A 144,179-nucleotide genomic window follows, 5' to 3' on the forward strand; every position below is an offset into this window, starting at 1 on the left:
CTGGTAATACACAGACACTCGTTCACATTCAAATTGGTAATTACCTGGAGCCGTATGAAAAATCAAATCAGCAATGTATGTATAAATGTATAACTTTATTTTGCTGTTATGGAACTGCAGTGCCGTACAAAGCATAAAAGTACAGTATATAAACATACACACAGGGAGGACAAGTCAGACAATAATTACAATAAATATACACAGTGCTCATATATGGACACAGAGTTTAAGTGCTATGTGGTAAGAAACACAGTAGGAAGGACCCATGTACCATTAGAAGACCAGTTATAGCTAGGGATGAGTAAATCTGTCTCGCTTCGCCAAAAAATCCAGGAAACTCAGAAAAAATTTGCAAATGCATTAAAGTCAATGGGTGTCAAAATAATTTAGACACACGACAATTTTGACACGAGCAACCATTTTTATACTAGCGACTCTTTTGTCCAAATGCATTAAAGTCAATAGGTGTCAAAATGATTTTGTCGTGCGACAATTTTGACGCAGAACAATTTTTTTGGTGCAACGAATTTTTCCACTGCGAATTTTCACAGTCGGCAGAAATTCACGCAAATCCATGACTGGCTGGAAATACCTGAAGACCAATGTACAGTATGTGGTCAATAAGCAAAGTTCTGCAAAAACTGGAGGCCCATGCACATTAATAATGGTGGCAACAAATATCTTATGCACAGTAGAGACTGGCAATAACTGGAGGCCGATGCATAGTCAGACTGATATTACACAGAGGGTCATGCACAGTCAGTTTTGTAATAGAGGCCTTGTGCAGCATAACTGTCAAGTAAATAAGCAATAACTGAAGGCTGGTGATGACTGGAGGCTCATTCACATTCAATTTGACATTAGACTGAGAAATGAAGAATAAAAACCAAGAGTAACGATTAGTCAGTCTTGAAATGAAGTTGATCAAACATGTTTAAAAATGTAATCTGCCAGTGCTCTATGTCAGCTAGTGATTGGTGCATTAGCAGAGATGGAAGAGCAAGTAACAAACAAAACAATATGAAGGTGATGTGGGCTGATTGATCACATAACGTAAGGTATCGACTCCCATTAGTGATACAAGAGTTGAACTTTGCAGAGACAACTGAAGTCTAAAAACCTCCAAACTCAAAGCACCAGTGCAGCAGCTAGAATTCTCATCCTCACTAACAGATTTCAAGCATTGACAGGTCATGAAGACAGGTTCTTATAAGTGGGGACAAAAAAAAAAACATCATCATGGCCTACAATTAGAAATTGTATATGCAGAAGGAGTCATAAGAGAAAGGGAATGTAAGGTTACATTAAGGGATACTGCTATCAATTAATCAATTAGTTTTATTAATGTAATTTGCACATTACAAACAATATTTTTTTGCCAAATATAATATTATTGTACAAATGTATAAACTATTTCTGTCTTTGTTTCTATAACTGCCATTTCTTTTCATTAGACCTTCCTGTTGTGCTGCACTAAAGAATGCACAGGATCAAGCTCCTCCTCTGAGATGTGTCTCACTAACTGCTTCCATGCACATATGTTTAATGTCAGTAAGTAGGTTACTGTCACCCTGGGCTGCCATCTAAATAGCAGATATGGTCGCCACCTTTATAACTGGTGGAGACCGGACAGGGTGGGGCCGTGATGTAGATTGGCGGGCCGTGACATCAGTGGCGGGCCTATGACTTCGCCATCGGTGATTGGCCGATCGACATGTCAGTCATGGGGAATCCTGCCTGGTTTTCTTATTTGGATAACCGGGCAGGAAGTTTTGACCAGGGCAGCCCTTCAAAATACCCGGCTGTCCGGGTCAAAACCGGACAGGTGGCAACCCTAATAGCAGATTGGAAGTTTTTGGAAGTGGGGAGCTTCAAAAGACACAAGGGGATAGTCAGGGCCGGATTAACATAGCGGGCACCCCTACGCCCGCTGCTGTTCCCCTCCCCTTCATTCGTGAACATGCACACATTTTCATCATCAGATCAGGAGCACTGGTGATTGGCGCATGGGAAATTTAAAAAACTATTGTATCTCATGATCAGTCCCAGATCTTCTGAATCAATGTGGGCATGGTTGGGCTTCATGCCGCCCCCTAAAATCCTGCCGCCCTAGGCCCGAGCTTTAATGGCCTTTCCACAAATCTGGGCCTGGGGATTGTGCAGGAGTAATCAGGGTTTGGGTGGATCCAGGGTAGCAAGACAGGTCATAGATTAATAACTGATTTGAAGTAACAGCGCCTGAGGCCGTATGTCCCACGCTGGGCGATTCGCTCATGCGTGCACCCCCACTCCCGTGCCCACATTGTCCTAGTGATTAAGATGTGGAGGGGCGGGTCCATGATGAAGATTAGCAGGACGTAACATCAGTTGCAGGGCTATGACGTGGCAATTGGCCTGATCGACATGTCAATCATGGGGAATCCTGGCCTGTTTATCTAATTTGGAAAACCGGGCAGGAAGTTTTGACAAGGCCGCATGTCCTGTGCCAGGTAATTTGCTCATGCGATCATGCGTGCACCCCCGCTCCCGTGCCCACATCCTAGCACCAGCCTTTAGGCGGCGAAACCTCCCTCTTGTTCGAGGGAGGAGAGCTGGGGACCTTTGAATCCCCAGTGCGCCTTAGGGATCTGGGTGGGTGGCATGCCGCTCCTAAAATGTTGCTGCCTTTGTGGCCTTGCCACAAATCCAGGCCTGGGGTTCCCTAGGGGATGGGCCCTCTAAATATAATTATTGAAAATTGTATTTTGAAAAGTTGAAAGACCCTGTATTTATCTCAGAAAAAGTGAGAAGAAGCAGCATGGAATAATATATATAATGGCTGATTAAGGTAAAGTCCAACCTTCCTTGGCATCTTCATTGCACATACTGCTTGTTAATGGAGCCCATAAACTGTAATCAGTAACTACTTCAGCCTTTCCCTTCAGTAGCACTTCCACACAGGTCCACTTTCTGCGTCAGAGCTGCAGGGAGGTAACAGGCAATTACTATTTGTTCAAACAAACACAACAATAAAGATATAATGTGCTTTTCCACAACTGGTTTTGTGAATTTACTCCTGATTTAACACCAGTGGCACAGTGGCCAGGAGTGTATGTGCCAAGCCAACCTGAATAACTGAATAATAAATAAACAATAACTCATGCTACAGCTATAGGATCTGTTATAAGGAATTTTTGGGAACTGGGTTTTCCAGACAAAGGATCTTTGCATAATTTGTACTGGCAAACCTTTATTTAATATACTGGTATATTTACTAATATTCAGCAAATTCCCTGCAGCGCAGTAAACCCATTTAGCCAACAAGACAGTTGCCTTCATTATTCTAATTGTAGGAGTCTTTTGTATACCCAGGTCTCGCACACTTATCATAGTAATAAACCACACATATATGCAACTGAGTTTTGCCAAGAGGGAATGTTTTGGTTGTGTTTTCTGAAACATGAATGAAAGCTAAATATACCTTTGTATGGAGTATATTTTCCCTCAGCATTACATAGTATAATTTTATTTAGGATCAATTCAATTAGTTAAAGGAACAGTAACGTAAAAAACAAGTGTTTAAAAGGAGAATTCAACCCAAACCTTAAAACCCCCCCTACCCCCCCAACCCTATTTAGACCCTCCTATACACCAGCCTACCTGGTAAATGCCCCTAACTTATTACTTACTCCTCTGTGCAGATTCTGTCCTTGTGAGTTCACAGCAGCCATCTTCTTTTCTTCGGTAAACTTCGGAAGGAGATCGGAATTTCGGCACATTTTTTGTAAGCAATGGAGGGGACTAACATTTAATTTTCAACAGGGCTGTAGTGCCTATATTTGCATAGCACATAGCAGATACTGAACTGAACATTTAGGGTGATGCCACACAGGGAACAATGAAGATCACTGTGGATTAAACACACCAGGCTTTCGTCAGGATACAAAGGTATTTCGGGTGATTTGTCACCAGCGGGTAGTGGGCTGCAATTTGACCTGCACTGCTGCTCTAAGCTGGTTTCAATTATTTATTTTGTGTAGCTTTATGACTGTTAGCCTTCATTTTCTCCCTATATCCAACCTACAGTCAAAAATACCATTGTGTTGCTGGGGTCGCTGACGCCAGCAACCCAAACCCAATCTGCTTCCTGATTGCTGGAGTAATTGTGCAACCAGATACAATTCAAGCAAAGCATATTAAAGTTCCAGAGAAGTGCTAAACAAAACAATGTCAATATTTAATAATTCACGGCTCTCTACACATCGATAAAATATTAACTTTGTTAACTGTTGCTGCAGAAGCAACAAACAAATGCAACCTTTAAATACTGTATCAATAACCCTCTTGTTAGGTCTGTTTTTCATGGAAATGGACTAAGAGAACAGGATAGTGCTTGAAATGAAGAGTGTGCATGGCATATAATGATGAACAAACAATGTTGGGAAAGCAGTAGAGGGAATGTTACCAATCTTTTGGTACAAACATGTAACAGGCAAAAAGTACAGATTCCTAATGTTATATTAAATATTTTATTTTAAATATATTTAATTTATATCACAGAAATAATGCTTAAATAGAGTGCTTGATAAAGTCAACATTGGAAGGCGGCATATAGAATTCCAGTCACAGTTTAACAACTTAAATTGAATACCTGATCCAGAATTTAAAAAAAGTACCAAATCCTTCATTTACATTTTATAAGTCCTTGGTCAACTTTTTAATAAGTTCAGGTGAAAATCAGTTTGTTCCACTGATAAATCACATGGATTCTCTTTATTTTCTGGCGTTATTTCGTCAGGCTTCAGCTGGTTTTGCTCCTGGGGGGCAGGACTTGGCAGAATGTCAACATTGTTATTACATGGAAGTGGGGACACAACTTCAGATGGAGGATCAGGTGGCATTGGTGCAGCGGATGGAATAGGTCCAGTCATTTGCAGGCTTGGCATATGAAAAATGTTACCCAAACGGCAGGAAAACTATAAACAATATGTGTGTTAGTAACTTGTCATCTTATTTTCTCTTTAATTAAACTGCTAAACCTTATTCTAAGACAATATTATCGTATTGGCAATAGTGGGCTTCTACATAGGGTAAAGATCCATATCCACATCTCTTTGGCAGACCTTGAGGCATCTCTTGGCCCTCAATTTTCTAGGGCTATGAGACACACTTCTACTAAGGGAGTGCATCTTTAATTTTTTTCTTTCTGGTCCGAGATTAAAAGGGTGGTTCACCTTAAAGTTTTGTATATGACTAATTCTAAGCAACTTTTCAATTAGTTTTAATTTTTTCTCTTTTATAGCTTTTGAAATAATTGCCTTCTTCTTCTTCTTCTTCTAATTCTTTCCAGCTTTCTTGACCCCATTGAAAAAACAAATGCTTTATAAGGCTACATATTTATTGTTATTGCTACTTTTCATTTTTCTATTCAGGCCCTCTCCTATTAATATTCCAGTCTCTTAATCAATCAATACATGGCTGCTAGGGTAATTTGGATCCTAGGCACCAGATTGCTGAAACTGCAATCTGAATATCTGCTGAACCAAAAGCTAAATAACTCAAAAAAACACAAACAATAAAAAAGAAAACCAATTGCAAATTGCCTCAGAATATCACTCGCTATATCATATTAATAGTTAATTTTAAAGGTAAACAATCCCTTTAAGGCAGGTTTGCAGCCCACAAACTGCTTTAGCACCTTATATGAACTACGTTTAACTACTGTAGTAAGACATTTTACAGTTTTAAATGGGATCATTGATTAAAAAGGTCATTGTAAATACATACATAAGGGAAACAACATCAGTAATAAATCAAGGGGACTAATTTGCATCCTCAAAACAGATGCTGAGCATTTTGTTATTACAATACATGTAATATTGACAACATTGTTTAACACTGACTATCCATAGAGGACCATATGTGAAATAGGGTATAACGGGTTACAATAGCAAACTTCCATATAAAATTAACATTATTTTCTATTATTCACTTTTATTAACTTTATTGTTAATATTCTATATTTTAGTTGTAAAACTGATTCTTTCATTTATCCTTTGCAACAATGCATCTTAATTGGTCAAGAAAAACTAACAAGTGACAGATCCAAGGTTGGCCATACCAGCCCTTTATACTTTCTTGTAGCTACCGTTATGTGCATAGATGTGGCTACTAAATGTAAATAGGTGAGAAACAGGTTCCATATGAAAGAACACATACAAACAGAACAACTTTAAATGGGAGCTTACATTTCTATGAACATGCACTTGTTTACTATTTCACAAATAGGTTTTATCGTGTCTCCATTACATTACAAAATAAAGGCAGCTGTCAGGCTCATACACCTGGCCAACACTTTACTAGAGCTGCACCCCTTCTTTGGTATTCCCTCCCATGTTCTATAAAACCTTTTCTGCCTTTAAACAAGTTCTAAAAACACATATATATTTTTTGAGTAGTTTACCTTCGAATCCGACTAAACTCAAATCGAGTTTTTGCTTGAATGTCAGAATGGCTATTAACATCTTCAAATGGGTGACTGGACCTCTCCCATTGACTTCTACATTATTTGGCAGGTTTTATGTGACAAATAGACAAATTTGAATTATTCCCAGGGTAAAGGTTCGTTAAATCTCGAAATTCTAATTGAGTTTGCATTATTCCCAATTTGAATTTGTGAGTTTTGACCAAAAAAAAAACTATTTGAAAACTCGAATTCGAATTTCCTAATCGACCCTTAATAAATCTGTCCCTTGGTCTTGCCCATTACCACACCCTATGTCTCATATCCCCTTCAGCTTTCAGACTGTATTTTGTCCTGTTTTGAATAAATTAAATGTTGGGAGGTATGGTACCTGTGACCGAATTTTAAGTGCTGGTCCAAGTTTAAGTCCCATTGTGTCTAGGAGATGTTCTTCTGTGAGCAGTGGTAATGTTAATCCATCAATATCATGATCTTTAAAGACCTAAAAAATAGTAGGAGCTTATGAGAAAATATTTTTTAAGTTAAGCATACAATATCTACTTGGTCCCAGTATTGGCTTTATTAAATAAACTATAAATAATATACCAACAACATATTTGTAGGTCTAGTTCAAGTCAAGTTCAAGTTGTACTGTATATAATAATAAATATTGTGTAGGCATTCATTGCTGCCTGCCACTCACAAACAACATTCTGTGAAGAGCTCCAGTGTGTTACTCACATCTCTTGCTAGCAACAGTGAAATAGAGTATGAAGAAGGTAGAATTTACCTGTGCATAACTACAACAACCTGGAAGATTAAGAATGAAATTATACACATCCTGAGAGTTCCATTTGTGAATGTCCTCCATTGAGGGTAAGTCTTCTCCAGTTAAAAAGAGACTTTGGGGACCTTTAAAAACAATACAAAAAGGATTCAATTAGCAAACAAGAGTATGTCAGTCTCAAGTGAGTAATGAAGAAAAACAAGCATGTGAAGATATAATTAAATGTAAACATCTACAAAGTTTCTATCAAATTACCTGCTAGCAGTGGGGAGTTCATGGTTAGTGGATAACTATATGGAGTTCCTGAGAGATTTACAGGAGGCTGGTAGATGTATCTGTCCTCAAAAGCTGTTCCAGGATTGTTAGGTCCCTTGTCCCTCTCACTCCTGCTAGTAGTGATCTCTCTTGGAATATTCTGGTTGCTCTTTTTGTGAGGATCTTGCAATTCGGAAGAACTCTTATATAAGGCAGACTGTACTTCTGTCTTCACCTGATCGCATTTGGGAATTGTCTCAGTTTCTTCCTCTTTCTTCTCATCCTTCTCTTCATCAGTAGGGACAGGAGGGGAAGGTGGCTTATTATCTGTTTGTATTTTTGGAACACCCATATGGTTATCTGTAGCCTTTTGATTGCCAGCTCTTCTGCCTGGCCTGCGGACTCGTTCTCTGTGTATATTGCTCATCGAAGGGTATGGGCTGGCCGTTTTTAGCATTGCATGGCCATGTAGACTCTCAAAGGCATTTCGATGTACAAACACATCAGAAGGAAGGTGGCCTTCAGGAACCATCTGTCTTCCTCTGACTGCCATTGGATTTGATGACATTCCGTGGAAGAGAAATGGTGCATCCAAATCAGCAAAGCCTTTCCTTTGTGATTTATCAATCTCTCTAGGCGGGTACATGGTATTCATTTCCAGTTCCATTCTGATGAAACAAATAATAACATTTCTCATGGCAAATTAATGATTTAGAGCAAATTATTTGAAAGATCACAATCATCAAAACAAGGTTTTGGGGTTCAACATATTAGACCATGTTTGGGCCCAAAAGCAACATAACATACATGGAAAATCTGAGCAAATGCATCAATCATAAATGAAACATAATTTATAATTAATTAATTGCTCTGACATTACCCAACCATTCACATATAATATTTTAATCAGTCTCTGTCACCAGTGAGTCCAGAACCAAGATGCAGAGCATAGTAGCGCCAGCCAGGGGCAGGTATGCGAGTGCTAAGAGTATGAGCTTTAGAGGGTCAAACATTCACCCTGTAGCACTCCAGCACTTGCACCCTTGCCCTTAGTAAAAAATCTCTATTGTCTCACACACTCAAACTTCATTTTTTTTATGTCTCCTTTAAGTGGAGGAAAAGTGGAGAAAAATACAATTGCATATTTACTTGGGAATATACTGTTTCATGGTTAAAATCAACTAAAAACAGTGTGATCTTGTACAAATATTTGCAATGCAAAGACAAACGACATGTGAGAACTCTGAATAAACGTCATATTAAAAGACAAAATAGCACATTTCAGTTCAGTTAACAGTATTTGTAAAAAGAAGCATTTGTCACTAAGGCTACTCTGCAATTCCAGGAAATGCTGCCATTTTGTTGAGCTTTTAAAGCAATTTATTAAAACTGACATCTATATTTTATTTGATATAGAACAATGCACACATTTACTGGATTAATACTTAAAATGATCACTGCTGCCTTATACCATTAATTAGTTTGGGGGGCAAATTTACTTACAGTATGGTCGAATATCGAGGGTTAATTGAATCGTTCGATTCAAAGTCGTAGTCGAATGTCGAAGCAGCCCATTCAATGGTCGAAGTAGCCAAAAAAAACATTCGAAATTCAAAGTTTTTTTTTATTCTACTCCTTCACTCGAGCTAAGTAAATGGGCCCCTAAGTATTTAATCGCATGCACGGTTACAAATTTTAAGAAGAAAAATATCAGCATTCTTGTGATAAGCAGTTTGGAAATTCCCTGCAGTATAGTTGTAGATATCACTGCGGGGGTGGGATTTGCCTGGTGACATTAGTGAAGGGATTTGGAATATATGTGGTGGTGTCACCTGGAAAGAACATGTAAAAACTCCAGCCCACCACGTGTACCACCCATGGCCTACACATAGCAACAGTCTTGCCATTCCTGTCATCTTTCTTCCCTGTTAATAACATTGGTATCAAGTATCATTATCACCAATTGATCTCATTTCACTTCTTCTAGGTTCAACTACACTCAGAGCAGTGGGCTTAGTGGGCACTTGTTCCCTTTAATTCAAACTCAAAACTACTATTTCTTACACAGGGGAATAAGTTCCTGTACAAAGCGATCAAAATTGGCTAAACAGAGTAAAACGGGGTTAGAATGGCGTGCCAAAAGAAAGAGAATTCAACAGAAAGCAGATAGATGCATTCTTACTTAGAAAGGAAGCCAATTTACCTGTTCATATTGTGTTTCTGCAGTAGTCCCTGTCTCCTAGCCATAAAATCCATAGGGTCTGTTTGCAGAACACTGTACCCTTGAACACAAGTTTTAGAAATGTTATATTGGGTATGTGAAGAAAAGGAATATTGCATTAAGTCATAATCTCTACCATCAGTAGAAGATACAAGCCTGTGACCTCTGAAATGTCATGTCACATTCTAAATAGATGCATTGGAAAATGACGGAAAAATAGGGAGATTTGTTCTATTTTAGATTGACAGAGCAGAGAAACGTATAAGGAAGAAGAAGATAGGGTGGCATGTTTTGGTACAAGAGAGTGGTTTTTTTAACCTGCTTTTTTTAACATCTAATATTTTGTCCTATATTAAATTTGTAGATAGTGGGTTAAGAATATAATCCAACCTACAGCCTTGTGTTTCTGTTTTATGGTCACGGTATTCCTCAATGACTTCTGATAGCCCTAATAGTCAAATCAAATATATATATATATATATATACTCAAGAAAAATGCTGCTGCACACCAGGATTTATTGTGAAAAAGTTAATCCTTTATTTGATCGACGTTTCGGTCCTCACAGGACCGAAACGTCGATCAAATAAAGGATTAACTTTTTCACAATAAATCCTGGTGTGCAGCAGCATTTTTCTTGAGTAAATATTGCATCCCTGTATTGCACCCAGGTATGTAACTCCTTATGTGTGTGCCCTAGCCTTCCGTTGCATATATATATATATATATATATATATATATATATATATATATATATATAGAATTGTTCTAATAATACCCACACTCTTCCTCCAAAAATCAATAATGGGTGCTTTTTGGATAAGTCCTGTGTTTGTGCAGTTTTTATAAGGACTTATATATATATAAATGATCAGCAACACTGAGGTATTTCGTGTATAATCAAAGTATATTAGAAAAATCACATGTAAAGGCTATACATGTGATTTTTCTAATACACTTTGATTATTCACGAAATACCTCAGTGTTGCTGGTCATTCTTCTCTATATCTGATTTCCTTACCTTGCACCCGAGTTGAAACAAAAAGAGCGGAGTGCTGCCCACATGAACTCATATATATATATATATATATATATATATATATATATATATATATATATATATATATATATATATATATATATATATAATCAAACAGAATGGAATGCACAACCAATAGTATGCAGAAACCTGGGTGCTAGTCTGAGAAGTATGTAGACAAAATGCAGGGATTGAAAGCACTCCAAGGAAATACCTCAAGTCAATAGTTCAAATGAAAGTGGAGATTTATTGGTGATCCAACTTTTCTTTCCCTGACGAAGGCTCCTGTGCGGAGCCGAAACGTTGGATCACCAAAAAATCTCCACTTTCATTTGAACTATTGACTTGATGTATTTCCTTGGAGTGCTGTCAATCCCTGAATTATATATATATATATATATATATATATATATATATATGTGTGTGTGTGTGTGTTTTATTACAAACAATGGGTCCCTTTGCATTACCTAGACTTGAGAAGACTCTGTCGGAGAGTATGCCTGTATGTGCCGTAAGGGAGGGACCAAACTGAGATGCCACATGTAGTTGCCTTGTGTCATTGGGAAGGATTAGGTCTCCAGATGGCAGCAATTCTCTAACCAATAGGAACAATAAACAGAATTGTTTTACAGTTATTATTTATGTAATAAAATGCACTCATGTACCAAAGCTTAAAAGAAATGTGTGGAAACCATGAATTATAATAACACGGCTATAAATATAATAAACGCAATACTCTAAATCAAGGAATATCCTGTAGTTCTTCATCTCTTACTCTTTACCATACTCTGACCACATAAAAGACAGGATGATACATATCTACATATTTACGTTAAGATAATGCTTGTTTCCTCTTCTACTGGTTAACAAAATACCAGTTTTACCACACAGCTTCCTGAAAACGGCAGTTATTACAAATCTACAACTCCGATCATCCCTTTAGCTGGGAGCTGTAGATGCACCAATTGGAGTGAAGGTTCCCTATCCTTCTGCTTATTACATATCCCCAGTGTATTACTGTAATTGCTGGCTGACACTGATAACTATTGCCTAATCATTGTCACAGACTGTCTCTCTAGAGGCCTTACTAACATGAATATTAGAGTGCTTGCTTGAGCTGCCAAACAGTAAGATGAGTCCTTTATCATAGGCATTTTCTTTCCACCAAATTATTTTACCGGTATATTTATAAAATCCATTGGTTTAGAGTTTTCAATGTACATCAAAACCTGGCTGTAAGACAAAATAACAAATACCCATCATGAAGTAATATTGCCTTGGTAAGGGGCATAGTTTATCCTAACACACCCTTCACTTTTCTGGAGCCCTCCTTATTGGCTTATACAATTTCAGTGCCAATAATGGGCATAAAGTAGCGGTGCTTACTACCTCTCTAGCATGCGGGGCTCAAACTGGGACTGTATCAAGGGCATTCTCTGTTGGGTAGGTGCCACAACTTGGGGGTTGCCTGCCATCATCTGGTTCCTCATCATTATCTCTTGCCTGTGACGCAATTCTGTATAGAAAGAAACAAGACTGGTTATTGAAATTAACTTTTAACACAAAGGCGATCCAGGGACTGATCCGATTGCCATTTTGGAATAAATTTTTTCTGTGTTTTTGTTATGTGTTTTTTTGTCTTTTCAACCAAAATTACTGTGTTACGAAGTGAAACAAATATATTGGCAGAAACTATTGCTCCATTATGTGGTTATATGGTCAGGCATCAGATTTCACCAACCTATACAGATAAATACATCTAAATGCTGAGTATTCAGAGAGGGGTAATACCTGTACCAATCACAGAGGCTTTTGAAAAAGTGAACTTATGATTTTTAGTAAATATGGAGATGTGTTGTGAAAATAATACACTATGGTGAAGTTAGGGGAAGAGAAAATTCACACTTTAGTAAATGTGCCCCATCAATTGCACTGGCTGGCAAGTTGGCAATGAAGTAATCAGGCAATATGGATGGGCCAAAGAAGGAAAATGTATTTAATTTATGATATTTTGTAATGTTTTTCTTTTCGTCTTGCCAGTGGAAGCCAAGAGTTTATAAGGAAAATGAGTAATCACACTTTCTCAAATGTCTCCACCAGACCCTGGATCTCTGAGTCACTGGGAATTATGTTTTTTTGCTTCTGGGAGGCCAAACACTGAGTGACTAAATGAAGGACTACACACACCCAGTCCAAACAGATGGTACTCAAAGAACATTCCACTATACACATAAACTTACTAATAAATTTGGGTAGAATCAAAAGAAAACAACTAGGCTTGTTTACCTGCTGCTGACATGCATCCAGTGAGCTGGTACAGGTGTTTTCCTTCTACATTCACTTGCTCTCCAATTATTGACATCTTCTGTGGGTGATCACGAGGGGTCATACCACAGCAATATTGAAATGCCGGGATCACTCCGATACTACATCAGTGGAAATGCTGAACTTGTTCAGATCAAACTGCCTCCTTTTAATATAAACAAAAAAATATACTTTTAGATTAAGACATTTTTCTGTGCATTTACATTATATTCAGAAAATGAAACAAGAATCTAGGATTTAGTGGGGTCCACTCAGTCACAGAGAGGTAGAATATTGGTGCATTCGTATTAGGGATGCACTGAATCCACTATTTGGATTTGACCGAATCCTAATTTGCATATGCCGAATCCTGCTGAAAAAGGCCCAATCCCGAACCGAATCCTGGATTTGTATTACCAATAATAAAGGAAGTATGTCACATAATATTTCTCTACCAGCTATATGTGTATATGTGTGTGTGTGTGCCTTTTACTCACATATATGTGCCATATATACATAGACACCAGAAGTGATGCTGTATTGTGAATTATGCAGGGTTTATTCTGTATTTCAGTCTGGGAGCCAACAAGCGTCTTTGGCATTCTTGCAGGCCAGTCCCACTCTGTATAGATCCCTGATAAGGCCTCACCTAGAGTATGCAGTGCAATTTTGGGCCCCTGTCTATACACAGTATATTATAAGGGCTGGAAAGAGGGCAGAGATGTGCTTTTGAAATGGTTATGGAACAATAAACTATGAGAAATGGAGAAGATACCCCCTGATATACCTGAAGCAATGCAAATGGTTCTTTCCCATGAGGCTGAAGAAAGTCCTTTATGGATATTTAATGATAGTAAGGTTGAGCTTTTCTTTTTTCAACCCAAACTATATAACACCATTTTCTGTGTGTGTGTAAGCAACTTTTCAATTGGTCTTCATTCGTGCATTTCTTTTAATATCGTTTTTTGAATTATATTTTTTTTATATTTATTTTTATTTATTATTCTTCTGATTCTTTCCAGCTTGGGGTTCACTGACTACATCTAAAAAAGAAATATTCTGTAAGGTTGCAAATTTATTGTTAATGCTACTTTTAATTATTCATTATTCTATTCAGGCCCTCTCCTATCCATAATCCAGTCTCTTATTCAAATCAATGTATGGTTACTAGGGACATTTGGACCCTAGCAACCAGATTGCTGAACTGGACAGATGCTGAATAAAAAGCTAAATAACACAAAAACCACTAATAATAAAAAATTAAAACCAATTACAAATTGTCTCAGAATACTCATACTAAGGGGCACATATACTAAGGGTCAAATATCGAGGGTTAATAAACCCTCGAGGTAAAATCCTACGAATTCGAATAGGATTTACCGCAAATCCTACGATCGAAGGAAAAATCGTTCGATCAAATGATAAAATCCTTTGGATCGAACAATTTGAAGGATTTTAATCGATTGATCAAAGGCTTTTCCTTCGATCAAAAAAACCTTAGAAAACTGATGGGGAAGGTCCCCATAGGCTAACATTGTAGCTCGGTAGGTTTAAAGTGGCGAAGTATGTAGTCGAAGTTTTTTTTAAAGAGACAGTACTTAGACTATCGAATGGTCGAATATTTGAATGATTTATAGTTCGAATCGAAGTCGAAGGTCGTAGTAGCCTATTTGATGGCCGAAGTACCCAAAAAAAACCTTAGAAATTCTAAGTTTTTTTACTTCGAATCCTTCACTCGAGCTTAGTAAATGTGCCCCTTAAAGTTGATTTAAAGGTCAACAACACCTTTAAGGGATTCATTGTGTTTATTTTTCTGTAATACCTTGTGATGCTACCAGTGCAGCAGTATTACTATAAAGGATGCAGGTCCTGTGACTGGTCGGGATCAGAAAGTATGGTGGGACAGCCGGACACCGACTAATAAGAAGTTTTAATGTATGGTAAAAAGCATGTCTTCCGATTTTGTATAGATATATCTCTACAGATGACTTTTCTGGAGCCAACCACAAACCCTGGCAGTTAGTTGATAAAGCTAAATTTCAGGGGTTACCCAACACAAGGCACAAAGGTTAAACTCAATGACTATGCTACCTGTGATTCTATATGCTGAAATGCCCATGTGGGTTAGTATATGTAGGCCAAACAATAAGGAACATCAAAACTAGAATTAAGGAACATAAAAATTATATATGCAAGTTTAAACAGAATACACAGACTGATACAGTGGTGGCCCGTCATTTTAATCTAGTTAAACAACTGAAGTGGGTTGTTTTGGAAATACTACAACCACTGAATAGACGTGGTAATTTCAAACAAATGCTTCACAGAGAGGCTAATTGGATTTTGAAATTAAATGCACTAGCCCCCAAAGGCTTGAATAAAGCATGGAGTGTGAAATGCTTCCTATGTGTAGTATTAATTTATGAATTTTTCCTTTGATTTCGACTCCCATATAATTAAATGTAGGTACGGTAAGAGATATTTATTTACTGATCCTAGAAATGTTATGAGAAATGAATTATGCAATCAATACTGCCTAATGGACAAATTAAATTAAATTGCTTCTATAAGACTGACATAGTTTTGGACATAAATGGTAGGTAGACTCCAAGGAGAGTAATACCTATTTTTCAAGTAAATTGCAGTGACACATTAGGAAGTTATTGTAACTGTTTTATTTATTGTAACAATTGTTACAAGTATTTATTAAGGTTACATTTTAATGGCTACAATGTTTTAATGTTGCAGTGTGTAAAGTGTTGGAAATTATATCGTTATCTAAAGTGCACATTTCTTCTGGTGGACAAATACAGCCTTAGGTTTGGTGGTTGATACTGCACATTTACCATGGACTAAAAGGAATTACTTTGGACCAATTGAAGAACGTGTGATGTCACAGAGGGAGTTTTTTTGCCATTTGTATTTTACACTTGAAAAAGGATCCATGCTGATCCGAAACATGTTGTGATCAATAAAGGAATTTTGTAGCAGAGCCTGCGAATTGTGAGCTCCATCCTATATTGTCTAAGTTTTCAGGGGTTATAAAGTTATAAGCTGAAAATAAGAAGGAGCACTCTTTTTGGCTGGAGGACAATAGGGCTTGGGCTCAGGAGAGATCCTGTAGTGCTCTGGTAGGGCCAAAATTGACTCCTATACAGGGCCATAATCAGGGCTGAAACTAGGGGTAGTCAGAAGAGGCACATGCCTATGGCACAACAGAAAGGGGTTGCATGGCAGCTACCCTTTCTTCCTGCCTACCCCTAGTACAGCTTTCTTTACCTCTTTCTCATCTATCCAATGAAGATACGATTAATTCATTTAGTCCAAGGACCTGTTGCTCTGTTGCTGCTCATGAGTTACTTTCAAGTTTCCTGAAATGCAGCACTGTGCTGGCATCTAGTGGCAATTTCTTGATGTATCTGCTGCAAAATAGCGCAAGTGTCTGCAGAGTAAACTCGTAGAAGCAGGGGCCACTTTTTGTCAAAGAACTCAAAAGCACTAATTTCTACAATGATATTAATGACTCATGAACATCTGCATCTTTTTATCCAATGGCACTACAACATCAAGTCTGTAGGTCCAGCTAGTTGAATTGGAGCAATTGAATTAATGTCAAAAGTCAAAGTAAACTTTATTGTCATCTCAGCAGTATACGAATACACAGTGAGACGAGACGACGTGGCTCCAGCTAGTACATATCACAAAAAGGCACTTAAAAATACACAATAAATATGTAAACATGAAATGTGCAATATATTGGCAGAGATTGGATATATACATGTGTAAACCTTTAGAATTGTGCAAATAAATTAACAGTTCACAAAGTTGAGTTCACAGTTCAGGTGTGTCTGGAATGTAGTGGGAGGACAGGCAGTGAGTTGAGGAGTCTGATCGCTTGTGGAAAAAAGCTTTTGCGCAGCCTGGTTGTTCGGGCTTTAATGCTGCAAAAGCGTCTGCCAGATGTGAGTAGTGTGAGCCTGTGAGGAGTCCAGTGCAATGCAGGAGGCCTTTCTTACACAGCGCTTGTGGAAGATGTCCTGCAGTGATGGAAGAGCTGCTCCAATGATGTTGCCAGCTGCTCTGACAGTCCACTGTAGACTTTTCCTGTCAGCAGAGCTGGCACAACTGTACCAGATGGAGATGCAGCTCGTCAGGACGCTCTCTATGGTGCCCCTGTAGAACACTGTGAGGGGGAGAGGTGGAAGGCTGGCCTGTTTCAGTCGTCTTAGGAAGTGAAGACGCTGCTGAGCCTTTTTGGTGATGGAGGCGTTGTTGGTGGTCCAGGTGAGGTCATCTGAGATGTGGACTCCCAGGAATTTGGTGTTCTTTACTGTCTCTACTGTGGAGCAATTGATGTTGAGTGGTGTATGAGCAGGGCAAGTTCTCCTGAAATCGACGATCATCTCTTTCATTTTATCCACATTCAGTGACAGACTGCCAGCTGCTGAACCTCATCTCAGTACACTGACTCGTCATTGTGGCTGAGCCCCACCACAGTTGTGTCATCGGCGAAATTGATGAATTGGTTTGAGCTGTGTCTAGCTGTACAGTCATGTGTCAGCAATGTGTACAACAACGGGCTGAGAACACATCCTTGAGGAGCTCCTGTGCTCAATCTGAAGGTGCTGGTAACATTGTCGCCGATACGAACAGACTGAGGCCTCTCTGACAGAAAGTTCAAGATCCAATTGCACAAAGAGGTGCTCAATCCCAGCTCGCTTAGTTTCCCACTCAGCTTTTGAGGGATGACAGTATTGAATGCTGAGCTAAAGTCTATAAACAGCATTCTCACATAACTGTCTTTCTTGTCCAGATGAGTTAGTGAGAGGTAGAGTGCAGAAGATATGGCATCCTCAGTTGACCTGTTTGGCCAACATGCAAATTGTAGTGGGTCCAGTGAGCGGGGGAGGGTGCTCTCGATATGTGCCATCACAAATCTCTCAAAGCATTTCATGATGACCGGGGTTAGTGCAACAGGGCGGTAGTCATTCAGACAGGTTACTGAAGATTTCTTTGGCACTGGAAGGATGGTGGTGGACTTGAAGCATGTGGGGATGATCATCTGGTTTAGCAATGTGTTGAAAATGTCAGTGAAGACGTCAGCCAGCTGATCAGCACAGTCTCTGAGCACACGACCAGGAATGTTGTCCGGCAGCCTTTCGTGGATTGACCTTGGTTAAGGTTCGCCTCACGTCGGCCGTGGGTAGAGCATGGCACATTTGTCAAACCCCTCTCTGAATATGAATTTTAAAGTCATGATCCCTGAAAGTGCCAATTTTTTGATAAACAGTGATGCAAATATTTGCTTTTTATGAAGTTTGAATATGCATATTATGCAATTAGATTTTTGGACAAAACTTTTGTGGAGTGTTCAGTATGCCGCCAAATACAAAAATGATGCATCTGGTGCATTCTTGTTATATTTGTGAGTTGAAGCTGCAATTACAGCCTGCTCCAGATCAGCAGAATATTTCATACAAACTGGCTGTTGCCATACTGTTTTTATTGTGATTTACAAGCTGCAAATTGCATGGCCTCTAATGTTCATGGTCATTGATGGGTCAATAGTATTAGAGTAACAGATGAGTTGTAAACAATAAGTAATTTATTCAGTTTGTTGGCATTATTTAAAAACATTCTAATCTGTTAGTAATAATGATACAGTTTTAAAAGAGTGGAAGCCCCAACCAATATAGGGCAAGGGAATTTTGAGGGGAACTGAGATAATTGCTATTTATAGGTCCTGTAATCCTGGTTTCTGTATTGCCAAAGAAACATGCAGCATTAGTCTTTGTGCTACATATTTAATTGTACACAGTGTATACAGGAAGATAAAATGGCAACAACAGTGGGAACCTACACTTTAAAAACATATGTGCCGCAGAGATAATTCACACGACATCTGCTGAGTGCTAGAGCAGGAGCAGCACCTTTTTTTGATAAGCTGCCACTGTTAAGTACTTTGTACAGATAAGAAGAGTATAATCCCTGCTTAGAGGGTCTTAGCCTCAGTGAACCCCTTTTGCCAGGAGCAACAGATCTCACACCTACTTTATTTTGTCTTGTCTGAGAGTCCATCTAGCCCTGATATTTTCCCTGATATTTTATTTATGTGGCATTAGGAAAAAATAAAGTGAAGAGGTAGCAGGAGATCCTGGCAAATATCTGACATACATGGTTTTATTAACATACTATGGGAAGGTCTTAATATTTTTAAAGATTATTTCAGATCAATCTGGAGGTTAGAATGAGTGGACATAGTATTTTAACAACCTCTCCTGTAATGGCCCAGGGCACCAGAAGCTATAAACACAACTTTGCATTTTTCCTGGTTCCGTCCTTTTGTTCCCTCCTAGGCAGGGTTTGGCTGAAAATAATTATTGTTTATAGCTTCTAAAGGCAATTTTAACAATGAAGTCCTGTTGCAATGGATTGGAGGGTGTCACTACAGGTATGAGATCTGTTATCCAGAATGCTTGGTTTTCCAGATAAGGGATTCCTTTCTGTGGATCTCCATACTTTAGGTCTACTAAAAGATCATCTAAACCTTGAATTAGGAATGCACTGAATCCAGCAGGATTCGGCCGAATCCTTCTGCCTGGCCAAACGGAATCCGAATTCTAATTGCATATGCCAATTAGGGGCGGGGAGGGAAATTACGTGACTTTTTGTCATAAAACAAGGAAGTAAAAAATGTTTACCCTTTCCCACCCCAATTTGCATATGCAAATTAGGACTTGGATTTGGACGACTCTTTCTCAAAGGATTCGGGGGTTTGGCCGAATCCAAAATAGTGGATTCAGCGCATCCCTTCCTTAAATAAACCCAATAGGATTGTTTTCCCTTCAATATGGATTTAGGCAGTTTAGGATTAAGTACAAGGTTCTGTTTTACTATTACAGAAAGTGAATCATTTTTAAAAATATGAATTATTCGATTGAAATTGAGTCTATGGGAGACAGTCTTCCTGTAATTCGGCGCTATCTGGATAAAGAGATTCTGAATAACAATATAGTAAGATTTCAATTGTTGGCATTCCAAGGAACCTTCTACCCTGTGCAAATGCATGGGGTGAATAAGCAGAGCCACCCAAGTATAGAGCCACAGCACCCGTTCATTATATATCTCAATGAATATTGGGAAATGTCTTTACTTCTGTAGACTTGGATGAATATAATGGAATAAAACACTTACACGTGTGCATGTGAAGATTTTAATTCATCCAGGTCATGGTATATCTCTAGAAATAGGTCAAATCAACTGGACTTGCTGTATTTTCTTTTCATTGAAGAAGACTAGCTGATGACTAGTGAAACATCTTCAAGGAAAAAGAAAATACAGCAGGTCCATTTGATTTGACTTATTACTATAGATATAATTATACTTGTGTTTATTTTATCTTTCATTATTTTAAACACCGAAGAAGACATCACATCAGTCAAACAGGCTTTTCAAAAACCATCAGATATTTCTAGTCTAAACAACAAGAGAAAAATAAAAAAAGAGACTGAGATTTAATAAGTGATTGTATATTACAAGTTCACCTGTTATCCAGAATGCTCGGGACCTGGGGTTTTCCAGATAACAGATCTTTTAGTAATTTGGATCTCCATACCTTAAGTCTACTAGAAAATCATGTTAACATTAAATAAGCCAAATAGACTGGTTTTGCTTCCAATAAGGATTAATTATATATTCGTTTGGAGCAAGTACAAGGTACTGTTTTATTATTACAGAGAAAAAGGAAATAATTTTTTTAAAATTTGGATAATTTGGATAAAATGGAGTCGATGTCTATCTATCAGTAATAATGATTTTTCTGGATAAAGGGTTTCCAAATAACGTATCCCATACCAGTACCTTCAAACAATTACGTTTCCTGCACACATTGGGGCTGATTTACTGACAACACACTGAATTGCAGTTTTTATGTCAGAGTTAATGCCAGAAATCTAATAGTAGTGGAGATGTAATGTTACATTTTTAACATGAGCAGCAAATGCAAGTGATTTCTTTGGGGAAGAACGATACTTTATGATTTTTAAGTATTATGATTTTTAAAAATGATACTTTAAGTATTATGATTTAATTGATAATAATGTAATATAATCTATATTAATGTGAAAATAATTGATTATAGATATCAATGCACTGACCATAATTACATTTTGTAATACATTAATAAATTGCTAATAATTATTATTTTGTAAAAAATGGCTACAATTATTTTTCTTTACGCTTGAGTGCATAACACCAGGTCTGGCAAGATAAATTTGTAGAATTGCACTTTTTTTAAACATGGGATTACTGTGTTAGTCCATTGTTTTTTTTCTGCAAAGAAACCTGCAGCGTTAAAGCGGTTGTTCAGCTTTGAATTAAATTTTATCACGATGTAGAGAGTGATATTGAGAGACAATTTGCAATAGGTTTTCATGTTTTATTAGTTGTGGTTTTTGAGTAACTTTTTATTCAACAGCTCTTTAGTTTGCAGTTTCAGAAATCTGGTTGTTACGGTTCAAATTACCCTAGCACCATGCACTATGAGTAAGGAATATGAATAGGAGAGTCATGAATAGAAGGATGAGTAATAAAAAGCAGCAATAACAATAAATGTGTAGCTTTGCAAAGTATTTGTTTTTTAGATGGTGGCAATGACTCCCATTTGAAAGCTGGAAAGAGTCAGAAGAAATACAGTAAACCATGCAAAAACTATAAAAAAATAAATAATGATGACCAATTGAAAATCACTTAGAATTGGCCATTTTATAAAACTACAAGTTAACTGAAATGTGAACAACCCCTTTGTTGTAGACAATTTTTCCAAAATGTAAACCTATGCCTGAACTTCCTGTAAATAAAATTGCACTAAGGAACATTATACATTTACCTCTTTCCTGTAAAAATGGTTAATTGCTCACATATAAGCAGTAAATCATTTCCCCAGACAGAACATAGAACAATGACAGTACAATTGTGTTGACAGAACAGGAGAAAAGAAACAAATACAAACAGAAATTCAGAAAAATCGGTGTTAATTCACTATTAAAAAATAAAGGAAGACTCTAATCCCGCTGCTTTGATAATGATGCAGGGAAGCAGCACATTTATTCTGTATGAATTAGAACAACTTTCCCACAGCATAATGATTTCATTATATTAAAGGAAAACTATAGCCAAGTAAAGCTGCTGACATATGGAAGGCTGTTGTGTAATGTATTCAGACTATGAATTATGAATTAGTATTATAAGAGCTAACATAATCACAGCCATAAAAATGTACAACAAAAAAGTATGTATTTTACAAGAGGTAACAAATTTACACTAGAATGATAATACTTTAAAATTATTTTCCCTTAAATAACAGTCTGGTTAAACCATTATGCTTAGAAATCGTTGAAACCACATTATCACATCTGTACTGTTAGTTGCAGAGCATTTACTGAATTATATATATTCATTAAAATACCAGGTATTTCCCTTAATTATAGAAATCATTCAAATGAATAAATGTATGGTTATGTATTTAAATTGCTTATTTACAGTGTAAAAATATGTGTATGAACACACAAGGCAGTTATGCGCTACTGGAAATCACATACATATATAGGTTGTGTATCACCAGTAGTGTTATTCTGTATATTCTCCATATACCTGTATAATATCTGTTTAATCTCCATATTTACTGTCCCTACAAGTTAACAGAAATGTTTTATTACATGAGAAAATCATCGATACTCACAGTAATATCTTTTCCGTTTAAGAGCACAGAGAACACCCATCCAGCAATGCTTTCACGTTAGGCAGAAATGTCCATAAAAAGCCTTTTGAAATTATAAAAAGATTAAACCTACTATGCACAGATTAACAGGGAGACACCAGTTTTAAAGGCTTAGTCTATGAAGAGCATGTGTAGGATTTCCCGCAGAGTGAACTCATTTGTGCATGGAACCCTTCCTCAGAGAACATATGCATAACAATATAGCTAATGCTAATAGGTTAGCAAAAAGCCTCCATGTTTGATCACTCACACCTGTAGGAAATGAAAATATACCGGCACAGTGGCTGGTGGATATTTTAAAATTAGAAGTCCCAGCAATTACATATTCTAGCCCTGCTAAAAGATATAACCCCTCTTTTTTTTTTTTTTACTTTAATATGGGACTTAAATTGCTGGTTAAGGGCAAACCAAGAGGGACAAGGGGAGACTGGGTACATGGCACAACTTTGCAAATTGTCTCCAACTAGTATCATCCAGAAGAAGATCTACAGGAGGATCCATTAGGAAAATGACAATTAACTCACAGACTATGATAAACCAATAACACAATATACATCGTAGAGTGATCGTAATACAAGGATAAGTGAGTCTAACTTGCAGACATGCACTGGCTATTGATTTCACTAACCAGACTGTACATGGTAATCTTTGCAAAAAGTGGAATGGACATTCACTAAGATTCATTGTTGCTCCAGCGTCCGCTTCGCCGTGCTTCGCCACACTTCGCCAGGCGTATTTTTGCCAACGCTACGCAAATTCACTAAAATCCGAAGTTGCGCTCAGGGGAAGTGTAAGGTTGCGAAGTTGCGCTAGCGTTAATTCACCAAGCAAAGCGAAGTTACGCTAGCGATGCTTAATTTGCATACGGAGCCAAATTGAAGTTACAATGGAGGTATATGTAGCATCACTACACAAGCCTGGGAAACCTTCAAAACAGCAAATAACATTTTTATTTTGCCCCACACATTTGCCCACTGTATAGTTAAGTTGCCATGAGTTAGGAAATTTAGGGGGGAAGGAGGGTAGCCCCAAAAAAAATTTCAATCTTTTTCAGCCTATCACCCATAAAAAATGAAAAAAACGCCAGCGTTTTTTGGGACTTAGAAAAATGTTTAACTTTTTTTGAAGCAATCCCTATCTACTCTATTGGGCTTCGCCTGGTCTGAGGTGGCGAAGAAAGTCTGGCGTAAAAGGTAGCGTAGCGAATTACGAAAATGCGCTACGCTGACGCATTCCCACTAGCGTTAGGCGCTTCGTCATTTAGTGAATTTGCCCCTGGGCTCTTTGTCCTTGATATATTCTCCACCAGCTGTTGTCATTGCTGCTTGGTTCTTCAGGACTCGAGCCCTACTGCAGCAATAATCCAGGAACTATGTACGGCCACCTTTGAAACACTTCTTCCTATCTCATTCTATGAACCCCCAGTATTAACTTGGGCTTACATCAACCCCCTACGTTCTCTCCATACCCAAACAGGCAACATATTTACTTACCATACTATCAAATGATCCCTACCTGTTCTCTTCCAGGATAGAAATCAGTGAAATAACTAGATGTTTCTGGGCCCAGTAGCAAAATAATTTTAGGGCCCCCAACATAAAGAGAAGTTGTCCTGTTTTACTAATATATGTTGAAATTTTTAGGGGCCTATACCTCCGGTGCTCCCTGCAGCCGCAGGGGCTGCTTCCTCTGTAATTACGCCCCTGGTCAGGAGTCCACATTGATAACACATGACTTGCCCTTGAGGCCCATAAATGAGTGGTAGATATTGGGGTAGCCATCTTTTTTTTAAACTTTTAAATGCCTCGGTCTCTTAACAGAGGGCAGTGGTACTGCAGACAATACAGGAAAATAAAATGAAAGTAAAGCATACTTATAACATAGTACATTTACCCTTTCTTAAAGGTTTTGTGTTGCAGCGTAACATTTTACAAAGTTGTAGCTTTCTTTCTATTGATGCCTGAATGCAAATTTTAAAATTCACAATCAAAGCAGAAAACAATAGCTTGACAGACTGAGCGCCTATGTGTGCTTTTTGTTTTATTTATTTCTTTGTACAAAGCCTATTTATTACACCTTTGACAATCTCCACATTTGGTTTGTGACAGTTATGTAAGCTATGCAGCCCATCCCATTCCCTGGAAGAACGCCTGTTTATTTATGTTCAGTTACAGAGCTATTTCGTTTTTTTGTAATCATTTATATCTGTGCAGAAAATTAACCCATCATAAGTCTGTTGTTCCAGGGCACGCCGGTGTACAGTAACATAAGGCTGATAAAAAGAGATAGTAAAGAAGAAGCAAATACCTAGAGTATGCAGCAAACGGGGTGATCCCAAGTTTATTCCACGGTGCTATTGACAATTCAAAAGATCAAATGTTTCGGGACCGCATGGCCCTTCCTCAGTGATGCTGTGTTTGATCAAAAGAAGGACTTTTATTAGGGTCACAGATACATTCAATAAAATATATATTTTGCTCACTGGTGATGCCGTGAGAACCATTCCATTTATTATGTGAAACTTTGCATTAAAGGTATCATGTGGCTTATCTTCCATTCTTCAGGATAAAACATCAATTACAGGTATGAGACCTGTTATTCAAAATGCTGGGGACCTGGGGTTTTCCGGATAACGGATTTTACGTAATTTGGATCTTCATATCTTAAGCCCACTAAAAAGTCATTTAATTAAACCCAACAGGCTTGTTTTGCCTCCAATAAGGATAAATTATATCTTAGTTGGGATAATGTACATACCGCTCAGGACCTGGGGTTTTAAGGATAATGGATCTTTCTGTAATTTGGATCTTCATACCTTAACATTAAATAAACATTAAATAAACCCAATGGACTAGTTTTGCTTCCAATAGGGATTATATATATATATATATATATATATATATATATATATATATATATATATATATATATATATATATAATACACAAAAGCCATGAATATCTTGTAAACCAGTAGCTCGTGAGCAACATGTTGCTCTCCAACTCCTTGGATGTTGCTCCCAGTGGCCTCAAAAGAGGTGCTTATTTTTGAATTCCAGGATTGGAGGCAAGTTTTCACTGCATAAAAACCAGGTGCACTGCCAAACACAGCCTAAATGTAGGTTGACAATCCACATAGGGGCTACTAAATGGCCAATCACAGCCCTTATTTGGCACCCCAGGAACATTTTGCATGCTAGTGTTGCTCCCCAACTCCTTTTATTTCTGAATGTTGCTCACGGGTTCAAAAGGTTGGGGATCCCTGTTGTAAATTATATCCTTATAAACGGTGAGTTCTGATGTCATCAGTTATAAACGGTGAGTTCTGATGTCATTTCTGTCACATGACTCACTGAAATGTGTGTATTATAATAAATAAAGTACCCCCAGTTGTAAAATATGAGGATATTATAAGTTACCTCGGAGTTCCATGACCTGTATAAAAGCACTCGGCCTTCGGCCTCGTGTTTTTATATGGTCATGAAACTCCTCGGTAACTTATAATATCCTTATATTTTACAAGAGGGGGTACTTTATTCACTATATATTATATCTTAGTTTGGATCAAGTACAATGTACTGTTTTATTATTACAGAGAAAAAGGAAATAAAAAAAAAATAGATTATTTGGATAAAATGGAGTCTGGAGATGTCCTTTCCATAATTTGGAGCTTTCTGGATAACGGGTTTCCAGATAATAGATACCTATACCATTAAATTTTATGTCATGATTTGAGTAACTTATAATATATTAAACATAACATAACTGGCATAAGGATCATGTATATACATGTACATGATTTTTGAAGTTTATTAAACAAAAACAGCATGAAAAACTCTATTATAAAACTTTGGCATCTAAAAGGTCATGAAGAAGTCAATGGGATTGATTTGATATGAATAGGAGAGGCCTGAATTGAATGATGAGTAATAAAAAGTAGAAACAACTATAAATGTGTAGCTTTACAGTGCATTTGTTTTTTAGATGGGTCAGTGACCCCCATTTGAAAGCTGGAAAAGGCAAATAATAAAAAAAAAAAATGAAGACCAATTGAAAAGTTGCTTAGAACTGGCCATTCTATAACATACTAAAAGTTAACTTACAGGTGGACCATCTCTTTAAAAATACACTCCTTGCACATCTTGCTTTAAAAGAATTGTTCAGTGTAAAAATAAAAACTGGGTAAATAGATATACAAAAAAAATGTTTCTAATATAGTTAGTTATCCAAAAATTTAATGTATAAAGGCTGGAGTGGGCGGAGTCTAACATAACAGAACAGAACACTACTTCCTGTTTTTCAGCTCTCTTGGTTTACACTGACTGGTTACCAGGCAGTAACCAATCTGAGCCTTGAGGGAGGGGCACATGGGTCATATCTGTTGCTTTTGAATCTGAGCTGAATGCTGAGGATCAATTACAAACTCACTGAACAGTTATGTCCCCCCCTTCAAGTCACAGACTAACTCAGAGTTAGAGAGCTGAAAAGCAGGAAGTAGTGTTCTGGCTCTTATGTTAAACATCCAGTCACTCCAGCCTTTATACATTACATTTTTGGCTAACTAACTATATGAGAAACATTTTTTATTTTGCACAGCCTATTTATTTACCTAGTTTTTATTTTCACACTGAACTGTTCCTTTAAGGGTGTAACTACAGAGGAAGCCGACTCTGCACCTGCAGGGGGCCCAGGAGGTATAGGGGGCCCATGAGGCCCTAAATAACGAGCAATTTCAACATTGATTGGCTGAATATGGATATGTTGGGGGCCCTTAAATTAATTTGCTGTAGGGCCCATTAACATCTAGTTACACCAATGCCTGCCTCTTCTATTGAATACATTTTTGGGGGTAATAATCACACTGATGCTCGAAGTATACATGCGTATTCTCAATAGGCTTCTCATCGCTTGGTTTCATTAAGTGGCACCAATGCTGTGTGTTACTTGTTACATGAAATAGGAAGGATAACAGGGCATAAAATCTGGGAATGTGAATGCTATATAAATAGATAGAGGACACTGGGGACATAAACTTGGAGCAACTGATAAGAAAAGGTGCTTCATGCAAAACATTAAATAATTAATCAAAAGCATAATCTGTGACTCAGTGGAGAAGGACACCATACAGGGGACATTAGAGAAGTCTGCATTATATTCATACATTTGTATGCTATTCACTTCCAGCCCTTCCAGTCAGATAGGTGTTTCCATTGGTTGAGAGAGAAGATTTCAGGGGATATTTTTTTTGTTGTTCAGATAAGTTTATTTGCAATAAAAAAGAAAAAACAGGGCACAACAACACAATGTTGGTATATGTAGTACATCACAGAATTCACTTAACAATGCGCAGTACATCTTTTACCATAAGCCCGCAAATGCGGTAGTGATACACAATTGTGACATTTTATTACAGAGTTAGGATGGATTAAGGTAATTGAATATGCGTTAGGGGAAACTTCGTCAACCATGGGGACCGGATTTTGTGATATCTTACCAAATGCCCATTCTTTTTACTTAGCAGAAATTCTTGTGTACCCACGTTAGACATGTTACTAACCCACATATCTAAGGTTGGTGACTTATTTTCCCTCCAGCTCATGCAGATCAGTCGTCTAGCTTGAAATAAGGCCTTATTTAGAAGACTCTTTGTGGCTGATCTGAGAGTATCCCAATTAGACAAACCATCGGTTCAAGGTCCAGCCTTAGGCCCACCACTTCAGATAGCACTTCCAATATTGCAGCCCAATATGTTTGTATTTCTTGACAGGACCAGAGTGTATGCATCAGGTACCAGTGGAGTCACCACATCTTAAAAAGTTAGGGGGAAAGGTCGGGATTCATTCTGTGCAGCCGCAGAGGAGTATAATAAGCCCTATGTATCAGATACAATTGTAGAATTTTGTGCCTGGGGTTAGCGGAAATTTTGTTTGGTGATTTGAGAAACACCTCCCATTGTTCGTTTGTGAGGACCCCCAAGTCCTCTTCCCAGGCTGTTCTAGATTTAATGGGAGTTGCTTTCTTAGGATTAAGGAGTGTTATCAACGGGTACAGTCCTAGGACAATTGGGGTGTTTCTGTACCCCTGCTTCAGTGAGTAGTGCAGTTTTATATAAGTCAGCCATTGAGAGGCAGTGAGCCCAAACCTCGCTCGGAGTGTTGAAAAGGTAGCGAGCTGGTCACCCTCCCACAAATCACTACTATGCCACTTATTAACCATTCTTCTGGGGGGTCAATGTTTGTCATTTGACCACCCATCTTACTCCTCCAGAGTGGTGTCATAGGGTCTGTGGAGGTTACTGCCATCTGGCTTGTGGCCCACTAAGCCCTTGGGAGGCTAGCAATATTGGATTGGAGTTACTTTTTTACCCTTTATGCGGGTTCAGCACTGCCTGTAGTGTACTATGATCTTTCGGGAACAGTGATGCCCACGTCTGGGAGAGTGCTGCCGTGCCCCGTCCACTAATCAAGTTTGCCAACTGTGATAATTGCAGTGCTAGATAGAGAACATATAGGTTTGGAAGAGCCATGCCACCCATACCCTGCTGTGTCTCTAAAGTGTGGAAACTGAGAAAATGAATTTCTTTAGTAGAGCATCTATCTTATTAAAGAAGGTTTTCGGTATAATGAGCGGGGCATGCCACAGGGCATACATGACTTTCGGTTGAATGAACATTTTTATAAGGGCAATCTTACCTGTTGGACTAAGTGGCAGGGAGGCCCATGAAGTAAGTTTTGCTTTTGTCCATTCTAACAACAGGGCCACATTCAGTTTGTAGTAACTTGCTATGGGGAGTTTAATAGTTACTTCAGGTAAAAATACACTGGCACACGAGGTACAATGCAATGCAGGGTGACCCCTTGCTTATTTATTTGTGCGGACCAGTCGAGTTTAATAGTTACCCCTAGATATACAAATTGGGGGGAGATTTGAAGGGGGCAGCGGTCCAGTTCTTCACCCTCTTAGGGAGGATCATCCAAAAACCGAGTAGATTTAGAAGGGTTGACCTTCAGGCCAGAAAGTTGACCGAATTTAGTCATCAGGGATACTAATTCTAGCAGTGCGTGATCTCTGTCCCCCAGGTAAACCAGGGTATCGTCTGCATAGAGCTGTATCTTATCTGTAACAGAGTTTGACGTCCACCCAGTTATCTTAGTGTTTTGTCTAAGGCTTACTGCAAAGGGTTCTATCGCTAAAGCAAAAAGCAGAGGCGATAGGGGACAGCCCTGACGGGTGCCCCTAGTCAATACAAAGAAGGGAGTGGTGGTGGTTCCAAGTCTCAGAGTAGCAGTGGGTTTGACATACAGTAATTGTATCATAGATATAAAGCCATGCCCGAATCCCATTTTTTGCAAGGTTTTCCATAAATAAGGCCACTCCACCGTGTCAAATGCCTTAGCTATATTCAGAGCTGCCACTGCCCTTGTACCTTTGTTAGTGGAGTCTAGAGTTAAGTTTAGCAATAGGCGTCTGATGTTGAGCGCTGTAGTTCTCCCAGGCATGAACCCCAATTGGTCTTCATTAATGAGGGTGTGAACTAACTTTTTCAGGCGGCTTGCTATTAATTTAGCAAAGATTTTTACGTCTGCTGTCAACAGTGAGATCAGGCGGTATGACTCTGCGAATGTTGGGTCTTTGCCAGGTTTAGCCAAAAGGGCAATAGACTCCTCATACATTGAGTCTTGGAGGGTTGCTGTCTTTAGGATGTGGTTATATATACTTTAAGGAGCATGGGGGCTCCTACTATGTCTTTTATAAATTTCAATTGGCAGACCATCTGCCCCTGCTGCTTGGAAAGGAGTCTATGGAAGGAGTCTATGGCTTCATGTATTTCGGCCAAAGTTAGCTCCGAGTCTAGGTACTCTTGATAGCTTGGAGGTAGACACTGTAAGTTGACACCTTCCAGAAAGTCATCAATCATTTGGGGATGTGTATTGTTAAGAGTTGTTTTATACACTTATAGAAGTTAATAAGGGTGTCTTGTATTGTTTGCGGGTCTGTAGAAGATGAGCCATGCATATCCCATTTCAGGGGATATTTACAACAGCTGAGGGATTGCGCTGTCAATACCTTTCCATTAGACCATCTTGCTGAACTAATCTCTGTAATGGTTCTAATACCTTTACAGCACGTCGTATTAAAGAGTCACAGTGAGGCAAAGTACCGAAATCCAAGCTAATCTCTCAACAATAAATATAAGGATAGGTAATTATTTAACAGCGTTATTTTAAGAGGATTGTTTCTATAAACTTCAACAATGCATTATTAAGTGTTTGAGTGATGCACGCTGGGACAAATTATATTTAGCTTTAGTTTGTGCAGCATACAATTGTCTCAAACAAGGTGAGACAATTATTTTTAGAGAAAGCGCAGAATTGATAAAGGGCAGCTACAAAGACAATGCAGTAAATGCATGCAGAAAAATGGGTCCCTGGCATCCCAGTCCAACACTGGGGAGAGGACAGTCAGAGTGGGTAAGGGGGCCTGGGTGGACAGGCCCACTGTTTTTTTTCCGGTACTCCACCAGCCCACTCCGACCCTGTGTAGCAAACATTCAGTCATAGCCTTGAAAATCTTGCACTAAGTAGTGGGCTTTCGGGTACACAGGGCAAAATCTTACCCAATTATATCCATAAGAGGCTTTTAACTGGGCTGTCTTAACCAAGGCCAGGAGTGTAAATACAGGGGAAGCAAATCTTGGGGTGCAAGGGGACCCAAGAGGTATAGGGGGCTCATGAGGCTCTAATTAATGAGAAGACTTTCACTGGCACACAGGATTTTTAGATGCAGGGCAAGCCCTTGCAATTTTTTAATGCAGTGTAGGTGCAACGTTTCTTGACAAAGGGGCGTGACCCCGAAACGTTGCACCTGCACTGCATTAAAAAATTGCAAGGGCTTGCCCTGCATCTAAAAATCCTGTGTGCCAGTGAAAGTCTTTTCTATGGAATTTTGAGGTGGCCGAAGCCTCTATTGTTGTGCACCAGGTGACAAGTACAGGAAGGGTGGTGTTGGTGTGCGGTTAACCGAAATTTTTTGGCTCTAATTAATGAGCAATTTCAACATCTATTGGAAAAAATAGCACAACCTCTCTATATGTTGGGAGCCCTAAAATTAGTTTGCTATGGAGCACAGTCTGGTAATGCCACTGGCCAAGGCTCTGAGCACCCAACACTAATAATTGCAGCCTTCTGCAGCTACAATGATACAGAATACATGGCAAATCAGAACAAATAATACAGATGGCACATTTGAAGAGAAATTTCTCCAATGCCATTGGTAAGTTTGCCACTTGGCATGTATAATTGGAGCTTGATGCCAATGTTATTAATAGGGAACAAATATAAAAGTATAGGGAGGCTCAAGTCATGGGTCCACTGTACTTTTGGACTGTTGGATAATGTTTACTTCAGCACTCGAGTTGAATTTTAAATCATCTTTTTTAATTGGTGAAATGCTTGTTCCACCACTGGATTATTTATTAATGGAGTCATTTTCCATTCTAGAATAACTAGAGTAATGTGATTTTTCATTAGTGGTTTTCTGTTTGCTGAACCAACATTTTCACAAGTCTTATTCAGTCACAAAACTCGAAAAACGGTGTTCAGGAACCCCCTAATTGATTCTAGCATAAACATTAGCTGTGAAAATGCTGAATAAAAACAGCTTCCCTATTGCCTTTTTTATTTTATTTTATAAATACTGGATTCAGCTATTATTGGATAATTTCAATGACTGCAATGGATGCCAAATCATGCCATTTATGTTACACAGCTCTGTACATCATTTTTTATTTATCTATCTATCTATCTATCTATCTATCTATCTATCTATATATATATATATATGTGCGTATATACAATATACAGTATATATATTTGTTTGTGTACAGGTATGGGATCCATTATCTGGAAACCCATTATCCAGAAAGCTCCAAATTAAGGAACGGCCATCTTGCATAGATGCCATTTCTTTTTTCTCTGTAAAAATAAAGCAGCACCTTGTACTTGATCCAAACTAAGATATAATTCATCCTTATTGGAAGCAAAACCAGCCTGTTATGTTTATTTAATGTTTACATGATTTTCTAGTAGACAAAGTATGAAGATCTAAATTATGGTAAGACCCGTTATCCAGAAAACATCAGGTCCCGAGCATTCATACCTGTATATATATATATTATAATATATATATATATTATATATATATATATATATATAGTCCACGAGGTAGCAGCACTCTCGATAAAAGGTTTGAGTCGCCTGGGTGCAGTATCAAAATATAGATATATACCAAGCAAGAGAGGGATCCGCACTCTCAGGTCTTAAATACTGTCAAAAAAGTTTTATTAAAACATGCGAGTCTGACGTTTCGGCCTCCTCCTTTGAGAAAGGCCTCGGAGGAGGCCGAAACGTCAGACTCGCATGTTTTAATAAAACTTTTTTGACAGTATTTAAGACCTGAGAGTGCGGATCCTTCTCTTGCTTGGTATATATATATATATATATATATATATATATATATATATATATATATATATATATATATATATATATATATATATATATATACAGTATATATACTGTATATATACAAACATAGCTGGAGGTTAACTAGTATTTTTTTCCTGCATTGTGTAACCTGAGCCAGTGCTTAACTCTTCAACAATTAAATAAATTATTTTTTGGCAAGGCAAGCCTGCTTGGGAGTTCCTAGGCAAAGTCCACCTGCCCTGCGGCTGCTGCACACTTCCTGGGTTGTCACTTCTGCATTTCTCACTCTGGTCTTGCAGGTTTTAAGAAATGGTTTCTTATAGCAGCAGAGCTGGACTGGCTGCAAGATCACTCCTCCTCAGGGGCTCATTTATCTCTCGCCCTCTCTGATACCAATGCTAAGCCAGTATGGTGTGTGTGAACAAATATACAGTTATACATTGTTTAACCAGATGGAGGAATGTGAACAATCCCCAGTGGTAGAACTGTAGCCCCAGCATATTTTGAGGATATTTTGAGGAGTGGCGAGTCCTACAAGGTGTGCGGGTGGAGACGGCACTGTTAATAGAAGCTGCAGTCTGATGTGGAAACAGTATGGACAGTAAAGGTATGTTATTGTTGCTTCATTGACTTTCTCCTGTGTTGAGCATTACTGTATAGCTAGACACATGCAATAAGAACTAGGCATAGTGTATTCTGGGTTATATATGTGGCTGTTCTACTGCATAGCACCTGGCATTTTATTATCTTTTAAAATATTAGATGTATTTAGCAGAAACATTATATTGAGCCTGTGCAGATATCATTATTTGCAAAATGTAATTTCATGTATGCTGCACTGTATGATAGGTCCCCTAGCAAACGCATACTACAACTCCCAGCAGCCACTGTCAGTCAATAGCTACCTGAGAATGCTGAATGTTCACTGCATTAAAGCTGAGCTAAAGACAAAGTTGTTTGGAAGAATAATAAATCCGCGGCTGCATATTTACCTTTTGCCTTGTACATTTGTGACCCATATGCTGCTTTCATTGTGCAAATTGTGATGTTAATGTTAATTACAAGCTGATGGGCTTGAGGATAAAATAAATGAAAATTTAATGAATTTCTCACAAATATGAATTCCAAGCACACAAGTGATTGAACAAACCAAAAACAAGGGTTTTCTACATTACACATGAAATTTCTTAGAATGAATTTTCACAATAACAGATAGAAATGTTCAGTGGTATTTTCTTTACTTCACCAATATTATTCTTAATTTATTAATTGGATGGTGCGACGTTCAGAACTCTTTCTGGCAGTTCCTTTTCTTTAGAAATTCTTTTTTTTAAATTTATTTATAGAGAGTTGTCAGCACATCCATATTAGCTTGGGCATAGTTATGACAATGGTGCTGTGTTAGAAGGTGCGCATATCCGAAATAAATTTCAATTGAGGATAAAATAGCCAACGGGTTTTGCTGGAAAGGCTGTGCATCTATATGAAGAGACACCTATATGGCATGAGAGCAGACAAACCTGAAATATATCATAGTTCAAATGATCATCCATTAGTTATAAAACATTACAGCTTACCCTAGCTGCAGGAAATGATCTTACTTATTTTTTTTCTGACTTCAAATGTATATATTTATATTTATTGAGACACCATCAAAAAAATAGAAACAGTGTGACTTTTATTGAGGTGTCAATACTTTACATGGTTCTATACTGAATGTAAGGGAAAGGGTAAATCTTCTTGCTGGGCACCATGCCACTTTACTGCCCCTTTAATTAATTACCACTTTACTGCTCCTTTACTCCATAATACATGCTATATTTTTTTCACAATGTGTGCAATAATTTTACCTAATTAAGGACCATGGAAATGATATGGAGCCATATGATAAGTTATGAGCCTCGGGGCACAGCAATTGGACTGAGTAATAGTCCATGCCCATACCATAGAACCCAATGCAGAACAGTTCGTTTTGCATGAAAAGCAGATGTGCAAGGGAATATCTGTGTTTTGTGACAGGGACACCCGCTGTATTTACTGCGTCTTCTCTAATGTAGTGCTCACTTGTCAGCTGTGACAGCACCTATTGTAATGCTCTCAGTCCAGCGTGTTTTATTCTATGTTCTACAAATAAAAAGTGAATCCCAGGAACTTCCATTGTTCCTGTGCCAGGCCAGTGAGGTGAATATATGTGTTTAAAGTCTTTATGGCTGGTGGGCTGGCACAGGAGATACTTTATGTTGTAGATCATTGCTGTCCATCTTAAGCTGGCCATAGACGCAAAGATCCGATCGTACAAATCCTCGATTCGTACGATTTTCGGACCATGTGTGGAGTGTCCGGACATTTTGCCATGCCGATTGGTCGTTTGGTCGATTAGACAGGTTAGAAGATTTCTGTCGGCTGCCGATAATATCTCTGTATATATTGCCGATCGTACGATTTTCAGTGGGAGATTGTGACCAGGTTTGTTGGACATAAACTTTCGTATGATTGGTGTTAGGGGCAGAACATCGGCTGATCTGTTCTTTGTGTCAGGTCAGGAGATGGGGACGTCCGATTGTTTGTCCGATATTGCAGGTAAATCATGCACGTCTATGGCCACCTTAACTACATGTAGTGAGTCAATTATATGTCATACAGCATGTTGGAGGGCCTGATTGAATTAAAATAATCATGTCATATATATGAAGTGTATGGAGCCTCTGAGTAGACATGAGGGCCATAAAAATCATTTGGAGGGCCACATCTGACCCACGGGCCTTCAGTTGGACAGCCCTGTCATAGATGAATGTATTCCAATCAGCTTTGCAAAATAATATTTCATTTTAGTGTTTTTAAAAAAAATTAAAAAAAAAATATAACACTTTCTGTTACTCTTCTACTTGTACATTGGCAACAGCGATCATAGCAGCCATGCAGTTAATCATAAGGCTAGATTTTAAGGCAATTATTATTTTTTATGCCCTAAATTTCTGTTTAGGCCATCTTGCATTTATCTAGCAGTATGTTTTTCAAGCCAAGTCAGGGTGCTAAGATCAGTGACCAATGTAACCAGAGAGCAGTTAAAATACCAACCTGGAAGTCTGTGGAACAGGTGAAAATTGGCATAACTATCTGCAGCATAACATTAGACAGACTTCAGTTGCCATGTCTCTTTTATCAGTTTAAATTATCCGGATGCACACGCACACACTGGCCCTCCAGACAAAGCGACTCCCTGGTGCTCAGTAATATAGGTATTGGCAATCTATATACAATGTACTGCAAGAAAGTTCACTGGCACACAAGGTATTGCTGGCAGGGTGAACCACTTGCTTTAAATTTTTTGTTGCATCATGCAACGTTTTGGGGATAACTCCTTTATCATGCTCATAATAAAGGGTTATCCCCGAAATGTTGCATGCTGCAATAAAAAATTTAAAGCAAGGGTTTCACCCTGCCAGCAATACCTTGTGTGCCAGTGAACTTTCTCACAGTCTTTTATCAGTTTGCCATTAACTGGCTCAGTGGCAGGTATATTAAATGGAATGTATACATAAGACTTAGGCTGTATTTATTTTTCTATGTACTGAAAGTAATATATTAGGGTGTATAAGTGATCACAGAATATTCCTCTCATTTGGACATATAAGACATATAAGAAGGCACTGCCATCTGCTTTTCATACACAGTTATTTTAGAAAATGTTATATTGCTGCCTGTAAAGAATATAAAGAATGAACTAGCCAAGGTTATTATTACAGCTCACTGTCTGTGATTATACTTTGGGTGCAAGCCAATATCTGAAGAACAAGAAGCCTTTGGATATTAGTGGAATATAGTTTATAGATATAGTTTTATCTTAGTCGCACAGGATGGGCGTCCTTGACTAGTGATGAGTGATTCTGTCCCGCATTGAAGTCAATAGGCGTTGTGGTGGCTTTTTGTCCAAATGCGTTAAAGAAGATTTTTAAATATGAGTATTGTGTAAAGATGGTCATTTTTTTATTGGGTTGACTTTTTGTCTCAGAGAATTATCAAGAATTTTTTTTTATTATTTATGTTCCCCAAGGGGTCCCCTTGATGTTGAAGGGAAAACTACTCTATCTGTCCTAAGACCTCACTGTTTGTTTTGTTCCAGACGAGTCTAAGAAAAAACAAGAGGCAAATAAGCCCAAAAGGTCCCCGTTTGATTTGATTTTTAATCAGATCCAAAAGAAAAAAGTTACCAAAGAAAGCAATGAAAGTAATTTCCAAGTGAAGGAATTCTTTAGAGGATTTGAGAGAAATTCTAGCAAAGGACAGAAGAAGAAAGAAGAAGAGGAACTGAAAAATCAAAGTAAAACTGATGATCACAACAAAGAGAATGGGCAAAATGAAGTGTTAAACAAAGGTATGAAGGATGATATCAGTAGACAACTATTTTCTGTTACTGTCTTCTGAGGTGGGATTGCATGCTAAATTATTAATTAATTATTATTACCTGCTGCTGGTAGATAAACTATTGCTCACAGTCCCCACATAATGGAGTTATAGAGACCCTTCTAGAAATAAAACACACTAAGATCATACACTTTCTATACATTTTAATAAAAAGGTTAAACTTGATGGACATTAAGTCACGGTTTACTATCTAACTGTAACCTGTCTGCAATCATTAAAGAAAAGAGAGAAAAAAACCCATTGTCCCCGGGAATGTCAGATTACCCAACATACAATCATTTTACAATTGAAGGGACTGAGATATTTGATTTCTAGTACTGGAGTCACAGATCTCAAAATAAGGAGACCATACAAGTCTAAACGACTCTTTGGAATTATTTCATTTTGTTTTTACTAATAAAGCTTCCTGCCAACTAAACTGTTTCATGTAAGAAATTATTTCTGGCAATGAGGGGGGCTCTTTTTGTAGCCAATAATTAAAAAAAGCCTTCCTGGAGGCAGCCAAAAATAGGGTTGTCAATATTTTACTCTCATGGGACATAGATTTTATATTAAAAATTGAAGAAAGCCTATTGTCATCTAGATGCAATAAAGCAAAACCTGGAGATAATTTAATTTTTATTTTCAGACTAATGTTCAAAAAACTAGTGACTTCCCTCCAAAATATACTAATCTTTGGGCAAGTCCATAGATGGCCACCTTTAAAGAGACAGTATCTCTTCTCTGATGAACATCAGTTGCACCCATTTAGCAGGCACAGCACAATGTTTGTCCATTTTATTATTTTATTCTTAATTGAGCTTATAAACCTATATCTCTGCCAGTACCATTCTGAGAGTATTTCACTGGAGTCATAGTTCTTCTAGATTGCTGCTCTTAACCGTAGATTTGATCATTTTTTGGGCTTACTTTAGCTAAGTAGGTAGCTCATTAATCCTTCTAGACTGGCTGGAGATTTTACTACTGGCCGTGCTCTTCGGGGGCTCTTTCCTCTATGTTCCAATGAAAGGGTTTTTGTACAAGTTAATGCTGCTCAACAATGCTTGTCTCGTTGGCGACACCTGCAACAGCAACTGTTGTTCATTGAAACGTATGTCATAAAATTATTGTCATGGTTTTGGTTGTCATGTAGACAAAGGGAACTGTATTCAGAAAGCTTATCCAGACCTTCATGATACAGGTATGAGATCTGTTATCCAGAAACCTGTAATCCAGAAAACTCAGAATTAAAGGAATTTCATCTTCCATAGACTCCATTTTAATAAAGTCATTAAATTTTTAAAAGTTGATTTCCCTAATCTCTGTAAAAATAAGACAATACCTTGTACTTGGGCCCAATTGAGAAGTAAAACAATCATATTGGGCTTCTTTAAAATATAAATACTTATATTAAAGCTGCAGGTCTTTTTCAGAGACATTTCAGTAGTAATACAGCAATTGGTAACAACATTGGTAGTACAGACATTTCATGGAAGAGACGTTTTTAATTCAAAGCTAATTCTGTCTACTCCTAGTTTAAGCTTTAAATAATGTGAATCCTAAAGCAAAGAAGATTATGCTAACAAATATCCAAAAATTCAAATCTAGGGCTAGACTGCCACGCACTCATCACCTCACTCATAGGTCTTAGAAAGTGAAATAGTGTTTATTGAAGGAGACTAAAGGTGGCCGAGAAATTACTTTGTTGGCAGCTTATTGCCCAGTGTATAGGGCCCGCTGACAGGCTTCAGTAATTGATATCTGGTTAAAAATTGCCCAGATTTTGGGCAGGCTTAAAATTCCCATCAGATCTTTTGGCTTTAATAGAATCAGCCATCAAAACATCACCTGACAGAGCATTCCACAACCTCAGTGCCCTGATGCAACAAACCATTTTGTTTGTCCCTCTTCAGCTGGGTTAGACTGATGCATTTGGGGCCCACCAGGTTCCAAACCTCGGCGGCCTCGTGCGAATGCACAAAAACCGGCATGTGTGCGACTGCGCAAGAAATGGCACACCGTGCACATGTGCGAACATCCGGGCACAGCGTGCACACGCTTCACTCGATCAGGGAGTGGGTCTGGGCCGGCGGGGGTCCATGAGGGTCAGGGCCCACCAGGTTTCTTCCCAGCCCGACCCTGCTCTTAAGGACTGGAGCCCAAAACTGCACCACATACTCCAGATGAGGCCTTGCCAGGGACCTATAAAGAGACATAATTATGTTTTAATTTCTCAGTTACATAAAGGCCGGTATTTCACAATTCCATAAGCTTTAGCAAATCTGTAATACAAACATTTTTATCATTTTTTTTCTACTATCATAAGTTTATAATATGGTTACCTGCTGTTGCACAAAATAAATTAGTGAAGAACTGAAGCTGGTCATACTTGCCAGAATTAGTTGGGCCAGTTTTATGATGCTCATCTGTCTGGACCTGTATGACACCACAGGGAGAAAGGGCAACTATTGATCATTCTTTAGTCGTACTTGATCTCAATTGGTCTGTACAAACGTTTAGGAGCAAGATCATAGCTCACCACAGACAAGTTCATCATCTTTTTATTCATTCCTGGGGGATATTTAGAAGAGTCATCAAGGGATGAAAGTTAAAGTTCACCCACCATTTGATAAATATGCTTCTAAAATTCCCATAGGAATGAATAGAAAGAGGGTGAATTTATCTGTGGTGAGCTTTAATCTCATATTTTAATAAATGCACCCCTTAATCTGCCAGTGTGCCTTTTGGCAGGTGAATTGTGCATTGATGGATAAGTGAGTGAAGTTGCAGCTTTTCTTTAATCTCTGCCAGATACATTTTTCTCTCCATGGATGACCACATTGCATAGTATCCCGCAGTTGGACCCTCTGGCTGGTCAAAGTCAGCCAGTGTATGACCACCTTTACAAAGAATTAGAAGATGTAAAATCTGTATGGCAATGGTTAGTGTTTAACATTTGAAGCAGAGAGGTAGTATTATTACAGGTCATTACAGGGCAATATTTTGTACATACTTCATACAAAGCTTATCTCTCCACTCAACAGAGGAAAAGTCAGCCTCAGATGAAGCTAGATGGATCCAGGTCACTGAGTTTATGCAGAAATTTGGAAAGAAAGCAGAATGTTATAGCATTAATCTAAACAACTGCTCCCTGACACAGACTGACTTGAATGATCTTGGTAAGTATAAAATACTTATATATAATGTATTCTTGACATAAAGGGACTCATTTATTAAGTGGGGAATTCAGAAGGAATTTTTCAGTTTTCCATTTTCTTTTCCCATTAGGTGTGCACTTGTCTTTTCTACCTGATGTTGAAGAAATTGATTTATCTTGGAATAATCTGATTGGTGGATCAATAAAACAGCTAACCCCACATTTCCGTCATGTTGCCAAATTAAAATTATTGTGCTTAAGCAACTGCAGCCTGATTGCGGAAGATGCCAGCGCTTTAGGTATTGCCTCTTATTTTTGCCTTCTAACAATATCATCCTTTTAGTGACAAAATGTAAATATATCTAGATGAGGGATTTATTAAGATGGAGTTGGGAACAGATGTTTGCTGCTGGCATATGGCTAGTATTTCTGGAATGCAGTTATGGTACATTGGGCAATTGGCATTCCTACATTCGTCATAGCTGGCCTGAACCCACATATGCATCATTAGTAGATTTTATATATCTGCTCCCCAGGTATAAGGTACAAGTCATAACTATGGGGGGGTTGTGGATGCACACCCGAGGCCAATTTCAAAAAGTTTAAAGCCCTGTCTAAATAATTCAAGTAAATATGCAAGTGCATGTAATTTTGAAACAGGGTTTTTTTTGTTACAAAGTTATGATCATAATATTGATAAGCCACCATACCACGTCAAGGTAAAACCCCACATGGTGGTCCCTAACTTATTTATCTCTAATCATAGTAAAAAAGGAATATTACCTCTCTGTATAGTACCAATTCTTAATATAAACATCATTACCTTGACGTGGTATGGTGGCTTATCAATATTATGATCATAACTTTGTAACAAAAAAACCCTGTTTTAAAATTACATGCACTTGCATATTTACTTGAATTATTTAGACAGGGCTTTAAACTTTTTGAAATTGGCCTCAGGTGTGCATCCACACCCCTCCATAAATAAGGTACAAGTCACCCAATAAAGTCATTCATCATAACCTGTGGGGTTCTGGTGCCCAGGAGACTTGAGGTCAGGTCAAGTATTTTTTCTTTTTAAACTTTTCAGTCACCATTTCTGTTTTTGCTATTGCATTATTTTTCCCTTTTGCCTTAGTTGTATCTTCTTCATACTTTTTGGTCCTTTGCTCCTTCTGATATTTACCATCTTACCCATTTGCCCTTTCTTTCTCCTGCATCCTGAAATTTATCCTTAATGCTTATACATTCCCCTCCCCCTTTTTTTATCTATAGCCTTTCATTTTTTCCCCCTTTTCTCCATCCCTTTACTTTATCTGAAACACTATGGACCTTCATCGATGCATGCTTTTCCTTTGGAATAGTGTTCCTGTTAGTGTGCCACGTTACTAATGGCAGAGTCGGTAAAGAGCATTAACCAACCCACCAAGGAAACCCAGAAAATGTTGACACATCTAAGCTGTTGGTAGTTTTAGAGTTCCCTAGCAGTGGCACTGGATCTCCTAGGGCCCATCTGAGAGCCTGAGACCCTGGGTCCACTGATAAATCAATAAGATATAATTAGTGCCAAACAGTATGAGTTTTTAGGAGGCCCATGGTGGAAATAAGGATAGGCTGGAACCCACCGGAAGATACTCTAATTCTCCAGTTCATCCCTGTTCCCTAGTGTACATACTGTAAGTGTCCCTGCATCACATCAGGCTGGACAAGAGCATTGGCGTTGCTAGAGTATGTGCTGCATGCAAGTACCTTTTGTGAATAGGGTCAATGTTTGCTCCATTTTTAGTGTGATCCTGCATCTTACAGATCACATTTATTATGAATTTTACAAAGCAGAAAATGACCAAAAGATAGGGTAGGTATATAAATGCCAGAGAGCCTGTAATATTAGGGTACACTTGTTTATGCAAACTTAGGACAAGGCCCATTGGTGCAGAAAGTGGGCAATTTGTATTTTATGATATGAAAATGTATACATTAGCACAAGAGGCACAGTTTAATCCCATCAGGACAGCTTATATCACAAATAGCAACTATGAATTGTTCTTGGTTGCTAGTAAACTGGTGCTGAGAACGTTTTGAAAGGCATTGCACAACACTGACTGATCACTGCTTTATTTCCTTGCAACAATATAGTTCATTTAAAAACTCCAGCATTATCAATGAATAGCAATGGCATTTCTGACACCTTAATTCAGTAGCGCCCATACTTTACTAATGCAGGGTCTACTTTTAGTGATGTTGTCCCATCATGATCTACATCCATAAAAGCATTGTTCTCATTCTGTTCCATGGAAAACATTATTTAAATATTGATTTATGAGAAAGTGTATATTATATTTAAACATCTATTTCTTATGTAACCATAACATAATAAATATCTGAATGAAAAGCACGAGGGAGGGTGATTTAGACAAGCTGTTTGTTGATAGTGTTTCTTGAGATCTACTGATCACCAGCTAAAGGTCTACTGGTAGATCCTGATCTACCTTTTTGGGCACCCCTGGTCTTAATTGCTATACCTGGTTTCTGTGACTACAGGTTAAGTCATTGATTTGCACTTAATTGCCATTTGTTTACATGTAAGGTGTGGCAGGAGCATGATTCAGGCTGGTGTAGAGCTTTCACTGTACTCTAGTTACCTCCCTAAATATAAATACGTATGAGGATTATGCAGGATAGATAAAAGCCTTCAGTTTACTATGGGTGGATCCATTACAGTGGGAAAGTACAAGCAGACTTCACTTTGGCACTATTAACATGGGATTGGGATGTGTGGAGTCAGGGACTTACTGTTTTGACAGTTCTGTGTTCATTAGCCAAGGCTAAAAATGAAAGGAGACTAAGTTCGAGTGAAGGAATAGAGGAAAAATAGTTCGAATTTCAAATGTTTTTTTTTGGCTACTTCGACCATCGAATTGGCTACTTCGACTTCGAATCGAACGATTCAAACTAAAAATCGTTCGAATATTCGACCATTCAATAATTGAAGTATTGTCTCTTTAAAAATTTCTTCTACCCCCTAGTTCGCCACCTAAAACCTACCGAGGCCAATGTTAGCCTATGGGGAAGGTCCCCATAGGCTTGCTAACAATTTTCTGATCGAAGGATAATCCTTCGATCGATGGATTAAAATCCTTCGAATAGTTCGATTCGAAGGATTTAATCCTTCGATCGAACGATTATTCCTTCGATCGTTCGATCGAACGAATTGCGCAAAATCCTTCGACTTCGATATTCGAAGTCGAAGGATTTTAATTCGGCAGTCGAATATCGAGGGTTAATTAACCCTCGATATTCGACCCTTGATACATCTGCCCCTAGGTATCACTAGGCACCTGATCCTAAGCAGTGTAAAACCCCTCTAGGATTTCATGTTCCTTTCAATACCTTCGAATTATATAACTGTCACACACATTCTCTAAACAACCATATGAACCTTCAGGACCATATTAGATGGTTTTAGCCATGAGAAATATAAGTTTTAAAGTAAAATAGTACGTTAATAAATTAGGGCACAGCAGTGGCTTTTCAAATGGATGATAGCCAACAGCTTGCAGACAAAATAGACAACAAAGGGCTCATGTATTCTTACATGGAGGCAATAATTGTGCATATTGGCACCAAATATGCTCCTGCCCAATCTGTTCTGGTGAATCACATGCAAGTTTACTTATTGAGCTACCAAGACCCTGAACATAATTCGTGTCATTACCGAATACCGAATAAATAAAAAGCAAACATCATATAAATGCAAAGTGCTGGAAAGGATACAATTGACTTGTGTCCAATTCATCAAAACATTCATGCGCACATTATTAAATGAAATGGATGCAATTGTGGCAGGTGCATAATGTATCTACTTGCAGATGCAAGTAGATATGCACTCCAGTGCTCCAGTGGTGCAAAAATAAAAAAAAACATGGAGAATTGTGTCCAAAATGCACTTGCCCTGCACATGCAGTTGCAATAGGGCTGGCAGTCAACTGCTGTTCAGGCACATTTATATACACTGTATATGTATTTTAAAGTTGCAAATTACATTTTGATATAGGATCAACTTTCAGATTTAGTGGCATCTAAAACTATATCAGTCCTTAAACTATCACATTACTTTCACCAATTACTATATAGCATGTACTGCATGCCTTGATATAAATATAATGATGGGATTCTAAATGACTTATGGTTATTTCTATTCAGCGCATTGTTTTCTCATGTACAAACAGTTCATAGACAGCCTTACATCATGTCTTTGTTGATTTAGTTTGCCCCACCTTAACCACAAGCTCTTATCGGTTCCACTCTCATAACTAAAGGAATACACAGACCTCTCTAGGTGCGAGAGCGTGACTACAATCCCTGCCATAAAGCTTGAAAGAGCTGCTGCTTTTGTGCCAGAGTTGGAAAGGCCATGCCAGTGCCAGAAAGCATTCAAAAATAATAATACTTTTTTCAGAAGTAAAGCATTTTTACCCAAAATTACACCATATTACATATATTCAGGTATACACATTTTATTCTGACTATGTTTTGGGTGGGAAGAATAAATAAGAGAATTCCTTTAAATCTATACGGAGTAATATAAACGGAGTCTCACTTTTACATGTGGTTTTGGCCTCATTTTCTTTCACCATAATGAAAGTGAAGCCTGAAGCATTACTGTATTCTGTATTTTGGAGGCAGTTGAGGTAGAAGTTTTGGAGAGACAGCTGTTTTTGTAATAGTCTGGATTCATTATATTCAGTGCTTTACAAAACAAGGGCATTCTGAGAACCCCATTAGATTTTAGGCTTGAACTTGTACGCCCACATGCTGCCCTTGCTTCCAAGGCAAAGTTGCATCAGCCACAGTATCATTTTTTGTCAGGTGTGAATATGGGAGATGCACCTACAAAAATAATAGAGCAAAAGTATTGTACTTGAGTTTCTTAAAGCATGTTTATTTTGATATTTTTCATTATTTTTCATTATCCATTTCTCTCTATTACAGGAGAAGCACTTGAGTACATTCCTCATTTAGAAGCACTGGATTTATCGTGGAACAGTGACATAGGAGGCAATCTTTCTAAAGTCACCCAACACATCCCAGCAAAATGTGAGCTGAAGATGCTGAATTTGACAGAATGTGGCCTTGGTGAAACAGATGGGGAAGCACTAGGTAAGAGAGATCAGTTTCATTAGGGCCATTCTAAGTAGTTGCTTATCTCAAATGACCAACACAGCTTTAATTTAACATCCCATTATTACTGTGATAAAACTATACACAAGTACCTTTCTATATTATTAGTAGACTTATGGTACGAAAGGTTCAAATGCTCATTGCTTTGAACTGTCTCATTGTATTCTATATCAGATATTCTAGCTATTTTATCCAACATATTTTGACTAATCTCTCGAATATTTTCCAATCACTGTATGTAACCATTCTGCCAGATAATCAAACATTGTTGAGCTATTTGGTCAAAAGAACTCAAACTGGAGCCTCCCATAAATAAGAATTGCTTATTCCTTTAGTTCTGCTTTATTTTCCTTTCTTTAGCCAACCTCTCTCTCTGCCACTTTGTCTGTCCGCTGCTTTCTTTCTATCTGTATACAGAGAAGTAACCGGACCCTTCTATCTGCTGCTCCATCACCATCTGACTCCATCTACCTTTTGTTTGCCATAGAATTATGCCACCAGTGATTTACTGGGGTGTCTGACAGCAATGTATGGACACTAGTTTTTTGTCTCAAATATATATATTTATACAGAATATATATCCTTATATCTTAGCCACAGCTATTCGGAAAATGCCACACCTGGAAGCACTGGACCTGTCTTTAAACAAACACATTGGCTCCATAATGAACAGTCTTGTTGTGGAACTGAAAAGCTGCTCTTCTATAAGGGTGTTAAACTTACACGCCACGGGACTACACCAGGACAATATCCAATATCTGAGTCAGTAAATATTATTTCATTTTTGTATAAAAACAGAAGGAATGTACATGCTCCCAGCATTGCTGCACGGCCAAGTGTGACCTAGCCCTGAACTCATTGGAAATAATCTGCAGCCACAGTTTTCACTGTTTTATTGGTTTTGGAATAAGGACAGCAGGTATCAGATTGATTGCTATGGGTTGCCAGGGTTGCCATGCAAGGGCTCCTTTCCATGTTTTTGCATAACCTTGATAGTGTCATGTATTGATATGTTATTACATAATACAAGGGAGGAGTAGGATTCACCCTATTCACACTGTAGGATTGTGTATAAGAATGTCTGATATATCCACAACTCATTTCATGTTACAGGGCTATTGGCAAGTTCATGGGCTCCACTGTCACCTTGTTTAGATCTCTGACCGGATCTCTGACTCAACCAGTCACCTGTGTGATTGTGTTTTATTCACTTACCTGTGTGCTTGAGTTTCATTCACTCACCTGTGTGCTTGTGTTTTATTCACTCACCTGTGTGCCTTGTGTTTCATTCACTCACCTGTGTGCCTTGTGTTTTATTCACTGACCTGTGTGCTTGTGTTTCATTCACTCACCTGTGTGCCATGTGTTTCATTCAGTCACCTGTGTGCTTGTGTTTCATTCACTCACCTGTGTGCTTGTGTTTCATTTACCTGTGTGCTCACATTTCATTCACTCACCTGTGTGATTCAAATGACACGCTGGACACCATCTTAACTGGAATGCACTTGCCTTGCAGTCACCTGACTCATAACAGTGTGTTCAAACCCTTCACCTTTGTTTCATGTTCATGTGCTGTGGCACAAATAAGTGTGACTTTAACAGGTGCAGTGCACAAGCATACAGAGGCTCAATTTAAGAGCAATTTTGATATCCCTAGACTAGTTAAAGAGCAAGTCTGTCATTTACAAATACAGTTACCGTTTCTTAAATAACCTCATAGTGCTGATTGCATGAAAACGTCGGGCAGTAGAGTGGCATAAATCTTTATTCCAGGGCTACCCTGCAATATGTTGCACTGTGATACCAGAACACCAGGGACAGAAGGAATTTGCATGGAACCTTTTCTACTGTTCTCATATTTACTCATAACCCAACCAAACCTGATTCACCAATCTGCACTGGAAAAACATGATCAGCTTGTCAGATGAAATAACAGGACTAGTAGAAATGATGGCGTAGGAAGATTGTCCCTTCAGGTGATGTTCACACGCACACACCCAGACCTATTTGCCTTTTTAATCTACGTGTAGTAGAAGCTTTTTGAATTTTTAAATTCTTTATTGCTTTTTAGAATTTTTTTTACAGTCTGTTATTAAGAACAATCAGCAAACAATAGTTTGACCTTACTGCTTGCCATAGGGAAGGTATAAGTACATTTTTTTTTTACCGGTACTTCCTAAATTCTCTTACTTTGCTTCATGGACTCCCCCCACCCCCATGAGTACAGAGATACTGAATTCACACAGGAAGTTCAGAATACAAAGGAAATCTGCTGAAATTGCATGAATAAGTACAAGAATATGTAGCACATAAGCCTGTGTATCCTGTTATTCATTAAAATGGAATTCTACTGTAATTAGCAGTGGCAGGAGAACTTCATCTAAAGATGGCCATACACTATAAGATCCGCTCGTTTGGCAAGGTTGCCAAACGAGCGGATCTTAACCTGATATGCCCACTAATGGCTGGGCATTATCGGATGAATCCAAACGTTCGGCTCTGGGGCCGAATGATCGGATTAAAATACTACGAATGGGCTCTGACGGGTCGCAGGACTGCATCAACAAGCCAATGCAGTCCTGGATCGTAGAAAAAAAGCAAATTTGACCGATCCATATCTGCCCGATTTTTGGCCTGATATCGATCGGCAGGACCTGTCGGGAGCCCACACACATGGGCAGATAAGACAATCTGCCCGTCTATGGCCACCTCACTCATTTGTTACCCTGTGTGGAAACACAGCCCATTGTTTCCAATAAAGACTGTAATCACTGTGCCACATGGAACTGTCAAAGGTAGGTGGTTGGTGTTTCCAATTGTGGGTGTTCTGTGTCACATATGCTCCCTGTACCATGGCTATCATTTATATCATGTTTTGCCCTTTACAGGTGCTATATTTCAGTACTGGCCAAATTTAAGAGTGCTGGATCTGTCCAGCAATAAGGAAGCAGGGGGTGGATTCCGAGAAGCTGCAGCACGACTCACAGCTTTCAAACACCTAGAGAGGCTGGATATTCACCAGTGTTCCCTGTCTCAGGATGATGTCAATGCATTAAGTAAGAATAGGTAGAATTTCTTTAGGCTGCAATGAATGCTGAAAATGTTCTTATTTGTACCATAGTATCACTGTAATGCTTGTCAAAATGGGCCAGTAATGAATCACTGGAGAATGTATTTCTTTATTTACAGTATATTCCTTATAGCACCGAGTCACGTAACTGACTCATGTATGTGCAGTAGCTAATTTCTGTACATAGTAGAAAAACTTCAGAAATATATAATATGGTTATCTAAAGCCCACCAGTAGCTAGTAGCAAGAACAGGTGTTTTCCCATCCAATGACAGGTCAAAAAATTAATTTAAACTTTTTACACCCACTTCTACTCAATTGTGCAATGAGCAATTCTCATCCTGTGATTGGTCACCTATTCATTGGTGCAATATATCTTATTAATCAATGTGGCTTCTGTTGATATTCTAGTCAAAATATCCATTTGGGAAAAATCTATTCTTTCTTTTAAAAGTGGAACTATACTCTGATCAAATGTAACCAGCTATTTATTGTATATAAAATAAGCGGTTATGCCCTTATAATTGCTGTCCGTTTAAAAAAAACCTTCAGTACAACACACAACTATATGGGAAATGACAGACATAGTGGTTTGTCTACATGAAAATTCCTTGCCACTGTGGAGAATGAGAATTGCTGCAGATCAAATCTTGTAACCATGTGAACATGCCTTTGTGTGTATTTTCACACAGTTATGTGATTTAAATAATTTACCTGCATTGATTCCCAGCAAGGAATTTTGCTGAATTTTGGGGGAAAAAACATGTATTGTTGTCCTGAAGAGTGGTTAGGATATAGTGGCCCTTTACAAGGAGTTTTTTTATTCTTCAATCTGTACGGATAATTTCTTTCTACCTATGCCAGGCTCCTGGGACTAACATGACCCAATGTTGTCAATATCCCTTTATGTTTGCTAACACTGATTATAAGTAAGCCTGCCACTTGAATAGTGATATGTAAGTACCTTTGTCCTTGTGAAGCCCAGGTCATACCTTTGCTGTCCAACCTTGAGGTGCTGGATATTTCATCTAACAAAGCAGTGGGTCTGAGTCCAGAATATCTGTTCAGCAGACTGAGATTTTTGCCAAAGTTGAAATCTGTTCTTATCAACAACTGCGGCTTGAAGGAGGAATCCTTTGCAGCACTAGGTATGAATATGATTTTATTTATTTACACCTGAACATGGTACTTCTTACCTCTGAAACAAGCGTACCAATTGCAGTACCACAACACATTTACTTTCTGAAATGTCTTCTAGTACCACATTCTGCTATATTTTATTATATTATTATATTATTTTTAGGATAGTTTTGCACACTCATGCACAGGTCTTTTTAGATGTACGGACAGTTTGTATGGAAATGGAAATGAATTTGCACTTGTCGCTGGAGTTACAGTACATAGTGAAGTGTTAATATGTAATGCACATGTCACTGGGATATATATATATATATATTTGATATTATAGATTGAAGGTTGAATTAGTGATAAATAAATCACTAGGATAAGGAACACGTCACTTTTGGTTACATGAGTACAGGGGAGTAACTACAGAGGCTGCAGGGGGGCCCAGTAGTTTCAATAAATATTGGTAAAACAGGTCAACCTCTAAACATTTTGGGGGCCTAAAAAATAATCTGCTATGGGGCCCAGTAATATCTAGTTACGCCACTGCATGAGTATATATTAGAGTTGAAAGAAGTAAGAGTGGTATTGAGAAATGGTTTTGTAGTTTCTGGAAGGAAATGTTATGGTTGAATATTTATAACATTTGTAAGATGTAAACTATTAAACTTTTTACTTTACTCTATTTATGTGCAGTATTCTTTCCCCTTTTTAATATACATTGTTTTTTTTATTGTTGTTTTTTTAATTTTGCACCATAGAGGGGGTCTTGGGTGGAACGGAAATGTCAATGTACTGAAATAAGTAAACTGACAATAAAGATTTTGAATTGAATTAAAAATGTAATCGATTGACTGCTATGGGTAAAGGCAGCTATTATGCTAACCTAAGTCTAAATACAATTTACATTTCTTCAGGACAGTACAGGTGTGGGATCCGTTATCAGGAAACCCATTATCTACAAAGCTCCAAATTACAGACTGTCTCCCTTAGACTCCATTTTAATAAATATATTTTTTAAAAAATGTTTTCCTTTTTCTCTGTAATAATATAACAGTACCTTGTACTTGATTCAAACTAAAATATAATTAATGCTTACAGACGCAAAACAAGTCTATTGGGTTTAATTAATATTTAAATAATTTTTAGTCGACTTAAGGAATAGTGATAGTTATGGAAAGAATATCTGGAAAACCCAGGTCCCCAGCATTCTGGATAACAGGTCCCATACCTGTACAAGTGATGTTTTTATGGCTATTTATATTGCCTGTTTGTGGCACAAATAAATCACTTTTTAATGGATTTTGGAGTTCTGCTGGATTTATTTCATTTTGCAAATTATATAACCTCAGCAGAAGGCTTTCAAAGGCTTGCACCCAACACCACAACCAGTGGTTGGAGACTCTTGTTATTTATGACCACTGGGCTTGCAGTTTCTAATGCTGTTTATGAAACATTATTAAGCTATTATCAGATAACAAAATCAATTAAGCAGCTCCCACACAGAGGTATTTAGCATTAATTAATGAAATCACTTTGCAGAATATCAAGGTTACATAGTTTGCACCACAACATTGTGGTTTTATGAGAATGACATGTGCATTCATGATTCTTTATATCTTCTTCTTCCTAGCTGAAGCTTCCCATTACCTATTGGACCTGAATGTTCTAGACCTTTCTTGGAATAAGTGTGTGGGAGGAAAGCTGAAGTTGCTTTTAGGTACCCTTAAAACTGCAACAGCTCTGCAAAGGATGGTGCTGAGTAGCTGCAACCTGGTGACTCAGGATTTGGCAGTACTAGGTATGTATGTATGTACAAAGCTTGCGCTTACTGATACTGACACCAGAAAATAACCTACACAATGATTTTAACCAACTCTCACTGCACGGGATAGCAGAGGCGGGCCTGGCTGATCGGGCGCCCAAGGCAGTGCAGCCAGCCAGCTCGCCCTGATCGCTGCCCCACGCGCACACGCACGCACGTCATCATCATCATGTGCGTCATCAGCGAGTGCACATACAAGTTATCAGTGCTTGTGCGCGCATGCGAGGCATCAGCGCTCGTCTGCACATGCGCTGCAACAGCATTAGCGTAAGCATGCTCAGAAGGGCCATACTCAAGCGCAATTCTAGTGCAAGGTTTGGGAGTAGGCAGAGGAGGTAGCTGCCCAGCGCCCCCCAATAGTTGCGCCCTAGGCAGCTGCCTCTTCTGCCTACCCCTAGTTCCGGCCCTGCTGGATGGGGAACAGGCAATCTGTAGATTCTGGCAAATGCCAAAGGGGCTGCTGTAAGATGCCTTAAACAGTCATTGTTTATTGGGCCTATTGTGGTTTGTTGCTTGAAATGGCAGGGCCTTTGTTTTTCAGTCATTATGGGAAAGGTATGCAGAGCTGTCAACCCCCCCCCCAACTTTTAGCCCCTACCCGTGGTCTTCCGTTACCCTACTGCATTCTCCTGATTTTTAAAGGTCCACCTTAGATTCTGGGGGGTGCATGAGCAGTAGCATTCAGTGACATCATAGCGGAACATATGCACAGAAAGCATTAAGTGGCTTCAGATGGGCATTTGTGCATGTAGAGTGTGAGCACACGTGATGCCGCTTCTTGACGGCCGCATAAATTATTGCTGGCAAGAGCAGTTTCCCCCCAATTTTTTGATGTGCTGGGGTTGACAGCTCTGGGTAGGGGCCACTTTCCTGGTTAAATAGTGACTTGGCAAGTCATTAAGGAATAGGACTACTCCCATATTCTGAATATATACGTGCAGATTCCCCCCAATTTTTTGATGTGCTGGGGTTGACAGCTCTGGGTATGTGACACTATCCTGTTTAAACAGAGACTTGGGAAGTCATCAAGGAATAGGACTACTCTCATATACTAAATATGAAACATCCATGATGCTCTTCTTCTCCGTGATGTCCCATGTAAATTCATTTAAGACAAACTTTGTATTTTTCTGAAGCTACCTTCTCTTTTCAGCATCAGCAGCACAAGCAGGACACCTGGACAGCTTGAAGCAGCTGGACATTGCTTACAATGATACAGTCCCTGATGAAGGATGGATGCTTTTCTTTGAAAGTGCACATGTTCTTAAGAACATTACTGAATTAGACGTTAGCCTGCCGCCTTCTTCACACCGAAGCTGTGGGCCCTGGTTCATTCATTTATTGTCTATCTTGGTGAAACTACCCAAACTCAGAGAGCTAGGAATGCAGCGCTGGTTGCTGACAGCAGCAGAGAAACAGCAGCTCAGCCACATTATGACAGAGAAGAACATCAGCATTCTTTTTGACTAAAAGGACAATTCTCTCTGCAGTTCACTGCACTATAATAATAACAAATAGAAATAGCACAAGGAGATGGCTCAGTGGATCAAGTACAATGCTGCTGGTGCATGGTCAGTGTAAGCAGAGTAGCTGGGTGCGCTCGGGTTTTGGTGCCAAGAATATATTGGACTGTACAGAACAATTTGCAGTTCTTCTGTATAACTAATCCATCTCTCATTCTGCACATTTTTTTTAACTAGACTTTTCACTGCAGCTGCTCCTGTTACAGGAACAAGACTGACAGCTTATTTCATGTCACAACAGAAGTTTAATATTTGAAGCACAAACTACTACAATAGTAGCCACTATTGCAAATGTGGGACTGTTATTTCTTCTTTCCTTTTGCTCCACCTTTCTGACCCTTGCCTTTAGTTTTTGAAGCTTTTTTCGATTTCTTGCCTTTTTTCCCAGACCGTAGGAGACACTGAAATGGCCCAAGCCCTTTACGTACCATTAGGCCTCGCCACCATGCCTGGATCTGGAACAAAATGGAGATTATATGAGCCATGTATCACCTTCTTCTTGCCTACAGCAGGCAGACAATAGTGATACCATATTGTAGGAATATTTCTTGCTATATGTCATGTATACATATAGATTAGCTCACAGTTGCATTTAGTTCTTGCCATCTCTTTGTACCCAAGGGAAATACAAGTCACTGGTAACAGAAATTCCCTTGTACTATGAAGTTAAATGAGAAAAAGTCCAAAGTTAATACAGGTAGGGAACCTGTTATCCATAATGCTCGGGGCCTGGAGTTTTTTCAGATAAGGAAGCTTTCTGTAATTTGGATTTTCATACCTTAAGTCTATTAAAAAATCATTTAAATGTGAAATAAACCTAACTGTATTGTTTATCTTAGATGGGATCAAGTACAAGGTACTGTTTTATTACTACAGAGAAAAAGGAAATACTTTTTAAAAACGTAAAATATATATAATTCAGAGGTTTCTGTATAATGGTTTTCCGGATAACGGATCCCATACCTGTATTAGGTCTAGCAAATAGCAACAAATTACCAGGTGGAAGTTACTGGTCACCTGTTTAACATCTGATTGGTTGCTTTTGGTTACTAGACCTACCCATACACAGTTTTGTACACAGTAACAAGTATGTAAACAAACCTTTCAGGGACAAAGAGTTAGTAATTCATTAATTAAGAAACTGGTTAGGGAGGCCAAGTTTAATTTCAAATTACTTTATATCCATGTGCCACATACATAAAACTTTCACTCTAAACTTTATGGAAATGGGATTGATGTGGGCTAAAACATGTATATATATATATATATATATATATATACAGTATATATATATATATATATATATATATATATATATATATATATATATATATATATATATATATATATATTATGTCGGTACAGTGAACGCACTCCTCCCGGATATATTTCTGTCGATGGTGGTGCGTTGGTCAAAGTTTGATAATACAATCCAGTAAATGGACCCGCACTCGTTCATATTAGTGAAATAAATGTGTCTTTATTCACAGGTTCATTTCCAACGTTTCGCTCTCCTTTTTCAAGGATCCTTGAAAAAGGTCCCAGAGAGGACCGAAACGTTGGAAATGAACCTGTGAATAAAGACACATTTATTTCACTAATATGAACGAGTGCGGGTCCATTTACTGGATTATATATATATATATATATATGCAAAGCAATGGGGAGGAGTGTCAACTCATGAGTAGGTACTACTCCTATTGAAATGTACTGTAATTTGGTAAGGGGTAGTTTCATTTTTCAAACCGTAGTGCTCCCAGGTAATTAATCTTGTGATTTGCTGGCCAGAAGATCCGTTTCACACAAATACAGGTGGAACAAGTTTTTCACCTTTCTGACCTATTATTGTTCTTGGCATAGTAGTGGGAAAGGCAGAGAAAAAGCAAAATTGGGAATACACAAGGAAAGAAAAATTACAGATTCCAACAAAGACAAAATGTCAGAACTAAAGGTCACTGTATGAGATGACATGAAGTCATACTTTACATAGTAGGGTGTGGGAAGAATATTTTCCTGATTCCTGCTGTGGAGAAATAAACTAAAACAACTGTGATTTAAAAACAGAGTATGAAATAACAAACCCTAATTGTTTGTATTACTGGCACGTTGTCAGCAAAATTAATTATTAACCCCTCTGGCATTTCATTGTACCAAAACAATTATACTTCTGTAGTTAGCTGTCAGTAAAATACACTTTCAGCTATTTATCAGTTCTAGTCCAGGCGAGAGTAAAGTGTGGAGCACACTTCTCACTCTAGAATTGTGGTTATCCTAGCTCCTCTTGGCGTTCCAACCCTTGTATTTTAGTGTCCATAAGTTTTTATTTGTGTGTTGGGTTTGGAGTGGGGGAGAAGGAAGATGGCCCAGTAACAATTTGTGCTGTACAATGCCTCTGTGCTGGAAATATACCTGTGTAACTGAGCTATAGGAGAGCAGAGATGGGAAAACTTGGAGTATCCTGCTGTCTGACCTGCCAGTACAAATTCATGGCTACCAGTTCTAAGGCACTGGCATAAGCATCTGTTACACTGAAACATTAATGCATAATGATTTTAGTACAATGTATAAATATATTATTGTAACTAACCGGGGGGGGGAGATTTTCTCCTCACACTTGAGCTCAGTAAAGGATTCATGTACCACCCTACTTTGTTGGACTTTATCACTACATGTATCTCAGAAGCTTATGTTGCGTGCCCTATGGTCAGATGCAAATGCATATGAATATGTGTTACATAGGTTTGTGGTAGAAAGATGAAGAATATGGTGAGATTGTAGCCAATGAGAGGCTCATCTGGTACTCTGACAGACCAGCAAAAGACTACATTTAGCTTTAGAATTGCCTTTTGGCAGGGAGACCACATATATATATACGTGTCTAGGACTTTCTCAGTGTTGATGCAGTGGACAAAACCTAGATTTGGAAATACCTTAATTGCCAGTGCATTCCTACGTCTCTTTTCCTGAAGAAATTGCCAGATGGCAGATCTTCCAAGACTGCACAACTCAATGGGAGGGTCTGTCATCGGATTTCCTTCTAGCTCAAGCAGTTCAAGTTTTGGGAGCAAGTCGAGTTTGTCTGGGAGAACAGACAATAGATTGTTCTGCAGCAGCAACTTCTGTAATGCTAAACACACAAACAAAATCACTTTTGATGGTCTTACCTACAGTACAGTAAACAACTTTTTTATCTATTGTCTTGATTAAAGGTACACTTACCAAAACAGGGGTTTCTTTGTTGGACTTTTGTAAACGGATTTGCCACATTTGTTTTTTCTTTGAATTATCTAATGTACATTTTGAGATGAATATATGATGAAATTACCTTTATAGGGCCTTTCAATGCTAATATAAAGGTGTGCGCACATGTAACCTAGTTCAAAGCCTTCCTGCGGGGCTGGTGGGGTAATCTGGGAATTTACTGCTATGTCCCAAGCTTACTGAGAATACCATATGCAATTTCATTTGCCTCAGCTACTGCTTACTGTCTCCTAGGAGAATTGTCCCCCTGAAAAAAATGCCCTTTTATTGTGAGCCAATAGCGTAATAGCCAATAGTATAATAATGTGTATGATGTTTTTATTATTATTAGTGTACAGGCAACCCTTGTGTAATGGTTGGCACCCTGATTCTAGAACCGATGCCAAGCACCCTGGTCTCGGCTTGTGCTTCTGCCTGTAGCAGCAGCCTTTGGCCTCGGGAGGAGCCCTCAACTACTCAGATGCCGCCAGGTCTTAAAACGAGAGGTACAAGGCAAAAGGTTCTAAACCAGCGAAGGGGCAACTGTAGGTAAAGTCTTTGGGCAGAAGGTCGTGGTACAAGACGTTAGGCAATAGAGTAGCCAGATCAGGCCGCGTCGGGGCAGGCAGAGAATAAACGTAGTCAGGCAGGCAAGGGTCAAACCAGGAAGTCAATCAGAGGGGTTAAGCAGAAGAGGTAGTCGGTATTCAGGAAGGGTCAGGATCCAGAGGTCAGAATAGTCAAAAGCCAGGCAGGGGACACAACAGGAATCAAACAGGTTCAAAAACAGATTAGCACAAGCTCAGATAGCACCAGGAACAAACTCCTATAACCGGCAATGATAGAATAAATGAGCTCCCTTAAATACCCATTTGAATTTCGTGCCAATACGCGCGTTTGTGCTCTGGCGTCATCACGGCAGCGCGCCCGAGTCAATAAAGCAAACGAGGCGCGGGGCGCGCGTCTCCGCCGCACCACTGGACCACCAGGTACATTTTTTATTACACCTTGTTTAGGTTTAGAGCTTGGAGGCATCACAGACAAGGCATAGCATACCTAGCACTGTAAAAAGAGATATTTATTCATGCACTGTGCTAAACAATACAAATATTGCTTATGTATATAGAGAGAGAGAGAGAGAGAGAGAGAGAGAGAGAGAGAGAGAGAGAGAGAGAGAGAGAGAGAGAGAGAGAGAGAGAGAGAGATATATATGTGTCTGGTCAGGAGCTCCAGTTTCTATTTACCTGTTGATCTTGCAAATGTGCAATGTATCTTGAGTGCACTCTTGTGGCCATACCAAGAAATTGAAGGGGGGAAGAATAGCTCATTTAAGTATTTGGTGCCCCAGCTCTACAGCCAGCACCAGGAAAGTGAAGCCTGTAAAATTACACCTAGGGCTTCATTCACTAACAACCTTGATGTATATTATCAACATATTTTGTAGTATTTTACACAGATTATACATCATTCACATCAATCCCTACCCCCATTGGAGCTTACAATAAGGTCTTGACAACGTTACATTCCCAGAGGCAGAACAAAATGTATTTTATGTGATGGTGCCACATATTAGTGTTCAGTGCAGAAATTTGAATTGCTCTGTGGACTGTTATGGTCACATAGTGGGGATAGCTTGCACTATAGATTTTCTCTTTAAAATGAAATTTTAAGTATACCATAAATCTCTATATCAGTGTTTTTATCCTTTGGGTTGTATAGTACCTTGCAGACTGCAGATTGCTTCAGGAAATTGCTTGAGACGGTTGTTGCGGCAATCTAGTATTATCAGATTCTGGAGACAACTGATGTTTGAGGGAAGACATTCCAGATCATTGTTTTCAATATACAGCTCCTTCAGATTCTAGAACAGAACATCAACACATTCTGTAAATATATATTTACTGACCAGTAACTGGTAAAGGACTAGCACTTTCCCATTTTGACCAGATGACCAAAGAAGAAGATCATTGGCCAGTTTGGCTAAACACATAGTAAGCGAAATTGCACAGTCATTTGGAAATTTGCTTCCTTACCTTTAACATGCAGATATTTTCTGGTAAGCATGTAAGTTTCGTTCCCTGATCTTGTCCAATGTATAACCTCTCTAAAGACTCCAACAGACATATTTCTTCTGGGAAACCAGTAAATCTGTTCCCTGTCAGTCCCAAGTAAATTAGTTGTGGGAGTCCCTTTATTTCTGGGATAATCTTAAACAAAAAGACATTTATAACCAAAAACATATATGCCTTTTGATCTTTTCACAGCACTAAACAAGTGTGGGGTTGAAAAAATATGTTATGGATTGGTGTGGAAAAATGCACTTCGCATAGGAACAATAGAAAATAAATGATCTCGGAATTCGTTTTGCTAATATTCAAGACATGAAAATACATCAAGAAGCTAACAACATGCCCCCTGACCATTTCTTGGGCCGTGCTGAGTGTTCTCTTATTTGTATTTTGCCCAACGGCTCACTATTGTAAAGGAGCCCAAAATATTGTGAAATTATTTAGCCTTGTCTTATTAAAATCTTACCGATGAGATGAGATTGTCATCCAAGGATAGAATCTCGAGTCGCTTTAATGTGCAGATTGCTGAGGGAACATCTGTGAGAAGGTTCTGACTAAGATCTAGAATTTTGATGAAGGACAGATTGCTCAAAGCCGGCGGTAAAATTTTTATACCTGTGTTCTTTAAATAGAGCACACTGAGAGATGAAAGTTTGCAAAGTTTGGATGGAAATTCCCCCAGTTCATTACCTGACAATACCAGTTCATTTAGTTCTGTCAGTTTCCTGAGATGGGGACAAATCTTTTGCAGGCAATTACTAGAGGAGTCAAGCACTGTTAACTTTGTACAGTGGGAGAGGGATTTTGGAATAACTGAAATATTATTAAAACCCACGAAGAGCTTAAGAAGTTTGGTTAAAGAACCGATTTCAGCAGGTATGGATTTCAGAGCATTGTGTTCAAGATCAATAATCTCTAGATTAGGAAGTAGACAGAGCTCAATGGGAAAACGCTCAAGTCTATTGTTCCGGAGGTAAATTTCCTTTAATTGTACTAACTTTACTGTTTCTTCGGGTAGAGACGTTAAGTGGTTGTTGGAGAGTCCAAGAAGCTCCAGACACTGAAGACTGTTGCAGATAATTACTGGAAATTCTTCCAGGTTTACACTATAGAGCCTCAGCTCATGAAGATGCTGCACTTTGCTAACTATATTCAAAGAGTCGTACTCTAGAGGGTTGAAGCTAAGATCTAAACTCTGCAGATTCTGTAGCTCTCCAAGTTCCTCACAGACATGTGTTATATTATTATTATTCAGGTAAAGCACCTTAATGTTGCAGAGGTGGCATATCTCCTTTGGGATTACTTCGATATGGTTATTTTCCAAATGTAATTCCTCCAGAGCTTCCAGGTCGAGAATCGGTGCTGGGATTTCAGTGTACTCTTTCTGTGCTGAATCCATGAAAAGAACACGCAGCTGAAGCTGCTTTGGTAACTCCTCATTTGGCTCAGAGTCTGGTTTGTTATGAATCGTCTCCAAACCCTGCTTTTTTGTATCCAGCGCAACTGACATCACTGAATTAGAAAAGCGAACACCCAGCATCTTGAAGCTTGTGTCTTCCCTTACCTGCAAATCCGATGCCAAGTGTACTGTCATCTACAAAAAGAATATTGCCATGTGTGAATGAAATGTGAAAATGCACATATATTATATCAATGATTGCAAAATATGGCCAACACGGACCTTAAGTTGGATTATGCTTAACTGACATCCACATCAGCTTTGAATCTTTCCAAATATCAGTCCCACCTTGCTGATCTGCCTGTATCCTGAGATTATTCTTATGTTCCCTCTAAACTCGGTACTTGTATGTGCACACAAATACAAAAATGTGGCGCACACTGATTTTTTTTAATGAAATACACAATTTAGTACTTATTCCAATGTGCATGAAATCAATTTTTTGCACACAAGAATTTAAGTCAGTTGTGGCCCATATTTAATAAAGGTCAAGTTGGTTCCCCTCCTGGACAAATGGTGATTTCCCCTAAGTCATATATTTCTTCCAGCATTATAACTGGAAGAAATAATGCAAAATTTAAGAAAACATTCCATCAGTGGAAGAAGACAAAAGTTGTCTGTGCTCTCCACAAATCCTCTTATGCACTGGTCTCATAATATGTGTGCACATACTCATGAGCAAACAGGGAATACTGACCCATGGATTTGGCCAAGATACAGTGCATTTTATCTGCAAATGAGAAGGAAAGGTATAATTATTGATTACATTAGCTAACAAGAGACTCAGGGCAAGTGCTGCACTGGCCCTGGGTAATTCTGTAGGAGGACCATGCTGTCATATTCTTCGACTTCTGGACCTTCTTTATGTTCTGATCAGGGTACACATGAGCAGTAATGTGAAAAGCTGAACTTAGAAGAAGAAGAAGGCCGAATTCCATGCTACTGTGCATTCACATCTGTCCCAGGGACACACAGAAGATCAAAGAAGCTTAAAAAGATCACAATGTGGTGCTCCTACAAAAGCACCTGGACAGTGCACTTTTCAGCAAATATGAACACTGTTCTGGGGTCTTAGGTAAGCAATTATAATTACTGGGAGGTGCCTGACTCTTGGCTATACCCTTACAGACAAACCTTAGGCCCTCGAGATTTTGTTGAAACACCACTCACTTTAATCTAGTTGGGCATCTCATTGGGCATCTCTGGCCTAAATAATCAGTAGAAATGTCCTGCTACACACTTCCACAAGCAGGGAGTGATGATAAGGGTCATTTATAAAGTGCCGAAAAGGGAGCAAAGGGTAAAAGAATGGATGCAATCTCAAATGTTTTCTGCAAATCAAGCTTTGCACTGTATTTTTTGCTGATGAATACAGTGCTGCTTATGTTTTGCAGGACTGTATTCACAAGGGCCAGGACAAAGAAGCACGTAGACATGCCCAGGCCCGGACTAACAATCTGCCAAATGGGACGCTCTATTCAATGCTGAGTAGGACTCTCAGGAAGCCACCAATTGGAGTCGAAGAAGCCACCAAAGTTTCACTGAACACAAAGGGTATTCTCTTTAAAACTCCTGACATCAATTTTGTTTAACTTTTATTTGGGGGGGGGTCCTGACTACCAATTTTTTTTTAACTTTTATAGAGGCCAACAAAGGTTTTTTTTAACTTGGGGGGTGGCTGGCCACCAATGTTTTTTTTAACTTGTAGGGTGGGGGGGGGGCATCTGACAGCAGGCCCAGACTGGCAATCTGTGGGTTCAGGCAAATGCCAGAGGGGCTGCTGTAAGATGCCATAGAAAGTCACTATTTAGTGGGCTGGTTAAGGGCTGTTTGGGCCTCTATGTACTTGAAATGGCAGGGCCTATTTTGACTCCCATTCCAGACCTGTCTGACAGTCAGTGTCACACACTTATACGCCAGGGCTACTTTTTACTCCAAGTCCAGCCCTGGACATGCCCTCCTCCCATTCTCAGCTGACACAGACCACAATGAAGTCCTATACTAACTGTCAGCCCTTGTGCCTGCTGGTGCTGCACTCTGTACAGGGCCAGATTTACATAGCGGGCACCCCTAGGCCCACTGCCGTTCGTCGCCCCTGTCCCCTCTCCTTTATTCGTGCAAATTTTCATTATCTGCACTGGAGCAATGGGGACATTTAAAAAATGATTGTATCTCCAGCGCATCCCCAGTGTTTTTGAATCAATGTGGGTGTGTTTGGACAGCATGCCGCCCCCCTAAAATCTTGCCGGCCTAGGTGGCCTTTCCACAAATCCGGGCCTGACTCTGTACAGGATTGTTTAGGGGTCCCAATTTAAAGAGACCTCAGAAACTAGTGCAAGGGGACATTTGTGTCATTAGTCCTCATTCAAAGATCACTTGCATATGAGGTGTGGTTACACTCTGCCCCTGGATGACACTGATGATAAAAGGATGTGCAAATTAGTGTCTGAGAGAAAGGTGTTTCTTTCATGTGCTCTGCTTATTGCATGAGTTGGCAGGATAGGGAGCTTTTAGTCTCCCAGCAGGTTCCAGTACAACTTGCATCAGCCCTGAAGCTCTTCAGCAAACAGGCAAGAGAATGTGAACGTCCATCATCCTACAATTGGGTTAAATTGGCCCATATCCATGTGGTTATGTGGGGTATACTGGAATGCTATGTTAGGACCCACTCTCTATACCAGGGGTCCCCATCCTTTTTAACTAGTGAGCCACATTCAAATGTACAAAGAGTTGAGGAGCAACACAAGCATGAAAATGTCCCTTAGGTGCCAAATAAGGGCTGTGATTGGCTATTTGGTAGCCCCTAAGTGGACTGGCAGCTACAGGAGTCTCTGTTGGCACTACACTTAGTTGTTATACAATTAAAATTAGCTTTCAAGCTTGAAATTGAAAAACAAGCACCTGCCTTCAGGAACCTGAGAGCAACATCCAAGGGGTTGGAGAGAAACATGAGTTACTAGTTGGGGATCACTGCCCTATACCATATTCATTCATTATTAACTAGTGAGCAAGTCGCTGGCAGCAGCTGGACAGTGTACGAACTGATTGTCACACAGAGCTGTGTCCTATAGTGACAGACGTGCGACACTATCGCAGTACTGCGTATCCTAGTTACGCCCTTTCAATATTATAACACGTAAAGTTGCAGAGTCAGGTGTGTACCTCAAGGCTCAGGCAGTCAAACTTGTGATATGGAGATGTTCCCCGTGTGATGCTGTCAGTCCCGAGCAGCCAGACCGGGTCAGTGCGCAAACTGCGAGTCCAACTGAGCCAAAGCGAGAACCAGGGGCGGGGCCTGAACTAAACTGTCACCGGGGCAACCGGGAGACAACAACGCGCAGAGATTGCGGGGCGGGCGGCGCTGGTTGTTGGGTACAGTCCTGTCTTCTCTGCAGCCACAGGTAACGAATTGCCCTTTTCTCTGTCAATTTCAGGAGTTATTATTCCAAGTTTCCGTGTTGTACAGTAATGACTGTATCTGTATGTGCTAATGTGTGTATTTCCCCTCTCAGTACCAGTGGGCTCAGAGTACTCTACAGATACATTTGCCGCCTGCTTTTTGCACTTGGCTCTCTGTGCCTCTCAGGGTCCCTTGTATTTCTCCTAAAAGTGCTGGTTCACCTTTCAGTATGATATATAACAGCCAATCCTAAACAACTTTTCAATTGGTCTTAATTGTTTATTTGTTTATAGTTTTTGAATGATTTGCCTTCTTCTTCTGACTCTTTCCAGCTTTCAGATGGGGGTCAATGACCCCATCTAAAAATAAAAGTTCTGTAAGGCTACACATGTATTGTTATTGCTACACTTTATTACTTGTCTGTCTATTCAGGCCTCTCCTATTCATATTCCAGTCTTTTGTTTAAATCAGTGCATGGTTGCTAGGGTAATTTGGACCCTAGCAACCAGACTGCTGAAATTGCAAACTGGAGAGCTGCTGAATAAAAAGCTAAATAAATCAAAAATCACAAATAATAAAAAATGAAAACTAATTGCAATTTGCCTCAGAATATTACCCTCTACATCAGTGATCCCCAACCAGTAGCTCGTGAGTAACATGTTGCTCTCCAACCCCTTGGATGTTGCTCCCAATGGCCTCAAAGAAGGTGCCTATTTTTGAATTCCTGGCTTTGAGATAAGTTTTGGTTATATAAAAAACAGATGTACTCCCAAGCAGAGCCTCAATGTAGGTTGATAATCCACATAGGGGCTACAAAATGGCCAATCACAGCACTTATTTGGCACCCCGAAAACATTTTTCAAGATAGTGTTGCTCCCCAACTCCTTTTACTTCTGAATGTTGCTCCCGGGTTCAAAAGGTTGGGGATCCCTGCTCTACATCATACTAAAAGTTAACTCAAAGATGAACAACCCCTTTAACTGTGTGTATAAACATTAGGGCACATGTACCACCCCAGCTGCATTCCCCGCGCTTTCCAGCAGTCAGTTGCGCATGTAACACCACTTTCATTAATAAAGGAACTTGCGTCAAAATGCACAGCATATCGTTGCATTGATTGTGACAGATGCAGCACAACTGAGCATCCCTTTGCCACTGAAGTACTATAGGGAAAAAACTGCATTGTGGGAAAAGCATGGCAATTGCACTGGAAATTGCACTATGCTCGGACTCAGATTTACGATTTTGGGCATGCCTCTCAACATTTTGGAAATAAAAAGGGACAAAAAAGTTGCCGCGCTATCTCAGTGAATTTTTTTGAGCACGCCCATTTTTGTGGCCACACCCCCTAATTACCATGTTCATTTTACAAAATTTGGCAGGTTATGAAAGTTTGTTCCTAAGAGGCACCCAATCAAAATTTTGAGCCAACCATTATCCAAGTCTTCTGCCGATATTGGTCGGCTCTTTTCCCAACATACACGCACCGAATATCGCACGAAAATTAGTTTCGTACGATATTATCTGGGCATCTATGGCCACTAACTTTTCCCAAGGGACCTGTTATTTGATCTCTTTACAATTACTCTTTTGCTTATCTTGAAATTGTTACAAAAGTATCTTATCTGCAGTTGTGGTTGTTCTGCAAAAGCCAATTAAGTTAGAAACTTTGTTTCTTTTTCTGGCTGTTCAGTGCAGAGAAAAAGGGGACTTTCCAGTACAAATGAGGGGCTGCAGGTTGAGCTGTCAAAAGAGGGACTGTCCCTCTAAAAACGGGACAGCTGGGAGGTATGATTTGGGAGCCCCTAGGCCAAAAGTTCCTGTGACTGCTGCTCACGTTCGCACCCCCACTCAAGAGCACACACATGTGCAGGTTTCCTCATTCAACAGCACAGAGGAGGCGCATAGGAGATTTGAAGAACTGTCAAATCTCCGGCGCATCCCCAGTGAAAAAATGAGGTTGCGGCTGGGTGGCATACCAGCACCTAAAATATTGCCACTAAGGCTCAGGCCTTTTTGACCTCCCCACAAATCTGGGCCTTACTATGCTCTCTGGGCTTGCAGACGTACATGTGCCCCATTATCTTTTGTATGCGCGTCTAAAAAAATGTCTACTCATAGGGGTAGGTGGGTCTGAATACAGTAGAACCCCAATTTTATGTTTTTCACGGGACCAGAAAAAAATGGTGTAAAAAATCCAGAAAAATGTAAAACCAGGGAAATGTATTATGCATAATATAGAGGTGGGACCACAAAACAACAATGTAAAATGAGGGAACACTTAAAATCAGGGGATGTAAACTTGAGGTTTCCCTGTAAGTAAAAAATTAGTTTATAGAAATGTATCTTATACCACAAACTACTTATTTCTTGTTTAGCCATGTCCACAGGAATGCAACAACTTTACACAGAGATGTGCTCTGAACAAAAGCAGCCTGTTAACCCCTTCATTGCTGAAATACTTTCTCAAACAGAAGAGCAAGAGTGAGTATATTGCTTTAACATTTACACTAGTATAGTCCAGGGCCAGGCCAAGTCAGATGGCTACCCCAGGCAATCCATCCTCAGCCGTGCGTGTCCCTGCCCCTCCCATGCACAAGCGTGAGCATGTGCACACACAGTATGACAAGTGCATGTGTGGGGCCCGGAAAGTGCCTGGAAACATTCATTGTGCCAGCAATTGAGATCCTCCAGTGCCTGAACTAGGGGAGCACAGGCAGAAGAGGTACGCGCCCAGGACCTGCCCCACCAATGTGCTTAGGTACGTGCCACTTCTGTCTGCCCCTGGTTCTGGCCCTGGTATATCCTATACAAAGTACTGTGACAGATGGTAAGGACAGTGCAAGGACAGTATTTGTACTGTCGCTGGATTGTCCCAATTAAATGGCTGGCCTCTTGTAATCTCTAATGAAGAATAAAAAAACTCATGAACATTTGTTTTTTGTGTACTACCTTCTATGTGTTCTCTAAAATTAATTCAACATGATATATATCTTTTTGCAGACTATATGCTTCCACCTTAAAGCTCTGTGGAAATAATCGTCTGGTGCAAGTGCAGAAAGTCAGTGATGAGGATTTCCTTGCTCTCACTCGGGTCTTAAGTAAAAACTGTTTCATAACAAGTAGGTTTTGATTGTAGAAATTTCAATTTGCTATACTAACCATATGTATGACTGCTGCAAAACATCCACTTTACAAATACTAATACAAAAGTCATTTAAATAAGATTTATCGTTATGGATTTGACAATAAAATGGTAATTGACAAATAGAACTAGGAATGCTTAGGGCACAGGTACTTCTTTGTCCATTTTTGGATATAATGAGCATTATATGTAGGAACAGAAATATACTGTAATAGCGCATGTGTGTCATATACTGTATGACACGAGTGCCGATGCTCGGGGTCTACACTTAGCAGTCAAACCAATATGGAGCAGGCACTCAAATAAGACAAACTTCCACCAGGCAACAAGTCATAGTGAACAAAGTTTATTGTGTCCTCAGCCTGACGAGTTTCTTGTCATCAACACTTAATCATAGGCAGTGTTGTGCCATTATGATCTACATCTATAAAAACATTGTATTATATTGATCTCTGAGATCATTTTTATAGCTATTTTAACAAACAACTATTCCTTATGTAATGTTAACATGATAAATATCTGAATGAAAAGCATGAAATAGGAAGGTAATTTAGTCAAGCTGTTTGCTGACAGTGTCTTAAGATCTACTGATCTCTAGCTAAAGGTCTATTGGTAGATCCCGATTTACCTTTTGGGCACCCCTGCTGTATGATAACATGGACCCATCAGTGGAGCCTGTTCTGCCCCATCCCCTTTCCCTCCTTGTCATTCTTTTGGTTGTCTGCCTGTGGATTTATTCATCTCTCTACAGTAAATGCATGTGGATATGGCTCTGTGGCATCTCTGCTCCTGGAAAAAAAACAGACAGTAAAGGAAAAGGCAAAACATTGCCTTTTCTATTTGTATTTGGCCAAATCATCAGCTCACTGTATTCCCAACCACCATTTTTCAAGTGACATCAACTCGTTGTAGACTGTGTAATTCAATTTTGGGGGACAATGTGTACTGCATACATATTTGGAGCATTATGAGCTACCTAATACATTTGGGGTGCCTTGTTGCTTTCCAGGTCAGTTGTTTTAGAATTACTTATACTAGATATACCATGACCTGGATGAATGAAAATCTTCATAGTCATCTTACTGGATCAAGTCTTCTGGCATATGTGTTAACTGAGGCACTTTGGAGACACTATAAGATAACTGATGCACTTTTGAGACACATTTAGTATTTATGCACTTTGGGGGTATAATAGACTATCTGATGTTCTGAAGTATATGATATATTCTGGGGGCATTGTCAGATACTTAATTCCTTTAGTAGCATTTTGGCTACCCAATACATTTTTATTGAAGTAAAGGCTGCACAATACACTATGGGATCGGTATAGGCTATCTGATTTCTTTTGGGTGGTAAAGTTGACTAAATGATGATACAATTTTTTTATGATCTAATCCAAAGTGTACATCATTGTATTTCTTACATTTTTGACTCTTTATTAGTTGGTCTTTCAGAAGCTAAATACATGTACAGGTACAATTTTTATAAACCATTAGTATTTGTACAGTGTTGTATATAGAACAATATTGGAAGTAGTTCTTTCACTGTATGAAAGGGACATTTTCCATTTTATTGAATTGTTGCACTGCAGCTTAATTGTGTTATGACTAAAAAATCTTGTCTTTCCCAGATCTTGACCTGCGGTACAACAATCTCACTGACAATGGAGCAGCTCACATCGCTACATTTCTGCAGGTATCCATTTTATAGGAAATTTTTTTAACAATAAATATATAATAAAACCAATGGTCATGGATTATTCTGCACTGAAAGTCTAATAATTTGATTTATTAAGATTAGCAAGATCTGCCATTTTGCTCATCGTAAGAATTAGATATAATTGAGCAAGTCAAATGAGATTCAGTCCACAGTGGGCAAATGTTGCAAAAATATGCTTTAAACTAAGCAACACTGTTTGATCTAAGCACTTGTCAGACATGGACCACTGATTTACTTTGCAAGAAAAGGCACACATCTCTACTTTAAATCCACATTTAGTCAGTATAACATCCAATGAAGTGTGTGGCAGCCTCCAACTTGGCTACTTCCTTTTTGTTGTGTCAGCAAATATGTATAAATGGTTTTGCACAATTAATAACTAATAATAATGATAATAATAATAAGCACCATACTAGTCTAAGTAAAAAAGTTACAATACTAATAATTATACAATGAAAATCATCAACATAATCATAATTAATAATGACTAGCTATCATTTAAACATAAACAACACAATCAATAATAATTCAATCATAATAATATTATCATAATATCATAATCATATATGTTATTCTTTCTCTACAGTGCCTTGCAACATGTATGTCTCAGATATGTTTTAATTGATATGTATTTTGTAACTCTACCTTATACCCCATTCCACATTGTGACGTGTTATGATACTCTGTGTTATCTTGCTTTACTCCATTTCATTCTAATTATGTTTATTGTTTCTTTCCCGTTTTTCTTTTTTTTTTGGTCATGACTTTTATTTTAGTCAAAAATCAATAAAATAAAGAGTTAAAAATACCATAATCATAATAAAATCATAATAATAATATCATAACCCTGATATAGTAATCACCATAAACATAATCATATGTATTACTCATATAATAGTAATAATCATAATACTCTCTATATATCTATATCATCTATTTTTTTGTTTCAGAATAATTCATCGCTACTTTGTTTGAATATTATGGGAAATGATATAGGAACAGATGGTGCAGAGCACATTACTAAGGCATTGCATGTGAGTAAAAAGAGCATTACATTGGAAGGTATTGGAACTGAGCTTTTCTACTCTATATAGAGCTAACCTTGTACTGTGTGTGCTCATGCCTTATTAACACTATATATAACATAATTAAAGGGGACTTTTGCTTTTAAATTTTTTTTTTTTTGCATGTGTGAAGCAGTATTGCAATATTATCATTGTGTTTATTTTGGAACTATTCTTCTGTATTTTGCTTTTTAACCTTTTCATTTGCTTTCTGTTAGATAGGACCATGGATCTAATGGCCAGATAGTAATGTACATGCCAGGCTAGATATGAAATGAAGGCTATATCATTTAAAAGCCAGCATCAAATAGCTTATAGCTTCAGGTGGTAAAAATGCATTTCTGATAAATCATTTTCCAAGTTACTACCCAAGTATATTAATATAGAAAATTATTTTTAACTATTCTGTAAGTTCTCTATGGATGAGCTTTGCATTTAAATGGGTGCATTGCTTCTAGTTTTTCAGGGTCTTGCCAACTCAGTAGGATGTTACATACCATTTAAATGTAGCACCTTATAAAAATAACTGAATAGCAGTCGAATAATTTGTTATGAATTGACACATTTAAAAAGACAAAAGGTTTTGGTGCAGGTATGGGATCTGTTATCCGGAAACCCGTAATCCAGAAAGCTCCAAATTACTGAAAGGCCATCTCTCATAGACTCCATTATATGCTAATAATTCAAAATTTTTTCTGTAATAAAACAGTACCCTGTACTTGATCCTAAATAAGATATAATGAATCCTTATTGGAAGCAAAACCAGACTATTGGGTTTATTTAATGTTTAAACGATTCTTTAGTAGACTGAAGGTATGGATACAGAAAGAACCCCTATCCAGAAAACCCCAGGTCCTGAGCATTCTGGATAACAGGTCCGATACCTGTATATCAAGTTGTGATAAAATTTCAACTGTTGAGCCATCAGGATACTAGGAACGAAGACTACAAGGTAGACAAAGGGAAGGGAGGGGGATTGCAGCATCAGTGAAGAACTAAGGCAGGGGGCTTTGGGGGGCCCTGAGGTGGCAGCCCTGGTGAGCTCCTGACCCCCCAGTCTGTCCCTGATAACAATCCATAAGGATTTCTGTGTTTAAATTTTGATAAATCTGCCCCAAGATTTTGGGAACAATGTCCTCTTTAATGATGTTGCTGAATACCAGATTTGCACAGTATATAGTGTATAAATGATTCCCACTGATTTTACAATTAATAAACTACGATGGAGCAGACATTATTACAGGGCTTCAGTGCAAGAGCACACTACTTATTTTAATGAGGAAAAGGGCATATTTTGTTCCACAAGGTCTGCTTCAATAAGAACGAGAAGTGTTACTAGTAAATGTAATTGAGGTATAAAGGTGAGATCAACTGTATCCTCCTAAAGAAGCCACAACTGAACATTATTACCATTCTCTTGTTTTCAGAGGAATTCAAGCCTTCTGAGCCTCAGGATGACTGGTAACAAAATTGGAAACAAAGGAGGAATGCTATTTGCTTCAATGTTGCAAGTAAACTCATCCCTTGAAGAACTGGACCTTGGAGACTGTGACTTGGTGAGGAAAAGAGTTGGTTTGGGATTTTCCTTTGTTCTCGTAGAGATACTGCTTCAAAATCATACCATGGGGGGGTTGGGTCTTACCTGCTGCCGCCAAACTTGTCATCTCTGCGGTGATTCTGGGAGAGGGCTGGGGACTGGTTTTTATTAGCACAGCAAAGTTCACTTCAGTTAGGCTAAATGGGACATCTACAGGGATCCTCCTACACGCACATAACAATTCATGATACAGAAGTAAAAAAAACAACATTCTTTAGGCACACATTCATGATAATGATATTGAATTAGAAAATAGTGTGGTTCTATTAAAACTGTTATTTCAAGGATCAGCACTGTCGAAAACCCAGTACTTGACAGCCAAATACAGTATATCTCAGCTTTCTATTCCTTACTTCCCTCACAGCAATAGAAATGTTCTGTGCTTAAGCAGTCAGTTTTTTTCATTAAGCACAGGACCTTTAGCCAAGGCTGTCACTAAACGGTACAGGATCATTTGTCTCCTTTTTCAGGACATTAACCATAAGGTGGCCATTTATCACCTTACTCACTGGTTCTATGGTTTGATGCTTTCTATAACAATATTTAAATACATGACACTTACAGGACATGTAGCACCAACTGCAATAAAGCAGCAACACACCACATTTAAGAATAAAGTGCCAAAATTGGTTTATTGGCTCACAGGGGCATATGGACAGGCTATATAACCTGTCCTTTGTGACCAGCTGTCTTCGGCAGTCCACTTATATTTCCTTGGTTTGTTATACTCATTGTATAAATGAAGATTTAGGTTGCAATGATTTATTCCTTATTGATCAGGTTACATGCACCCATTAGAATATTTCTAATGTCTTGCTTTGTCACTAATCCATGGCCTGTAATGTAGGCAACAGTAATGACACTGATCTGGTTACAAAAGTCACTTTTCACATTTGTTATTTATGATGTTTCACACTAATAATTTGTTGTCTTTTACAGGGTATACAGAGCTTGATAGCACTGGCCACAGTACTATTGCAAAATAAAACACTAAAGTCTGTCAATCTAAACCGCCCTCTATTCTATGTCATACAGGTATGTGTGATCTATGTGTGAACATTCCTTGAATGTTTCAATGCTAGTCAGATGGGTATTAAGTACCTTACTATCAGCACCACTTTGGTTAAGAGGTTTATAAACGATATCTATAGAGATAGAAAAATAGCCTCTGGCATTTTTTGGATGCAAATGCCCCAAACTGGCTACACGGGTACAATTTAAATCAAGAGTCTATAGAAGCTTACAGCAGCCCTTCTGACATTTGTCAGAATTTCTAGGTTGTCAGTACAGGCCTGATCTTGATCTAAAAGTAAAAAAACATAAATTGTGATTTCATAGCTGTTTATATCAATTCTGTAAAATTACGGTTACAAACAGTGGCATAACTTTGGGGCCATCCCAAGAAATTTTCCCCGGGGCAAAATCATGGGCCATCTGCAACACAGAAACATTTTTGGGTCTAGGTTTACCCAAAGGTCCCCCACAGAGGAAGCAGACCCAGCCTCTGCTTCCTCTGTAGCTACCACAGATAAATTACACAGCAATAGCTACTTCTGTAACCTGTATTACTATGCTTTAAGGAAGACACTACAGTTCACCTCTCTGAGATGTTACGAGTCAACAGTACTCTGCAGGAATTGCACCTCTCCAAGCATGAAATGACTGATTTTGGTGTGCAACGATTGTGTGATGCTTTGCATGAAAACTATGCACTAAAACATCTTGATCTTAGCTGGTAAGTAATGTCAAGTTTTCTTAGAGCGAAAGATACAAATTTCAACCTGGCAGACACCTAGAGGCACATTTATTACAAATAGAATTTCGAATTCGTGTCAGTTTTTTTAAACTCTATTTAAATAGATTTTACTTGAAATTCAAATGGGGGGTTATTTATTAAGAAATCTAATTTCTAAAACTCTAAAGAATATTTATGACCTGAAAACTTGAATCGAAATCGACTCGATTCGAGTTTTTTCTCTGAAAATTCAAATTAAAACTCAGATCAAGTTTGGATAATTCACAATTCGAATTTGAAAGTTTTGACCATAAAAAAAAATCTAATTTGAATTTTCAATTCGACCGTTAATAAATTTGCCCCCTAATGTAACATGCTATCAGAAGTCTTTGGTATACAGTCATTTATAAAGCAGCCACTCGCAAGATACTTTACTGGTATCTAGTTGGCATAGCTTTGAAAATGAGCAGAAGCTGGAGTGAGAGGCAGGGCAAGGAGGCAAGCATTACCTACATACAGTACATAGAAGATGAGGTTGAAAAAAGACATGTCCATTAAGATCAACCTCCTTGCCTAAGTGAACCTGCGTAACAACTACAACATGATACATTAAAGCGATTGAAAAAGTTGCACACTGAACCGTGAGTGTACAACTTAAACTGAAGTGGAGTGTCAGAGGCAGGTGCCATGCGTGCCTGTGAGGATACTTGGTAGTCTGCAGTCCTTGCAAATCAGCGTCTGGGTGTCCACAGTGGTATATAACACGCTTTCACCTTCTTCAGGTATTCTGTCTTCACATGTGCCAACACGATTGCAATAAGATGTAATGATGGGCTTTGACATAACACTCCAGCAAGCAGTCTATGCCAATTGTTAGATTATCTTAGTCCCTTCACTAAAGGGCAGATTTATCAAGGGTCGAATTGGAAATTTGAATTTTCCGAATTTTTTATGGTCAAAATTGTCAAATTCGACTAGGGAATTATTCAAATTCGATTCGAGTTTTTAAAAAAATTAGATTTTCAAGATTTATCATATTCTGGCCCTTTAAGAACTCAAATTCGACTATTTGCCACCTAAAACCTGCTGAATTGGGTCAATAGGAGACTTCCAGGGATCAATTTGGAGTCGTTTGCAGCCTTTGTGACATTCGAGTTTTTTCGAAGAAAAAACTCGAATCGAGTTTGATTCAAGTTTTTGGGTCAATTTAATTCGTCCAAGTTTGAAAAATTCTAATTGTTTAATACATTTTGATTGGTCGAATTTCGAATTCATGGGAGTTTTTAAAAACTCACGTGAATTCGAAATTCGACCTTTTCTACATTTGATCTGCAGTGCCGAAAAGAGACGTTTTGTTCTCTTGTGCATTCATGATAATGTTCTTAGCACTATTTAATAGAACTTGAGAATTTTCACCCTTCTTACGTTTTATCTTCTAGCAATAAAATAACACGGGATGGTGTCAAGTGTTTGGCAGAAGTTCTGAAAAGAAACAAAACCTTGGAAATCTTAGACCTTGCTTCAAACCGAATGGAGGATGATGGGGCGATTTACCTTGCTGAAGCCATTTATCTGTACAACAGAAGTCTTAAAGCGTTGGTATTTCATTCAACATAGAATTGGAATTTCAATGTATTCTTTTATTTCTATTGATTTTATAGGGGGAAGGTTGTACTCTGTGCAACTCTGAGGGCTATGAAAGTCATGATGTTTTGCACTGTACTGCAGTAGTAGCCAGAAATTGCCCGCAATGCAAATGTTTTACTGGGGCTATTTATAATCCTAGGAAAAGGGTAACTTTATGGAGTTTTGATGCCTGCACTTAAGGCGATTAATATGTCCCATCTGCCAGTACCCTTAGGGGCATATTTATTAAGGGTCAATTTTGTTTATGGCCAAAACTCTCAAATTTGAATTGTGAATAATCCAAACTCGATCATAATTTTCATTTGAACTCGAATTTATCAAACCATGCCCCTTTAAAAACTAGAATTCGACTATTTGCCAACTTAAACTTGACAAGTTCATGGGAGAGATCCAGTAACCAATTTGAAGATGTTACTAGCCTTCCTGATACTCAAGTTTTTTTTTTCTGAGATTCGATTCGTGTTCGATCTGAATTTGATTTGTTTTCGGGTCAATAATATTCATTCGAGTTTTACTGTAGATATTTTTTTATTTTAAGTATACAGTAGAACCCCCATTTTACGTTTTTCAGGGGACCAGAAAAAAATGGCGTAAAATCCTGGAAAATGTAAAATCAGGGAAAAATATTATACATAATATATAGGTGGGACCACAAAACAACAATGTAAAATGAGGGAAAACTTAAAACCAGGGGATTTAAAATTGAGGTTTCATTGTATTTGTATTTATTTATTTAAAAAAATTCACATGAATTTGAAATTGGACATTTGATAAATGCGCCTCTAACTGTTAATGAGGAAAGTTTTGAAAATACTATTCTGTACTCTGTAGAGATGTGTTCCACATGAGAACTAAGTATGCAACACACTCCGCTCCATCATAAGGTAGGATGAGATTCTCTTAAAAGCTTGTCCTAAAGGATGATGTTAGTCCAGATATCAGGTTACAGAGACCTACATTGTTTGGGGGATATAGTTTTCCTTTAACAGTCATGGCTGAAGAGGTGATGAGAACCCAGCACTGGTTACTAACAAGGAGCAGGAGGAAGTGACGGTCTGATATTAGCTATCGACTCTGTCTGTAATAGAAATTACACATCCTACAAGAAAACGGCACATACATATTCCTCTGTATTTTACACTGGTTTGGCAAATATTTCAATGGAATGAAATGCTGTGTGATATTGCCAAATCAGCTAGCCGTGAGTTGGAGTGTTACTTTAAATATTGCAGATCATCTGATAATATGTATTGCATATTCTTTTTAAACAATAATGTCTAAGTTTAGTTCATTTGTGTCTATCAGGTTGTCAGTTGTGAGTAACAGCATACGTGGAAAAGGACTCAAAGCTTTGGCAGCAGCAATTAACGCAAATAATTGCCTACTGTACATCTACATCTGGGGAAATAAAATCGATGAAGAAGCAAGTGTGGTAAGTAGTAATCATTAAAGGGATTCTGTCATGATTTTTATGATGTCGTTTTTATTTCTAAATTACATTGTTTACGCTGCAAATAATTCATTCTACAATATAACATTTAATTCCTGAACCAGCAAGTATATTTTTTTTAGTTGTAATATTGGTGTGTAGGCGCCATCTCAAGTCATTTTGCCTGGTCATGTGCTTTCAGAAAGAGCCAGCACTTTAGGATGGAACTGCTTTCTGGCATGCTGTTGTTTCTCCTACTCAATGTAACTGAATGTGTAGAGTGGGACCTGGATTTTACTATTGAGTGCTGTTCTTATATCTACCAGGGAGCTGTTGTCTTGCGTTAGGGAGCTAATTAGTGATGGGTGAATTTGCGGCGTTTCGCTTCGCCGAAAAATTCGCGAAACGGCGAAAAATTCGCGAAACGGCACCGGCGTCTCGTTTTTGACGCCGGCGCCCGTTTTTGACGCCGGCGTCCGTTTTTCGAAAAAAAAAATTTGACGCTGGCGGCGAATCGCGCAAATTCGCCGCGAATTCGCGCCTGGCGAATAAATTCGCCCATCACTAGAGCTAATATCTGGTTACCTACCCATTGTTCTGCTGATGGGCTGCTGGGGGGAGGGGGATGATATCACTCCAACTTGCTGTACAGCAGTAAAGAGTGACTGAAGTTTATCAGAGCAAAAGTCACATGACTCGGGGCAGCTGGGAAACTGACAATATGTCTAGCCCATGTCAGATTTCAAAATTAAATATATAAAAATCAGTTTGCTCTTTTGAGAAACGGATTTCAGTCCAGAATTCTGCTGGAGCTGCACTATTAACTGAAGCCCAACATCACCACACAAGGTGCCAGATGGTGGCTGGGCTGGGGGTACAGGTCACTGCTATTGCACTCATTAAACAGTGGACGTGTGTTCACTGAAGAGATGAATCAAACTTTACCATCATATAGTCTCATGAACAAGTCTGGCTTTCACAGATGGCAGAGCACTACCTGCCTGAATCCAGAATGGCAACTGTAAAGTTTGGTGGTGATAATCATCTTTGGCTGTTTTCATTAGTTTGGGATAGAGCCCCTGGTTTAAGTGTACACAACCTTTAAAGGGTAGGCCAATGTCGTAAACATAAAAGCTGTATGGATGTTAGAACTGAATATGGAGAGTAGAAGTTATTAACAGAAAAAGAAGCAATAACTGTTTAAGGAAATGAGAACATTTAAACTTCCCAGTAAATGTGTATTTTGTTTTCTGGGGTCAGTGATCTGACAAGCAACAGAAAATGAAGTCTAATGAAATAAATGAATTGCAAGAAAGGGAAACAAAAGTTATAACTGGTAGATGGTAGGGATAGTTGGAATGGGGAGGTAAGACAAAATAGTGTAACAAGTGGGAAAGTGACAAAACAGAGGGGGTAATTAATTGGCAAAAAACAAGGGAGAGTTTATCTGGGAGAGGGAAATGCAAGCCAAAAATCAGTGTGTTCTCATGTGCCACCTAGAGGGTTGTAGCTTAAACTGCACCCCTATTTCTTAAATGCGCTCAACCTCCTTGTTGTAGGAAGTACAATTGGACAAACATTTCCTCAGTGTAATATTGATTGTACAAGTGACACATTCCATTACCAGATAGCTTTCCTTTATTACCCCCTTTAAATTGTCCAGATGTGTAGTGTAAAATGAATTAGTAAACTGACATTATACAAATGTTCCCTGTCCCCTTCTGAAACAGCCACTTGCTGTAGCTTCAGCTGTACTACAGGTGAGAGGAAACTAGCAAACTGCCAGATCTGTACTGCTTATACCCAGACAGGCGAAGTGAATTAGGTAACATGGTATAATAGGTGATGTGTGTGGAGCCCTACAACACTATAACATAGAGTGTTCATCTAGTCTGTATATTCTCTGGGCCAATGCTCCCTATAGTATGTTAGAAAGTCATCTACTGGCAAGGCCTGCGTTCTGTCACATTTCCTGTGTATCTGATTGTGGCTTCAACTAAATACTTTATATATTGTTTCTGTTTGACATTGCAGGCATTTTCCCATCTCCTGAAGTCTGGTCGTCTCAGTTCTTCATCTACAGATGTTCAACCATATGTTGTTGATGGACGTGCCTGCCTTGCAGAGCTTTTTCATGGCCTTAAAAAACATTATTACTGGACACCGAGCTATGGAATGGCTGATGATCCTATCAGCAACTCTCAGTTTGCAATAAGAGATGACGATTCATTTTTAAGCACTAAATAAAACAAATAATATGCAAAATATAAGAACCTGACTGTGGTAGCTCACTTCTGCTTTGTATAGTGTTTTCAAAGACTTAAATACAAGCGACTTTTATATCTTTACAGTTGTTGTTGTGGTTATTAATGTTCTTCTGGGGAAACACTGTAATACTATAGCAACACAAATTTTAAATGGGCTAGGCCTAGGAGCTGACTATAAGCATGTGAAATGTTTGTGAAAGTGTAAAAATCCCTGGTTCAAATGGCATGAATCCATTCTAATATTCACGCAAAAATTTATGTGTAGTTTCAATTACTCGTTTTTGCTGATATTGTAGCCTGGCACAAACAGACACAGCTTATTTAAATGTTCTAATAAATGATCCATTTTGTACAACTGTCATTGTGAGTATGGTAACAGCAGAGACGCAGGTAGTACATAAAAGCACTTTTATTTAAAACAATAAAAATGCACAAAAAAACCCCAAACCAAGCATTTCTACATAAATAGCTATTAAAAACATGTGGAACAATAAAACAAAGGAAAGTGTTGCAAAAAATTCAATTTGATTTAAAGTAATGCATAGCTTGTCTCAGGTACATCTGTCTCACCAGCTTCCAGTATTTATTGACTGAGCATGTGACCACAGCAGCCATAACTATTTCACTTGTCCTTATTCCTACTTCCCTGCAGAAGATCAGCTCCCTTTCATTATCTCTACATTGTGTACCAACCTCTTGGCCTATGAAAAGCCATCTTACCTCCACTGCCACAGTTGGGTTGTTTGCAAAATATTCTAAAATTAAATTATTCAGCTTCTTCCTATATTTCTCCTTTCCCTCAGTGCATTCCCTTTACACCCAACATTTTTACTCCTCATTTCCTTCATCTCTGGACTGTCTCTTTCACTGCTCAACTTACCCCAGCTCATATGTCTCTGCACCCATCCAAACACTCACCATTCCTGGCTGAACAGCAATTTTGAAGGGTTTTTCCACTTATGTTGTCAGACATCCCTCTGAATTTATACTTGCCCAAGCCCAGTGGGGATGTCTGGAAGACTGGAAAAATGTAGGTGCAATTGCCAAACAGTACTCTGGGCTGGAGAGCTGGGAGAAGGAAAGCTACTGAAGCATTTTATTGCCAATAGATTAGCCACAATAGTGCAAGCTAGAACACTATATTTATTCTACAGAATGCTTTACCATACATGAGTAAACAGCTCTAGAAGTGTTCTCTGTTTAAGATAGCAGCTGCCATTTTGGCTTGGTGTGACATCACTTCCTGCCTGAGTCTCTCCCTGCTCATAGCTCTGGGCTCAGATTACAGCAGGGAAGGGAGAGGAGCAAACTGAGCATGCTCAAGGCCATGCCCTGGAGGTTAAAGCTGAAAACAGGAAGTCTGATACAGAAGCCCATCTATACACAAGTAGAAAAAAAGAAATGTGCGCCTTTCGACAGAGGACTCGGAGCAGCATTACTTTGAGGGTTTACTGGTGTATTTACCAGCTTTTTCTGATAAAGCTTATTTAATTTTAGCCTTTCCTTCTCCTTTAATGAGTGCCAGATGGAATAGGAGGTGAGTGACTAGAATGATGTTAGATTTTCTTCTCCTTTAAGAAAAATGCTCACCTAGTTATGAAATACTGCCAGGGACACATTTGTTCAGGGTAACGTGACACAAGGCTTTTTGAGTGTCACTTCAATCCGTTAGAAAACAGGACAGTCAAAAATGGCAGCAAGTGATGGAAGGCAGAAATCCATCTGTGACTATCACATTATGATCATTGGTGACAGGCAGAAAGGGCCATTTTAGCTGCTGCTGGTTTCAGTTTAATCGCTGAAGACTTATATTGGCATCTACTATCAATAAAATCAAACTACCTGGGCATTCAGTGCATAGCACAGCAGGGAGAATGGCCTCAAGTCCCAGTTTATCTTTCTGAAACTGAGGCAACAGACCAGACAGTGCAGCCGCTTACCCTTCTTGCACCTCCTGTTAAGGTGGCCATACACGGGCCGATAAAAGCTGCCGACAGACCAAGTCGGCAGCTTATTGGCCCGTGTATGGGGGCCCCCGACGGGCTTCCCCGATCGAGATCTGGCCGAAAGTCGGCCAGATCTCGATCGGATGGGGTTAAAAATCCCGTCGGATCGCGGCCGCATCTGTTCGTTGATGCGGTCCCGCGATCCGACCGCCCGTTTGGCGAACGCTAGGATCCGATCGTTGGGCCCTAGGGCCCACGATCGGATCAGCCCGATATTGCCCACCTCAAGGTGGGCATATCGGAGGGAGATCCGCTCGTTTGGCGACATCGCCAAACGAGCGGATCTATCCGTGTATGGCCACCTTTAGAGTCCTGCGCGGGTCCTTTTTTTGGGAACCGAACCCGACCCGTACCCGCAACCTGCAATCCGCACCCGAATTCTTACCCGCTTGGACCCGCAACCAGACCCAACCCGCAAGTACCTTCTCTGCAACCCGGACCCGCTGACCATCAAGAATCAGGAAGTGCTGTCATTATAAACCGGAAGTGACATCATCGGACGTAGATATGATCAGAAAAAGGGAGTAAAACTGGAAGTGCTGTCATTGTGTACCGGAAATGACATCATCGGAAGTGGACGTGACCAGAAAAAAGGAGCAAATATTGATATTGAGAAGACCCGCAGCCCGACCCGCAACCCGCAGAACCGCCGACCCGCGGGTATACCCGCACCTTGAACTTCAATGAAAAACCTGCATGGTACTGCAGGTTTTTGCGGGTAACCGACCCGCTGCAGGACTCTACCGGCTCCTGTAAAGGTTTTGCTGTGAAGAAATAAAAAAGGGAAGGAGCGTTGCGAAAATCTTATCAGGGAACGATAAGAAATATGTTTTTGCTCAGTGTTTTATTGCAGCAAAGTGCTAAAACATACAATACTATTCCTGAATAAATAAGGCACACACAATACAACTCTCTAACAATTGTGCTACTGTATTTAAAATGCACCTAAATAGTTTCCAGAAAGCAAACCTTTTCCCCTGTAGTTATTAAAAAGGGGGTGCTAAACAAGAACAGCGCCTCTTTGTCATGTCTTGTATGGGGAGCACGGGCACTATGTCTCTTTCAAGCAAATCATCTGATGTACCAGGCCGGTTGCTAAGTGATTTCCCAGAGATGGCAGCTATGCGATGGTTCCATTTACAAAACCATTTAGATACAGTGGTTAAAAAAAAAAAAAAGAGACTGCCGGCTTTGATGACTTTGGTGCCCATTGTTGCAGTGGCATTAGACGCCAGTGTAACATAAAATGCAGCTTCATTCTAAAATCACTGCAATCCATTAAACTGGAGGTTCGCCTTCAAATCAACTTTTAGTATGATATAACAAGTGGCATTCTTAAACAAATGTTTTTTGATTGGCAGTTATGTTCTTGTCTCTCCAGTTTGGAAATGTCATGTATGTATAAAGCGCTAACATATTCCACAGCGCTGTACAAGATATGGGTGTATATAATTACCATACAGATTATGTTGAAAAAAAGAAGAAACAATTGATAATCGATACAAGAGGTAAAGAGGGCCCTGCCTGTTGCTAGTGCCAGTGTTCCTAGCAACCGGGCACTGGTTTTAAGTGGCTGTCCGAAAGATAAAATAGAGGATAGGCCTAAAGAAGAATTTAAATAACGGAGGACACAGTTATTCTGGTCACTGGTATTAATGACCGTAGCTAAAGACAGCATTTTACATTTCCTGTTAAAGAAGAACAAAAGGCAAAAAAAAAAAAGGGCAAATGAAAATTAAAGACAATATGCAAAGAAGAGACTGCTTTAGTATACAAAATACTAAAAGTGGATTTCTACGGAAACTTCTTCTAAAAGCCTTCTCTACAGTATAACTATCCAACACCAAGTATGTGAAGTATTAGAAGTTAAAGGAGAACGCGTTGCGTCTATGGCCAGCTTTACGGTAGTACTATATGGATGTTTTCAGCACGATTCGACGCACTGCAACAAAACACCTGCGACAAGTCGCATGAGACAGAAATAAGGTAAGAGAGAGAAATATCGGATGAAGTCGCAGCGGTGACCCAACACGGCTGTCGGATGCAGACGCAGCGTGCGTCGGATCGTGCCAAAAACGTCCGTGTAGTTCTACCCTTAAAAATGAAGATGGCTAAAAATGCCATATTTTATATTCTTCACTTATTGCGCCTAAAGTTTCAGCTTGTCAATAGCAGCAATGATCCAGGACTTCAAACTTGTCACAGGGGGTCACCATCTTGGAAAGTGTCTGTGACACTCACATGCTCAGTGGGCTCTGAGCAGCTGTTGAGAAGCTAAGCTTAGGGGTCGTCACTAATTATCAAGCAGAAAATGAGGTTTAACTGTAATATAAGCTGATGCTACAGGGCTGATTATTAAATTCTGATACTAGTTGCACTGGTTTCTGTGCTGCCATGTAGTAATTATCTGTATTAATTACTACTCAGCCTTATATTGTGACATTTCTATTATATGTGTACTGTATATTGTGAGTGGGTCCCTAAGCTCAGTAAGTGACATCAGCACAGAGCATGTGCAGGGAATCAGCAGAAAAGAAGATGGGGAGCTACTGGGGCATCTTTGTAGACACAGATCTTCCCTGCTAAAGGGCTGTGGTTGCCTTAGGCTGGTACCGAAGCTCACAACATAATGTACAACATTTCTAGCTTCTTATTTAGTAAAGCTTTACTTCTCCTTTACAACGTTCTTCGGGTGTTGCAAACGCACAAAAATGCAAACTGTTTCCATTAATGCTGCCTTGAGTCCAATGTTTATCACATACGAATACTACTGTATATGTCACTAGTGCTTTCCTACAGAAATGTTATGTTTAGTACATCTGTTGCAAAAAAATGAACTGGGGTTCCGAGTAGCTGGGCACGGATGCCCTTAATAGTGTTTCTGAAGAAAGACCCCGATTGTCTGACACAGGCAGCAACATTTGGGGATCGTCTGGGCTAATATGCAGAGTAAGAGGCAAAAACAAATCAGAAGGCTTCAACTCCAGGCTTTCCGGCTCTGGACTCTTCCTGGTGGAATCCTCACTACTACTTGAGTTCTCCGCTGATTTCATTTCTATAGCCTCTTCACTTCCTGTAGGAAAGTCAATTAATGGTGTTAAGAATCATATTAAACTACCAGAAGCAGGAAGTTGCTGAGAAAAAAACATAGGCCCTAAAGATATTGCAGAAAAGATCTTAAAGAAACAGTACAGTGTAAAAATAAAAACTGGATGTCTAACATAATAGCCAGAACATTACTTCCTGCTTTTCAGCTCTCTAACTCGGAGTTAGTCAGTGACTTTAAGGGGGGTCACATGGGACATAACTGTTCAGTGAGTTTGCAATTGATCCTCAGCATTCAGCTCAGATTCAACAGCAACAGTTATGACACATGTGCCCCCCCTCAAGTCTCTGATTGTTTACTGCCTGGTAACCAGGCTAACCAATCAGTGTAAACCAAGAGAGCTGAAAAACAGGAAGTAGTGTTCTGTTATGTTAGACTCTGCCCACTCCAGCCTTTATACATTACATTTTTGTATAACTAACTATATTAGAAACATTTTTTTTGTACAGCCTATCTATTTACCCAGTTTTTATTTTTACACTGAACAATTCCTTTAAAGCAAGATGTGCAAAGAGTGTATTTTTAAAGAGATGGTCCACCTTTAAGTTAACTTTTAGTATGTTATAGAATGGCCAGTTCTAAGCAACTTTTCAATTGGTCTTCATTTTTTTTATTATTTGCCTTTCCCAGCTTTCAAATGGGGTCACTGACCCATCTAAAAAAAACGAATGCACTGTAAAGCTACACATTTATAGTTATTTCTACTTTTTATTACTCATCATTCAATTCAGGCCTCTCCTATTCATATCAAATAAATCCCATTGACTTCTTCCTGACCTTTTAGGTAACCAGTCAGTGGAAACCAATTGAGCTGCAAAGTAGGAAGTAGTGTTCTGTTCTGTTGGACATCCAGTCACTACACATTATACATATATATGTTCTGCTGATGGGCTGCTGTGGGGGGAGGGAAAGGGGTGATATCACTCCAACTTGCAGTACAGCAGTAAGGGTGGTGGCACACGTAGAGTTACGGGGAAATTAGTCACCTAGCAAGAAATTTTCTCTTCTTTGGGTGACTAATCTCCCTGAAATGCCTTCCCGCCAGCTAAATTATGGATCACTGGGGGGATTGCACTCAGATAGCTTTGGTTTTCCGAAGCCGTCCGAATTCTCTCCGTGAGGCAACCTCGGGAAAATGAAGCGATCCGAGTGCCATACCATCAGCAAATCACATTCTAGCCATTTGAGTTGTGAGTTCATTCGAGGTATAAAAAACTCTAACATTCAACCTTTGATAAATAACCCCCTTGATGTGATTTACAGCAGCTATAGCCTTGTATTCTGGCTGCCTGACAATAATCCTGAAAAATAATCTAATGCCGGAGTTGAGATGGTAAAATGAATATTGGGGAGCAGACAGCAGTGAAGCCAAAGTGGAGAATATAAACGTAGAGCTAGACAGAAAATAATTATCATGGTTAAAGTGCCAAACATTTTATGTAGCTTGGTATAGCAGAGAGATGAAAGATCCAAAGACACAACACAACCTGAATCCATGATACTATGACACAGACCAATGAGAATCCATGATACTATGACACAAACCAATGAGAATCCATGATACTATGACACAAACCAATGGGCCATTAACTCTGTCTCTTTGCAGCTCTTTCCCTCCATTAGTAATGTTAACATTTTCCATTTAGTGATATGTATTTAGCTTCATTTATGACGCAGCATTTTAAAAACACCTCTTTCCACTCACATACCCTTGTGCATTTTTAACTTGTGCTTCTTCAGGTTTTTAACATCAGTATATGAATTTCCACACACTTCACAGACAAATGGCCTTTCTCCTGAAATGAGATTGCAAACAAGAGACCAGTCAGGTGCAAACTATTCAACACAATATGGCAAATTAATACATTACCCTGAGCTTTTACTACTCCTGAACTGAACTAGAAGTACATTTATAATGTGTCTGATGCTCTTTTGTAAAAATGCAGGAAATGGTATAAGAAATAAATAAAATAAAAATACATTTATTATGCAGTGCTCTTGAGCTTAATAGGAAGTATTTTAGAACTGAATATTCTGTCCACTTTGAATACACCTGCAAGCAGCAGAATGTTTTAAATTGAGTATTAAAGGGGAACTAAACCCTAAAAATTAATATGGTTAAAAATGCCATATTTTACATACTAAACCAGCACCAGCCTAACGTTTCAGCTTGTCAATAGCAGCAATGATCCAGGACTTCAAATTTGTCACAGGGGGTCACAATCTTGGAAAGTGTCTGCGACACTCACATGCTCAGTGGGCTCTGAGCAGCTGTTGAGAATCTAAGCAAATTATCAAGCTAAAAATGAGGTTTTCCTGTAATATAAGCTGATGCTACAGGACTGATTATTAAATTCTGATGCTAGTTGTACTGATTTATGTGCTGTCATGTAGTAATTATTGGTATTAATTATTAATCAACCTTATATTACTTTAGAGCCGGCGGGATGGCACTCAAAACTATTTGTTTTCCGATGTCGCCTCACGAGGAAACTTTCGGGCGACTTCGGAAAGCCGAAGTGATCCGAGTGCCATCCACCCGGCGATTTACATTTTAGCCGACGGGAAGGCAGTTCAGGGAGATTAGTTGCCCGAAGAAGAGGTGATTTGTCGATGGGCGACTAATCTCCCGAAATAGCAGCGCCTGTCTCTGCCCTTAGCCCAATTTCATTTTTAATGGCTGTCCCCGTGGCTACACAACACCTTTGTTAATATAAACTATAATTGTTTTTCTGAAACAAACACACAGGTTTTACCTGTGCTTGGCAACACTACATTATATTCTAAATTCTTTGATACCTTTTCAGTTTTTGGTGTTACTGCTCCTTAAAAGGCACAAGACAGGTGAAAGCATAGGCAAAAATGGGGGATCACTTTCTCTCTATGAGAGATTATATGTCTGAAACCATGAAACACCAAGGAGCAATGAAACCGAATGACATTAGTTATACATTTGTATTCAAAATGAAATACTGTTTTTTTCATGTTATTATGATACAAATACCAGACTCTTCTTCACAAACACATGGCAAAGTATCAGCAAGAAGTATTTTTATGGCTACTGTCAAATAAAAAATGACTGCTCACAATGTTAAATATGCATGTCCCCCAAATCATTTTTAATTAAGCACATGAGATATTCATTGATGAAAAGTAAAAGAAGATCGCTAACCTGTATGAGACCTGAAGTGTTTATTAAGCTCCCCCGAAGAAATAAAACTCTTCCTGCAGACTCCACATATATATGGCTTCTCCCCTGCATGCAAGATAAGGCATATATGTCAAACAGTCATAGCTCAACTTACCATTGTACTCTCACAGCAGAACTGAAATCAGGACGGCAGTTATGCCATAAAGGGTAAAAAGATGAATATTAATCTGAACTTACCTGTATGTTTCCTCGCATGGGTTATTAGAGAACTTGAAACGGCGAATGCTTTTCCACAGGTATCACAGACATAAGGCTTCTCTCCAGTGTGACGCCGAACATGGTATGTCAGAGTGCTGGCCTGGGCAAATCTTTGGCCACATCGGTCGCAGACATATGGCTTTTCTCCGCTGTGTTTTCTGGCAAAAAGCAAACGTGCAATCAATTGGCAGAACCAGAATAATCTGAATCCATTACGAGACATCTGAATAGCCACAGCAGCACACAAATGTACTCTGTGCACTCTATGGAAGTATGGTACAGGTATGGGATCCAGATAGCTCCAAATTACGGAAAGGCTGTCTCCCATAGACTCCATTTTATCCAAATAATTAAATTTTTTTAAAAATTATTTCCTTTTTTTTAATAATAAAACAGTACCTTGTACTTGATCCAAATGAAAATATAATTAATCCTTACTGGAAGTAAAACCAGCCTATTGGGTTTATTTAATGTTTACATGATTTTCTAGAAGACTTAAGGCAGTTATCCCCAACCAGTGGCTCGTGACACATGTTGTTAACCAACACCTTGGATGTTGCTCTCCGTGGCCTCAAAGCAGGTGCTTAATATTTGAATTCCAGGCAAGTTTTAGTTGCATAAAACAGAGTGTTTTGCCAAACAGAACCTCCTGTAGGCTGCTAGTTCACACAGGGACTACTAAATAGCAAATTACAGCCCTTATTTGGCCTCCCCAAGACGTTTTTCATGGTTGTGTTGCCCCCCAACTCTTACATTTAAATGTGGCTCATAGCTAAGGGTGGGGACAACTAACTTAAGGTATGAAGATCCAAATTACAGAAAGATCCGTTATCAGGAAAACCCCAGGTCCGGAGCATTCTGGATAACAGGTCCCATACCTGTATTACGGAAAAACATTATGAATCGCAGCCTCTATTAATGGCTTACTTTGGCTTCTTGCACCCCACCCTACAGGTCAATTAATTTGGGTATTTCAGCTGTCTGATAATTAGACTGAATGGATTTTACTTGGCCATGTGGTATAAATAATAATAATAAAGGAGTGCAGGCATTTTTAAAACTGTATGGGATGCCAAAGTGTGGCCTTTCTCCTCTTACTATCTGTGAACCATTATCATAATCATGCTATAGTTCCAAGATTATATGTACTATAGTAGCAGTCTTTTTGAAGCAAATACACAGCGCATTTTATTTTATGGTAATATGTGACAAGGAGCTGGTTTTCCCTGACAGCAGCAGCAGCAGTCAAACCCCACATGGTGTCAGTGTGAATTATCAATGGTAAAACGGGAATCGAGTAACTGCAGGAAAATGCAGGTAATTTTCAGCAGTTACGAGTCATGTGTTTAGCACCAGAGATTCCCACTGACACCAATGTAAATTAATTTTATGGAGATTATTTGCCTCCACAAAGCACAGATTTCTTTTTTGTGGCAACATATCTGCCTGTATGTTATCAACTTAAAGTAAACAGGAGGCAGTATGTACAGTTTTGCCTGTTTCCACACTCAAAATACAGAATAGTTCCTGTAGTGCTGTACAGCAGCACAGAAACATGGATGTGCAATCAGTTCAGGCTATAGCAAACAAAGTGATTAGTTGCACATGACTGAGGGCACATGGGAAAGTAAGAAAATGTCTAGCCTCAAGTCAGATTTCAAATTACATTTTAAAAATGGTACTTACTCCTAATTACTCTGTATAATTGGTTGTTGTGCATTTAGCTCTCAACCACTTTGATATAAAAGACAAGTAACATGCTACTTGCAAGAAGTTGATTTAGAACTAGAGAAATGGCATTTCCTTGTAAGAAGTAGTTATTGCTTTGTAAATCCAGGAATGCATTATACACAATTCCACCAGAGAGCAATGCCATCATAGAAACCATGCATCCCACTACTATTATGAAACACAAACATCCAGTATTCCCAAGACAAGTTAGTAGTTTACTAACCTGAATTGAGTGAAGAAAGGATCTATCTATTCGCTCCTTAAGGCTGATTAAAGAAAAGGATCTGACTTGTGTCAGTAAATGAAAAGATTCTATCAATGTTTTCATTTAGTTTACTAACCTTGCATGAATTTTGAGATTGCTGGATGTTGCAAACTGTAGATTACACACGTCACATTTATATGGTTTCTCTTCTCCGTGATGCATCCGGCTGTGGAACACCAACTGGCACTTCTGAGCAAAGCCTTTGTCACATTTTTTGCACTGATATGGCTTCTCCCCTAATGAAAGAAGAGAATATGATTATTGAAGTTACTGGCTAAAAGTAATTTTTGTTTTAGTGTTGTCCAGCCTTGCTATGGGGAAAAAGAAAGGAACATTGACATTTGGAATTGGTGTAAACATGTCACATACTACTCTCTACATGAAGTGGTAGAACACACATTTGAATATTTGTAAAACTGTATAAACACTGGGCAAATTTGCACCTGCGTAAGCCCTAACAACAAATCAGTGAAAGCAAAAATCGTATTGGTTTCCATGGGTTACTTACCAGGTGCAGTGTTTATAAATGAGCCCAACAGATTTAAAGTGTCCTTTATGAGAACAGATCTGTGCAGTTTACAAAAAGTTTTGCTGGCTTTGCTACTTTTTCATAAAAAATGCAATGAAATAGAAGGCAATCACGTGGCATAAAAGTTCTGTTAAAAACCCATGACAGTAATAATGTAAAGATGCTAATATCATGAAACTAAAGCAATTTCTCCGAATTGCAAAAATGCTCAGTAGAACATTCTATAGTATCATTTGAAAGTTATTCTGCATTTAGCAAAAATGAAATTTAATACACACCTAAACAGCTGAATATGTCTGCATTTTTAAAAGTGTTGCTGTGATAGGCACACCATGACAGCTGCAAAGCAATTAATGGAATCAGCCATAAAAGACAAGGCTATTTTTTGTACAGGTGCTTATTGCAAAGTAGGATTGGAGAAAGATACGAATTTTAAACTGTAGCTTGTAGTTCTGCCATATTAAATTGTGCTTCAGCATGTATAAGTGGCCATTGTTCAGACAGGGCCCTGGAAACTGAATGTGGTTATCTGTTTTATGCCTGTGCATCAAGAGTGGTTTCAAAATGAATACTTAAAGGGATACTGATACATCCCTATGAAAACCGATAGGAACATGTCAGCATTACTTAACAGTTGCAGCATGAAAATCTAGGAAGCTAAAGTCCCCCAAAGCAACCCCCTGGCTCAATGGTACTAACCTGAATAACCCCATCACGGGATACGGATCCTCTGCAATTGTGTCATAGACGCTAGGCCAAAATACCATTTTTATAAGTAATTAGCTTATAGAAGGATCGCGCCACAACCCATCCCAGTGTGAAACATTGAAAGCAGAGCAGCTCCTTCTGTTCTCTGTATGCTTTGTGAAGAGCAGCTACCGCTAGGCTGGGTCTAGCATCGAGGCACTTTTGGCTTCCCGTTTTTTATGGCACAACTGTTTAGGAATAAGGACCTGTTCCTATGGATTTCTCATAGGAATGTGTCAGTATCCCTTTAAAAGTATAACTTAGAGGGTTTAAAGGAGAACTAAAGCTTAACGAAAGACTTAGGCTAGAAATGATGTACATTATGTTTTGGGCTTCTGTACGAGCCCAAGGCAACCACAGCCCTTTATCAATAAAGATCTGTGTCTCCAAAGTTGCCCCAGTAGCTCCCCATCTTCTTTTCTGCTGATTCACTGCACATGCTCTGTGCTGCTGTCACTTACTGAGCCTAGGGACCCACTCACAATATACAGTACACATAGAATAGAAATGTCACACTATAAGGCTGATTAGTAATTAATACAGATAATTACTACATGACAGCACAGAAACCAGTGCAATTAGCATCATTAGAATTTAATAACCAGCCTTGTACCATCAGCTTACCGTATATCACAGACAAACCTAATTTTCTGCTTGATCATTTGAGACGACCACTAAATTTAGCTTCTCAGAGCCCAATGAGCATGTGAGTGTTGCAGACACTTTTCAAGATGGTGACCCAAGAAGTCCTGGATCATTGCTGCTATTGAGAAGCTGAAATTTAGGCTGGTGCAGCAAGTTCAGTACATAAAATATGGCATTTTTAGCTATATTAATTTTTAGGGTTTTGTTAAAGCAAACAAGTGTTACCAGCATTATAAAGCTGATCTTGAATCTGAGGTAAGAACTTAGCAAAGATGCATCCCTTTAATAAAAAGACATTCTCATAAAAGTTCTTACCTGTATGGGTCCTAACATGTGTTTTTAACTGGTTACATTGGGTAAAGGCTTTTGCACATAGGTGACACACATAAGGTTTAACACCTTTGTGAATTCGCATGTGCCGCCTCAGGCTGCTGGCTTCAGAAAACACTTTGCCGCAAGTGTTGCACACAGGTTTATTTTTGGAATATTTCGGATCCAGTTCTTTATCACAGCCCTCCATGGTACACACGTTGGTTATATCTGCAATATTTGATATGCAGTGTTCTTTCATAGCACAGTCCTGTTGCAACTTAGCTGGCTTCTGCTGTGTCATGGTTGCAGTTTCCAAGGAAATATTTTGTGACAGGAAGATCTCACAGTCTATTTCTGATGTAAAGGACAGCAAGCAAGTATTATCTTTGGCAACATGGTCTGCCGCCATCAGTTCAAGCTCCTTTGCATCCAAACTGAGAACAGCGGGGGTCTTTGGAGAAGAAAGCTGGCACTTAGATGATTTTTTCTTAACATGTTGATGAGAACGCAATGGTCTTTTCCACCGTTTAATTTTCTGTGATTTTTTTCCTTTAATCCCTTTCTTGACTTTGCTCTGTGAATAAGAGATTTCTATTGCGTCCACTTTCATAGCCTCTCTAGGATACAGAGAAGTGAAATATTCATTTTCATCGAGACTACTGCTTGTAGGAGCCAAATGTGTAACACTGGGTTTGGTCAATCCAACAAGAGATTCAATTTTGGTTCTGCATGTTGCAACTACATCCTCTAATCTCAGATGTTGTGCTGCCAGATTTATCTCCTCTAAATTACAACTGTAAAACACAAAGTAACATCAGAAAATATTTAGGTGTGCATGTGTATCTTTTTTAGAGTAGAATTCTAAAGAGAATATGTGTGTGTGTTGGTGTGAAAGTAAATGTGGGTCTGCACAAGATTGTAGGTCGGTGTGAGAGCTGCTCTTTCCTTGTGTGTGATTGGTCTCAAACGTTGTGATATGTATTTTACACACATGTAATGCTTAATTAAACTATAATATAATACTATGTAATTGCGAGTACTGCTGTGTCTGCATGAACAACTTATACAGCCATAATTTTACAACAGGATCTTGGTTTCTCAAAGGTAATTTTCAATGTGTTTTCTTTGTACAAAGCTGCCGCACAATTGTACAGCTGAATTACAAATAGTACCACAACAAATGGGAATAAAACAACAGTCTCACCACTAAATCTAAGCAGTTTGGGCTCTAGTAGCTGCTAAACCATTTAATAGACAATACTGCAGCACGGTCAAATTTCAATTTTTTTTTTTACTCCAATACATTTGAATATACTCACAATGGAAGGTTAAGAAAAAACTTTAAGGTCTAATATTCGCTCAAATAGTCCTGACCCAAAAATTCGAATTGAGTTTTCCCTCCGAATAAAAAACTCATTGTCCTACCAAAGCCCTAATTTTTGGCCAAGTTCCAGATCCATAACTGATATGAAAGCTTGCTCTACAAAATAATAAAGTGTGGGATATGAACATGTTTTTTTTTCTTTCTAAGATTTAACTATAAAGGGGTCGTTCACCTTCCAAACAATATTTAGGTTCAATAGTTGTTCACTAGAAATATGCTTTTTTTCCCAATTGTTTTCCATTTTTTACTGGTTTTCCAGAATTAAAGTTTAAAGTTCAGAGGTCTTCGTGTCTTTTTCCAGCGCTTCAGAAATTTCCGCCTATTTTGGAGCATGCGCAGTTGTCGCAAACTGGTAAATTGCTCCAACTGCGCATGCTTCGCTGGTCTCCTTCTCAGCTTACCAAAGACCCGAAAGAGATGGCTGCGGTGGACTCTGATGCTGTCACTCTGCACCGACAGAACTGTACGTGCCACAAGATGCAGACCATGGCCGGAATGGGGGGCGGGGTGCTTGCTGAATTGGAACTAATGGTGGCCATACACGGAGAGATCCGCTCGTTTGGCGATGTCGCCAAACAAGCGGATCTCTCTCTGATATGCCCACCTTGAGATGGGCAATATCGGGCTGATCCGATCGTGGGCCCTAGGGCCCAACGATCGGATCCTAACGAATGGGAACGGGCGGTCGGATCGTGGGACCGTATCAACGAACAGATGCGGTCGCGATCCGACGGGATTTTTTGTCCCATCCGATCGAGATCTGGCCATCTCGATCAGGGAAGCCCGTCGGGGGCCCCTATACACGGGCCAATAAACTGCCGACTTGACCTGTCGGCAGCTTTTATAGGCCCTTGTATGGCCACCTTAAAATGCTTAGTATCCTGCCCTGCTTGATTTTTTTTACCAGCATAACTACACTTAGAAATTGTGCATCTGCTTCCTTCTGCTTTAACATCAGTGTGTACTGACATGAGATTTCAGCTGAATCTGCTGAAGCAGAAGAATGTGGATTGGAATATTCACCCCTGCCGTACTCCAAAAAAGAAATTGACAGGTGTGACAGAACGAGTGGGTGTGCAAGAGCACTAAGGGCCAAGTAAATGATCTCTAATGACCACTTTGCTACCAGACAACACTATTGTTTGCTTCAGGTTATCAGATTTGTAAACCACTGAAGGGCTAATGGAGTTGATAAACTATTGTTTATCATTTAGAGTTCACTCACAAGTACAGGGATCCCCAACCTTTTGAACCTGTGAGCAACATTCAGAAGTAAAAGGAGTTGGGGAGCAAAATGAGCATGAAAAATGTTCTTGATTGGCCATTTGGTAGCCCCTACAGTATGTGGATTGTCAACCTACATTGAGGCTCTATTTGGCAGTGTTCCTGGTTTTTACACAACCAAAACTTGCCTCCAAGCCTGGAATTTAAAAATAAGCACCTACTTTGAGGTCACTGGGAGCAACAGCCAAGGGGTTGGAGTATTGAACGCCTTTTAGGACATCATCGGGAGAACAGACGCTCCTAATGAAGTATGCAGACTTCTCTTATTTTACTCACTGATCTGAAGAGCCTGAAGTCACACATCCGTGCTGCCAACATATCCTGTTGCAATCTCCTTCCTCTGTCCTCCCTCCTCAGCCCTCAGTAGAAACGCTCTCTATCCTCAGCCCTCCCTCCTCAGACCTCAGCTCGTAAGCCAGGCTGATGGCTGAGGATGGAGAGCGTTTGTACCGAGGGCTGAGGACGGAGAGCGTTTGTACGGAGGGCTGAGGATGAAGAGTGTTTGTACTGAGGACCGAGGGCTGAAGGCTAATGCCTGAGGATGGAGGGCTGTGGAGGAATAGCTGATGGCTGAAGGCTGAGTGGACCGAGAACGGAGGTGTGACTGCAGCCTTTCAGGATGGATGAGAGAAAAAGCAGGCGATGCAGCATTCCTCTACCTTACATCGCATGCAGGACAGCATTTCCCCTGAGGATGTCCTAAAATGCTTTCCGTATTGGAGAGCAACATGTTGCTCACGAGCTACTGGTTGGGGATCACTGCAGTAGTATTTCAATTTCAAAAGACTTTACTTGGTAGAATTTAAAACAAACAACTCAGTCATATAGTACTACATGGACTGTATATTTATCTAGTTTGCAGTGCTATTGTCAGATAAGGCAATCCCTTAGTATCTCCATTAGGTTTCCTTCAAGACTTTACTTGGTAGAATATAAAACAAACAACTCAGTCATATAGTATTACATGGACTGTATATCTATCCAGTTTGCAGTGCTATTGTCAGATAATGCAACTTGAGTTTTGATTTTTACCTATCATAATTTAAATTCCCACTGTAAATGAAATCCAGGAGTGTTTGGAATCCAGACGGTGTCACTTTGATCTGATCCAAGAGTACAATGCTGTCCAACGAGTCCTTGAAATACGCCCTGAAATAGTCACTGAAGGAGGCCAGCACATTTCTGTGAGCTTTGAAGTGGAAGTCTCCAATTAGAATGGTGCAGTCACACAGGAAGCCTGACTGTCTCTGCTTGTTTAGTGTATCTAATAACTGTCTGCTGTGATCAGAAAGTGCCATCCTGACAGCCTCTGGCGTTCCATGCCTAATAGAGACAGAAGAATTGCCACAGTAAAGACAATTGATAACACAACAAACAGCCAATTACACAGAGACAAACCAACAAATGGAAATGCTGCGAGTTTACTGCATGCGATATGGATACAAGTGCAGCCACGATCATATACACAAGGCCCCATGGGGTGAGCAGTCATCTAAGACCGGAGGATTTTTGGGGTTCCCGGGTCGCTGCAGTGAGCTGAAGACTTCGGAAAGAAGATCAGGAACTGGGGAGCCTGCGGGGGGAAGTTAAACTTGACTTCCGAAGTCTGCAGCTCAATGGCTAAGCGGCTAATTCATGTAAAGGCATACTGCCAAATAGTCCCGCGGAACACTCCCCGATTTCCTAACACAGCCCGGATCGCCATTTAGAACTCCCACAAAGATGTAAACTGCTAGCTCCTTGCCTCTTGTCTTACAGAGAAATCCCGACGCCACACATCTCATCACGCGAGACTGTTGCGTCACGACTACGTAAGCGCAGTTACGCGTCACGTAGCCGACTTGTGGGAGTACACAAGTGCAACCTGGCAGTGGCTGGAGGTTTTCTGACAATCTGCTTTCATCTTGACCTCCCTCTAATAATTCTGTTACAGAATAAAAAATAAAAATACTTTCCGCAGGCGTTGGTTGACTGTAATGCTCTCTCCACCTCAGCTCCCAATATTTCCCTGAGAAATCATTCATTTGTTTTCTGTTCAGACCTCAGACTTGTGTCAGGGAACTAATAAAATACTTTACCTAGTTACCAGCAGTACCTGTATCCTTCAGAGCCTCTTTTTCCAATTTCATCAAAAATAATTCGAATAAAAAAAGACCAACTGAAACTTTTTTGTTCGAATGGTACGATTCAAAGTAACAGCGCAATCGATCAAGTTCGATTCAGAGTTTTTCCAAAAAAAACCTTTGATTTTTTAAAGTCAACCAATTGACTCCACATAGGTTCTAGGAGGTCTCCCATAGGCTAAAACAGCAATTTGACAGGTTTTAGATTAGGGATGCACCAAATCTAGGATTCCGCCAGAATGCAGCCTTTTTCAGCAGGATTCGGCCAAATCCTTCTGCCATGCCGAACCGAATCCTAATTTGCATATGCAAATTATGGGTGGGGAGGGAAATTGCGGGACTTCTTGTCACAAAACAAGGAAGTAAAAAATGTATTCCCATTCCCACCCCTAATTTGCATATGCAAATTAGGATCCGGTTGGTATTCGGCCGAATCTTCTGCGAAGGATTCGGTGGTTCAGCTGAATCCAAAATAGTGGATCCGGTGCATCCCTATTTTAGATGGCAAATGGTCGAAGTTGAATTTTCAAAGAGACAGTACCTGATAAATTTGATATTCAAATTTTCGTTTTTTTTTTTTCAAATTCGAATCGAATTTGGACTATTCCCTAGTCAAAGCAGTTGCCTATTCTTCACCATCATTCCTGTCTGCCAGACTATGATACTATTAAGGGACGAAGAGAGATGAAATCACAGAAAAGGAGAAAAAGGGGATGCAGGTTAAAAATGAGGTGGAGGGACATTTTGGGGGAATGAAAGATAGTAGACAAAACACATACGGGGGAATGTAATAAAAGTCGGTAACGGAAAAACTATTCGCAATGAGAAAAGTTATGCCTTTACAAATTTTGCTTTGCGCGAATTTATTATAGCTTTGGCGAACACAGAAACCATTTGCGAATTTTATAGTTTGCGCCAATGCGCAATCAATATAATAAAACTTTTTACCAAAGAAGTCGTTATGTTTGCTCCAAAAGATTACGACACCTTCAAGCACTTCTTAAGAGTGCACAATTAAAATTTGCAATGCGCTATTACAATTCACAATGCAATAACAGTTTAAGGAACAATATTACATTGCGAGATGTGGATTTTTATTCTTATTGGTGTGAATTGTTTTGCTCTTTGCGACTTTAATTACATTCCCCGATAGGCACTTAGAGCAGAGGGTATTGCATAAATGTATTTCTTGTTTAGAAGAGAACAGGGTGCTGTAAATGACTCACTGAGTAGAGAATGTGGTCCGGGTGCACCAGCCCCAGACCCCCAGCTTTAGAGAGCTGTACGGCAAAAGAAGAAGCAGGGCCGACCGGCACAGGACCAGAGGAATTCAATTAAAAAATATTTTTATTTCTACAAAGTTTAAAATATAAATCTGCATCTCCATTCACCCTATGCGTTTCACACCCATTCAGGGCGCTTAGTCATGGTCTCTTGAGCCCATGACTAAGTGCCCTGAATTCCTCTGGTAGTGGTCCTGCCAGTTGGCCCTGCTTCTTCTTTTTTCTTGTTTTCATGCCAAAATGTGCTCAGTGTATGTGTACACAGGCCAATGGTACAGAGGGTGGTTGTTAATGGAACATTCTCTACTTGGAGTAAGGTTCTTAGTGGGGTCCCCCAGGGCTCAGTATTGGGTCCACTTTTATTTAACTTGTTCAGTAATGACTTAGGGGAGGGTGTTGTAAGTAATGTATCAGTGTTTGCAGATGACACAAAATTATCCAGCCCAATAAATTCCATCCAGGATGTGGCATCCTTGCAACATGATCTTGACAAACTGGCAATCTGGGCAGCTAAGTGGCTAATGAGATTCAATGTTGATAAATGTAAAGTCATGCACCTGGGATATAAAAATATCCAAGCCACTTATACCCTTAATGGTACTGCACTAGGCAAATCCATTATGGAAACGGACCTTGGAGTCCTTGTAGATGATAAACTTGGCTGTAGCAAGCAATGCCAGCATCAAGGGCAATTAAGGTCTTGAGCTGTATTAAAAGGGGCATAGAGTCAAGGGAGGAGAGGGTCATTCTTCCACTGTATAGAGCACTTGTAAGGCCTCATCTAGAATATGCCATACAGTTTTGGTCTCCATCACTCAAACAGGACACTATTGTATTAGAGAGGGTACAGAGAAGGGCAACTAAGCTGGTAAAAGGTATTGAAAATCTTAGCTATGAGGAAAGACTGGCCAAATTGGGGATGTTCACGCTGGAGAAGAGGCGCTTAAGGGTGATATGATAACTATGTATAAATATATAAGGGGATCATATAATAATCTCTCTAATGCTTTATTTACCAGTAGGTCTTTCCAGCTGACACGAGGTCACCCATTCCGATTAGAAGAAAAGAGGTTCCGCCTAAATATTCGGAAGGGGTTTTTTAAGGTGAGAGCTGTGAAGATTTGGAATTCTCTCCCTGAATCAGTTGTACAGGCTGATACATTAGATAGCTTTAAGAAGGGGTTGGATTGCTTTTTAGCAAGTGAGGGAATACAGGGTTATGGGAAATAGCTCATAGTCCAAGTTGATCCAGGGACTAGTTGATCCAGGGACTAGTCCGATTGCCATTTTGGAGTCAGGAAGGAATTTTTCCCCCTCCAAGGCAAATTGGAGAGGCTTCAGATGGTTTTTTTTGCCTTCCTCTGGATCAACTGGCAGATAGGTAGTTAATAAAAAAAAAAAAAAGGTTGAACTCGATGGACATGTGTCTTTTTTCAACCTTACTTACAATGTTACTAAGTAATGTATAGTGCATGTTAGTGCAGAGGAACAATGGGGTGGACCGCGGATGAGAGGTGTAATTAAAGGAGACAGCTTTAACCATCCTACCAAAAGGTATAAAATAGCCCTAAAATGTTTTGCAACATGCAACATCAAACAGATGTTTATTTACTTAAATGTCCCTGTGGTATAGCCTATATAGGACAAACTATGAGATCCATAAAGGCGAGAATTAAAGAACATAAGGGGTACATTAGTAACTTTAAAGAGAAAACAAGCACTGACACAGTAGTCTCCCGACACTTTTATGAAGCAAGACAAAATCAGACCCAACTGCGTTGGCAAGTATTGGAAGTAGTCAAACTGCCAGCACGGGGAGGGGATTTGCAAAAATTGCTATTACACCGTGAGGCTGTTTGGATTAAAAAGCTGAATAGTTTAGCATAAAAGGTTTCCTTTAACTGAAATGTTGTTTTATCTTAATATATGATATTTTGATACAATTGTATAGAATATGGGTCTTTAATAGGATACAATGTATCGGGTTCAATTGACATTTGTTGTGTCTTTCCATTTACAGATAAAGCTGTTATAGTTAAAATATGAAAGCAACACAGGGTAAGATCTGTTCATTTTATTACTTGAAATAAGGTAGAATGTAAACCATTTACCCCTCTGTTGAATGATCCACCGGTAGACCCCGTTGATTTAATGTGAGGTAGTTCCCTTAAATGTGGCCTAATGAATTGCTTTTTTGGGGTTAAGGCTCTAAAAACATCCAGGTCTAGGCCTTTGAGCAATTACCCAGGAATGAACCTTGAACTTTGGAACACTTCTTGGACTTATTCATGCACCAATGGACACAGAGAGGTGGGACTTTGGATAATTGGTTAAGTGATTTAACTTTTATTTGTGTGGTGTGGTTGTACACTTGACAAAGGGCATCTGAGCTCGAAACATATAGTTTGATACTCCTAATAAAAGAAGATTGCAGCGAAGTTCTGCGCCTCTGCTCCCTCCATTCTTGTGTATTCAGTGGATGAGAGTGCATTGGTTTCTCTTCCCTGTGGAGAAAACACAGGCAGAGGGATGTCGAGGCAAAACTATGTGTGCCCTTATGCTAAGCCTTATGGCACACTGAGCATTTTCTCTGCCAGTGTAAAAATACTGCTTGTAATTGACAGTGACGGTATGGACCTTTAAATAACAATGGGCTTAAGTAACTCATTTAAAAAGGTTACATGGGGGCCCTTCCAAAGTCTGTGAGAAATTTCCTCACCTCATGGTATGGTGTGCTGTGGGAGACTCTGGGAGGGACTTTTTACACAAATAAGCACAAATGAAATGAGCACCATACCCCCTATCTACTGCAATGTGTATAACAGCTCAGTCTTCCTTCCACTGTTAGGTTAATAGTGGCATAATACTGGAACCAGGCAGGGGCACATTGTAGGGCTGTTTAATCTTTTATAACATGGTTTGATATGAAGGGTAAAGGCTCTTTTATTTCCTTGATAGTATTTCCCATTTAGTACTTTAAACTAAATGCAATTTTGTTGGTTAAGGTTGAGTCCAGACCCATGATAGAGCACATCCATAACCAGAGAAACATAAAGGGCAAGATTTAATTGGGTGGGATGAGTACAATCACATGTCAATCAATCAATGTGTAAGTGTTACTTGGACATAGACGATTATCTCATATGACTTATATGACATGCATTACCAATATTATAACTTTACCCAAGAGCAGTGCCAGAGGACCATAGGTAACGCAGTCCACCCAGCTGGGGGTTGAACTATGAGGGGAACAAGGGCCTGAACTAGGGATTGACGACAGAAGAGGTACATGCCTGGTTTGATATTTTAAGACATAATAAAAGTTACATTTTAGCTTTATACAATCCCTCCCTGATATAAACCCTTTGTCAATTAACCATACATACCATCCAGTGTAGCAATTTCTCACAGACTTGATAAGTAAGATTGTGTTTATCAGTTTCTACCTGAAAATACATATAATCTGTTATCTTTATTGAATGAAAACTGCTAATGGCTATGTGTGTAAGTAAGATATTATTTACATTTTGGCTTTCTGTAAGAATGAGAGCTAAAACTCACAAGCCTTTAGGCTAGGGCCAGGGAGAAGGGCAGACTGAGAATCTGCTGCCCCACCGCTCCTTTTCTGCTGTGCTGGCTGCACCCAGAATCACTACCGGTTACCCAAAAAACATTTTTAAGGACTTTTGCAGGCTATCACTCCGAAAAAAGGAAAAGACGCCAGTGGTTTTTGGGACTTAGAACATTTTTCCACTAAAATTGAGGAAGTCCTATGCACCCCATTGCACTTCACCTGGTCTGAGTTGGCGAAGGCAAGTCTGGCAAAAGAGGTAACGTTCAGTAAAATCCGCATCTTAATGAATTTGCGGAGTTACGTCCATTCGACAGAGTGAAAATTTGCCTGGCGTTAAGCGTGCGAAGCAACGCTAGCATCTATCTCCTTCACTTGCGAAGTGACGTCTGCGCCCGTTTGTAAATCGGCAAAGTAACAACATTATATCATGCTGGCGAATCATCACAGCGTTAGTCACTTCGCCCTTTAGTAAATGTGCCCCATAATCTTTGCAACTGGTTTTCCCTAGCAGGATTTTCAAATCACTAACTCATCTTACTTAGTCTGGCATGGTCTTTGCTGGGCATTTTTATCAAAGAATCATAAAGAGGTGAGGTCCCTGATGGGAGAAAGTCTTCAGCCAAACCCAGTGCACACTTAAAGGAACAATAACATCAAAAAAGGCTAAGTAAGTAAGTAATTATGTTTTGAAAATTTAATGTAGTGTTGCCCTGCACTGGTAAAATGTTTCTGTTTGTTTCAGAAACACTACTATAATTTATATAAACAAGCTGCTGTTAAGTTATGGATGCAAATGAAATAGGGATAATTAATATAGATAAACTTCATACCTACCATACGCATTTAAAACCAGAGTAGGACATAATGAGGTATGTTTAGGTTTAGATTTAGTTTTGATTTTGACTGAGATTATGATGCTGATGATTCATTACTGGAAAAGTTGAAAACATACTGTAACAAATCATTATATTATAATAAGATATAAAACGATATAATTGGAAGCCTGACGCCTGTAAAATACAGCCCCCCTTGTTTCTTTTTCCCCTCTTTTCCATTTTACCCAACAACAAAACGTAACTTGTCAATTTGGAAAGTGCTTTTATTGATGTAATTTACACATGTTATATGAGCATTTCTATGTAACACTTTGTAATGTACAAAAATATCTTCAATAAAAAGTTTTAAAAAATAATAGGGATAATTGACACAGGATAAATAGTGCATAACAGCTAAACTCTGTAGAACACTATTATATTCTACAGAGCTACCTGATATGTAATCTGAGTCTTTTTTTCTTTGAATGGTTACACAGCAGCTCATTTACATAAACTTTAGTAGTGTCTGAAGCAAACACACAAGTTTTACCAGTGCAGGGCAACAATACATTATATTTTACTCAACCGTAGATCAGTTCCGGTACACGCCACTAGAGAAGAGATGAGGAAGAAAAAGGAGAGTAAATATACAGGTTTGTGATGAAGATATAGAAAGGAAGAAAGAAAGAAAGAAAGAGGCAAGAAGAACAGAAAGTGGGAAAAGAAAGCAGTAATATTGAGAAGCTAAGGGGAACAGGTGCAAGATTAGAAGAGTATTAATTTACTGCAATGATTGTCCCAGATTAAATGTATGGTCCTCTTGCACAGCAGACAATGAAAAGAGCTCAGACTTGCGTGACTCCCAGCAGTATAAGAAGACGCTAATAACCAGGTACAAATACCAGCAGCGCTTACAGACCAAGCCTTTTGGTAATGCCGAATGACATAACAAGCACATCTGCCATTGCTGCTAATTGATATACAGGTATGGGACCTGTTATCTAGAATGCTTGGGACCTGTGTTTTTCAGGATAAGGGATCTTTCCATAATTGGGATCAGCATACCTTAAGTCTACTAAAATAAAAAATCATGTAAACATTCAATAAACCTAATAGGCTTGTTTTGCTTTCAGTAAGGATTCATGCTATCTTATTACAGAGAAAAAAATTAAACATTTTGATAAAATGGATTCTATGGAAGACAGCCTTTTTTTTATAATTCGGAGCATTCTGGATAACAGGTTTCCGGATAACTGAACCCATACTTGTACTTAGACATACAAAATAAAACTATTTGTATGTAGCTTTGCTGGTGATCACCATAGTCATCTATGGTGTCAGCTATTTACTTGCTTTTGTAGAGACAGGCTCTATCCCAAGGAATGTTAAGCACAAGATAGGCTATTTAAAATTGCAAAGCAATTTACACAGTTTGTCGTTGTTAGTATGACTATATTAGAACTGTGTCTGGCTTGTTTGGGTAAGCTTGCTATTGTTTAATTCATTAGACTTTTATAGAAATGTGATATGCGTTGATAGCTTCACTCTAGTAGTTTCCTTCAGCTGAATTCCATCATTTCTTTCATCACATTTATATTATATTCTTTTAAGTAATTCATCATGGGATGTGATGTACTCCAAGCAACTTCAGTGTGTCCACTCTAAGACCATGATGTTTTTCATCACAGGAAACAGCTTGAACTGCTCTGTAACACACACAGTGTACACTCTCCTGTCTCATAACCGCTCTTTTGCTATTCTGCTAGCTTCCTTGCCTTTTCTCTAGTTGAAGGCAAATATGTTAAAAACCGTATAAATCAAGGCCTGACCTTGAATTCACAAATGAATGAAATGTCAGACTGTGCTACTTTTTGTCACTTTTCATCATTATCAACTTCTCAACGGAATAAATCCTTATCTTTAGTTAGTTTGTTTAGAAATAATTCACTGGCCAGCGCACTGATATTTAGGCTGATACAATCTTTTTGTTTGATTTGATTGCCGCATTTGTAGGGAAGTGCTGAAAATGCATACACATTGATTTGTGTTTATTCCAGCACATTCCCCCCTTCATTCTACCAGACAGAAAGAACCCCGAGGAAATTGTTCTAGATAGCACTGGGAGTATAAGTTGTCCTTATTGTGTGGACATTAGCAAGTTTTTGTTCTTTCAAATAACGTATTGTATAATGTGCCATATCTGGCCTCCAGTTATGGATGTGCATTTACATTTGGAAAACATACGGATAAAAAAGCTTTGCTTCAGTCAGATTTTTAAAAGATATTTTTAAGGCAGTCATCTTATTTTATTTCTTTGGTTATTAGTAGAAAAATCTATCCAGGGTCAATTTTAAAAGAACACTTATTGGACTTTTAAAGGGGAAGTAAAGTCTAAAATAGAATAAGGCTAGAAATGCTATATTTTGAATACTAAACATAAACATGAACGTACTGCACCACAAGCCTAATCAAACAAATGATTTATGCTTTCAAAGATGCCCACAGGGGTCACCATCTTGTAACTTTGTTAAACATCTTTGCAAGACCAAGACTACGCACATGCTCAGTGTGGTCTGGGCTGCGTAGGGATCGGCATAAATTATCAAAACAGCACAAATAATATCTGCCAGAAGCCAATACAGCAAGACTGATTAATAATCAGAATAGGCAGACTGCACAGGGTCCTGTGCTGTTATGTAATCTAAAGTGGATTTTACAGTTTTTGTTTTGCTGCAGCAAAATAATCCTCCAAATAGAATCCCAGTTTATCTGTTTAAATCTGGATCCATGATCTTTGTCCCTGCAGCTGGAGTTGGAAACAGTAAAGGGGATGTAAAGCTGAAAATAAAATCCAATATGAATCTCTACACAGTCGCTGACAGCTCTACAGGGAAACAAACAAAGCTGCTTGAGTTCTGCATGGCTGGAAAGTAAGGCAGGGGCTCCCCCTGCTGTTGATAAGGATGATTGTTTCTCCAGAGCAGTTAGGGACAGTCTGACAATTCCTATCCACAGTAGTAAACGAAGGGAGAATTTCACTGTATACAGTCAGGTTTCTTATAAAAATGGTACATATTGTTTAATTAAAGTATATTGGTTTCTTTTTCATTAAAGAAAGTAAAAATGGGGTATTATTTTTTGCCTTTACATGCCCTTTAATGTTACCTTTTTATTAAATGTAAATATTTATAAGACAAATGTATTATTGTGTTCCTGTTGCAAGGGGTTTCTGTACTGTTATAGGTGTGATTATAAATGTGCTTCAAGATATTCTCTTGTCCTCTGCATCTTAATATACTTTAAGAACAAACTGCAACTACAATTCCAGTGTAAGGAGGGGGTTCCAGTCTGCAAGAAGGGGTTGTGCTTGGTAAATTGTGTCTGATGTGTACTGATTCATTCAATGACTGGGCAACATTTGCACAACGGCAACTGCAGTTACGCTTCCACTCTACAGGCAGCTAAAACCATCCTGAAAGTTAGGTTCAATCTAGTGATGTGTGGATCAACCCACATCCTACCCTAACCCTTGCTATTGTAGTACCCGACCCATACCTGCATCTTATCGCTCTGTACACTACTTCTGGTACTAAATCATGGGGTCTTCAGGAGCAGTGGAGGAGTGTACTAATGCATTGTGACCTGCACTCAACCCTAACCCGCAATGGTTGGCCAAATATCAACCCAAACCCGCTCAACCGGTTGTCAACCTGAGGGTCATAGTCCAAGGGCTTTGATGGAGGCCTAGCAACTCTATGGGAAAAACACTGTAGCAAGAATAGGACGTAAGATACTTACTGTAAACTGATTTTTATAGGGGACTGATTATCATTTACATTAATAAGTTGTTTAAATGAGATGAATGGTGTAGTAGGGACAACCCAGAAACATAAGCTGGCCATACATGGGCCAGTCACTCTAATCCAAATATTTAAACAGGTTATCCGAAATGGGCAGTTTCTGGGATTTACTAGACCTCTTTTAATCACTGTAAGTTTTGCTACGTTACCCTGTAAAATCTATCTTTACAGCCCTCAGTGTATATAATGTTGGCTGATATTCTCTAGTAACAGGAATTTCAAATGAGGAATTTATAGCAGTTTGTATTAATCAGACAGTATCCCAACTGGCACATACTAGTGTTCTTTACCCTATATAGGTCAACTGATTTCTGTTGGCTATGCCATGGTTATTTTACTTTGGGAAAGTATTAAATAAGTTCTCGTTTCATGGATACACATAAACAGAAGATTTCTAAGATTTCAGCTATTATATTGCTTCTTTAGGGTAAAACTGTACCTCACGTTAGTTCTCACCTTTGTGTGTGTGTGGAGCCCATTCTACTCATATCCAAATCACCTTCTTTGCAGACATGATGTCATCACTTGCCCACCCAGCTCTCCCTCAATTCCCACCCCTACATGACAGTTTCATTAATTTGTATGCTTTGCTTTAGGCATACATGATTACTACCCTCTGAGACAGTGGTGCTTTTCAAGGGGTGTATAGCATGAGTTTACACAAAAAGTTTAAAGAAAATAAACTAAAACTGTCTGTCCTGCTTGGGGCTTCAGCACATTTGCAGTGCCACACATGCATTGACAACAATGACATTATAACAGCCTTAGATCTGCTGCAAAGCCATTTTATCAGAGTAGAAATTATAGCTGAACTTAATTAGAGACATACTTTTTTAACCAGGACACAGGGGCCCTCTTTCTTAGAAACCCATTAATTTATTATTTAATTGACTATACAGAAAGTAGACCCTGAGAGACCCCTCACCAAATGGTCTGCTGTATAGAAATCTCCCTTTCCCCCACCACTCTCCTACCTCAAAAGTTGTCGGCCAGTAAGCCCAGGTCTAGGGGAATTCGGGAACCAGTTAGGAGTTGTTGTGCCCAAAGACTTTTTTGTGGGGGCTTTAGCCAGTGCCATGTAGTTATGCCACTGGGTCAAAGCACATGCACAACTGCACTTATTTTAAAGCATTGTCTGCAATTGTGCCAGACACATCACCCCCTTAGCGAATGCAGCTAATTCAGGAGTTATGGGGTATATACTGCTTTTTAAAAAACATGGCGTTTTGTGCTCAAAATTGCACTTTTCACTCTAAGGAATGGTGAGTACATGAGCCCTAAAAGCCTTAAAGGAATTGTTGCATTCCGACGAGGCAAACATTATGGAAGTGGCCAAAGCACTCATAATTAGGATGTGCCAAATCCACTATTAAGGGATTAGCACAAATGTTTTATGAAGAATTCGGTTGAATCCCATATCAGATACAAACACTAATTTGCACATTCAAATTAGGGTAGGGAACGGTTTAAAGTAACTATTGTACGTGGAAATAAATAATTTACAAATTCCTTGGTTGTGTGACAAAAAATCATGTGATTTTAAGGGTTTGGTTCGGTTCAGCCAGTCACTTATATTTGGCTGAATCTCAATTCTACTGAAGAGAATGTCTAAACCTGAACTGAATCCTGAATTTGTTGCATCCCTACTCGTACTCAACCTTCTACTTAACAACAGATGAATGGAATGGAAATTGTGTGATCATAACTAAATGAGCACATCAGTGGTGTATATCCATCACAAAAACCCTGAGTAAGAAATATATATTAATACCGATCTAATGTTTGTGTAATTGTTGGGATTTAGAATCGTATTAGATGTCTTCAGGTATACAGTAGTAAAAACAAATTCAGATCTTAATTTTAAAATGATCTTGTTTCAATATAAACTTGAGTGTGGCAGATCTTTATAACATTATACCAAGATCACTGTTATTGTATTAATGCCATAAGTCCTTTTGGTTGTGTTGAGCCACATACATATTTAAGAGTCCCTTCTGAGGCCAAGAGCATTAGTGGCACAGAGCTCCTCTTTGTATATGTGTAGGAACCTTGCTAAGTATAATCGGAGATTCATTAGAGCTGACTGAAGCTTGAGAATACTAATTTGTGCTGTTCCAATTAGTTGTCACTTTGCTTTTATACAAATCTTAGCGGCCAAAATGAGCCAGCAGTGATGGTATGCAGCTGTCAGACTTCTTGCACTTCTGACAATTGAACATTAAGCTGTACCATGTTTATTTTAAATGAAAGCGGCCGACATATCTAAAAGAACAGCGCATGGGGCTTGCAGTACATGCATCTCTTCCCTTCTTATTTTCATAATGAAATCAGCTAATTCCTATTATTTTCTATTCAAAAATCACCAACCCCCTTTACAAAATACATAATGATCAAGAATTCAGTTTACTCCCTTCTAATTTAATTGTGGCCACTCTGTTAGTGCTAACACGCTCTACGTGATCTGAAAACTACTTTCTAAGGTACTTTTTTTTTCCTAATTAGCAACATCACTATTACTTCCATTATTTACCTAAAGCAAAGGTGTTTGACATAGGGATGCACCGAATCCACTATTTTGGATTCGGCCGAACCCCCGAATTCTTTGTGAAAAATTGTGAAAATACCGAACCGAATCCGAACCCTAATTTGCATATGCAAATAAGGGGTGGGAAAGGGAAAACATTTTTTACTTCCTTGTTTTCTGACAAAAAGTCAAGTGATTTCCCTCTCCGCCCTTAATTTGCATATGCAAATTAGGGTTCGGATTCAGTTCGGCCGGGCAGAAGGATTCGGCCAAATCCTGCTGAAAAAGGCCGAATCCTGCGCCGAATCCTGGATTCGGTGCATCCCTAGTTTGACAACGTCTCTCATAGTCCTCAAGCACCGTATACTGTTTTACGTTTATTAGGTGATAAGGAGTAATTTATGCCTTTTGCAAACTTACAGGGACAGTATACCCCCCTTTTCAACATAGGTTTAATAAATAGGGCTTATGTTAAATGTCTCTTTTGTCTACACTTTTTATCTGTGGTTTTTGTTATTTCTTACTCTGAACAGGGAAACATTTCAAAATGAAACTGAAGCCACATTCTATTTCCTGATCCCAAAGAGCAATGTCAAACAAGCCAGAATTCCGCTGAGAAGCCTCTGTATGAATAAACCCTTCCCTTCCACCACCCCATTATCTTTTTAAATAAAGAAGTTTATATACAGTGGCTTCTGAGTGAGCTGCTGGCATGTCTCCCTTTGTTCTTTAGAAACAGTAAGAAAAAAATGTTCTTGGCACAACCTGAGTTAGTGGTAGGTGAAATAGAGTGGTGGTCACAGAAGCATGCAAAATCAATTGTCTTCCTTAGCATTTGTTGGATATTGGCCCTACTGTGGCTCAGAGATACTTCTGATAGTGCTGATCAGGTATATAGGCATGATGTAGCAAGATGCTTTGTGAATAAGATTTGGGACATGCTACTGTAAATAATATTAATCCCTAATCTAATGTACACATCTGTGTGCTGCTATTTTTATTTTATAAGGCAAAGAGGTTTAGTAGGTTTAAAAAGACACAAATTAGTTGTACTCTCAATAAGTGGTTGCTATCATTGCAACTTCATTGGAGACAGACAGGTGTCAAGGGTCATTTGTGGTTCTTTAATTGAAACTTCTGCTGCAAAGTAACATTCTAGTCACACTGATAGAAAGTTATACAGGTATGGAACCTCTTGGGACCTGGGGTCTTTCGGATAATGGATCTTTACGTAATTTGGATTTTCATACCTTAAGTCTACTAGAAAATCCATAAACATTTAATAAACCCAATAGGCTGATTTTGCTTCCAGTAAGGATTAATTATATCTTAGTTTGGATCAAGTACAAGGCACTGTTTATTATTACAGAGAAAAACAGAGAGAGAGCTATTGTTTTTGGGGGTGGCACAGTCCCTTTACAAAGAAAAAATTATTTTACTCATCGCATAATCATCCTATTGCAGCAACTGCATATAGAAGATTTTTTTTAATCAAAGGTAGATTTATTTAAAACCTTTATTATAATAAATGTAGTCACATCTATGTTTCATTAAAGATTCCTTGAAACACATAGAAGCCATTATGCTTTCTCTCCTGTCAAATCAAATTTGTTTTTTTTTTTGGTTCATATTCTATCAAAATATATTCCCTTAACTGTGCCTGTTTTCTGCTTATTCTGCTGTCAGCCAGATATTTCTGTGGCGCTTTCTGTAGACACAACCCATTAGCTGACCGACTCTAGCACATATACAGAAGAAGGCAGGCTATTTCTCATTCTCATGACAGCTCTCTGTGAATGATACAAATTATTTCATCTTAGGCGCCAATTATTACAGTATATTAGAAGTTCTGCAGGCAAGTGCTTGCTGTGCCTGAAAATAATCTGTGCCCAGCATTTATTAAAGACACACTCTACTTTTATCAATAACTACTTAGAGATGTAGACAGTATTCCTATGTAAGTACCCAAACAGCAATGTGTAGGTGTCTGTATGAAAGTAATTTAATTATAAACCTTGATCTGTATAACTTTGTTGGGTCGAATTTACTATAATGTTCCAAATGGGATTTTTTGCAAGAGAAATGTATTTGTACATACATACTTAATTAGTAGCTTCGGGCACAAAATGCATGAAGTTTAACTTCTTACAAAAGTAAATTTTACCTAAATTATAGTTGGTCTAGGGGAGGAGGAAAAAGACCCAAATCTGCTTTGCCTCAAAAGGAATAAAACTTTCATTGAACTAAAATGTCATAGTCCCTGGGGTTCAACAAGAATATAAGTATCAGCAACCTTTTATACCATTTTATAACCTTTATAATCTTCTCCAACATGGATGTCAAAACTAGAGTCCATCACTACATTTCTGAATTGAGTAACTGCTGGAAAAGCATGATTGAAATGCTTTAGCTCCAGAGATTAACTTTGACTTCTATGCATAAGTATTTCTGACATTTTGTCATCCATGCTGGAGAATATTTCCCTCAGAAGCACCAATGTACCATCACCCTTACTGGAATTATATAATGAATATTCCATACAGCTTCAAAAAAACAATTCCACAGTAAAAACACTTTTCAACCTTAATTTTAATCTTCATTTTTGAATTGGTGTCCTCCTGAATGATATATTGGTTAATAGGGCATTAGAGAGTTTATTAAAGGTCTTCTTATATATTTACACAGAGTTAAGCTGGCCATAGACGCAAAGATCTGATCGTACGAATCGAGGATTCGTACGATTTTCGAACCGTGTGTGGAGAGTTCCGACATTTTTCGTCTGGCGGAGATCGGTCGTTTGGTCGATCAGACAGGTTAGAAAATTTCTGTCGGCTGCCGATAATATCTCTGCGTGTATTGCCGATCGTACGATTTTCAGTGGGAGACTGTCACTAGCTTTGGTTGGACATAGATATCGTACGATTGCTGTCAGTGGCAGAACATTGCTGATCTGTTCTTTAACTAATCTGACTGGTAAAACTTTGATCTGAATGGTTAGTGGCGGGTCGGGAGATGGGAAAGTCCGATCGTACGATGATTCGTACAATCGGATCTTTGCATCTATGGCCAGCTTAAGTGTATCAACCTTCTCATAAGCTCTCTTCTCTAATATAAACATTTCTCAAACTCCCCAGCCTTTTTTCTTATGCCCCTGTTTAGCAATCAAGATCAAAACTGCACTGCATAATCTAGATGGGAATTTACCAGTGGTTTGTAAATTGGAAGAAATACCTTCTTTTCACATGAATCTATACCCTTTACTACAAGGCAAATTCTTACTAGCCCTTGGTGCTGCTGATTGGCATTGTTTGTGACAGCTAAGTTTATTACCTCCTCCTTCCTAGGTCTTTCTCTATCAAGGATTTATATATCTTAAGCTGGCCATAGATGCAAAGATCCGATCGTACGAATTATCGTACGATCGGACTTCCCCATCTCCCGACCTGCCACTAACCATTCAGAACAAAGTCTTACCAGTCAGATCAAATAAAGTAGTTAAAGAACAGATCAGCCAATGTTCTGCCCCAGACAGCAATCGTACGATATCTATGTCCGACAAAGCTAGTGACAGTCTCCCACTGAAAATCGTACGATCTGCAATATATACAGAGATATTATCGTCAGCTGACAGAAATTTTCTAACCTGTCCGATTGACCAAATGACGCAACTCTCCACACACGGTCTGAAAATCTTACGAATCCTATAATACGAATATAAACATTTCTCAAACTCGCCAGCCTTTTTTCTTATGCCCCTGTTTAGCAATCAAGATCAAAACTGCACTGCATAATCTAGATGGGAATTTACCAGTGGTTTGTAAATTGGAAGAAATACCTTCTTTTCCCATGAATCTATACCTTTAATACAAGGCAAAATCTTACTAGCCCTTGGTGCTGCTGATTGGCATTGTTTCTGACAGCTAAGTTTATTACTCCAATTACTCCTAGGTCTTTCTCTATCAAGGATTTATATATCTTAGTCTGGGGTTGGACGGGACAATAGGGGGCCCAAAGGGTTACAAACCATGGGGGGCCCCACACGCATACGCGAACGCCAGCTCGTAACGCGTATGCACAAACGATGACGAGCAACGCGCTCTGCTCAACATTGTATTGTTATGGAGCCCGGAAGATCAGGGGAACGGGTCTGGGCCAGCAGGGGCCCACGAGGACCATGAGGCTCAGTCCGACCCTGTCTTAGTCCCATTTAGAGTAAAAGTAGCCTGTATCTTTTTTAATTCTAAATGCATGACATTTAATTTATCAATATTACATTTCTACAATTTAACTACACAGAAGACCAGTTTTTATATTGTATTGATTCAAGTTATTTAATTATTCTTCAAAACTTGAATGCTACTCTACTTAGTCCAATTTGCTATCCATACAGATATAGCACCACCAAGAACAATGGACATTCATCACTCATCTGCTGTCACCTTTGTGCAGCCCCAAATCATAGCCAGATACTGGGCTAAATCTAGCGGTGGAACTAACGGGTAATGGGGTACCTTGTCTCCTTGATCAGTGTATGCACAGTACAGCAGAACTTTCTGCACGTGTGCTGATCAGAGGCAAAGAGGTCATCCTGAGGTCTGGTACCTAGCGCAACACTGGACCTAAAACACCCCTGAATAAAAGGAACTTCATATTAGTATCTTCGGTTTTGGAATTAGCTGTTGGACAGGGAGGTGTCCTGATAATATCTTGTATTGATTTATGGAAACAGTTATATATGCTAACAATTAAATGCTATTGCGTGACTGATTGTCTGACATAACTGTTCATCTGACATTTAGGGGCAAATGTATCAAGGGTTGAATATCGAGGGTTAATTAACACTCGATATTCGACTGGGGGAATTATAATCCTTCGACTTCGAATATCGAAGTCGAAGGATTTTGCGCAATTCGTTCGATCGAAATCCTTTGAATCGAACGATTCGAAGGATTTTAATCCATCGATCGAACGATTATCCTTCGACCAAAAAAAGATAGCCAAGCCTATGGGGACCTTTCCCATAGGCTAACATTGACTTCGGTAGCTTTTAGGTGGCGAACTAGGGGGTCGAAGTTTTTTCTTAAAGAGACAGTACATCGACTATCGAATGGTCGAATAGTCAAACGATTTTTAGTTCGAATCGTTCGATTCTAATTCGTAGTTGAAGTTCGAAGTAGCCCATTCGATGGTCGAAGTAGCCAAAAAAATTCGAAGTATTTTTTCTTCTATTCCTTCACTCGAACTTAATGAATGGGCCCCTTAATCACATTTTTGTCATTTAATTTGCTGAGCTTTACAGCAAATTATTACTATTACTGTAAACCTCCTAGTGCAGCCAGGACAAACTGATCTCTAATTGGCTATGGCTCCAGACTCCTTTTTGGCTCAGTATATTGCAACATGCATCCAAGTCCAGAGAACTGCACTGTGTGTTCAAAACGATTTAGGATACAGTGCTGGTTGTAGCCATTCCTAGATCTGAGCTTAGGTCATGGGCATCAATAAAGCATTTAATACAAACATTCCTTTCGATCTGGTACATGCCCAAGCTGCCATTGTTGTCCTTGACCCAGGAGAAGCACTCAGATGACTGGCTTGAAAGGCAGAAACTGGGCTTTGCTTCTTACAACTATGGAGTCTCCAAAAAGCCCCAGTGCAAAGGCAAAGAATATCTACAAGAAAAAAACAGCTTTACAGGCAGGTTTAGGAGGCCCTTGTTTTGCTGAACTTCTATATTATTATATTTATATTATTTATTGTGGAGAGAAAATATAACAAGGTGATTAGAAATTCTGTTCACCAATAACGTTCACCAATAGTGAATGCTGAAATGCTGAAGTGTAATGCTGAAAAGTGTTCTTCCCCCTTAGTGCTCTTGCATTTGCAGCCCCCGGAGTCATAAATGATCCCAAAAGCTTGAAACTCCCAATCATAGTGAGAGTTCTGTGTTTCTGAGAATTACTGCAAAGCTTGGTCTAACTATAATCAAACAAAATAGTTACAATTAGTGGCATTAGCAGTTTTGGGACGATTAGAATAATACCATTAGTAATTAATAACACGTCATTGAATCATGGCTATCCTTAATGGTGGTGGGACCCATATATTTATAACATGCAGCATTCTAGCTGTTATTAAACAACAACTAAAGTCATCAGATCATGCAGAAATTTTCTTCTTTCAGGGAAACAGGGGCCACTACAGGTTTCCAATGTACCCTTGTACGTTTATAAAGTTTGAAGTGAGGACCAAGGAGGAAGCTGGGTGGGAAACAGATAGGACATGTTCTTGGTAGAAGATAGGCACTGGCACAGGTAGGGTTATCTGGTAGGCAAGACAAAGTACACACTGTATTGCAGAACTCCCAGGGTAGAAAGAAAAGGCAGACTGAAGGTCTTGGCGTATCCCACGTAACAGGCAGGTAAATCAGGGAAAGGACCAAGATTCAACAATGAACTGTGCCATTTGTAATGCTTGCAAGGGGAATTTCTAAACAAAATAATATTGTTTCCCCTAACCAGAGTGTGGACTCTACTAGTTTGCACCTGCAGGAGGGGAGCAATGATTGCATGATAGGCGCCCTTATAGTACAGTTGCCAGCATTACCTGCTAGCCTTTGTTCCTGCTCGCACTCCCTTTATGTTAGTTCAGCATTGGAGTTAAATCCCTCTGCAGGGCTTTGCTGTACATAGCTTAGCACTGAAAAGCAAGTATTTCTTATTTACTTTTAAATACATCTTTATTTGCACATGCAGCATTGATGTACAAAGCCTTTAAAGGGATTAATCAGCTCTGCTTATACAGAACAACAATTAAAAGGGATATGTGCATCTGATAAGGCCAGTGTATTAATTTCCCTGAAGGGTATTCAATTCCTTGGGGTAGAATATTATAATCCCAAATGCACCAAATGTAAAACCCCTGTCATTTAGAAGCACCAACATCATGTGGGCAAAGGATTTGATTAGGTGACTCCAGAGATCAAGTTAAAGGGAAAATCCCTATTATGAATGAAATTCCTATTAAATTTCCAATATACAATAATTACACATTTATTTTCTATGGTTTCTATGTAAATGTAATCATTATTGACAGCAGTATTTGTAAATTCATTTAAAAATATTGTAGAGGAAGTCCGTTCTCTTTCAGGGAGTGGGGATTCACACAAGTAGTGTCAAGTTGAATTTAAAAAAAAATTGAAGGAAAAGTGTTTCGTTAAGTGACATGATATCACCTGAACTCTATTTTTTCCAACTCTACTCCAAAAAGTAAGTGCAAAGCAATTTCTCAGATTCTCCAAAAAACTTACACCAACTTCAGACTGGTGTAAATTGTATGCCATATTTATCTGGAGAAATGAGTAAAGCTTGAAACGATAATCTAAGGGGTTGGATTATTTTGTAAATACATTTCTAAAAATCCCATAAGAATGAATCAAAAGTGGGTAGGTTTTTCTATAGTGAGCTCTAATTTCACACTTTGATACATCTGACCCGTAAGTGTACAAAACTGCTCTATTTATTAAATAGATTTAGGCTTTTACTAGTTTGATTTTCCTTTAACTCTAGTTTATGTCTAATAATCAGGGTCAGACTGGCCCACCAGGAACTGGGAGATATCCTGGTGGGCCAATTGACACCCAGGAAGACTCCACTTTGAAGTTGGTGGGGTTTTCAGCGAGGGTTTCCAGCAGTAGCAATGGTGGGTGCATCATTGGTGACAGTGGAGATGGCAATGGCAGCAGGGTGCAGTCCGTTCCAAAGAGGGCCCTTAGGGTCAGGTCCTCCAGTGGGAGTTTTAGTTGGTCTGCTATTGTGCCACTTTTTACATGCTTCTACTTGGTGTTTGGCTACATGGATAACATAAGAGGTCATGCTTGCATATTATTATACACTATAAATGTATTTTTTTAAATTTTACATTCTTCTAATTTATGGTTTCCTGTACGGCACTTTATTCTTTTCCATTACTTTAGCTTTATGACGTCACTATCTCCTCTTTACTGAATATACTCAGTTTTTTTTTTTTTTGTATTAGCCGAAACATGTCTCCACAAATAAAAATAAGTAATAACCAGGCAATTTTGTTCACAAATAATTTTAAAAACACTGAAAAATGTTAATAAAAGTATATTGGAAAGTTGCTTAAATTGATGTTTTCTTTTATTAGGCACATTTTTATTTTGGGGTTGACTTGCTGTTTAAGACATGAGTGGGAATTCCGTTTATTCATATATTCGGAACCTGAGTAGTGCTGGTAGTTTCCACATGGTGGAGCTGCAGACCATCATTGTTTTGATGCGCTCTGTAGAGAACAGTCAAGTATATGTATATAAACTAAGATTAAATAGTATGTATTAAATGCGCAAATATCTTAAGTACGCTCAGTCTGTCCTTGTTTTTGTCTGCCTCATAGATAATACTGTGCAACAATAATAACCTTAGGTATAGCAGGCAAACTGGTTCCATTCCATGCATTGCGAATTCTGCAGTTTGCACCACTTTAATCCATGTAAGTATGTATGTATATTTATAAAGTGCTAATTTTGTCCATAAATGTGGAGCAAATAGGCTCCTGTTATTTTCTATTGGTGAATAATGGGACTTTCAGATCAGCAATGGCTGGAAGAGTTTTAAACAAAGTGGAGTACTTCAGTTGCATGGGCAGTGCTGCTGCTTTGCAGATCAGTAAGTGTTCTTACCAGTCTTACAAAGTATAAACCCCATAACCTCCCTCATTATTGCCTAACCCAGGGCTGATATGATAGAGTCTTTTGCCTAGCCATTTTCCCAATGAACTGTGCCAAGTAAGGCAAGCAGCTGTTTTTTCTTAACAGCCACCCTGTTGCACCCCCCCCCCCTCCCCAGTAGCCTGGAATTGGTAGTGGAACATGACTCTGATGGGGACGTCGTGGGCAAAATGTAGACTATAACTTCCAAGTCTCACTGCAAAGGAAGGCTATGGGGGAGCTGCTTTTGGTTTTAAAGGGGTGGTTCACCTTTAAGTTAACTTTTAGTATGTTATAGAATGGACAGTTCTAAGCAACCTTTCAATTAGGTATGCACCGTATCCACTATTTTGGATTCGGTCGAACCCCCAAATCCTTCGTGAGAGATTCGGCCGAATACCAAACCGAATCCTAATTTGCATATTGTCACTTGTCACTTGTTTTGTGACAAAAAGTCACGTGATTTCCCTTGCTGTCCCTAATTTGCATATGCAAATTCGGATTCGGATTCGGTTCGGCCAGGCAGAAGGATTCGGCCAAAGCCGAATCCTGCTGAAAAAGGCTGAATCCTGGCCGAATCCCAAACCGAATCCTGGATTCGGTGCATCCAAATTGGTTGTCATTATATTTTTTTATTAAATTATTTGCCTTCTTCTTCTGGCTCTTTCCAGCTTTCAAATGGGGGGTCACCCATCTCAAAAACAAATGCTCTGTAAGGCTACACATGTGTTGCTATTGCTGTTTTTACTAGTCATTTTTCTATTATTCAGGACATGTCCTATACATATTCTCTAAATCAAATCAAGTATGGTTGCTAGGACTGATGCAGAAATTGCAGACTGTAGAGCTGTTGAATAAAAAGTTTAATAACTCAAAAACCACAAATTATAAAAAATGAAGAGCAATTGTATATTATCTCAGAATATCACTCTCTACATCATACTAAAAGTTCATTGAAAGGTGAACAACCCCTTAAACAACATCTGGATGGCAGTAGCAGGTAGCCTTTGACTGGTACAGGGCAGATCTAAACCACTATGTATATGCTTGCAATTCCAGTATAGATACAGATTCTTTACTGAAACTTTAATCTGCTTGGGTTATGTGTCTCAGAGCAGCACACTGAAAAGAGAACAAATTACCCAGTTATTCTAATTTCTTACATACAGAACCCTTCTTTTTATTTAGCTGCCTGGGTAAACTGGACTGAATATTACCTTTGGAAATGGATTATATATAACCAGTAGGACTATGCCTGTATTTATGGGTTCTATTTGTAGATTATATATCAGGGTTGCTGTGCAGTACCTGTGCTACTAGAGTCATCTGGGTAGATCAGGCTGTTTACCTGAAAGACATAATCAGAAGGTGCCAGGCACAAGTACAGGACCCATTGCACACACAGGGAAATATGTCTTTACCCATGTGCACTCATTGCCTACCATACATAGCCTTTACATAGCATATCACCTGGGCAGCAGTGAGAACTGTCAGTATGTACTGATGCCTGATATTGACTAGTTTGGGGGCAGTAGTATGTAGTGATGTGGCTGGGGACTTACAGTCATTCCTCTTGTACTCTGTGCAGCAGCAAAATATGACTGTTTCATTCACAGGAACAAACAGAGATCTTATGACAGTGCATGTGTGTGTGTGTGTGTGTATACAGGTGAGTGTGTAAGCCTTAATGTATGTGTCCATATCTGTGTATGCACAGTATCTGTTTGTGTGTGTACAGGTGTATGTGTAAGCCTTAATGTGGTTGTCCATATGTGTGTATGTACAGTATGTGTGTGTGCCATATACTGTATAATTGTGCCAAACTGCCAATATGTAAGTAGTTGTACTGTATAGGAGTAAATATGTTTCTGTGTGTGTAGAGTTGTGTGTGTGTGTGTTATTGCGCCAGCATGTGTGTAGTTATATACAATATATGTGCACCTAGGTTTATAATTGTGCCAGTATGTATGTATTTGTGTATGTGTGTGTGTGTGTGTGTGTGTGTGTGTGTGTGTGTGTGCGTGTGCGCCATGTATTATTGTACCAGCATGTGTGTAGTTATATGTATATATATATATATGTACACCTGGGTTATACTGTATATAATTGTGCCAATATGCATGTATTTGTGTATGTGTGTGTGTGTGTGCACCATGTATTATTGTACCAGCATATGTGTAGTTGTATATATATGTGCACCTGGGTTATACTGTATATAATTGTGCCAGCATGTATGTAGTTGTGTATGTGTGTGTGCCATGTATTATAGTAGCAGCATGTATGTAGTTGTGTATGTGTGTGTGCCATGTATTATAGTAGCAGCATGTATGTAGTTGTGTATGTGTGTACCCGTGTGTTTGAGTTTGTGTTGGTGGGGTTTGTGGGTGCTACTGTTCAGTAAGGCAGTAACAGGCAATGCAGAAAACACAAACACAGAGATTTGTCACTTGATTCCAGTTGGTGCATTTCAGGCTTATCGCTTTTATCCAAACTTGTGTGTCTCCCCTTCCCTGGCCTGTAGCGCTGCCCCATAGAGCAATGATAAATATCCCTGTTGATCATTTGATTGATTACCCCACTGAAAGGTCACACGGGCTGGCAGTAATTTCCTTTTGCCTAAGGCTCCCTTTTCACTTCTACTGCAGCACGACAGCTCCTGCTACACAGAGTCTGATTTGGATTTTAACCCCTGAAGACCCCCTGACAGCAGTGTAGACTAAGGAAACGTAGCAGAATGAACTGAGTTTTCTGCCGATCAGCCCTGTGCAACACAATCGCACCCATTCAGTCATGTATTTATTGACACAAACTCCACAGGGTTCCCCAGCCTCTGGGGGTGGGTGAGAATATATGCCCCCCCCCATGTCTCCTGAAACCCCTTTTCTGCCCCCATGGCCAGAGCATCTAGCAACAGCAGCAGACAAGCTATTCATTTAGCAATGCAACTCCAGGGTCCTGAACCCAATTAATAGCTAATAATTACAGCCCAAGGGGTGCACACAGAGCTCCAGTCTCCCCCCAGACTTAGCACTTCGTGCCACCGGGGTCAGCGCAGAATAATAAACGTATATTTTGAAAGTGATCTGCAGAACAGTGAATTATTGCTGGGAAAGAAAATTGTTTCCATTTTGTCTAATTGAAGCCCTGGCTGGAAGCTGCTGTCCTGAGTCTCTTTCATTTGCACACGCACAAAAGCCTCCACGGGCTCGGTCACACAGCGTGACTTTCATTTGTGCTACTGCCCAGCAAAGCTCACAATCAGGCGCTGCCTAAACACTCTAATAATTACATTACAATGAGCAAATTAATCTTACTGGGAGCTGGGAAAGGAGAGGCTGGGGCTCAGTAGCACCATGCAAAGTTCACTGCACAAATACAATGGCAAGAAATATGTGATAAGGAGTGCAGGCTTAACTGTGAGTGTGCTGCGCAGCGCTAGCACTCCTATGCGACTCACTGCTTGCGTCTGGCGCTGTGTAGTCGCACATCGCCTGCTTTGAATACCCTGCTACTGCCAGAAATCGCAACGCCCCGGGGAACAAACAGCGGGTTTGGGTAGTGGCACCTGCTGACTGTATCTGATACATTATACAGGTGGGAAAGAGGCGAGATTAGCAGCAGCAAAGCAGATAAAAGGGATTATTTTAAACATCAGCACCTTGAAATGATGGAGCCCTGTCAATATGGAGCACTGGGGTCAGTGGTCATATATATATATATATATATATATATATATATATATATATATATATATATATATATATATATATATATATATATATATATATATATATATATATATTAATTGTAGTCAATATGATGGTGAAAAAAAAGTGATTTGTACAAATGGCACAAGAGGCTACAATATTTCCCCTAGGAATAGGCAGGAATTGCAAAAGGAATACTGATCCCTGGGAAGTCTGCGACCCCTCTCACCTGCTAGAGACATGGGCCATGCAGTGCTGTCCAGGGGCACAGGGACAACTGTGGGGTCAATGCTGAGCAATGGAAAGCAGCATCTTATTCTGTGTCTGTGTGCAGCATATAATACAATAACCTGTAGCAAAACAGCATATGTATTCATGCAGTGAATGTGTATATTGTATTATTATAATGTATAGAGGAGTTTATGAATTTCCCTACGAAAGGGACCCACTGCTCTGCTTGTGAGTGATGGGGAATATCAGTCCTAAACAGGAAAAAAAGGCTGATAAATCAATAAAAGCGAAAAGCCGCAGATGTATGCCAATCTGTTACTCTGGTAGCATATGTAAAATTATATTTCTGTGTCTATTTGGATTTATATATGTAGGACGCCTAAATACACAGTTAACAAGCCCTGTTTATGTGTTTCATATATATGTGTGTGTCTATAATATGTGTGTAAGTGTATATGAATGTATATATATTTATATGTATATATGAGAGTTAAAATGTGCGGAAAATGGTTTCGATTGCTAATAGTACCCACCCTTAGATTTCCCAGCTGTGGGAGACGCACCTGAAGAACCAGCATCGGGTATAATGGGCAGTAGATGGAACAATTGTTTCACCAGCCAAACTGGTGCCGTTAGATTTTATTGGAAAGAAATATATATGTTAAATGAAAACTTGATTAGCAAGAGCCTGTGTTATGCAGCTTTACATCTGGGGTACAAGAAACCTGTAATTTTATTTTATGGCGGCTGCCTGTATCTGCACTGTCTCTGCACTGGCTATTAATTGTGATAAATCGCTCGCCTGCTACGAATCTGCCACTTGTCTTGATGGAAAATATCTGGATATATATATATATATATCAGCTTAGTCTTTCCTTATATATAAGTATTTCCCTATATATTTATATATTATAGTTTATGTATTTATATACATAAATGTACTGGCTCCCTATCCGTAGTATAAGGAAAGACTTAGCTGATAGACAGACAGATGTTTAACCCCCCTCTCCTACAGCTCCTGTCTGCCACAAAGTGCAATAAAATATTTTTTAGCCAAATGTATAAAATAAGAAATTTTGTTTAATAACTCGTACTGAGAATAAAGGAACGGTGACTCCACCATATAGAGAGATCCATGAGTTTAAAGCTTTAATAAAAGCGAATGTGGCACAGTCTCACACAGACGCACAAGAAAGAAATGATTCCAGATAAACATCGTGCAAAGCAGCTCAGGTGCGGCTGGGGCAGGATTCTGATATCACAATTGTTTTTGTTTTTTTTATTGTGCGTGGCCATAAAGGTATTGTGAGTATTAGCAGTGATTCCGGGAGTTGTAGTTTAGCAACAGCTAGGGAGAGTGGGGTTGGATTCCCTTGCTGTAACCAGGGGTCAGGACAATACCTTTACACTCGCCATGGCAGAGGAGGGGTTAATCCAGGCAAGTGAGGAAACAATGGCGCCTTGTGCCCTGCCAGAGCTAAGGAGAATTTGGGAAAGGCTTTCAGGGAGAGATCTCCATGCGACAAGATCTGTAATAAAAATGATAAATCGCAGCAAAACTTTTTTTTTTTTTTTTGGCAGAGGCTGAGGTTGTAGGGCGCATGCGCGAAGGTGTCCAAACTGACAATGCTGGGGAGATAGCGAGTGCGGAATGAGAAGGGGATTGACACACACAAACTGACTGAGAGAGAAAAAAAGGGAAAAAACATCCAAGAGAAAATCCCAGCAAAGCTGCACCGGGGAACTGACACCATGAGATGCAAAGGCAGGGCAAGGAAACTGGCCACAAGTAGGTGCAGAATGCTTCTTGTTGCCGCATGTTGCACAGGGGGGCTTTGCTCTGTAGGGGTGTCCGGCATTGTCTGTCTGTCTGGCCACCAACTCCGGCCTTGGGGCATCAGGGAGCCGGGAAAGATGGAGCAGCAGCGCTGTCTGCAGCCAAGTCTGGGGCTTTGCTCGCACTCCGGCTCGGGCAGGACTTTGGGAAAGTTAATGTTGCTCTGTGAGGCTGCTGAGCTGACAGAGATGTGGCGCCGCTAGAGGCCGCCAGTGGGCGCTGTGGGAGCGGCAGCTGCCTGACATTCCGAAGCAGAGCGAAACGGAACGGGTTGCGTTAACGGTTTATTAACCCATTGGGTTAGGAAAGAGTTATACGGGGACAGGTCCGGAGTTGCTAGAAAGTAAAGAGATTGTCTGCCTCGTTCCACATTTAATAGCTGCAGTGGAGTCTTAGTTATTCCAGATTACTTGCCTAACCCCTAAAGCTTCAGAAGCCGCTAACCCCTTTATTGCTGTGATACAACTCCCAGCAGCATCTCCCCGTGCCCAGGAGTATATTTTAACTAGCTTTGTGACCATAGAACACACACTGGACATTCAATACAGGGCCACTTTCATTCACGGAAAGAATAGGACTTTAGGTTTCAAAACTATTATTACTGTACTGTCTGTAAGCAAATGTGTGTGTGTCAGCCAACGAGTTAAATGAGCCCATATGTACGCACTGAACCTGCCTTTTCCATTCCTATTACTGGAAGATTCTTTTATTTAGGTGTAACACAAAACTACACGGTTTGTTAATTTTTTTGTCCTGTGTGTGACTGTGCCTCCTGGAATGGGCATTTGCTCTAACCCCGATACCACATCTGCGATATTTAGCGATTATTCGAATATTCAAATATTAGGCAAGTTTTTTTTTTTAATTCCTTGGTATAAATTTTCCGACTTCTCCGAGACAAAAGGGCATCTAGGGATAGTGTGGTATGGGGCCCAGTCTTTATTATCAACTGTGTTTCAGTCTGATCAGCTGCACCCACCTATGTACCTCTGGAAATATATGGCTAAGGGGCTGCTACACAGTATCAGAATGTGGTAGAAGTTACATGGAAGAATTTTGTAGGATCTTTTCACGCTATAAAGTGTCAGTCTGTAGGGGGAATGGCACTGGTGCCCTGTATTGCAAATGTCCAGAGCACCTTTGGGTGTTTTTTTCTGACACATGGGTGCAGGACAGGTCCCCTGGGAATACACTCTTCCAATGCAGCCACTGCCAGTCCCGGCAGAGCCCTAGGTTATTGTATTCTGGGAGGACAGACAGATTGGGCAGCTGACTGGCACCTGGACTCATGGGCACAGATCATCTTTTCTAATCCCTCCCCATAAAGGCATTAATCTGTTTCCTATAATATAGGCCAGTAATGCAGAATGCTTCTGTGTTCCAGAAATACTATTTGTTTGTTTCATCTGCTTATAAAAACATCCAGTACTTCTCTGCCACTGGCACTCTGCTGGGACACATACTGCACAAGGGGCACACACTACTCTATATTTCTTCTCTGTAGTCTCTCCTGGCCTTTTCCCACATTCGTGTGTATATATGTGAATGTAGAGGTACAGTGTCACCCTCTCCTTATTTTAGGAAAATATTAGTAATTGGGTGTGAAATCTCTATTTATTTAGTAACTGGTGGTGATATCTAAGAGGTAAAAAAAAGATATATAAACGCAGAGCCCATATTCTATCTATGTATCTGTCTATTGTAGTATCTATCTATCTATCTATCTATCTATCTATCTATCTATCTATCTATCTATCTATCTATCTATCTATCTATCTATCATCTATCTATCTATCTATCTATCTATCTATCTATCTATCTATCTATCATCTATCTATCTATCTATCTATCTATCTATCTATCTATCTATCTATCATCTATCTATCTATCTATCTATCTATCTATCTATCTATCTATCTATCTATCTATCTATCATCTATCTATCATCTATTCCCTTTCTCCCTCCTGCCCTATATGAGGGTGACACATATGTAGAAACACCAAACAAGAGGGTAAGTAATTAGAGTTGAGGCAAGTGTATTTTTACCCAGTGGTCCATCCTTGCCACCCTTGTTACCCACGAGTCTGACTGACCTTACCCACATAAACAGGAGGATATAGGAGACATAAGAGTTTACCAGCCCTACTGTTCTATATAACACCCTTCTGCCAGGCCTCATTCATTGCCCCACTTACTTCTTTACTAAGCTAACAATGTTTTTTATCGACCCTACCTCACCGGGAACAGTTCAAGCTCTCAGAAGGCTATTATAATAAGAAGGCTATTATAATAATCTAATTAAACCCACAAGGCTTGCTATTCAATAAAGAACTATACTATCTTGTTAATTAGGGTCTCTTCTATCATTAATGTTTTGCATCCGATTGGAGTATTATTTGTAAATGCCTGCATGTTTGTAACTAACAGTAGGGGTTGCCATATTGATTCTTCATACGTTTGTCCCTGTAGATGTATTACCAATCTGGTTGCAGAAAGACTGTAGCAGCCACAAACGCCGTGAAAGCAACAGCAGCAGTAACTGATTGTATTTGCGATGCGCTGTGCAATCCCTCTCTCCTGAATGTAAGTGGAAGGGAAATGGCAGTATTCTCTTCCCCTTTAATCTAACTCCCGCGGCGATGTAACCCTTAAAATGCTGGGTATAAATATTCATCAGAACAAGGTACACATCTAGCCTACAACAGAGGCTTACTGGTTGTTTTCCATTTGATGTGGTTTTCATTGAGATATATTTCAGGTGCTCGTACAATGAACGTTGTTGCTATAAAAGGCGATTTTGCGCCTTGTATTTTTTTTTTTAAAGTAATGGTTCCCGGTGTTAAATCCTAAAGCCTTTTTTTGTCGTTGCAGAGGAAAACGTTTCACAAAGCCTATTCATTTATTGTAAGAAAAAGAAAGGGCGCTATTTCTGTTTGAGTGTAGCTATGTACATACAGGTAGCTGCTACTTTGCGCACATCGAGTTGTACTGCGCTCCAACTCAACAATGGATCCATTCTCTTCAGCCAATTTATTACCCAACTCATACATGTCACACGTCTTGTAAACAGGATCCATTACAGCAGGAGTGTTTCTGCTGATCTAATGCTATTTATTAAGACTAGGGCACCCCCCCACTCCATTCAATTGCAAATGGTTTGAGCGGAGCAGATTTAAATATGCAGAACATTGCTGGAAATGCGTGTCCGTGGCAGGGGATTGTGCCACACGGGTGGGCTAATGGCATCTCTGATGATTAGGGATTAGCACCCGCTCTCTGCCTTTTGGGAGTATTTATTTTTGAGAAATGATTCTACTTCAGCATCGGCTGATGTACTTAAACTGCGCTGCCCTCTCGGTTATTTCTACTGCAGTGCGATTGTTTATAGCATTTGTCGCAGAAAGAGCCTCTTCCCCCGAGTATTAGCAATCAATTGGTCACTCCTCACAGTATAATAACCCAGCAAAGGTGCCGCAACGTTGGCATTCTGCTGTGCCCATGTAACAAATGCTTTGCGCTTATGCAATATCTAAATCCAACATTTCAACAGCAGGGACGGCCTGTTTACAGAAAATATATTTCATATGTCAGAGAAACTGTTTGGGCTCTTTGCACTTACAGCTAAACACACTTAGAAACCTTTGTAGTTGCCCAGTCTGGGATCCCATTACTTGATTATGGTTCAGATACCGCGTTCCCTATAATTAATGACTTTTACCTAGTTAGCAAAGAGGGAGGAGAAAATGCGAAATTCCTGGTTCATTGGGTGTCTCCAGAGAGAGAGAGAGAGGGATAAAGTTGAGTTTGGCCTGTGGCCAGCTCTGCACAATGTCAACATTGAATATTTGAATTCCCAGACTCTATTTAACAACTTTTCTAAATAAATAAACTCATTGTGTGTCTGTGTTTGAAAATTATTTTACCTCTTTAAAAAAAAAAAAAAAATATATATATATAAGTTGTTCAGCATCCCATTACAGGGCTGGAGGGCTGCCTTGCTTCCCCAATCAATATAAACACAACAGAAAACATTTAAAGCAAATGGCCTGGGCAGAAAGCAACACATGGCTTTTCTGTGCCACACGATAACTAATCAGGACTAGAAACAAAGCTTGATTCATAGAGTCACAATTAATCATTTGTCTGAGGCCCTGGTGCTCACTGGTATCCTGCTTATCTTCAATCATCCCAGGCTGATCTGGCTGCTCCAACCTGCACACCCTTCCATGTTTTGCCCATAAAAAACTGTTGCTTAGGATTCCACATAACAATGGCAGCATGGCCACAAAATGAGACTATTCATACGCTATATACCCCGCAACCTTTAGGTTCTTGCTAAGTCCTGGCATTAAAGGGTTAAGGAAACTACAGAACTGGACAGTGATTGCATATTTCTGATGGCACAACATACTTGCCACTTATTTAAAAGGGAATTCTATCCAACTATTGAAATGAGTGAAAATAGCATAATAAAAAAAAAATGTAATGCTAATAAATTTTTCAATATGAATTATTACAAAAATTAACAATTGTAAAGGTCTTGTCTATGTTATTGCAGGTTCTATTGCCTTGTGTTCTCTGCACTGCTGTTTTTGACCCTTGGGAAAATACAGCCAAAATGGCAATTTCCACTATGCTTGCACGCTGCTTTAAAGGTCTGTTAATCACAGATCATGCAAGGCATTGTGGGAATTTGAGTCTTGGCCGGAGGAGACTACTCCTACGTTGTTTCAAGAGTCTAAAACTCCGGAGAATATAAAGAGATGGACAGATATTGTGTTCAATTGCAAATACTGTACATTTACAAATACCTTTACAATCACAGAAAAATATTAATGTATTGCAGCATGGTGGCTCAGTGGGCAGCAATTCTTTGTTTGAGGGCTGGATTCCTGAGTTTGATTCAGGTTTTCATTTTCTCCCTGTGTCTGGCTGGATTTTCTCCCACAGACAGGTACATTCGCTCTAGTTCATGTGATAGGGGCAGTGAATGATTTATAATCTCTGTAAAGCACTGCATAAATGTGTCCGCGCCACGGGTGTCCGCAGAAGGGGGCAAGACGGGGCGGGCAGTTGCTTCAGCTAGTTTCAAGAAATTGTTTGTAAATTTAATTCACAACATAACAAAATATTTTTTATACTTCCCACCCCAAGGCAAGTTTTAAAGGAGAACTAAAGAAGTAGCTAGAACTGTTTCTGTACCAGCCCAAGGCAACCACAGCCCTTTAGCAGTTAAGATCTGTGCCTCCAAAGATGCCCCAGTAGCTCCCCATCTTCTTTTCTGCTGATCCACTGCACATGCTCTGTATTGATGTTACTTACTGAGCTTAGGGACCCACTCACAACGTACAGTACACATATAGAAATGTTGCAATATAAGGCCGATTAGTAATTAATACAGATAATTACTACATAGCAGCACAGAAACCAGTGCAACTAGCATCAGAATTTAATAATCAGCCTTGTAGAATCATCTTATACTACAGGCCAGCCTAATTTTCTTCTTGAAAATTTCGTGATGACCCCTAAGCTTAGCTTCTCAACAGCTGCTCAGAGCCCACTGAGCATGTGTGTGTCAGAGGCACTTTCCAAGATGGTGACCCCCCTATCAGAGCTGGGTCAGGCCTCTGTGTACTTGAAATGCCAGAGCCTATTTTGACCTGTGGCCCTGTCTGGCTGTTTCTAAACATGTGCCTTTTTGCCCTATTAAACTTCCATGGCTGCTCCCCTGGCTTCACATCAGCTGATTTTTAAACACATTTTTTACTGTACAGAGTAACAAAACATTATGTTTAAATGGATACAAAACTTAAATTTATGCTGTTATTGTTTCTTTTATGACACATTGCTAATGGATTAAAAGTTATTTGTATATATATAATAGTTAGGCTGTATTTGTCTGTCCTTTCTATCATTTTTTTTTGTGGTGGGTCTGACTTTTGAAACAATGTCGCAGAAGTTAGCTGTGAAGAAGAACGCAAGGCTGCTTCTGCTACATTGTTTCATGAGTCAGGACCAGGGATCAGAATGGGATAAACCAATACCGCTTTCAATAACAATCACATTTGCACATACAGTAACTTTAAAACACTACAAGTCTGTAACATCTGTGTTTTATCTCTTACTGCTTTGATCTTATAGTCACGTGAATATGGGATAGAGCTCAGCACAGAAGCCACTGGTGACTGCATCATCCATACAGCTGCCATAAAAATGCATTAGTGTGCAATGATCTGATTAGTTGGACCAACTGATCGCTGTGAGACAGGTCCAATTTTTTTCACTTCCATCCACATCTGTGGAGTGGGTGTCCCCCCCTCTGTATTTTTACCCTTGTGAGGGATGTTCCTTACTGAGACAAGTCATATTGTACAGAACCATATAAAGCATCAGCAATTGCAGATAACACACTATGATGCTCATTAATATTATTGATGACAAGTCTGATTGGGATCTTTGGTTGCTTTTGTCGCTGATGACTTTGGTACAACTTATGGTCAATTTTCACTACTGTAAAAGCTCAGTCACAGTCACTGTAGGTGAAGTCAGACAGTTGTGTTCCCAAAACGCATCTTAACTATTAGTCACAGGTGTGGCCTCTATCATAGTGAGTTATTACTCGTATTACCATAGACCTTCATGTGATGAATTGCCCTTCGCTACACTGTAAAGCAGCACAGCCCAACTTTTCCCTTGTAGAGACTGGATGCACAGTTGTATATGTGTGTATTATTTTTTGCTGGTTAAAAAAACTCTGCTAAAGCTACTAAAAACCTTGGCATATTTCTCATATATAGTATTCGTTACTGAGTAATGGCATTCTCGAGGCTGGGAGAGGTTTCACTCAAAGGTTGCTGCTTAGTGAAGCTCGGCAAGTGTTCTGCCATTTTAAAAGAAAGTTGGAGCTGTGGCCACAGGAGGTCAGTGTTTGAACCTTGAATGAGTTCAGCTTTTCAGGGCACCCATGGCATCTCCTAGTCATATAAATGAATATGGATGGATATGCAAATAAATACAGTAAGTCTTTCTTTGCAAAATAATCTGCGCCAATAGAACATTTGCATAAATTAAGTGAATGTAAACTTGACTTATAAACAGAGACTGCTGGTGCACTGGTGGTCACACTAACTAGGGTAAGCTCCCCTGCTGCAGTCAATGTGTGTGTTGAATTTCTTTCACTGTGATTTCTGGGAACAAAGTCTGCTTTAGTGTTGGCTGATGATTGGGGACAACCACCCTCAACAGGGAACACAGGAAAACAGTGCTGTGTGCAGTGAAATATGCACTCCTTTGGCTCTTATACATTGGTTTATGGTTAACGTATGGCACATCTGGTGTTCAAGAATTGGCCTTACTTCATAACAAGGCTACAGATACACAAAAACATCATCATAACACTTTCAGAGCCATCGTTTAGAAATAATAGAGAGCAGAACAGCATTCCTCCCAATGGCGCCCCAATTTTACCTTCAGAATGCACCCCCTTCATAGAAGAAGCCCTAAATTTAGTAACCTCTGGCTTATGCTCTCTCACTATTCCTAGCTTCAGGAATTCCTTGCCTTATGTCTTTAAAGTAATTGGTTTTTAGGGATGTACCATTCCACAATTCCACACTGTAAACTTTAAGGGACAGGGACCTCCCTCCTACTGTCTCTTTTACCACTTGGCTCTCTCTATGTACTTATATAAATATATATATTTATTGTATTTATTACGTTACTTGTCCTCCCTGTGTGTACTTTTATATAGTGTACGATTGTACAGTGCTGTGTATCCTTACAGTGCTTTATAAATAAAGTTATACTGTACATACATACAATATCTCTATGTTTATGCTATTTAGTATATTAACTACTAATGTACATTCATACCAGAAGGCAAATGGCTGGTTTTTGGCCCTCAACTTAAGCCATATTAAGTTTGATAGCAGGTTTAAAAACAAATATAAAAGAATGAGGACTAATATTAGAAACAACCTAAAAATAGAATGGTGCTTTTATATGGAGAATAGCTGACATTTGCGGTTCTTTACTTTGGATCGGGTAACAAACAAATGGTTCTAATATTTAAGGTATCAGCGCCATGCTGCACCAGATGTGCATTCTTGGAACTTCAGTCTCGCATGGATCGGTCCTAATGTTGGTGCAAAATGTACTGTTCCTTTCATGTACAAGGGTATAAACCATAATTGTGTTTATTCAATTGTTTCCTGGTGCATAGCTGTGAATCAGATAATAACTGACAATGAAATTTCTGGGAAACATACAAGTAACATATAACAGACGCTTGTGTTTGTTATTAAGTTAAACAAGAGATCTGCAGATGTGTTAAATGCTTTACAGCAGGACTGTTCAACCTGCAGCCTCCCCATCCATTGCTCTTGAAGGATGCTGGGAATTGTAGTTCAATAACTGGGTAGCTGCTGGTTGGAAAAAAATCCCTTACTCTCTAGTAAAGCACAGTATTCAGCTGCATAAATAATACGGATGTGTTGCTGCGAGGAAGCATGTTCTACAGTTCTCCTTGCACTTACAGGGCAGATTTATCAAAGTGTGAGATTAGAGCTCACCACAAAAAAACTCACCCACTTTCCTGTGGGATTTTTAGAAGCGTATCTATCAATTGGTGAAAGTTAGAGTTCACCATCTGATAAATACTCTTCTAAAAAAACCACAGGAATGATTAGAAAGTGGATGAGTTTATGGGGCCCATTCACTAAGTCCGAGTGAAGGAATAGAATAAAAAATACTTAGAATTTCGAAGTATATTTTTGGCTACTTCGACCATTGAATTGGCTACTTCGACCTTCGACTTCGAATCAAACGATTCGAACTAAAAATCATTTGACTATTCGACCATTCGATAGTCGAAGTACAGTCTCTTTAAGAAAAAACTTCGACCCCCTAGTTTGCCACCTAAAAGCTACCGAAGTCAATGTTAGCCTATGGGGAAGGTCCCCATAGGCATTCCAAGTTTTTTTTGATCGAAGGATAATCCTTCGATCGATGGATTAAAATCCTTCGATTCGAAGGATTTAATCGTTCGATCGAACGATTATTTCTTCGATCGTTCGATCAAACGAATTGCGCAAAATCCTTCAACTTTGATATTCGAAGTCTAGGATTTTAATTTGCCAGTCGTTAATTAACCCTCGATATTCAACCCTTAATACATCTGCCCCTATCTGTTGTGAGCTCTAATCTCACACTAATATTCAACATTATGTGCAACCTGACATACTGTTGTTCCACACATCAACTGAACGTGCTGATTATTGGCCTTCATCCTGTGAATTAGCTGATACTACATCATCTCATTCTCAAATCTTTTTACAAAAATCTATTTTTCTTGATCAATGATATTTGTTGATTCACTTGTATGCTCTAAATAATGTCATGAGTCATGCCCTGTCTTTTACAGGATGGGTTTGGTGCATATATACAGGCAACAGAAAAATTCAATGATTGCTTTTAATTGGTTCATTGCCTTTGCTGGGCTTCATGTCTTCCCCTCTTAAAAAAAACCACCTCTTGTCTGAGCTTCCTTGCAAAGACAGATGGATTCCTTTTGAGATTGCATAAACTCCTACTGCCCACATACGGAAGCCATTGAATGAAATATGTGATTTGTCAAAGTAATTTTGTTTGCCTGAACTAATCTGGTCTTGTCATAACAGAGGGTTAAATTAATTTTTAATTATCGACCATATTGTTTTGCCTTTCATGTTGACAAGTAGGCTGTGCTCATTAGCATTATACCTTCCAATTTTAATTAACCGCTGTTGTAAGTTCTTGGGCTACAAAGTGCAAAACCACCGAGGTTGGTACACAGTGCTTAACAGAACAACCTTGCACTAAACAACTGTTTACACTGTGATGGAAATAACAAGTGAAATACATCATGATATTCTTTCACTCTGTGATGTCAAGAGGTAAATATATATCGTGCACATTCCTGCCCAATCAACATCAGCAACAAAAAACCCACCCCTGTAGTCCTGGCAATCCCACCAAAATAGCTGCTGGTTCCAACAAAATGCACAAAAACAACAGATGCCTTTTTTCTGGGCAGAACTACTAAAAATCAAGCTCAATATACTGTATAAATAACCAAAACTGCACATAAACCAAAGTCTTATTGCATCTATTTCATTTCTGAAGCCTCACAAAGCACTACTGCAGCACAATAAAGACTTCAAGGCTACTTACCAAAACACGTGTAATAAAATGTCAAACCATGTGTAATAATCCACACAATACAGATTTGGGACCTATTATACAGAATGCTCAGGACCTGGGCTTTTCCAGATAACAGATCTTTCCAATTTGGATCTTCATACACTAGGTAGTATACTAGAACATCATATAAACATTAAATAAACTCAATAGGCTGATTTTGCTTCCAATAAGGATTAATTATATTTTAGTTGGGATCAAGTACAAAGTACCGTTTTATTTGGATTATTTGGATTATTTGGATAAAATGGAGTCTAAGGGAGACAGCCTTTCTGTAATTTGGAGCTTTCTGGATAACAGGTTTCCAGATAACGTATCTATGAAATGATACTTGAGACACTTCAGAGTTCACTGAACTGCTCATAAAGTCATGTATCTGTGTAAAACTTGCATTCCTCTGCATTTTTCAGTAGGGGATCCAGTCCATTATTCCACATACTGCATGCAATCTAATAGACTTGTGGCAGCATTATGCCAGAGCAAACTATTGAAAGTGTTTATCATGCTACTGGCAAACTCCCAGATCTCTTTTTAATTCACTGGCGGCAGTGCATCAAAATGCCGTTTTGTGTCACTATTTTGTTTGCTAGAAGCTGATAAAGCAAAGCCAGACATGTAGAAGGGAGTCTTTTAAGAGCTTTTGGCTACTCGCACTAACAATATAAGCACCAGATTTCATGTGTTCCTGGTTCTCAGCATGTGGGCACTGTTATACGGATACCCACAGGAATCACGGGACACATAAATCTGTGGGAAACACAGTCCGAAAGCCTAATTTTACCGAAATGGTTCAGTGTACAAAGTGATATTTTGGAATGCGAATTGCAATCAATGCAGTAATTCCCCCCAGAATTCCAGTGTGATTTTGGGTGCACACTAAATCACAAAATTAAAACTTGATATGGAGGCAGGTTAGCATCTTTATTGTTAAATCATGCACACGTTTTGGAACATGCTGTTGGCCCTGCATTTTTGTTAATATGGCACCACTTTTTTTGGGGGGGGGGCAATATTAATGTCTGATACACATGGCACAAGTTAGGTGCCGCTATTGACAGGATCCCAGGAAATAACAGTAGGTCCAGACTGATGGAATTTGCTGGGTTCCCTTGCATTAATATGTGCAGTTACAGGTTATTCATCAGAGCAAGATCAATGGATGCATTGGCGCTAGGGTTGACAATATCAGGCTGACCCTCCCCCCAAAAAATTTTCAAGGGCACCACTTCTCTGGCTCCGGCCTCAGTCCCCAGCCCGGCCTGTCTACATTAGCATGCTCATCCCTGCCATTGCAGGCAATGGGTGCACAGAGAGGTGGATTAGCCGCACTGCCTCCAACTGGGCTCCTGCCTCCGGCCTGTCTACATTTTTGCCATTGCAGGCAGCAGGTGCACAAATTTTCCGTTAGCGACTATAGAGGAAGCTGACCCTATGGTCCAGGCTCCCCTTTTCCCAAGGCTCTCCTGCTTCCTCTATAGGTACACTGCTGATTGCCACCTGGCCAGTATTTTATTGACCTACCATGAAAAATTATGTTTGATGCCAATGATTTTAAAAGGGAAGCAAGATATAAAATATGGGAAAGATGGTATTTTTGCCAAAAAAGGTGGCAATCATAACTGGATATTGCTGCAGGTTGCAAAGACCATTATTTATTCTATGAATAGTGTTGCTGCTTAATTTTGCATCCAAACTAGTGCCTTGCACTTTATCTTCTGCACTAGAAGTGAGGGTGTTACAGCCTAGTGAGGGTAAGACAGCCTAGTTAATGAACCCTTATGCCCCTTTATTTCCATATATGAGCACCCTCTGTTCTGTGCTACAAAGCAAAACAATTCTTGGAGAATTTCCTGCCTTAGGGATATTTTCTTTTTCTTTTTATCTACTATTTCACCTTCATCAGACCTTCAGCTGCTAAACAAGCAGCCTTGTTTAAATGTGTTAATCCTTTGTAAACCTTGTCAGTGTATTTCTAGTGACTGCCTATGCAAAGCATGGTAATAATATTATATAAATTTGGCCCACATTGCAGAATGTTTGATTTATTGGGTGGAGTTATGAAACATAAGCCTTATAATGCAAATTAATTCTTCAGCTTTCCATTGGATCGCTAATGGAATAAAGTGCTTTTTTTCCCCTTAATAACTATTTACAGCATGAATTGATTTTCCTGCTTCATGGTAACATTAGGCAGGAAAGATATACAGACGTCCTTGATAGTGTTACATACAAATATTCTGTTTATCTGCCTCGTCTGAAATATCCAAAGAATACATTTTGAATCATGTTGTTTTATAGTTACCGCTGTATTGTAAATTCTCTTGTATGGCTTGTATTTACAACCCCAAACTATATTTATGACAGTGTAAAATTGTAATACCTTTTGTATGCCAGTCAGTAGTAATCAATATTCATTGAATTTCTCACTGATTTACTCTTATAATCTTCCAACCAATTTTATTCCCAAAGTTATGTTTTTTGTGTTCCCTTGACGTATAGTTTTAACCCTTTGAGGCTTTGGTTAGTGATTATGCACTGTGAGTAATTACCAAGTTTCTCACCCACAGATGAACTAGAGCTTTTCTGTCTATCCTGATTGTAGCCTTACCTTTCTATTAGCACTATACAGTTCCCAGTGATACCCTAAATGCACTTTATATTGAATTTTCCCTATTGGAGTTTCTTAAGTGGTTGTCCAACAGAATAGGTACTATTGAGGAAAGTAATGTTTTAAAGTTTTTATTTCCTATACTTATCAATATGGCAAATGTTATCACTAAAGTCTTTATTAGGGACACCTGCAAGTTATTCATAGGGGAAAACAGGCTTACATAACATTCCAAACTGGAGAGCTGCTGAACAAAAAAACCTACAAAAAAATGTAAAAAAACACAGACAATTTATAATGACGCCTATTTGAAGATCACATCATATATCACTGTCTACATCATATTAAAAGTTAATATAAAGGTGAACTTCCCCTTTAAATTACATTATATAATAATAATAATAATAATGAAATAATAATAATAGAATACAGGGAAATGCTGGAATTTCAATTCTGCTGTTATTAAATATTCATATTTCCAGTTTTCTACCAAAAACTGACCTTAGTTTAAATGTAACAGTCAGTTTGAGTCTGTGCCTAGGGGATTGATATATCAATTTACTTAAATGCAGGCACAGAAGGGAGGATGTTGCCTGGATCTAAAAGTGGCATGGGCAATATGAAACCCTCCAAATGTTTTTTTAAACTACAACTACAGGCTGTCCATGTATCTACCTTGCTTTAAACTGGCCTTGCCTAAAAGTCAGATGTGGCTGTCACTAATGGGGGTTGATATAGTATTAGTTGGTAACAACTCCCTGCTCAAACATGGTGACATCTAGCAGCCCAGTTTCCATGGCTTCTTGTATTAAAGTGCCCTCTAGGGGTTGTGTCACAATTGTGACAGATGTGGCAAAATGTGCACAATTGAACATGAGCATTTTGAGGAATTTGGGCAAAATTGTCAGAGATCCAGTGCTCAGAGTAAAAAGTGTGCTGGTGTTATTTTTGGCACATGTCTGCTGAGTCATTGTGGTAGCATGTTGAGGGAACCCTGAATTACTGCTATGTTCAGTGTGGCAGTTGCTCCAGTGGCCTCAAAGCAGGTGTTTTTTTTAAATTCCAGGGAAGTTTTGGTTGCATAAAGGGTGTACAGGTACCAGGTGTGCAGCCAAACAGAGCATCCTGCAGGCTGCCAGTCCTCATAGAGGCTATCACATAGCCAATCACAGACCTTATTTTGCACCCCTGGGGACTTTTTTTCATGCTGGTGCTGCTCCCCAACTCTTTTTCTTTTGAATGTGGCTCACAGGTAAAAAAGGTTACATAGTAACATAGTTAAATCAGGTTGATACCAAGGTCCATCAAGTTCAACCCCTCCAAATGAACCGCAGCATCCATACATACACAAACTCACACCTACGCATCTATACACTCACATAAAATATAAACAATATACCAATATTTATACTAACTATAGATTTTAGTATCACAATAGCCTTGGATATAATGTCTGTCCAAGAAATCATCCAAGCCCCTCTTCAAAGCATTAACAGACATTGAAACATCACCCTGCAGTGCATTCCACAACCTCACTGTCCTGACTGTGAAGAACCACCTACACTTCTTCAAATAAAAGTTCTATTCTTCTAGTCTGAAGGGGTGGCCTCTGGTGTGTGGATCCTCTTTATGGGTAAAAAGGTCCCCTGCTATTTGTCTATAATGTCCTCTAATGAACTTGTAAAGTGTAATCATGTCCCCTCACAAGCAACAACCCCAACCTTAACAGTCAACTCTCAGTCAGTTTAAGTCTTCCTTCCCTCTAACCAGTTTAGTTGCACTCTCTCCAGCTCATTTATATTTCTCTTATGGACTGGAACCCAAAACTGCACTGCATACTCCAGATGAGGCCTTACCAGGGACCTATAAAGAGGCAAAATTATGTTTTCATCCATTAAGTTTATGCCCTTTTTTATGCAAGACAGTACTTGCAGTTGGGGTCCCCTGCTTTAATAAAATCATCAAAAAAATCATCAAAAAAGCAAATTACTTAATTAGTTTGCTTTATGAATACAATGCAAAACACACTTAGGAGCTTATGTTAATTATACAGTTAGTAAATATATAAATTACCTTACTTTCCTTAGAATCTATAGTCGCATAAACCTGTTCGTGAATCATTTCTACTGCATAACATTAGCATTGCTTTAAAAGGGCCAATTTATTAGAAGAGGCACTTAAAAGGGTTAATTGATCAGACCTTTTAAAAGGTGCCAAAGAGAGTGATGAGCTGTAAAAAAAGATTATTGTAGTCATCTCAAAAAAGGTGAAGATTCAAGGAGCATCTTTAAAAGTCCATCTAGAAAAATCCAGCTCAGGCAATCATGTTAGGTATTGCAGCAACACATAACTAAATAATAAAATTATTATATGTCAAACGCAAGGGGACAAATGGGTTCAAAGGAGCATTGGTACCAGCAATGTTGCTGATGTTTGCTCATGTGATTGAAATCTTCACTGGTACTTGATAGCTGCATTCAATACAACTCTTTTGAAGCCAGGCAGTGCTTTTTTGGGTTCAGTTCCCTTTTCTAGTCTTAATACTTGATAAAAAGCCTTTTTTGTTTTTTTTATGCATAATCAAAACAGAAAATGGCACAGTTGTTACAATAAGATTTGTTCTATCAGTTGTGAAAAACTGATATTTTGGTCACCCTGTTACATTTCCATGAATATCTAAGATATCAGATTCCATCCAAATCTCAACCAAACCCAAGGCCATGCCATGCCATCCACTGCTTTGGGCCCCAAGGACACTGGTCCTGCAGTTTGGGAACTTTCACGTTAGCACATTTTAAAAAAAGGGTCCAATTTTTATTCTTTGGGACCTTTACATACAGGCTTGTTCATGACCATGAGCACAAAAAATAAACCCTTACCACCCCTTGGAGACTGATATCTGCCTGTTTGTGTATCTAATGTTTGAGAAATGCCATGTCTCTGAAAGCAGATAAGGTAACTGGAGAACTCTTGTGTCTAGATACTCTGAATTCTAGAATTCATGCACTGAAAGAAACATAAACATTATACCATCGCAGTGTAAGGTTATAGATACATAATTATGTTTGGCTATATCTTTGTCTTTGGATTAACCTGGATAAAGATAAGTGTACAGTGTTGCTAACAGTGCAGTGTAGGCTGTAATTCAATATTTAACACAGGTTGGGCTTCATAAAGGCACAATAGCGTAGGCCGAAAAATGCACAGACAACAATGAGAACTTTCCACAATACATAGCCCAGACTATAGGACAAAGTTAAGCAATTTAACATGACAAACAACGATACAACGCCTTCCTGATAAACTGAACCCTTGTGTTATTAACTGGAAGTCATTTCTGGGCCACTTCTCACCTGGTCAGTGTGTTACTAGACATTAAACTGTGACAAAGGGGTCATAGAAAGGCATGGTCACCGTATATAGCATGCCATATTGGCCCGTTCATCACAGTGCTTTTTGACTATTGGAATTCAGAAATGCTTCTGTGCAATTGGGCAGTTGAACAATTGTAAGAACCTCAGAAATGTATAAGAACAGGCAGTCAAACCTGAGACTGTCTATAAAAACTTGACAGCTGGCAAATATACTGGGGGAGACCAAAACCTGCAGAATCTATGACCCAATGAGTACGTGTTTTCATATGACCATATTCCTATATCTAACTAGGCTAAATAGCAAATTGTTAGTATACTGTATGCAAAGAAATTATACTGTTGCTGCTGCTGAGCTGTTACTTTACAACACAACATATAGAACAAGAACAATTGCTTCACCCCGGTCCTTGATCAAAGATACAAATGGGCTGAGGAGCAGTAATATACAGTATACCAACCAGGACATGCAAATCTAATTTTTAGTTGTTTGCTAGTGGTTACTGTATTGGTGCCACCAAATTACTTTTTTTTAGTATAAGGGGACCACTGATTTGAGAAGTACTAGTATCTACCTTGTTTATTATGGATTTTTGTCATAGCATTATAAGTATTTAGGCTCAGTCTATGATCACTATGATACTATAGTATACTGCAGAATGTTGGGCAGCATTTAAGACCTTGAACCAGCTAAGTTTAATTGTAGCGTTCACTGATATTAACCATGAAAGGCAACATATAGTATTTATTATCTTAAATATATTTCTTTTTAATTACTATTATAAGTTACTGTGTGGATTTTCATTACTTAAGTCTACCAGAAAATCATGTAAACATTAAATAAACCCAATAGGCTGGTTCTGCTTCCAATAAGGATGAATTCTGTCTTAGTTTGGATCAAATACAAGGTACTGTTTTATTATTACAGAGAAAAGGGAAAAGTAATTTGGATTATGTGTATAAAATGCAGTCTATGGAAGACGGCCTTTCTGTAATTCTGAGCTTTCTGGATTATGGATTTCCTTGATAATGGATTCCATACCCGTATATATAGTTTTTTTGCATACTTTTACATAGCACTAGGCACTGGCATGTACTCACCAAACCATCAACTTTCTGTTCCTAAATACAGCAACTAGGGTAGAACTAGCCCACTCTTGCCACAGACTTGGTCTTTACAAAGTCTCATGCCTGAGCTGTTTTTAATTATTGCAGCTAAAAAATAAGAATAACAAGACAATATCACGTGGAAATATTTCCTTTCTGCCTCCCTCTGTATCATATACTGTAAATATGCCTAACATTAGTCTTCTTTATTTGCATTCTGTAGGGATACTTCTAACCAGAGCTGATCATCTGGGTGAGTCTCATGCTACATTTAAGAGATTCCACTATAAAGTCTTTATTGTAGATTTACATTTTACAAGTATGTGCTTCTTGAAATAGTTACGTATAGAAGAATTTACTGGGAAATTAATATTTAAAAGGATTTTGTTCATGCCATTTTTAGGGGGTAATTTATAACGGCATGAAGACCTTAAACTTAAAGCACAACTGTTATTTTCCAAGAAAAAATGTCCCTTTAAAAAAAAATGCAGGGAGAAAATGCTACATTCTTAATCAGGTGGGTCATGTCAGTGAGCCAAGTCGTTATCATCTGTATCAATGTTTTTATACTTCGTATCTACTCTAGATTTGTGTTTCTGTAAATGCAAAGGTTTCCAATGCAATCCAACCTGATGATATGCAGGGATGACAGAAAGCAGCTGCCTGTGCCAACCCATACTTGTCTACTTACTAAGAACATGGCACTACTGTTTTCAGTCAACATAAAACACATAAATATTAATGAACCAAGAAGATATCAAATCAAGTCGGTTAAGATGGGGCTGGAACCCAAACAGAGTATATAAGTGTCTTGGAACGTTTCCAGAGTTTGGCATGGGAAAGCCTGTTTTGTTAAGCATTAGCAGTGATCTCTGTACAAGTAACAAGAAGCAGACATGTGGGACTGGTGTCTGTGACTGGGCACTATCTTGATGGTCATTACATGACATTCCTATTCTGAACCTTTTACATGTCACAACTGCACGAACAAAACCTCTGCAACTTGTCAGACAAATGAAAACAATTGTGTGTGCTCCAAAGCATTGCTGCTTCTTTTCATTTCAATGGGAAAAAGCCAAAGTTTTCTTGTTACCCTGGTGCATATGAGATTGATTTTAATTTCCTACAGCCAATGAAACTTTTTGAGAAAAAACTGCAATGGCAGGAGGCTTTGTAATGTGCATTAACAGTCAATGACTTGCTTAGATACCAACAAATAACGATTAGCTCTTGCTATGGACCTGAGAATTGGAACTTGACAATGTAAACAAGAATTGCCTAATTATTCCCAGATACAATGAGGTATGTATGATCAATGTATGGGGCAAATTTACTAACCTCCAAAAATTCGCCAGGCGTAGATTCGCCAAGACAATGCTAATTCACTAAAATCCGAAGTAGTGCTAATGTTACTGCGGCAAGCAAAGCAAAGCTGCGCTAGCGTTGCCTCATTTGCATACAGCGGAAAGTTAAAGTTCAATGGACGTATATGTTGCAGCCAATACATTATATTACACAAGCCCAGGGAACCTTAATAAAATAAAGTTGTTATAATGCCCTACACATGAGCCCAGTGTATAGTTTATGCGCTATATGTTAGGAAATGTAGGGGGGAAATAGGTTACCCCAAAAAAATGTAACACTATTTTTCAGCCTATCACCCTGAAAAAGGAAAACACATCAGCGTTTTTTTGGGACATAGAAAAATTTTCAAAAATTTTTTTAGGAAGTCCTATCTACTCTATTGCACTTTGCCTGGTCTGAGGTGGCAAAGGCAAGTCTGGCGCAAGAGGTAACGTTCAGTAAAATCAGCATCTTAGTGAATTTGCGTAGTTATGTCCATTCGCCAGAGCAGAAGTTCGCCAGGCGAAGTACTGCTAGAGTCTCCTTTGCTATCGAAGTTACGACAGTGACCGTTAGTAAACTGACGATGTAACGAAATGACGTCACGCCGGTGAATTTTCGCTAGTGTTAGTCACTTCGCCCTTTAGTAAATCTGCCCCAATGTATATTTTTATTTATTTAGCACAACTTTTAGTATGTTTGCAGTATGGTACAGCAGATGCCTTCAAATTGTCCATACCACCTATCATGGATATTGGTAGGCTATCTTTTAAGAGCCAGTGGCACTACACTTGTTCACTGTGCTCTGGGCTAATGTTGAGAAGTTTAGTTTAGGGACAGGGCAGTTTTAAGCAGTGGTTAAGGTCCCAGGGCAACCTATACAGTGCAAAACCCCCATATTAATAAAAGAGTCAATAAGCTACCGAGATATGTCCCCGTGGGCCAAGTACCATGAAAATACATCACAGGGGTTATTTATCAAAGTTTGAATTTATCTCAATATTTCCTGAAAAAAACTCTTACCAAATCCGCACTGGTTTTTTGGGCTTATTTATTAATACACTTTCTCGAAAATTTTGTTTGCGGGAAAAAATCGTGAAAAATACGATTTTCTCGATTTTTATCTTTCAAACGATTTCCAAGTTTTTCACCCGAAAATTCAGAATTTTGCCCGAAAACTCAGTAAACTTCGGGGGTATTGCCAAAAGCCCAGCGCACATCAAAAAATCTTTGGGACTTCTCCCATTGACTTATATGCATCCTCGACAGGTCTGAGATGCCGGATTTTCAGATTCAGACTTTTCCCATCCTCAAGGGTTTAATAAATTACAAAAAATTTTTTAACAATCCGATTGTATATAAAAAAAAAATCACACATTTTTCGTGGTTATTGCATTCAGAGTTTAGTAAATAACCCCCCATGTGTTAGTAAAAATAACACTTGAATAAAATATAAAATAAGCTGCCATCACTATGGTTCCCCCAACTTTGCTCAAGAGAAGAGCCTGCAGCAGTGCAAATACCTGTACTTGTGGGTGCTATCAGCATGGCAGTGTGCCAGCATTTGCCCCTCTCTAATTATACATGAGCCCTGTCATTTCTGATGAAATGGTGGTCCTTGTCTTCACAAAGGAGTGCCTTGTTAACCATGTGCAATTAAGGGGTGTCCAGGTGCATACCCACATGCCAATTCTTACATGAAGGACACATCTTGCAGCCAAATAATTACAATCACAACAGTCAAGTCCCCTACCAAAGATTTGCACTTGACAGTGGCTGGGGCAAAAGAACAGAATGAAGGTACAATATGGGTAAAATAGTGCTTTACACCAGTTGTTTTTGCACTTTTTCCCTTGTATCTAGGGTTGCCACCTTTTCTGGAAAAAAATACCGGCCTTCCTATATATTAATCTTTTTCTCCTTATTAATAACATGGGAATCAACCATCATTTTTACCAACTAGGCCGGTAAAATACCAGCCAGGTGGTAACCCTACTTGTATCCCATTAATTAATTATCTCTTAAAATTACAGAATATACAGTATGGCAGCTCCCCAATAAAATATTGATTTCAAATATGCTGATAAATGACTCTGTGTGCAGAAAGATTAAGAGCTAGCTATATTTTGCTTGTAATGTTTCTGTAGCGAATAAGACATCCACACTGTTTTGAAAAAAAAATGTGGCTTTGCTCCAGATATCACAAACTATTAAGAATGAAGGGAACAATAGACAAAGTAACGTGGTAGCATGCTGCAGTTCTTCATCTTCCTGACCCGGGTATGTGTCAGATCATTACTGAACTTAGATTCAACTGCTTTGATTTGATGGGCATTAAAGGTCAAACACAAAATAGATCAAACATGCCAGGAGAATTTGTAGTGCGCATCACAATGTATTGACAGCAATGAAGAAGTCTTATTTCATAAGCAGTCACAGGCACAAAGACGGTGAAAAACAATTTGCAGAAGAAATCACAGTGACATATTAATGTTTTTTTCAGTACTGTCATGAAAACGAACTTTGCAAAAAAAAAAAACAACTATTTTTTGCAGCATTTCTCTTTTTTGAAATAGCAAATAATTATTTTTGAAATAGCTAAAGCCAATATATTTTTTAACTCCTCGAATACCAAAAATTCTATTTGGTCTGTGTCAGGTAGTATTCAGTCACTTTTAGTTTTTCCCAAATGGATTTAGGAAAATCAATTTCCTCAAGCTGTATGGCTTTATCTGGGTCCTTTTATATTAGGGTACATGCATAGAAAATAAAAATACAAAAATGGACAAACAAACAAGCAAAATAATTATTCACAGGAAAAGTACCAGAATTCAGTGGAAGGTAAAGATAGAGATAGTAAAGGTGGGGGGAAGTATAATGTAGGTGATTGTATCAATACTAATAGACTGATCTATTGGTTTCTGGTATAGTTCATTTGACTTCCTAAAATTCATAAAGGTCTTGAGCAATGAGATTTTGGTGCCCGATGAAGTGAGATGGGGTGAGAGAACCTATATGTTTGTGATATTAATGCAGAGCAATTCAC

At 39.0% G+C, this 144,179-nt stretch overlaps 6 protein-coding genes across 9 annotated transcripts in view; 3 read left to right on the forward strand and 3 right to left on the reverse strand.

Annotated features, from left to right (window-relative positions):
- Nucleotides 1–4,540: 4,540 nt before the first annotated feature.
- Nucleotides 4,541–13,206, reverse strand: samd7.L (sterile alpha motif domain containing 7 L homeolog). The gene is made up of 8 exons (XM_018263713.2): nucleotides 13,029–13,206; nucleotides 12,132–12,258; nucleotides 11,210–11,337; nucleotides 9,688–9,766; nucleotides 7,485–8,152; nucleotides 7,233–7,354; nucleotides 6,834–6,944; nucleotides 4,541–4,955 (listed from the first exon to the last, which is right to left on the reverse strand). Exons 1-8 carry the CDS (start codon nucleotides 13,129–13,131, stop codon nucleotides 4,689–4,691), a joined length of 1,605 nt encoding a protein of 534 aa, XP_018119202.1. The 5' UTR covers nucleotides 13,132–13,206; the 3' UTR covers nucleotides 4,541–4,688.
- A 20,372-nt stretch (nucleotides 13,207–33,578) lies between these two features.
- Nucleotides 33,579–53,542, forward strand: LOC108717017 (leucine-rich repeat-containing protein 31). Its single transcript, XM_018263714.2, has 10 exons — nucleotides 33,579–33,917; nucleotides 37,434–37,685; nucleotides 40,759–40,893; nucleotides 41,003–41,170; nucleotides 45,864–46,031; nucleotides 46,647–46,814; nucleotides 48,941–49,108; nucleotides 50,103–50,270; nucleotides 51,881–52,048; nucleotides 53,226–53,542. Exons 1-10 carry the CDS (start codon nucleotides 33,905–33,907, stop codon nucleotides 53,540–53,542), a joined length of 1,725 nt encoding a protein of 574 aa, XP_018119203.1. The 5' UTR covers nucleotides 33,579–33,904.
- A 355-nt stretch (nucleotides 53,543–53,897) lies between these two features.
- On the reverse strand, nucleotides 53,898–63,633 carry lrriq4.L (leucine-rich repeats and IQ motif containing 4 L homeolog). Its single transcript, XM_018263715.2, has 6 exons — nucleotides 63,526–63,633; nucleotides 59,371–60,498; nucleotides 58,869–59,042; nucleotides 58,558–58,696; nucleotides 56,526–56,722; nucleotides 53,898–54,050 (listed from the first exon to the last, which is right to left on the reverse strand). Exons 2-6 carry the CDS (start codon nucleotides 60,496–60,498, stop codon nucleotides 53,898–53,900), a joined length of 1,791 nt encoding a protein of 596 aa, XP_018119204.1. The 5' UTR covers nucleotides 63,526–63,633.
- A 76-nt stretch (nucleotides 63,634–63,709) lies between these two features.
- lrrc34.L (leucine rich repeat containing 34 L homeolog) lies at nucleotides 63,710–78,447 on the forward strand. The gene is given in 11 exon segments (NM_001095339.1): nucleotides 63,710–63,764; nucleotides 66,142–66,247; nucleotides 66,767–66,885; nucleotides 68,539–68,603; nucleotides 69,578–69,661; nucleotides 71,119–71,247; nucleotides 72,228–72,323; nucleotides 72,869–73,023; nucleotides 74,463–74,618; nucleotides 75,976–76,102; nucleotides 78,134–78,447. Coding segments are annotated over 10 exon segments (1,248 nt in total). The 5' UTR covers nucleotides 63,710–63,764; nucleotides 66,142–66,143; the 3' UTR covers nucleotides 78,347–78,447.
- A 4,585-nt stretch (nucleotides 78,448–83,032) lies between these two features.
- LOC108717019 (myoneurin) lies at nucleotides 83,033–95,651 on the reverse strand. Of its 4 annotated transcripts, none has more exons than XM_018263721.2 (8): nucleotides 95,529–95,651; nucleotides 94,817–95,107; nucleotides 91,120–91,910; nucleotides 88,960–89,119; nucleotides 86,867–87,045; nucleotides 86,651–86,734; nucleotides 85,188–85,274; nucleotides 83,033–83,445 (listed from the first exon to the last, which is right to left on the reverse strand). In XM_018263721.2, the coding sequence occupies exons 2-8, from the start codon at nucleotides 95,080–95,082 to the stop codon at nucleotides 83,183–83,185; spliced, it is 1,830 nt and encodes a 609-aa protein (XP_018119210.1). In that variant the 5' UTR covers nucleotides 95,083–95,107; nucleotides 95,529–95,651; the 3' UTR covers nucleotides 83,033–83,182. The 4 variants fall into 4 exon arrangements, with proteins under 4 accessions (XP_018119210.1, XP_018119207.1, XP_018119206.1 ...); XM_018263718.2 differs by having other exon boundaries at nucleotides 95,541–95,585; XM_018263717.2 differs by having other exon boundaries at nucleotides 95,461–95,553.
- Nucleotides 95,652–122,265: 26,614 nt separating this feature from the next.
- The window catches only part of mds1 (myelodysplasia syndrome 1), a 131,499-nt gene continuing 109,585 nt past the window's right edge, over nucleotides 122,266–144,179 (forward strand). The window contains 1 exon segment of the mRNA NM_001280592.1: nucleotides 122,266–122,418. Within this exon segment, the coding sequence (NP_001267521.1) occupies nucleotides 122,382–122,418 (37 nt within the window). The 5' untranslated portion in view covers nucleotides 122,266–122,381.

Source organism: Xenopus laevis, chromosome 5L, assembly GCF_017654675.1.
Source record: "Xenopus laevis strain J_2021 chromosome 5L, Xenopus_laevis_v10.1, whole genome shotgun sequence".
In the NCBI taxonomy this organism is placed as follows: domain Eukaryota; kingdom Metazoa; phylum Chordata; class Amphibia; order Anura; family Pipidae; genus Xenopus; species Xenopus laevis.

Bases quoted from the DNA above. Each gene is read 5' to 3' on its own strand.
- samd7.L (XM_018263713.2), bottom strand. From the start codon at position 13,131: ATGACCCCTCGTGATCACCCACAGAAGATGTCAATAATTGGAGAGCAA. The intron at 9,767-11,209 runs GTAATGCAAAGG...CTTGTGTTCAAG, and splicing joins CAGAGTCTTCTCAAGTCTAG to GGTACAGTGTTCTGCAAACA. The intron at 4,956-6,833 runs GTACCATACCTC...TATTGTTTATAG, and splicing joins CACTTAAAATTCGGTCACAG to TTTTCCTGCCGTTTGGGTAA.
- LOC108717017 (XM_018263714.2), top strand. The intron at 37,686-40,758 runs GTATGAAGGATG...TCCACTCAACAG, and splicing joins AAATGAAGTGTTAAACAAAG to AGGAAAAGTCAGCCTCAGAT. The intron at 50,271-51,880 runs GTATGAATATGA...TCTTCTTCCTAG, and splicing joins GGAATCCTTTGCAGCACTAG to CTGAAGCTTCCCATTACCTA.
- lrriq4.L (XM_018263715.2), bottom strand. From the start codon at position 60,498: ATGACAGTACACTTGGCATCGGATTTGCAGGTAAGGGAAGACACAAGC. The intron at 59,043-59,370 runs GTAAGATTTTAA...TTTTTGTTTAAG, and splicing joins ATGACAATCTCATCTCATCG to ATTATCCCAGAAATAAAGGG. The intron at 54,051-56,525 runs GTATTTCCAAAT...ATTTTGTTCCAG, and splicing joins GGAATGCACTGGCAATTAAG to ATCCAGGCATGGTGGCGAGG.
- LOC108717019 (XM_018263716.2), bottom strand. From the start codon at position 95,489: ATGGCGATCCGGGCTGTGTTAGGAAATCGGGGAGTGTTCCGCGGGACT. The intron at 89,120-91,119 runs GTAAGAACTTTT...TTCTTTCATTAG, and splicing joins ACATGTTAGGACCCATACAG to GGGAGAAGCCATATCAGTGC. The intron at 87,046-88,959 runs GTTAGTAAACTA...GCTTTTTGCCAG, and splicing joins AATCTCAAAATTCATGCAAG to AAAACACAGCGGAGAAAAGC.